Consider the following 119315-nt stretch of genomic DNA (forward strand, 5'->3'; position numbering starts at 1 on the left):
ATGTAACAAAATTGAAGACCAAAAATAGAATAAAATTAAAGGCAATGACTGGAATTTTTTTAGAAGAAATTTTTTCCTCCGTGAATGTAATAGATTTTCTCAACTTTACAAAGCAAACAAGTTAAATATAGAGATCCAATAATGAGGTGGAAAAGTTGGAATCCAATACTCAGAAACCATAATTTTCGATATATAATTATTTTCCGGATAGAAATTTACCTAATTTTATTATATAATGAAAAGTAGTATTGTGTCATTTTTGTGATTCCTTCCACATAAAATTGTACAATCAAACTGGTCCTATAAGAGCTAAGAATTATTATTCAATTATTTTGGTTAAAAGATATAATTATATACTAGTGTATTGACGTTGACTTCGTATTTTCTTTTTTGTAAGATTTCAAATAAATAATAAAGAAAGCATTATGATATTATAATAAATAAATTTTTTTATTTTCAAATTCTTAATTTTCTTAAAAATATTGTACACTTTGATTTTATATTATTAACCAATCAAAATCAAAAAATAAAATAAAATAACAATAGTTTTAATTATTATTTTTTCTTTATTGGTATAATATTAGTCATTTTCTGCATTTAACCCCTGTCATTTTATTCATTTAATCTGATAGTTTTACACTATACACAATTCCATCAAGCAAATTGAAAAAAATTTGCCATTGCTTTTCGCATGCCAAAATGCAGCATAATTCACGATTAAGTTGCAATTATATATAAAAGAAAAATCATTTGTCTCTTCATCTTGCCTCTTATTTAATATTTATTATAAAAATTTATGCACGATTTTGTAATAATTAATTTCAAACTATTATCAAACTTAATAAATTGGTTAATTAAACCATTAATTTATGAACTTTATAATCCAATATTATTCTTATTTAATCCAACTAAATTGAATATTTATTTAAATTTAGTGCACTTTACTATAATTTATTTGATTCATTTATGGATGTTCGATTATAGGTAAGTATTTTCTTTTCCCTACCATAAAAAGTATTTTCTTTTACAATTGAACCTGATAAATAATTAAAAATAATGGAAAACAACTATTTTAACTGCTATTATTCTTTTCAGTTCTGAAAAATCTACTTATAACAATGATTTGCAATAAATTTAAATTAAGAAGTTACCTCACCCAAAATTTGCATGAGAAAAATAAAAATACGTATAAGTGAAATCGTATATCATTTAGTATGAGATTGTTTTCTCTTTTAAAAGCATAAAATTACAATTTGATAAAAATTACAAGGTGACAAATTCTCAGCCACAGATTAAAACTTTGCAAATGGAAACAAACTCCATGTTAATTCGTTTTCGTAACAAGCCAAGGAAGTGTGTTAGTGAGTGACATCAACACATATTTGGAAGCTTGCACAAGTCTTATAATAATTGTTGAGTTGTGAAAGTCAATGGTATCAACCCATTATGGATTTTCTGTACAAAAAGACCACACCATCAATATCAACAGTTCATTTATGACAAATAAATAAGACTCCAAATAATTGAGTGCAATGGAAAACTACCACTTGGTGTTCACATTCACTTTATCCCTTATCTCTTCATTGGTACAGAGAGAACACAGGGTGATGAAAGGGAAGCTGAAACAGTGAAAAAAATCCTCTCTTTCTCTGTTGAGTTGAGTTGAGGTTGATGGAGTCAAAGGCTCTGCGTTTCATAACCCACCAATCAATATTCTCCACCGTTGGATCTGGGGACCTTGATGGGCTGAAGCAACTGCTGGAACAGGTGAACAAGGATGATGATGATAATGGGTCATCTTCGCTTTCTGATATCATGTCCCTTCAGAACGATGCTGGAGAGACAGCGCTTTACATAGCTGCAGAGCATAATCTGCAACATGTGTTCAGCTTTTTGCTCAACTTGTGTGACTTTGAGGTCCTCAAGATTCGCTCCAAGTCTGATATGAACGCGTTTCATGTTGCATCCAAGCGTGGCCATCTGGGTATTCTTCTCTTCTTCCTTTCATTTTGGTTAATAGAACTTTTATGTAGGTTCTGTATATTATTGCTATTAATGGATGATCTGGCTTATTTGGATTTTGAGGCATACCCTTATCTTTGAATCACATAAAGTTTTTATTTTTTATTTTTTTTAAAATGGAAGTTTATATAATTCTTTTTGTACTTTTATGTTACATGTATAAATAAGGATTTCAATTATGATATATCAATATTGTCAATCTTTTTCCAGATATTGTGAGGGAGATTTTGAGTACGTGGCCTGAGGTTTGCAACTTATGTGACTCCTCAAACACCAGCCCCTTATATTCTGCTGCAGTTCAAGACCATTTGGATGTGGTGAATGCTATCTTAGATGTTGATGTCAGTTCCATGTTCATAGTTAGGAAAAATGGCAAAACTTCATTGCATAATGCTGCTAGGTATGGCATCCTTCGTATTGTAAAAGCACTTATTACCCGGGATTCAGGAATAGTCTGCATCAAAGATAAAAAAGGTCAAACTGCACTGCATATGGCTGTCAAAGGTCAGAGTACTTCAGTGGTGGAAGAGATATTACTAGCTGATGCTACTATATTGAATGAACGAGATAAGAAGGGTAATACAGCTCTTCACATGGCTACAAGGAAAGGCCGTTCACAGGTTAAGTTCACATTTATTGAACCATAGTTGTTGATTTTTTTACCATATTTGCTTCAGTTTTGTTATAAACTTGTCTAAGGATCTTAGTCTTCTTGAACATAAACAAGTTTGTGAGACAATTCAACTATTATAAAGTTGTTATGAGAATATAAAAGATGCATGAACTTCCTTATGCTATATGAATTGAGGTTTATTTATTTACATATATTGAACAAAATGAATGTACTTGTTCCCTTTCATAATTATTGCATACCTTTCTTTGCAATGAGTTTTATTTTGCCCTTCATTTTTATTTTTTTCAGATAGTGAGCCTTTTGCTAAGCTATACGGCTGTGGATGTTAATGCAATCAATAAGCAAAGGGAAACAGCCTTGGATTTGGCAGATACACTGCCATATGGAGATTCAGCTTTGGAAATTAAAGAAGCCCTTGCAGAATATGGTGCTAAGTATGCTAGGCATGTTGGTAAAGTAGATGAAGCCATGGAACTTAAAAGAACAGTGAGTGATATAAAGCATGAGGTGCAGTCACAACTTATACAAAATGAAAAAACTCAGCGAAGAGTTTCTGGTATTGCTAAGGAATTGAAGAAACTTCATAGAGATGCAGTTCAAAACACCATTAATTCAATCACAGTGGTTGCCGTCCTTTTTGCATCAATAGCATTCTTGACTATATTCAATTTGCCTGGTCAATATATAAAGACAGGATCAGATGCAGGGAAGGCTAATATAGCAAATAGTGTTGGTTTCAAGGTTTTCTGCCTTTTGAATTCAACATCACTTTTCATATCACTTGCAGTTGTTGTAGTTCAAATAACATTGGTAGCATGGGACACGAGGGCTCAAAAGCAGATTGTATCAGTGGTTAACAAGCTGATGTGGGCTGCATGTGCATGCACTTGTGGTGCTTTTCTAGCAATAGCTTTTGAGGTTGTTGGACAGAAAAAATGGATGGCTATTACCATCACCATTTTGGGAGTACCAATTCTAGTTGGGACTCTGGCAAGCATGTGCTACTTTGTTTTTCGACAACATTTTGGGATTTCTCTCGGTGATTCCCAACGACGCATCAAGAGAGCAAGTGGAAGCAAATCTTTCTCATGGTCTTATTCAGCAAATATATCAGATTTGGATGAATATAATTCTGACATTGAGAAGATCTATGCTCTATAAGCCAAGAATAATGTTACACACAACAGAGAGCAGTACTTTTTCAACCTTTGTATATCTTTGATAATAATTAATAATCAGCACTTGTAGATTTTTATATATATATATATACATATATATGGAAAGAAAGTCCACTGCTGAAGTGTGATTTTGGGAACAAGCATTTTTATTCCAAGACTAAAATGAATTATCACATCTCACTACATTTTCGCTTGCATTCTATTGCACCATGTTGGAGACAAGCTCTTCCTCTTCTGGTAGTGACTCGTAACTCCTTTTTGAGTCTGTTTCCGAATTTAATTAAGGTTATAATGAATTATTTGAAGTTCGTACATGCATGTTATACAGAATGCTCTTAAATTCATTTTAGACTGCACTTGTCGTAATAAAATTTATTAAGCAAATCTGACCCTTTCGAATAAACATCAATTCCATGACCTATGCTTTCAAATCTTTTTTCTACCTGTTTCAGGCGAAAATTCAACAATCACTTAACTAAAATCATATAACTATTCGTATGGTGTTCAATACAAATAAGGAATGCCAATCTTTGATAATTTTGTCACCATCAAATTGTTTATTCGAATGGGATAGAAAATGGGATGAAAGAAAGAACTAAGAAAATTAAAGACAAGTATAAATCTGCAACCATTGATCCAATTTAAACAGGCAATCTCATTGTCCTGAAGAAAATTACAAAGACACGTACCACTCTTGCAGTACGCCAAACTTGTGCACTATGTAGCTAATTCCATATTATAACCCCTTAAGCCCACAATGGTTTTCAACAAAAACAACAGAACCACGTGGGCATCTCGTTTACAAGGTCCAAAGAATAGCCCAGCAAAAGCTTTATCTTGATTCCAAAACCCATTTTTTCACCATCCCCAACCTTCTATGGTAAGTAGAATATAACAAGTAGTTACTATGATTTACAATTTTACAAATCAATACCCGATCCCGTTCAAAACAATAAGGCTCAATATGAGCAATTTTACAATTTTACAAAACAATAAGACTCAATATGAGCAAGAAGCTACATTCCAGCTAGCCTGGACCTCTCTTGGATGACCTTGAAGGAGGAATATTAATGTCACTCAATTGAGGTGCCTTGGTTCTTCCTGTCTCTGTGTCTCCTGCAAATTGACATAAGAAAACACAACTGATGACTTTCATAATACATCAAAAGGAGAATATGGCTTGTTAAGTAATGATAAAACAGGCCCCATTATCTAATCTCTCAAGTTTATACTTAAAAATAAGTAACATACAGAATGAAGAAGTCAGCAACCTTTGATAACGAGGTGGAATTTTTGCGTGACTGGGCCAGTGTTTTCGAATGCACACGATGCTGGTACTGCATTTGCTTAAACTGTTGTAGCCTTGCAGCAAAATTTATTCCTGTGCGTGAGTTCCCACCATCCACAGTTATGTCATCATCCTCAGTGATTTGAGATCCACCAGCCATGTGATTAAGAAATTGATACGGATTACCTGAGGATGTTTTCTTCAATTGCTCGCCATTGAAAGAATAAGATGGCACAGCTTTTAAACGAGTTTTTAATATCTTAAAGGCAGCACTTTGCTGCATAATGGTAAAAAACGAAGTGTCAATATAAACAGTAAACCATTTATGTCATCAGCATTTCCAAGAGTTGATACGTTCAACTAAGAATGAGAAAAATAATTTACTCAACCTACATAACGCATAATCTTTCTTTTGGCACAACTAGTAAATAGCTAGATTAAGTAGATAGAAATATAATTATATGATAAATAGCCTTTATTATGAATGTAGTGATGTACACCAGTAAACTGGGTGATACAAAGCAAAATCTCACTCGTAAATGCAAAAAGAGTCAAATCAATGTAATCAGTAATTTGTAATCAGTAATTTCCAAGAGTTTACCTCAACAACTATTTAAGTGATAAAAAGCAAATGTTTAAGTTGCACATACCTGAGGCAGCAACATCAGAAGACCATACAAAGCTTTAAACAACCATATATATCTTCCAGGTTCGAGAAGCTGCAAAATTAAATAATGGTTCAGAAACATGCATAAACATCAACATCAACAACACTTTAATCTCAAACTAATTGGGGTCGGTGGTAAATGAACCCAAATGAAAAATACGAAGAGATTGAAAAAAAAGATAGAAATGAAATATATATATATATATATATATATATATATATATAATAATTAAAAGGGAAAGTATATTAAGGTAAACTAAAGATAAAGATATAAAGGAGGGCAAAAAAAGAGTAAGAAAGTAGGACAAAAAATAAAATATATATATATAAATATACAAGTAAAAAAAAAGGTGTGGAAAAAATAAAAAGATGGGGAAGGGGAATATAAGGAGAGAGACACCCGGGGGGGGGCGGGCGGGGAGGAATGAAGAGAAAAAGGACTAAGAATTGACCATCTGGAACATAGGAATAACAACGAAAGAATACAACTATCTATCACTGCACTGATACTGTTAGGAATGCAGTTCCTAAGTCAAGAAGAGAAAAGAATTTGATTCAAGAATTCTGATTATTCACATATATCTTACAATGCCTCAAGCTGATAGCTATATACAACTACAACAACTGCTTCGCCCTAACTTACGTAAAATACGGATCTAACACAACTAACCCATAGCAACTACTATTACTCAAGCCACGTCACATGTAATCTCTCCTCCCCTATCAGATACGAAGGAGTGATCATTCCTTACTTGATTTATCTCGTACAAGAGAAAGTTTTGCATACTATAAAGCACAAGTATGATATGAGGTGAGATTTGAGAGGAAAACAATGGGCGTCATTGTGAAGCAAATTGAGTGCCACAACAAATAGCAGCAACCAGGCATTTCAATTGTAACAGAACTAATAAATTTCCCCATTATTCCTTTTCTCTTTTGTTAAAAAGGAAAACCCAATAAAAGGATGCCATGTGATAACCTGCCCTCAATTTACTTTACAAGGAACCCTCTCCCAGGTTATCATACTGGGAAAAATGAATGATACAAGTCATGCCTACGATGTCATTCATACTATTAATAGCTCAAATTCTTATTTTTATCAAAACAAGTTTTTAGGGAAGAGGGGGGGGGGGGGGGGGGGATAGAATAATAAATGACTGCATCAGATGTATGTTTATCATGAGATCAAATTTCTAGACTCAAGGTTTCATCCAAACAGGAAACTTTAGTATTTGGCATCAGGTAAGATAAATGAAAATTTGGAATAAGGCATACAGATTGAAATAGTGGTTTAGTAAGAAAAAATTAATAATAAGAAAACTGATCTTTAGCCTTAATCATCACAAAACCAAAACATCCATATTAATCATGTTTTACCAGACTAATAACAAAATATATTCTATTTCAAGACTGTAAGATATGTGTGGATGTTAAGCACCTGCAATCTAAGATATGCGAAGATTGGAGTTTCCAGCAAGCGAATCAATTTATCCAGCTGCACTAAGAATTTGACATTAATATCCTCCTCCACCAAAGAATGAATCACAGCACTAGCATGTCGGTAAGTCTGTCGAGGAAGATAATATATATTACAAAAAGGGGGCATATGATCCAAATAAAGCTAAATTATTATCCACAGATACTCATTGTTTAAAATTTTTGTGTTTGTCTTTGTGTGCACATGTGCAAGAGAGACTTCAAATCAAATTGAATAATCAAAACCAAGTTCTAGATACCTACCTGAGCTAATAAGCAAAGACTTATAATTGCCATTGGAGAATGGCACCACGAGGCATACAAAGAAACATATAAATCCTTCCCGGCAGGATTTACTAGTGATTGCTTCAAAAGATCTCGAATCTCGGATAGTTCCGATGATGTAAGTAAGATCAAATTCAAAGCCTGGAAAGTTTTTAAAAAGGGGAAAATAATGAATGTAGATGAATACCACTTCAATACATTGGATTGGCTACAGGTCAGACTCATGAAAAATAAAAAAATAGCAAATATAACAATGAGTACAAAGACTACTGCATTTATTCTGAACATAGTGAGTCAGAACTGTTGACCCCAACATCATCTAGGTGAGGGTGACAATTTTCAACATGACCTGAACATGACACGGATTTTTCATGTTCATGTCAACCCATATTCATTTTCGTGTTCGTGTTAGGGGTATTTGTATTCGTGTCGTGTTGACTCATTTAAACTATATAATTACATATTCACCCTCACTTACCCCACTTTTATTTATTAATTTGAGGTTATTTAAGTAATTCTCATTCAAAAAGTAAAATTATTGGAATATTCATGTTGCTGTCAACCCATGTAGTAAACAGGTTGTGTTCGTGTCGAGGGTTTTGATGTTCGTATTAAGGGTATTCGTGTTTGTGTCGACCCATAAACAACCCGTGAACCCAAATTGTCACCTCAACATCTTGGATAGTTATACACCAGTCATTAACTTCTCAATAGTTCCATAAAGCTCCCTATTGGATCATTGGCCCTTAATGTCAATATCAATACCAATTTTATAGTAAATGAATACTGTCAACTTCTCTCAGATATTACACAAATGATGAAATGAACACTAATGAGATTTCAAGAAACGAGAAGTTAATAATTAAAACTACAATCGCATAAAATCTGTGCCTTGCATGGTTAAAATTTCAAGGATCTGAGCCAATCAAAAACTTTAGTAATATCCAGGATCCGTGATTCTCATGATTATTTTCATCAAGTTTAAAATAGATTATGGAATCACTAAAAATCAAATAATATCTTGATAATCTTTTCTTAAAGATGTCATTAATAGGATTGTACCTGAAAATAAAATAAAAACCCACATTAATCACTTGAAGATTAAGCTTCTCATCTCACTTTTACTTTTCAGATTTCGAATATCAGATCTCTCACAAATTGATCTATACACACACAGTCAACATTTTCACAAAATCTGACAGACTAATAGCTGGTTAAAATGTGGTTGAACCAAAAATAGAGTCCTAATTTAACATGTGTTAGATATAAAATTCTTCCATAATTGAAATTAAGCGGAGCATAACTGATTGAAGCCTATAAGAGGACATTTGTACAAATAATAATTGCACTTAATACTGTCAAAGAACCATTCAGCACTATTAGGTACAGCAACAATATCAAGTTTCCATCACTAGCAGAAGGATAGACCTTTGAAGTATTGAGAATCAAAATTCATTAAACTACAACATAAAATATTAAAAACCAATGTGGAAGTCAGGTATATGCATATTATCTAACAGACCAACAGTTAGGTTTTTATAGGGTTGCCCATAAGTACAAGTAAAGTTTAGCTAGCTATGTAATAAGAATTTGCATAAAAACCATTTAATCCTGCCCATAAATGCAAGCAAATAAAATATATTAAGTACAAGCTTCGTGCAGCAATTTCATTAAAATATTCTGTTTTGGGGGTGAAGTCGGGCATAGACCTGTGAAGACTATAGATGAGAAGTGTAATTCTGCTACAGCTATACTCAAGCTCTCAAAAAAGTCACAACCAACCTGAACCATAATTGATGCAAAATCCAAATCTGATTCCCCTTCTAGTATTGTAGAAAGTTCACGGTAGACTCTCTCAGCATTCAAAAGCACACAGAGCTGGCGGATTATCAAAGCACCACGCCTAGAATATAATATATAGTTAAAATTAATAAATAAAAAGAGAAAATTAGTAGTAAAAAAATCATATTTTAGCAAAACCATATAGTTTAAACAATATATTGGACAAAGGAAAAGAGCTTACTTCTCCAAAAGAGAATTGTCTACCCGGAAATTGTGCACCAGGAAAACAACAAGCTGCCGAAAGTGCTGAAGATCTTTTGCAATGCATGCATGAACATCAAGAACTAGAAGAACAACCTATTCAATTAAAAAATTGTGATGAATTACTGACAATTCAAGTGAATTGTTGGTTCGCAAAAAGTGAACGATATTGCAAACAAAGAATAGAGGAAACTTCAAAAAATCATTTTTATTTAGCCTGTAGTCAAGAGTCCAAAAGGTATATATATGCAAGAAACCTATCTGAGTGTGGGATTGCAGAAAGGTTTCTAACAAAACCAAAATACATGCTCCATTTTTCCAAAGAATACAATACTAGAACAAAAGAAAAGAAAGTTACATCCTGGGGGAGCATAGAAAATCCTCCTAACTAGGAAAATTTAAGGAAACGAGTGAGCCAAAATGGCTCAAAAATGCAAAATTGAAAAATAAAAATTAAAAAATTGTCAATCATATTATCTGATGCTACTCAAAAAATTGTCCTGCTTTGACCTGTAAATATTAAAACTCTAAACTCCAATCACGAAGTACCAATTATCCTAGCGGATGCCACAAAGTAAATTTCATGCATGAAACCTACATGGACAAGAGTCAATGAGACTGTATTTCCCAGAAGGGGAGAGGGGTGAACCTGAGCATCCTAAGTTGAAAATAATGAAAACAGTAACTTATCTATATGGTTTAATCAAATAACAGTGTAACTTACTTATAAGTTAAACGTACAATTAAACCACATTTGCACAAAGATTTTGAGAAATGAATAGATTAAAAAATAACACCAGGATAACAAGGCTACCTCATCAGATGGATCTGAAAGTGCCTTGAGCAGGGTGTCAAATATGTCATTCAGAAATTGCAAAACCTGTTTCAGACAAGAAAAGTCAATATATGAGGATGAACACAAAAATCTCTCATTGGCATAAAGGAGATCACATAAAAGCCTCCACAGAGCATTTCAGGTAAATAGAAATATAAATTACTTAAAGAGGGGTTGACATTAATAACAAAAGAAAACTTTGCGCTAAAGGAAGAGAAAGCCAATTGAAAAATCAGTAGGTAAATTGTATATTATTTGTTAGTCATGAAAATGCCATATTTATTTCCAGGTTAATTAGACCAGACTGGAAAAGGTGGTATTATAATTAAACCACATCAAATAATAATTATATGTATTATATTAGACATATTAAGAAAGAAGAAAAACTATACAGATGTACAGAGGCCCCAAAAAAATGTCAAAATAAAAGTTGAATTCAAACAATCTCGTCACCTCTGTACGATGTTCATTTAAAAGTGTTGATATCCAGTGCAAAGCTTCAATTCGAGTAGCCTCCCATTCACTAGATAATTGCCTGATCAGTCAAACCATCCCAAAATTATTCTACAGAATAACAAGTGCAAAATAGTGTTGGCTAAACAAAAAGGACCCTCATAATTATTTCTCTATAGTGATCAAACCACTATCAAATCCAAAATATTTGAATTTCATGTATTACAAAATCCAAACCTGGCCTCTTTTCTCAGGAAAAATAAAATAAACAAAACAAAACAAAAAACTACACCTCCTGGCAATGGAGAGGATTGCTCCTACATCAAATGCTTCAGCTGGATCAGCCTTCATGGCACGTAGCTCTTCATTTGTTTCACGAGCAACCTTATACATAAGCCAGAGATAATTTCAAACTTATTGTTCTACCCATGCGATTAAAAAGGGGAAAAACAGAGAGAAGAACGGGGGGGAGATATAAAAGGAGAGCTCAAGTGAACCTACAACTCTAATTTTCTCTTCTTTATCCGATATACAAGGCAAAATGGCTCCAAGAATGTCAGCATAATAAGGAACAAGCTGGTCTCCACCAAGTTTGACAAACTCATTTATCTGTTAAAATAAGAAAGCACAAATGACTCACAAAAAAGTAATTGAAAATTTTCCTTTTGATCTAAAAAGAAATATTAGTCTTGAGAAGATACCAATACAAAGCATAAAGTATGATAACGGTAAATGCATGTCTTTCAAGTCAAAGGATTGCAATACCACTTACCCATGTGATAGCTGTTAGCCTAGTAAATTCATCTGGAGAACCTGCCCTCTGTACCAGTATTTCAGCCATTCGACCATAATCTACAGACTTCAAGAGTAGCACTGCTTGAGTCAGAAAATGACAAATGAACAAAAAAATTTGCTTGTGTCAAAATAGAAGCTGAAAATGATGTGCAGCACAGTTAATCAACACAAATGCAAGTTAACAGTTAACAGGTGTATCAACCCTGAAAAATGGGTTATGGAAAAGAGGATAATGGCTGCAAAAAATCATATTCACGCAGGTAACAGGAAATCCAATGATACAAAAACAGAATTGGGAACATTTGGGATAACAAATAGATGCACCCTAAAAGATGGGAACCAAACAAAAGAGGATAATAGCTTCAGCCTACAATAAATTCCTTAGGCAGATAACAAGGAAAAAAAAAAGAGCTAGACTCTTAAAAGTGCAGAACCCTTACAACTCAAAAAAAAGGAGAAAAATATATTAGTAGGTGCCTTACTGGGGAGTTCTTAATCTCTTGAAGAAACTCTGAAAGAGCTGAATCAGCTTGTTGACGTATTTCATGACTCGAATCACTCAACATATTAAACAAGCCTGAGAAGTTTATATATGATTAGGTGGTTGAAATTCATTTTTCATAATATGTTGGGAAAGAAAATGATCATTCTTCAAACAATATGCTTACCATCAAGAAAATCAGGAAGAAAACCCAGCATATCAATATCTGGGACGCTGTCCAATACAGTAATCCATCCTACCAAAACCTGGCGGACATATGGATTCAATACATCCATGCGCTCCCTCAATAGTGGTATAAATTCTTCAATACTAAAGAACAAAAAAGAAAAACAGGAGGGGAATGAGGCAGTGTAAATTATAGTAAGGAGGAATAGATTGACTTTCATTATTTCATTTTGGTTATGAAAAGTGAAAGTTGCTTCATTAAGTACGAGACCACTTCACACCTCATGGTGCTTACATCTCTCACCTATTGAAGGTCTGTTAAAAAATTACATTCACAGATCTCTGCACCTACAAATCTTTTGAAATTTTAAAACACTAGATACAGAGAAACAAATAATATAGATGTAAGAGCATGGTGCACCTGAACTGATCACTTTCAGTCACAATATCCTGTTCCAAAAAAGCAATGTTTAATCATCAGTTGATCTAAAGGGAATGGCAACTCAAATTATTGTCAGATCAATCACTATTCAGCATATGTTTGTTATGTGCATACATGTAAAGCCACACAAAGGCTTTATTGGAGATCAGGAAAAACTTATACCTTCACAAGCCGATCTAAGAGGTGAGCAGCACTTTGTACGTTGGCATCTGAGTCAGCGGAAAGCTTGCATAAAGCATCAAAGATCTGGTTGAAGAAAATAATAAAATCTCCTCTCACAACCTGACATAAAATGAAAAAGATGCGCATCAGAGGATAGTAGATGATCAGAATGAAGCTGTACATGTGTCAGTACAATCAAATCCTCACCTTGGCAATGTTATATAGTGCTTCACAAGCATAATAACGAACTCTGCTATCTTGGTCAGAGAAAGAATTTAACACGGGTTGGACAATTCGCTGTCAAGTGAAAGAATTATATGTAGGTAAGAAGGGTAATGAAAAGCATATATATGCTTAGGCATGTGAAAAAAAGCTCAATAACAAAGTGAAGGATAATATTAATGCATGCTTGCAATAAATTCATTTCAAAAGAATAAATTGCTGCTAACTGTTAGATATAATTTAGCTTGCCAAAATTCACAAATTTCAATTCTATCCCTTAAGGTGAAACCATTCTTTTTCTTTTTCTTTTCTGATATTCCTTGAATAAAAAATTGCGCCTATTATTATTTCGTGCACAACAAATGTGCATTGTTAAGGGGGGTGGAGGTACCATTAGATTAATTGACCACTGATAAGCTTCTGATGTACAACTAGAAAGAATTTACCTTAATTTTTCAAATGGAAAGAGTTCAAATTGTAAGCCCAGATAAAGAAATAAACAATCTAGGATAAAAAAACAAAAGTTTAAAATGCGAGCAACCCCTCACCTCAAGATGCAGAGCTGCTTCAGAAGTCAACCCAACAGTTGCAGCAGCTAATCCTATCAATCCTCCCTTCATTGAAATTAATAAAAAAAAAAAAAAAAAAAAAAAAAACTCAGCATATAACATGACCAATATATTGAAGCCAAATTAAAAGAAATCAACATTCTTTTTTCAAAAAATAAAATAAAAAATGTCACCTTCCGTTGATTGGCTTGTGGTGAAAAAGTATATTCCGTAGTCAGCAAATTGATCACAGCCGTTATTTTATCATGTTCCCCAGCAGCAGCTAGCTGCTTCACTATCCCCTCAATCTATGCACAACCATACACCCATAATCAACTAAAGTCAAAGAAAAACCTCCCAAAACCCTAAAACCTCAAATTGAGCGAATTGCAAAAATAAAATATAGAGAAATGAAAAGGGGCTGAGGACAAACATCAATAGCAGCATTTTTGCGCTTCTCGTAGAGCTTGTCAGAAAGATTACGGAGCACGGCTGCCGGAACCACCGAGAGAGCATCGGCCATGGCAACAGCCGCCAAGCTTGGAAGCACTTAATTGGGGAACAGGAGAAAAAAAATTTCCAAGTCAAAATCGTTTTCGGATCTTTTCCTGCTCGAAACGAAACATTTGGATAGTGGGGTTCTTGTTTTCTTGTTGGTTTTCCCCTCTCTTTTCCTTTTTGGGATCAGAAATGAAATTCGAAGTTCAAAAGTTTTTTTTGGGGATGTGACTGACGTGGAAAGCGACTGAACTGGATAATTGGAATTCCAAATGAAATCAGATCTGATAAAATTCGGTAATTGAAATGAAAAGAAATTGAAATTGAATTGAAACGTATGAAATAGAAACTTCTGTTAGTTAGTGTAGTGCAAGACCATGCTATCTTGCACGACACGGACTCGCTATATGAGATTCAGTTACTCGCGTTAATTTTAAAAATATTAAATTTTAACATGTTATATCATGTTTTTATATTAAATAATATTTTTAAGAATTTTATAAGAGTTATATCGTAAAAAAAATGATTCTGTAATGTTATAGAAATTCGTTTTACGTGCCGTAATTTTTTCTTTTTCTTTTTTCTTCAAAAAGTGTGGGTTCCACAAAATGTTATGTGTAGGAAAGTTTGTTGTGTCATGTTAAATGACAAATGCAAACCCCTATTTTTAATATATATAATGTATATTATTATATTTGATATTTAATAATTTAATAAAAAAATAAAGTTAAATTTATACTAACTCATCAAATTTGTAAAAAAATATAAGATATTACAAATATTAATATTAAATTCAATAAAATAAAAATCGTAATCCAATAAATTTAATTGTTGAAACTAAAAACGCAACAATTAAACCCCTTTTTGAGTCTATGTAACGCATATTGGAGTGTGGGAAGTGTCTAATTTTAATATAAACCCAATTTGATGGTACCCAACAATGTAAAGTAAACAATCAATTTACAGACACAATGATAATGGTGAAATAAGAACGAAATAACACGGACTCTTCACCTGAATTATAGACGTCACATGTAGTAGCACACCACTACAAAACACTACTACATGACAAAATTAAGACTCGCAACACTAATGACAACATAGAAATGATAACAGTAATCAGAACTCCCTCAACAAAGCAATCCACCACCTCATTGAGCTTCCCTCTCCGAACCCACTATTGCAATATTCTCATATACCCCTCATATTTCCTTCTTTCCCCCTTATAACTAACTCTCCATTCTCCACACCAACCACATTTCCCTCACCATTCAGAGCCACTCACGTGTCTGTTCTCTTAACAAACTTAATTTTTTTCCTTCTCTATCAAATTCCCCTTCTCAGTAGTTACACGCTCCTCCTTGGATTTGGTATGTTGATTACTCTCTTCATTGAGTTGTTCATTACTCTTTTCACTGGTCTTGGGATGGTTTTGGGCCTCACTGGCTATACCGTTATTTTTCCATCTTCTGTGACAGTATACTCAATTTGGGGGTCCATCATTACTCCACCCTATGACATTCACCTTGTCCTCAAGGTGAAAAGATGGGAACAATTCATGTAATTCGTCAACATCCTCCCATGACCATTCACATACAGGGAGACCCTCCCACTGCACCAGTACCTCCACTCGACCATTGAGCAATCGACACGCATCCATTACAGTTGTTGGTTGGACTTCGAGCTTCAAAGATTCTGATAAGCATTTTGGTAATGGGAGAATAGGTACACTGGGGTTAATAGCTTTCTTAAGTTGAGAAACATGGAAGACTGGATGTACCTTTGAATAACCAGGAAGTTTTAATCTGTAAACTACAGGCCCAACTCTCTCCTCCACTTCAAATGGGCCATAGAACCATGGGCTCAGTTTTTGATTCAAGTGTTTCGCTAATGATATTAGCTTGTAGGGCTGCTTTTTCAGATAAACCATTTCACCCACTTCATGGATAACCTCCCTTCAACCCATATCAGCCTGCTTCTTCATCCTTTGTTGAGCCTTGCAGAGGTTTTGTTTCAGATCAGCCAACACTGCATCCCTAGCCTCCAACCATTGGTCCACTGCTGCCACTGAAGTTGTCCCCTTATCAAATGTAACAATGGAAAGAGGATCTCTCCCATACATAGCCTTAAAAGGAGTCATTTGGGAAGATCGATTGTAAGTACTGTTGAATCAAAATTCACCCCATGGAAGCCATGTAGCCCAACTCTTCAGGTTCTGTTGTGCAAATTGCAATCAATTAAATCAATCACACAAATACGCAAGTGCACGTGTCACAAGTAATAAAGGGATGTGTGAGTCCAAGTATCGTTCCCACGGAGATGATTTATAAAGCAATGATTATTTAAGTAAAGAAAATAGACAAAGATTGAATTTTATGGTTGGGTTTGTAAAATAAAATATAATTAAACTAAGAAATAGTAAACTAAAATTAAAGGTATTAAAGTGATGGATGAAATATAGGTCAAGTTCAATTTCCCTGATACAACAATACTGAAACGATGCTTTAACAATGTTATATCAATGTTTAACTAGTAACCGAACACTAAGGTATGCTGGGGCTTTTGGCCAACCTAACATATATACCCAATAACTAATTCCCACATCTCTATGGCCAAACTAATTACTGCATTATGAAAGTTCAAGTTCAAAAGCTACGTGGTGTGAATGATCTCTCTACCCACAACTTAATCAAGTTAATTTTCTTAACCTAATTAATCCACATAATTCAACAAGGGTCTGGATTCGGAAACCACTCGGCCCCAACATCCTCAATATCATATATGTATCTCTCGACATGCACACATGAATGAGATTAAGCAAACTCGTTGAATAACTAATTAAACATTAATAAAAACAAAGTTTAGGCATACATCTCAATGTTACAGCATAGGTACTTTATCACCTAACCTATAGAGCAATTTAGCTCATAATGGAATTAAATAAAACAGAGAAAAGAAAGAAAGAACTCATTGGAGAACAGAAAAGAAGATGAAAACGAATGCTGTAGGAAAACGTCGTCACTGCTTTGCTCCAGCACTGCTCCAGCAGTTCTTCCTTCTCCAAGAACTTTACTTTCTCTCTCTAAAATGTGGGAGGGGTACTACATTCTTCCCCTCCCTTCTTTCTTGCCTTTCTGACCTCTCTCTCGCTTGTTGAATCCGTGAGGGAACTCCTCTTTAAATAGGGAAAGTGGTTGGATAATTGGGATTTAGGGTTAGGAGTGAAAATCCAAGAATCTTGTTGCTGCAGCCTTATCGTATCCCTAGATTCTTGGGTTGTTGGCACTTGTTGGATAAAATCTTGATCTTCTTGGAATCCTTGTGCCAATGTTGTTGTTGACCGAATAAGAGCTGAGTTTGTTGTCTTTATTTCTTGGGATTTTTGGATTTGTTGGCACTTAATTGGATAAGATCTTTATCTTCTTGAATTTCTTGTGCCAATGTTGTTGACCGAATCAAGGTTGTTGTCCTTGTTCTTTGGGATTTTCGGATTAGATTCAATCTTTGAATTTGTCTTTGACCCTTGTGATTTCTGGATTAAATCTTCAGAAACTTCCTTTGCTTGTTGGTGTATGGTTGGAGAATAACTAACTTTTGAATTTCAAAAGTTCGGTTGTTCCTTTGTCCACGTTGTCATGCTGTAGCGCTTGCTATATCATTACTTCGTCAGCTTCTCTGCTACAGCATTCTTACGTCAATTTTCCCTGCGAAGACAAACATTCAACAAGTCATATTTTCTTACACAAAATCAAGGGATATTGTCTTATTTTCCATACTTAGTCATCTCAAAGCACTTAATCATAAATATACAATAATTAGCTCAATTATCATGCAAAGAGGTCAACTTATATGGAATTTATGCAACAAATTCATCATAAAAATACTAAATTAACTCTCATTTGGGAGAGTTATCAGGTTCCCACTTGCAAAATAGCGTAAGTATGTTTCAATATACGGTTCACAACCTCTGTTTGACCATCTGTTTGTGGATGGTAAGCGAAACTGAATTTCAACTTCGTCCCCGACAATTTGAATAATTCACACCAGAATTTTCTGATGAAGACTTTGTCATGGTCTGAAACAATGGACCTAGGTGGACCATGCAATCGAATTACCTTCTTATCAACCAGCAAAGCTACATCTTCTGCAGTGAATAGGTGAGTGACAGTCATGAAATGAGCATAATTTGTCAAACGATTTACCACTACTAGGATTGTGTCCACACCCTTGGATTTCGGAAAGCCAGCCACAAAATCTATAGGTAAGTCTTCCCAAATCTAAGCAGGTATCGGCAAGGGTTGCAACAATCCTACAGGTATTAACCCTTGATACTTTTGTTGTTGGCATATCCCATATTCATGAACAAACTTCTCAATGTCCTTCTGCATCCCCCTCCAATAGAAAACAATAGCCAACCTCTTATAAGTTACTATCACACCCGAGTGCCCCCTGCCTTATGGGGTTGAATGAAACTCATATAAAATCTCACGCATTAATGGGTGAGGATTCTGGCATTACTAACTTGTCCTTAAACCAGAGGCAGCCCTTGGACACCCTATAACCAGGCCATGAGTCAGGCTGTTGCATAACTTCCGTCATGATGGATTTGGTGTCTGGGTTTTTTTTAAGTGTCAATGCATCATAGAGACTAGGAACAATAACATTGGAATTTAAGAACCTTGTAATAATTAAAAAAAAAAAAAAGATCCTTGAGTTGGTGTAATAATTTGTGATTAAATAGAGGGACTAATGTTTCTTATATTGTATAAAATAAAATTATCTCTATATATATATATATATATATATATATATATATATATATATATATATATATAAGTGTATATGGCATATAGGACCATATGAAGAGGATAGAGAGAAAAAGAAAAGATGGGTCCTATACACTTTTATGTATTTGTAGGAGATAAAATTATCTCCTACAATATGATAAATATTAATTCCTTAAATAAATTCAATCAATGTTGTTCATTATTTTATTTTGATTTTTATATTTTATGTATGAGATTAATGTTTATTATGTTATAAGAGATAACTTTTATACGCATAAAAGTATGTGAGCTCATATAAAGCCATATTAAGAGAGAGAAAAAATGAGTTATATATATATTTTGTTTGTGAAAAATAAAATTATCTCATATAACATGAAAAATATTAATACTTTATGTATATATTGTGATAAGTTATATTTATCAATTTTTTTACTACCCTTACCATCAATTCAATGATTCTTATTTAATATTATTTATAATTATTTGATTTAATTTTAACCGAATAATAATAAAATTAATAGTAAGAGACGGTAAATACATCAACCTACGTGTAGGAGTACCTGGAAAAAAGAAAAAATCTGTACAACAATTATTTACATCTTAATACAATTAAGACTTATCAAAGTTACTTTTCATATTCTAGAGCCAACAATTCAACCATCGTAGATTCGTAGGAGACCGGAAGTGCATTATTTTTTTACAATTACAGATGCTAAAAACCTTAGTCCTACAAACTCGATATTTCCCTTCTTTTAAATTAACATATTCCATATTTCGATAAGACGGAAAGTGCATTATTTGTTTGAATTTAATCATTAAGCATTACAAATTATTCAAAAGGTTGCAAAGGAATCGCCTCCATGAAGTAATATTAATATACTTTATCCCTTCTCAAACTCTAAAAGCATTAATGAAAAAATTAGGACAGCAACATCATTTCCAAACATATCCGAAGAAGTTAAGCTGATTCAACTATAATTTTGTATCTTGGGGCAGGTTATCTTGTCTCTTGGTTCACTTGTATTAACTAAAAAATTAGAGTAGTTAAATATAAATGAAATTAACAACTAAGATTAAGAGAATAGTCTTTATGATTATATGGCTTGTTTCTTATTATGAATGCGATCAAATGAAATAGTTTACTGGTACATGCGTTTTTAAGATACACCAACATACATAACGACAAGAAAAACTAAGATGGTTATGACATAACAAAACATCTCAATCTTACATAAACAGACAATTTAAAAGAAAGGGCGAAAATTAATTTTGAATTAAAGGTGAGATAATAGTAATAGTAATAATATCAAATCCTATTTATCAAAAAAAATAAAAAATAATATCAAATCCTAGTTTGCTTGAGAATAAGTAGAAATCTTAGTGAAGATAGAGAGGCTTGTTATACAAATTTTTTCATTATAGCAAGAATCAAGTTATTTATAACCGAAATCTCAAGGTTTTCCAGCCTTAAAGCACGTGAGATAGGTAGTTGCTCCCTTTTGAGTAATAAAGAAACTAGCAAAGAAGCAAGTTTTGTTCCTCTTTTTTTTTAGGTATAAAGGAGGAAAGCAAAAACTACACAGTCCTAGTCAAACGGGGCCAAGCAACACCCCTAAAATCATTCTCTCAAACCCTTATACACCCTTGAGGTGGAACCTCTAATAAAACGGTCTCCCAACCTAAAGAATGCAAAAATCCAGCAAGCCAATCAGCCACTGCATTTCCTTCTCTAAACGTATGAACAAAATCTACTTGCCAATCACGGTTTCTCATCTGTATAATCTTCCTAACCAGGCCAGTATAAGGATGATTCGGGGAACAACCTTCACTGACCATGTTTAGAGAGACTTGAGAGTCTCCTTCAATAATAATTCTTCTATATCCCTTGTCCCAGGATAATTGAAGACCCAATAACAAACCCCACAGTTCTGCCTTGACCGAGCTTCCAGCCCCCAGATTTCTAGCAAAGCCCAATAACCAGTGTCCAGCTTCATCCCTTATGACACCCCCACACCCATTCTGCCTATTACCTCTCATTGCAGAACCATCCGTATTTATTTTAATGGAACCAGATGGAGGAGGAGTCCATTTGATCAGCATCTCCACACGAGGACTAGCCTGAAGACCAGTTTCCTTATACAGTTTCTTTGCATCTAAAAAATTCAGCAGATAGGATCGAGCCACTCTAGCAATACCCTCAACTCTACTGTTCTTGTTATCAAAGACAAAGGTGTTCCTTTCCTTCCATATAAACCAACAAATAATGCCAAAGAAAGTATTCAATTTTTGTTCTTCCTAGCAATACTGATTTAGGAGACAGATTAGATGACAGCCACCCATGAAAAGAAGAATTAAAAAATTCCCTCCAATTTTCTTGGTTGATGACCCGTTTCCACAAAGCTTGAGCCCAATGGCAGTCGCGCATGACATGGAGGCAACTCTCAGAGGCCGAGTTGCACCTGGGACAAACATTGGAGCTCGAAATATGTCTCCGGTATCTCCTTTGATTTGTGGGCAAATTTTCCCCAAGGAGTAGCCATAGGAAGGTCTTGATTCTGGGTGGTCCATCCTAATCCCAGGCTATATTCCACCGCGATTGCTGTTGTGGGGGAACTTCATTGCATAACATGGCAGATTTGAAAGAAAACCGACTATTTTGTGATGCATCCCAAATCACCTGGTCATCTCCATCATCTGGCTGAGGAGAGCAAGTACCTGCAATAAAATTTAAGGCTTCATCTGTTAGGATGCTTTAGAATTCTTGCCATCTTCATTCACCATGGTGATCAACCATTTGGGCTACTACAGCATCTTGGGACATTTGGGGGATGGCTTGGGTCGTATGATTAGTGAGAGGACCAATAGCCAGCCACTTATCGTACCAGAAAGAGCTCCCAGTTCCATTTCCTATCATAATCCTCGACCCTTCATACACATTGGGCCAAACCCGAGAGAGACCAAGCCAGAGATTGGAGCTTCCAGTTCTTTTTCTAATAATGGGTAACAAACCCTCCTCCACTTTGTATTTACTTTTCTGAACCCGCACCCAGAGGTCCTCTCCATTGGTTAGAATGCCATGGCCAATCTTCGTAAGACAAGCTTTATTGGTCTTCCTCAGGCTTCTAATCCTCGGGCCACCATCCTCCTTATCCCTGCAAACAGTACTCCACGGCAAGGCATGGAATTTTCTAGCTTCCTGGCTGGATCCCCACACAAAGCCTCTCATTTTCTTCTCCACTTCATCACAGGTTCCAAGGGGAACGAGAGAGGTTTGCATAGAATAAGTGGGAAGTGCAGCAAGGACAACTTTGGTGAGGACAACCCTTCCTGCCATAGAGAGTGATTTGGCTTTCCATGCGCTGAGCTTGCTATTGGTCTTGTCAATAATGTGCCTGAAAGTGTTCTTATTTACTCTCTTGTGCAAAATGGGAATCCCCAAGTATTTTCCCAGATCTGCAGTAGGTATAAAATTCATGCCCTAACAGAGTTCACTCCTCTTTACATGGTTTACATTCTTTGAGAAGAAACACCTTGTTTTGTTGTTGCTAATTTTCTGACCAGAAGCACTAAAAAAGTGGCTAAGGATATCTGAGATCAGATTGGCCTGGTCACTTAACGCTTCTGTGAAAAGCAAGAGATCATCAGCAAAAAATAAATGAAAGATAGGGAGGCCTTTTTTACCCAGCTTGATAGGTTTCCACTTCTTATGAGAGACTGCTGCACTAATGATATGCCCAAGTCTTTCTATGCATAGCACAAAAAGATAGGGGGAAAGAGGATCGCCTTATCTAATTCCTCGGGTTGGTGTAAATTCTTCTGTCTGGGTACCATTCCAGAGAAGATTCATGGTGGAGGAAGTAACACAAGCCACAATGAGCCCCACCATGGAATTGGGCATCCCAGTTGTAAGGAGAGTGTCCTTAAGGAAATCCCAACTAATTTTATCATACGCCTTCTCCATATCCACCTTGATGGCCATCCACCCTTTTTTCCCCTTTTTAGTCCTTATAGAATGGAAGATCTCTTAGCTGATAATAATGTTGTCCGATGCATGTCTCCCCTTCACAAAACTGCATTGGTTAGGCATAATGAGCTCACTCATGTGATTCTTAAGCCGAGAAGCAACAACTTTGGTGATCACCTTGTAGATGACATTACAGAGGCTGGTAGGCCTGAACTGACTTATAGATTCCGGATAATCAATCTTGGGAATTAAGCAGATCAGAGTTTGATTAATCTTAGCCACTTATTAGGATCCTTGAAGATTTCCTTAATGAGCTTGAAGACAGAACTCCCCACTTTGTCCCATTGGGATTGGAAAAAGACCGCATGCAATCCATCCACTCCCGGAGCTTTAAATGGGCTCATACTGAATACAATGTGTTTAACTTCAGCTTGATTAGGTGCAGATTCAAAATTCCTCCATTTCTGACTATCAAGAGTAGGGAACAACCCTCCAATACAAAGAGTTGGAAAGTTTTGGGTCTCCTCTGCATACAGGTTCCTGAAGTAGTTGATGGCTAAGGATCTGAGCTCCTCTGGATCATCTACCCACTCACCCTCCTCATTCCGCAAGGATTTAATCTTATTTCTTCTCGTGCGGGCAACCGAATGGAAGTACCTTGAATTTCGATCCCCAAAAGCCATACAATTACACCTGGATCTCTGAAACCAAGTTAACTCTTCTTGGATATAGATAGTATTCAATTCATGCCACAAGGACCTGTGAAGTCTCTCCAGGGATTCATCTGAGCCTCTACACAGCTGACCATCAACCCCACTAAGTCTTCTTTGAATCTGCTTTTTCTTATTTTGGGCTTCTTTAAATCTACTCTGATGCCAGTGTGTCGCTTCCTGATGGAATTTATCAACCGCAGGGGCCCATTCCATATCATTCTCCCAGCAGCCCTCTACAACTTCCCTGAAGCTTTCATTTGTCAGCCAAGCAGCAAGAAAGCAAAAAGGTTTGGGACCCGTAGGGGGGATAGCCAAAGAGTCATCTCTCAGGAGAATAGGCCTGTGATCAGAGCCATAAAACATAAGGTGGTGAACCGACCTTTCTGGGAATCCCAAGTGCCAAGCCTCATTGACCACTAACCTGTCAATTCTTTCTTGAAGAGAGCCCTTTTTCCAAGTAAAGCAAGTTTTGTTCCTCCATATGTTCAAACGGTGTCTGTCGCTGAACAGACAAATCCATTGACAGTTGTGGCTTTGCTAAAAGGCCAAGCAGAGATTATAGTAGCGGATGTACTAAAAAAAAAAGTTAGCAGAAATATTGGATTATCAAAAGGAGATACGCCAACTGTTAAAAAAAACAAGATAAAGAAGATGAAGATATATCTAGCCCAGTTTCTAGAAATTCCTTAGATACTATTGGGAGACATGATACAGATGATAAAGTGTAGAATCAGATTTCCAAGCCAGCATTTCTTGTCAATCTTTGAAAATAAAAGATAAAGTTGGCAGCATCTGACATAAAGAAAAGTGTTCGCAAAATAGTAAAGATCTTATCTTCAGCAATATGTGTCGACGGGTTATATTGTAAAAAAATTTAGCGTCGATAAGGGTAGTTTTTATGTAACAAAGCATGTTTTAGATATTTATTATTTGGTTTTGTCTTTTTGTACTATTAGAGAATCTTTCTTTTAAATCTGATGCGACAATGGGCCCAAAATGTACTTGACTCAAAAAAGATAAGATTTTTTAGTATAATTCTAAGTCTGAAGTTTGCATCATAAGTCTCAACTTGAGTCTATAAATAGAGACTCTGGTCACTTGTAAAATATATAAGAAGTGTATGTGAGTTTTTAAGTGTCTGAATATCTGAAATGAGTCTATATCCTTCTCTCTCTTTTTTGCTTCAACATTCCAAAGGTATCTTCCTTCTTTAGCTTCTTTAAAGTCTCTTTGGGAATTTCGAAAGAGAAATCTTTCTTCATATCCAAGGTAGCATGTCTTCCGAAGATTTTTATTTTAATGTATATTCTTTCTCTTGTTAATTCTCCTTCTTGTTATATAATATTCTTTTAATATTCTATGAGATAGGTAATCTTACCCCGTTTGATATGCATCACTGTTCACCAACCCTAACGGAGCCGGTAAGTGACCAATTGAACCTGCATAAAGAAATTAGAGTGGTTTTAGGTACTTGGTAAGTGTAATTAGGATACGAGAACATTGTTAAGATGCTCTTGAGTCTTGAGGATAGGATTGTAGAGCCCTACCAAAAAATAAAAGTCTTTGACCCATGGCAAACTCACAGCATTTGCATCGAAATTAGCCTGCAATAAACAACAGCAACCTATTCAAAAAATTTGCTAGCATCACCGTGTTTTTTTCTTTTTAAAAGAAAAATAGACCACACTGAGCCCGAGGGCTTTAAACTTGAGCACTACTTTACGTATGGGATATAATTTTCCGTGTTACATAAATAATTTGTCTCGTTCAATACACAAAAAAATATATAAAACCCATACAAAAAAAAGAAGAGAGAATGAAGATAAATAAATCTCATTTACTTTTATTTATATTGTATGAGACATAAGAAACTATATTCCCATTAAATATACTCTAAATTGTAGTTCCTCCGAAAATAATATCCTTACATATGCCCATTATCAATTATTAATCATCAATTGTATGAACTATGGGATGTTGACATTTCAAAACATTTAAAATATTATTCAAACATTAACATCACCTTTATCTTAAATTAATTAATAAGATTTTAAGTCTTCAAAATTAAAATAAAAAAAAATATCACCATCACTTTTATCCCAAATTAATAAATAAAATTTTAAAAGTCCTCAAAACTGAAATAAAAATAAAGCTTGAACGCAACACATGCACATTTAACTATTTCACATCAACTTCTGGATTGTGAAGTCAATTCTTAAGCCAGTAAAGAACTGCAAACCATATCACAGCTTGGCTGGTACATCCAAACTAGTAGGCACTACCCAGCGAGGCTTACAAAAGTTGGCTGAATATTTTTTTTGGATACTCTAGTAAAAATTGAACACATACCTAATACAAACTACCCAAATCCCTCACCGTTAGACCAATCGTAATAGCTTAAAGTTGGCTGAATATAGACCAGCCACCAGGAGAAATAGATGATGTTCTTAATCGATACACAAGACTGATTTTAAAAAGGAAAAGGGAAAAGAGGAGAGAGAGAGAGAAGAGAGGGGGGGGGGGGGGGGGGGGGGTTGGAAACGCAAAACATGATCACATTCAATATGGAAAATTACAAACTCATTTGAAAATAATTATTACACAAGAACAAATGATACAACACTATATATTGGAACAAAGATCAAAATCGATCAAATGAATGAGGACTTATAAGTGACTCTTCAAGTTCTCTAAAGCCTCGGTAGACTACTTCTGATTGGCTCTGTGGAAGGGCTAACCTCCGCACTTCAGTCATATACCTGCATTTAAAAGTCAATCAGACCAAAACTTCATCTGGACATAAATAATGGACCTGAACAATGGAAGACGAAAACAGGTGCAGGTCAAAAAATGGAAGATTTGAGAAATCAGCTTATTTCTAATATAATGTTCTCTTCGGATCAAGGAACAGTCACAAAAAGCTAATACCTTTATCTAATGGTAAAAATTATGCCCACGAGAAATGTCAGATGGACAATATTAATAATATGAAGAGATAAAAGTATAAAGAAGTCAACCTGTTTGCCGCACTTGTGATCTTGTCCCGAACTCCTTGGCTAGCAACTGTACGTTCAAATGAGTATCCTCCACCTAGTAATGGGGAAGGCCCACCAGGACTAGTACCCATCCTCTGTGAATATACAGACATAGACCATTCACGAAGTACCACTAGAACTGATCTCAGCATACGTAATCTAAGATTTGGAGATGGCAAAACAGCCCCATTTGCTAAAAGTTGATCATATGTGTTCAATACAGGTTCAGCTGCACCCTTACAAGCAGAAACAAGGGCTCTCGCAACATCCTCATCTCCAACGGGTTCAACCCTTGAATTTAACCTCTCCTACAGAAAGACATGAATTCAGATAAAAGCTAAGTCTATATACAGTTCAAAAGAATCCTAATTCCACCAAATCCTGCCTGCCAATAACTGAAAGGTGTTCTGGAGAGTAAAAGGAGAGAAATAATAACCATAAAGTAGCATTTACAGTCAAAACAATCGCTAAATTGTCAACAAATTTGGAAACATATACCAGTCCAGCCTTCTCTAGGTGAAGACAAATACTGTCAAGCGGTAAAACAGCTCCATCACCCGGATAAATACGGGGCCCAACCCTCTTTAATACTGAGCAAGCTTCAGCAATGCCACCTCTTGAAATAGCTTGATCTATAAGTCTAGCCCATGTCTCTCTGACAAAGCTGCTATCAGTATCACCAGAATAATTGGCAAAGTACAGCATCTCCAGGCATATCTAAAAGAAAAGTAGGAAATGAGGAATTGTCAACAGGAGATTTGATGAAGTTGTTTCAGAACTCCAAACATTTTTGACAATCTATTCAATAAGAACACTATATAGCCAAGAACCATCCAGGAGAACAGGCAGATACAACAACATCTGTAATGCTTCGTTTGGTTTGAAAAGAAAGAAAAAGGGAATGGAATTGACAGGAGAGAAAAAAAGAAAGTCATAACTTCCCATAGATGCCTGCATCCAGTTTGGTATCATTGGAAGGAAAAGAAGTGATTACAAAAATCATGATATATTTTATGGTTTGGTTTTGTTAAAAAAATAAATAAATGGAAGAAAATAAATAAAATGAACAGGAACAAATAAAATTAATACTTTACGTAACATTATTGATTTGGAGAACTCACTTAAATAAAATTGGTAGCAATAGATTGATAAAATTGGTAGCACCACCCCAAAAGCTAGGTCAAATGGTGGGAGTATTCCAAGCCTTATAAACCCCACATTAGTTGCTCATACAACCAATGTGGAACTCAAATCCCATACTTTGCAAATGGGGTCGTAACATTCCACCACGCTTCGCAGCCTAAGCCCGGGGTTCCAAGTTCAAGGTTCCAACCCTCGGGTTCCAATTCCAAGTTCCAATCTGCGAAACATAGTGGGTGCTCTGATACCATTTGATAAGAACCTTGAGGTGCACCATCCCGAAAGCTAGCTCAAAGGTTGGAAGTGTCCAAGGCCTTATAAACCCCACATTAGTTGCCCATATAACCAATGTAGGACTCAAGTCCCATACCTTGCAAATGGGGTTGTAACATAGATTTTTGAAATTTTAAATATATTAAATGATTATGAGAACCTAAAATCCCTTATTTTTCTCTCTTCAAAGACAAACCAAACAATGCTTGCTTTCCCTTTCGTACTTCAACCAAAGAACATAGAAAGGAAATTGCTCGGAAAAATCTAAATTCTAAACCTCAAGAGACTTTGAGGGACACCTAGTAATTTATTTCGTTATCAAGCTCTTAAAAGGTATTGAAAGAGAGCAAAATTAACAAAAAAATGTGAATAACCAGAAGAGAAAAATCTGAAGTTGCACAACCAACCAACCAAAACTAACGGTTGGTTGGAAGTTGCACAAATCTAACAAAACAAAATTTAAATATGAACAGTCAAAAAGAGGAAGGAAGTACCTCCCAGAGCTCAAAGGGAACAGCATATTCATTATATAACTGTGATATGCTCTTTACATCGGATGACAACTCTTTGGCCTTCTCCCGTGTTGCATTTGCAGAATTAGCATCAGCAGTTGAACTGCCCTCAGGGACTAAACCATTTTGGATAGAATCAGACGTGCTAGGTAAAACCTCTGACCTGGAAGCCATAGCCTCCAGTTCCTCTTTGATTTTTATCTGAAACCGAAGAACAGCAAGCTTCCCTTCAAGCAAATCTAGGAATCCACTGTCAATGGAACTCCGAGCAGAACCTATCAACCCGTCACTGTTAGTTGCACTTTTTGCCTGTAGAACTGCATTACTTAGGTGTTGACACCTGAATTTTACAAAACATAAAAGTATTAGAAGATATCCAAGCAAGCAGATCAAAACAATTCTAGTAATCCTAGTAAATTCTAGAGAACAATGAAGGGGTCTTCTTCAGTGGAAAAGGGGATCAGCATGAATACATGAAAAATGCACAGCCTTAGACGTAAGTGAATTTCTGTCATCCAAAACACATAAGGAGCAGAACTTATTTGAGAACTAATGGTGGATCAGGAATCAATTTCAATGTTTTATACGGTTTGATCAGGAGTCAGATTAAGCATCTTTCACTAGTGTTAATGAAAATACAGCTTAAATCTATCTAGGATATAAGTGGCCAAAAACTCCAGCTTCAACCCTGATTAACGTGAAAAATACAATTTTCTTTACTTGAAGTAATAGACTCAAGTTTTTGTTTTCGTAAAAGTATTTTAAAATAGGGCTTCATGTTTCTCCTGCACACACATGGCCACATGGGAGTGGGTGGGGCCCTATGAGAAGATGAGAAAGAAAGAGAAAAAGTGGGTGCTACCCACTTTCATGTGAGACTAAGTGCAGGAGATAAAGTTATCTCTTGTTAGTAGGAGAAACATTAATCCCTTTAAAATATCATTTTAAACATGATACCATTCACTATCTGGCAGTCTTGACATCATGCTCTGTGTGACCTCACAATTGCAAGATGAGATCCAAATGGTGTAAGGGTTCACTAAGTTTGGTTTATCCCAACCAGGTTAGCAGAGTAAATCAACAAAATTACTCAGAAAGCCAGAAGCTTCAATGGAAATGTAAGAAAAGGAGATACTAAAGACAATGAAATTGAGAAATTGATTAACCTCTGTTCAAGAGTAGGGACTCCATCAATAGAGCGCCTTTCAGCTAGTCTTAGCAATGCATGAGCTGCAAGCATATGTTGACGCTTCAAGACATAATACTGTGCCAAAAGTTCATAGTACTTGACTTGATTAGATGACATTGGTGCACTGGATTGCCCCATTGGAGAAGTTGTAGCAGTCACAGCACGAACCTAGCAGATCCGGAAAAACAAAAGAGGACCATGAAGAAAATGAGAAAATTACAAATTTTCTGAGAAATGGTATGAGAAGTAGGGCAAGTGTTTAGCTTCTTCATGCAAAACATATACAATCAAAATTATAATACATAATATTTGTGCCCTTTGACCAAGTGAACAGCAAGCCATTAACAAATTATTGGAGAGAAAGAGATACACAACCTCATGTATGGGTTTACGACCAGCACTTTGCAAAAATGGCAACAGGTCAGGACCTCCATACTCTAACAATTCATTCTCAAGACCCAAGTCAATCATAGCCCGGTAGAGATACTCATGGAAAATTCTGTCAGGTGATTGGACACCCAGCTGAACAATTTGGCATATATATTTTTTCCGGGAGGCTGGATCAAGTGAAGATTGTGAAGCAGCAGATCTGACGGGAGAGCCAAATTCATTCTGCAGAGCGTCACCTTTCAGCGACCGCAAAGCACTGATAATTATCTCATAACACTGCTCACGCTGAGCAAGTGCTTGTTCTCTGACAGTTGCATCAATTTCATCATTGTAAGCATCACCAGCAGGGTCAAGAGCCTGTGCCTTTTGAAGAGGTAGGCGCACTACAGCTTCGTAAAATCTGCAGTTGGCAAGTGTATTTAACTTTCACATTGAAGGCTTTCCAATCACAGGCCAGGGGAAAAAATTATGACACTAAACAAGAAAATGGAGGGCAAAAAAATAAAAAATATACCTTAAATCCTCAAAACGTTTGCAAACAGTTTGTAAGTCCACAGACTCTGGAACTTTGCTTAAGGAATTAAATGCTTCCCTAGCAAGATTCTCCTTTTCCTTAGCATCTACAGTCACAGCAGCTCTCTCCAGGGCTTCCACGGCTAAGAAGAACTTGTAATCAGATTCCTTATAGTAGCTTGGACAACCCTCTCTCAATCTCCTACTAATGTCATCTACAGTCCCCCTGCCATCAGGACCAGTATAATACTGGAGCAAGGCATGATATTAATAAAAATAATTATTATAAAAGGAAGATACAAAAGTTTATTCACAAAAAGAAAGAAATCTCCATTAATGTATAAACTTTTTGAAGATGAAGTTTCCTTCAGGGCTTGCCTAAACAGGTTTTACCTCCATTAGAGCAGATATTAGTCTTGTAGCAAGACGGTCACCCTCCTCTGAACAAACTAGTTGATGAAATGTTAACTGAACTAATGTCTGTTGAAGGCTAGCATCAAATCCCTGAATCAATCGAGTGACATGATGCTGCGAAAGAAGTTGAAGCAAAAACAGGGCTTCACTGGATCTAAGTAGCAGCTGCCTAATGCACTCCATTGCCCTTACCTGTAGCACAACAAACCTAAGTGAGAAACTAAACTCATAACTTACAAATCGTAACACCTATGCAAACATTTTAAAATGTAGGCTCACCTCCATGGCAGCTAATTCTGCAGGACTATACGGCAACTTTTGCCTTTTAGTTGTTGTTCCGCCACCATTGGACTCCATATTTCTGGAATAAGCACCAAATAAGTTTCTTACCATACTTCGATCACCAGCACCTAATGCTGAACCACTACCATATAGAATGGAACCACTCAGATCTCCTAAACCTGCTACACAGCCATAAAGTCCCCTCCTCTGGTTCCTCCTAGATCTTAAGAATTTCTCTAAAGATCGGAGTTTGTGTTCAAGGAATTGCATAGCCCCAACAGAGAGTCTGCATACAACTACCCCATTTTCAGATAAAGTGCCTGAAGGACCTAAACTACCTTTTACAACCATTACAGGAAGTTCCCATAGAGGAAAAAGTAATCTAGATGAACACAAACAGAGCCCTTCGTGTGCACCTGAAAAAACAGGCTCAGCTTCCTGAACAACCTGGCCCATGCTAAAACCACCAGCAGCAGTTCTTGTGTTTGATAATGGGCTACTACCTTCAAGTTGTGGCATGCCAACAAATCTTGGGTCCTCAAAAGCTTCAGCTGCCTTCTCAGCAATAACGTTGCTAATAAGGTTTTCAGAATGCACTATTCTTGCAGCTAGCATTAGACACATTGCAGCAGCCTCACCAGCACCAAATCGATTGAAGAAATCTTCTAATACAGATCTTGGAGAGTTGGACTCTAATAGCCGTCTTAGAATGTCTAGTGGCCTGTTAAAAACAATTTCCATCATGCCCATGGTGCTGAAGATGATAATCCTCCTCCTTGGCAATATATGTTGGGTTGAGAGGTCTCCCCTTGCCCAGAGTTTGCCAGACGCCCTTTCACATGATTCCATTGAGCTCTCATAACCACCAAACTCAATTTCTGAATACAGAGACTGCACAGTAGCTGCAGTATCGGGAAAAGGTAAAACATCTGCCACAGAAAGCATTCGTCCTTCAACTGGTAAAGAAGAAACAGATTCCCTTAATGCCCGGGAACTCCTCGTACTTGTCCCTAGATTACCTGATGGGGATGACTGTGAGCTTGAATCCCTGTTCAAAACAAGGAGTGAAGGCATAGTTGGAGGTGATGCATCAGAAAGGATAAGAGTTCCAGCAGAATAATAGGCTGCCTCAACTTTTAGTGAGAGATCATCATTTTGAGGTCTACCAGCAAGAGCCATGGCTCCAAAGGTGAGACCACCACTAACACCCCAAGGAGGAGCAGGCCTTGTTGTGACAACCTTTAAACAGCTAGGCTTGCGATGGTTGGTGTTGAACCCAGTCAAGCTTCCACTAGAAGGAGAGGTAGATAGGTACATTCTTCTGCCATCTGATAAAACAACAAGAAGATGTAGCCACTTGGATTCAAGTGTAGATAAAGGTGAGATGCAAACAATGGATGGCTTCGGTGATCGACTTGAGACTCTTGATCCTGTTGATTGTCTACCTCCATAATGTGCATCCCTCTGATTGACAAGATTCCTTTCTTCAGCAACTTTCTTTATTGGGCCATCACCATTTGGTCCGAGAACATAAACCTGAAGCTTCATCTCTTCAGTTCGTGCATACAATATTTGTCTCTCATTGTCAAAAATCATTTCAACAATGGGGTCAACAGCTCCAAAATTGAATACATTTGGTATAACCCATCTGCAAATAACAGCTAAAATTAAGTTACTAAGGAATTAACGAAGAAACAGTTTGCTGTAAAAATGATGTATTTTTATATGGAAAAAGTGTTTGTCCTTTTAAATGATACAACTTATATCATTTCACTCTCACAAAGAGGTGGGACCCACACTTTTTATTTTTTTTGTCCACTCTCTCTCTTCCTTTATCTATCTCTTTCTCTCACTTAAAATGACACAACTTTACATCTTTTAAAATGACACACACTTTTTCCTTTTTATATACCATTTACCAGATACACATACAATTGTAAAATTAAAAAAAATCCGCAATCAAGTAGCACGGTTAGGGACTTATATACCAACAAAAGATTAAAAATCACAAGATACCTTGAAATTACACTTCCTAAACCAGCAGTGATGCAGATTTTTCTGCAGCGCTTTTGCCATCCTGAACCAGTTGAATAAAGAAGCTCATATATGTGGCCATCACGACCAGCAAGAAAAATGCGGCCCTTATCAGTACATGCTACACAAGTCATTGTAACCCCATCAGATGGTATTGAATACTCTGGCAATGGCTGTAATGAAACTTCTGCGAATGGATCTGAGCCATCTGCTCCTCCAGAGCAGCATACCCCTACTAAAATCAACTGACAAAATCCATTTATTGGTGAATAAAAAAGAACTTATAACATACTGTAACAGAAAACTTAGCTGCAAATATTGAATATCAAACAAAATCATCACATTAAAGTATTAAACATCTCACAAAAAAACTGTTTTAAGAGTAAAGAAGAGCGCCAATAATGAAAATACCTCGTTTGCTGTCTAACTAAAAAGCAGGTATGGTGCCAAAACAACTGCACATACTTTTGATTTGATATTTTTTATTAGACAAATTCACGCACTACTCTGCTTTTTTGGTTTTTGATATATGTTATTCTGCTTTTGGATATTTTTTAAAGGAGTTTCTTTGACAGATGTAAACAGGATTCAAGGACCTTGATACTTTAATGATATTTGTTGTCTTCCATATATCTTCTGGAGAATTTATAGTTACCCTAATTATTTCCTTTTCTTTTTCCTGTTTTTGAAATTAATTTCTTCATTTATAAAAGGAAAACTTGTCTAACTATTGAAGTTTAGCTGTGATGCTCAAATTAGTCTTGCAGAGGCACTAGTAGCTTTGTAATCAGCTACATGACAAATCACTTTCTAGCTGGTAACTTGGCACCTATTCTGTTAAATTTAAACTTCTAAGAGTGGACTAGGTATCAGTCTCTCATACTCAGATACCTAACATTGCTACAAAAGAATACTCTCAAGGACCAATATAAATTCTCCAGTACATTATCTTAAACAAGATGTGATTTATTGCTGCTACCTTTACCCATAGGTCCATACCATTGCCGAACTCTTTCAATCCCCTCTCTGCTATAAACTCGATCAATGATAAATTTGCCCCATCTTGCAGATTTCAATAGAATTTGAAGCCCTGAAACGATCCTAAAATGGCAAATGTGGCCTCTCCATGCACACAACCCTAAAATGATTAAAGCCATACGAACATATCCGAGATGAACTGGAACGCGTTTGCAATGTTGACCATGTCTCCAATCATAGCATCCTGCCAATTATTTCATTATTTGGCTCTAATGATAGTGACAGAGGATTCCAATGAAAAATACCCACCCTTTGAGAAATATTAATGGATAGCCAATTGCCTACTTTACCAAGCTCATTATGGGGCATGCATCTTAAGTTCTAACTCACCAAATGACCACGAAAACCTGGACCAAAGATGTAAAGAACCACTTCAACTCAAAACCTTAAGGTGTTGAGTGAAGGCATTTTTAATGATTTATATTATTCTCTAACACACACCCTCACGCAAGAGCCCTTTGGGCTTGAAGCGTGGATATTGCATAGGCCCAATTTTTTTCTTTTTTGGTTTACCTTCTGCATATTTAATTCTACAAGTGGGGGGCGGTGATGATCGAACTCGTGAACTTGTGGTCAGTGAAGCTTTGATACCATGTAAAAAACCACTTCAACCCAAAACCTTAAGGTATTGAGTGAGGGCCTTTTTAATGGTTTATATTATTCCCTAACAAAAAACAACCTTCTCATTACCTTCCAAACCAGAAAAAATTTCAACCAAAAATTCCAAAAGGTCGAGAAGTTGCAATTATACGCAAAGGCACATTAGGGTTGATAAAAGGCTAATTCAAAATTCCACTGAGCAAACCAGCAAAAGAACAAAAGCAGTTGAACCCCAAACCACTAAGATGAGCATAAAGTTTGATTTGAATCATTTGATGCTATGTGCATCCTCTCTAAGCAAAATAAAGCTTTTACTTTTAGTGTAATTCCAATAATTAATCTCCAAAGGAAAAAACTTATCATATGGGGCATACCAGAGAAAGGCAACCTTGCTTTTAAAAACACACAGTGAAAATTCAATTACATGGATCTTTTAAGTTTTCCTTAGAGTTGTTTTTTCTTATCTCTTTCTTCTTATGAATTACAAAATAGTTCCTATTTGGAAGGTCTTTTTTTTAGCTTCTCTTCTCCTTACAAACAGAAGCTAAGCCAAACAAGTTTTTATAAAAGCTCTTGTTATAAAAAGAGCTTTTTTTTATAATGAAGAAAAAAATAAGTTTTAGTTAAGATGTATGTCAGCTTTTTTGACTCCTCATTTATTTTACAGTTTTACCCTTATTCTAAACTTATATTTATTAATTTTATCATTTACCCTAATAATTCATTTTAGTAATAAATCATTTTATCTTCCCTCCTTCAAAATTATAAATTCTCCAACAACTTAGCTACATGGTCTGGCATTAGAAATGTGGTCATAAGTAAGTCAGAAGGATAATTAAACTACTTATGATCTTTATCCATGCTATTCAAAAACTTTAAGGAAATCAACTACTTTTAGCTGGATTAACAGCAAGCCAAGGTACTATTCAACCAGACACAGAGAGAGAACCACATAAAAACAGGTGGAAAAGTTAATAGATTATTAAGAAACGTTCAATTAAAAGATTTAAGGAAGAAGGGAGATATCATACTTCAAAAGATGAAAGAACAGTATTCAAGCCAAAAGAACTGTTAGTGTGAATGGAAAACCAACACATATGATGTTGATCAGGTACAAAAAAATTATTTACCACATAATAAAAAGAACTGGTTCAGAAGCATAATATTTTAGTACACAAGTCCATGGAAAAGAACTAAAACACAAAATGGTTAATACCTCAACAGGAGTGGCTAAAATTAAAAGATACTGGATAGCTTCAACAAAAACACCAGGTTTTGATTTTGCAAGACCAACAGCACAAATAGCTTGTTCCTCCCCACTATATTCAGGACATTGGCCATCCCTAAGGAAGCAACAATGTTAGATCAGAAGTATTGCAGCACATGTAAATATTAGTTCCACTAAATAGCTTTAATGAATTTAAATTAGAATACAATAACAATCAAAGCAATTTTTAGCCCCCTGAAATCATCTGTCCCCAATTTTTGGTACATTAATAATAATATAATTATAAAACAGAAATAGTAATTTAAAAATCAAGAGAGTTCAAACCGAAACTCAAAGAAACAAAAAGCGTAGTAAGTCTATCTTCAAACATTTAACATCCTCGATCCTTTTCTAACTGCTTAGTCAAACTAAAAGCTTAAACTATTACAAAGTACCAGCAAAAAACACCCTAATAAGTATTCATGCAATAGTCTGTGAGGGTCTGATGTCCCAAATGTAAAAAAAAAAACAATAAAAAACTAAAAGGAAAGAAAAAGGGGAAATATTTATTTTTTAAAACGATGTTAAAAAAAGAAGGAAAGAAAAGAAGGGTTCACTAGTAAAGATCAACTCCTTCCATTGCTTGAAAGCACGCCAAACAAAAGATGTAAGAGGCAACTCCATATAAAAAACTATAAATAAAGAAATCCAGGAAGACAGCTTTCATTCAAAAGATGAGTAAGGGACGTGTCTAGTCTCAGACATGAAACTAAATTAATTCTAACTCATCATCGTTGTACTTACCACTTATCAAAACGCCAAAGAAACAAGGAATTGTCTACAGATGCCCATGCCCTGCGTATTTCGGGAAATATTCCGCAAAAAGCAGTTCCTTCCCCACCAGCTGAATTGTATCTTTCAATGAGCACGGGAGGCAACTCCCAGGTATTCACTACCTCAACTAAAGGGGGCCACTGAAACGATATCAAATATGCAATCAGATGGAGAAAGAGAGTAAAACAGAACCACAACCTAAATAATTATGACAACACACATGCTCTATACCTAGAATGCAGTCATTATGATATTACCATCCTCTGTGATATACCCAAATAACATTCAGCCATTTCATTTTAAAATAATTTTGATGTTTGAACACTCCCATAGGAATATGACTTTTCACGTGAAAATGGAACACTGAATAAAAGAAGTGGTTCACAAGTCTAAACTAACAAATGATGAATTTGATTTTTTTTCCCTCCCGAAAATTCATTCTGGCTATGCACAAGGTAGGGATCCCTAAGCCAAATAACTCGAATTTAGCACGCAATCAGATTTGAGAGGTAAATACTGAAAATACCTCTTTGGGATGAGTGGAATAAGGATGACTGGCGTATCTGGAGGCTTCTAGAGCTTCTTCGAGGTCGAGCTGAGACGAAACTTCGCGACCAATGCGATCACTGACAACAAGACCCGCATTGGTGACATCACGCATCACAATCTCGCCTTCCCACGACATCCCGATAGAAGCCCTACAATTAGAAGAAGCTTAAGCTGGAACCAGGACAAGAGGAATGAAATTGAAGCCTTCTTTCGTTTATGGCTTTCCTGAGAGACAAACAGAATATGTAATTTGGAATTCGGGGAAGAGAGGAAGGAATGGACCACTGAGAACTGAGAACTGAGAAATGGAAGGAATGGCGAGGTAGGGTTTTGGGGAGGGTTTCGTAAATTGATAGTGGCGGGCAAACAATTTCCCTTGTCCGCTCATAATAATTATTATTATTATTATCTTTTTTTTGGTACGACATGTTACTAAATTTTAATTTAATAGTTATAATTTATTATGAATTAATAATTAATTAATAAATATAATTTAATAAATTATAATCATTAAATTAGCAAAAATCAACAGTTAATATTATTATTATGGAAAGGTCATATTTACTATTTTTTTTTACTATATCTTATTATCAAATCTTAACCGTTGATTTCTATTAATCTAACGATTATAAATTATTGCACCATATTTATTAATTAATTATTAATTCTCAATAAATTATAATTGCTAGATTGGCGAAAATCAATTATTAAGATTTTGTAATAAGGAAAAAATAGTAAGTATAACCTTATTCATAAAATTATGTCATTTTTTTTTTTTGTAAACAAAATTATCTCATTTTAAATAAGAAAAAAAGATACATGGTAAAATCACGAGGGAAGAAAGTTAGTGGTTTTTTTTAATTTAAATAAATAAATAGTAATAATATTAATTAAAATGATTTAAAAAAACAAACATTTTTCGCATTTCAAAATATTGAACGAGGTATGTGGTCGTCTTCAAGTTTTTTTTCATAATTAGTGAGTTATTATTATTAGGGAGATATTATATTTATTATCTTTTTTTTCTTATTGTCTTTTACTATCAAATTTTAAGAGTTGATTTCCGTTAATTTAACAGTTATAATTTATTAAAAATTGATAATTAATAAATATGTGTGACCTCATAAATTATAATCATTAGATGAGCGGAAATCAACAGTTAAGATTTAGTAGTAAGAGATAATAAAAAAAAATATAGTAAGTATAAACTCTCCTTAATTTTATATCATTTAAAAAGATAAACTTTTAAATTATATATTGATTTATTTCTATTTAAACAGCGTTGATTAATATTTACTCGAATAAATGAGTTTCTTACTCAAGTAAATAGCTCTTTTGGTACCTGTATAAGAGTTCTTATTTTTAGTTTCTTTTCTAGGTCAAACAAAATTTTACAAAAGTTATAATAATAAAAAGGTTTTTTTGTTCTATAGTACCTCGTCGTGACATGAGCGTGAAATGGAGAATTCGTTTTTTTAACTTAGAGGGGCTAAAAGATTTATTTTGACTTTTTGGCCCCATATTGTAGCGTGGATCTCAAAATATATGAAAGATCTCCCTCCAAGCGGTACATACGACTTTCATCGAATACGACTTTCCACATAATTCGATATGTATCTATGAGATCGAGTATAGAATTTTGTTTACTCACTTGAAATTAAGTATCCCCCTTCCTACTAGGATTGGAAATCCTGTCTTTTACATATCCATACGATTGAATCATTGGGTTTCTGAAATAATGTAAAGTGCTTCGAATCCTTCTATTTGACTCGTACTTCATTAGACCGTACATCTTTCTTGGTATATCCAAATAGTAGATAGGAGCATAAACTGAAACATTCTGGAGCTACAAAGATGGTTATTAAATCGTTAGCGCCGCATAAAAACATTCCTCCTAGAATAGTTGTTAATACAAATAACATAATCTCTGTTATAGCCATTTATGTACATTCAATGTACTGGACAGATAGAGGAATACATAGAGTTGAACATAATAATACTATAAGAAATTGAAAGATTTCGTTGAAATTGTTCGTTTGAAAATTTCCTGAAAAGCTAATCATAGGTTCTTCTCTCCATCGAAACAATAGGGCCGCTATGCTCATTATCGCCATGCTCATTACTAAACTTGTTGAAGAGATAAAATAGAACCAAGATATTTCTTTTTTATAAGAGGTTGAATCGATCATCAGAAGAAGAATTAGGAAAAAATCAAAAATTCATAGGAAGAGTTTTTTTTAAGCTCTTATGAGTTTTTTTTAAATGAAACGTTCAAGTCGAGTTTAGAGTCCTTTTGAGTTTGGAGAGCTGGCTATAGTTTTCATCATCGTCACTTTCTCTTTCTCCACCATTCAGATCTCTTTTGGCTTCACTCTGTTCTCAAAGGTACACTCTCTTTCTCAGTGCTACTACTTAATTTTCATGCGCTAAAGCCACATTATTTTCTGTTTATCTAAGCTATTTTTCCCGCACTTTCATCGCTTAGCTTTCATTTGTTTTTATAGTAGTTGAGTTTTCTTTTGCTTTTTGGTTCTCGCCATCGTTACTAGAGTTGTCGGCACCACCATCGATGTCTCTGCCCCAGAGTCTGTCTCACTAAGTGCATGTTTGGATCCTCTTTTTTTAAGCTACAAGCTACTTATAAGTATAAGCTAGACCAAACAGGTTTTGGAAAAAGCTCTTTTTTTATAATGAAGAAAAAAACTGAAAACTGAAAGCTACTAGGAGGAGCCTTTTCTTAAGCTCTTATCTGTTTTTCTTGAATTGAGTGTTTTTTTAAATGAAGAGTGATAAAGATAGAGAGAGATATAATTTTCTTAAAATATGTGCTTTTAAATAATTTTTAAGCTAAAATTTTTATATAATTTCCAAACAGCTTTTAGCTTCTTTTTTAAGCTTTTTATTAGCTTTAGCTTATAAGTAGCTTTTAGCGTAAAAATAAGAGGATCCAAACATACTCTAAGTCGATCGTCCTCCGTATTGTGTGTATGTTGTCTATGCATTCATACCGTTACTGTAATCGTAGCTCGGGGTTCATTTTATTTGAATGCGCGTCGCTTTTGTGATCCATCGTTTTGATTTGCATCTGAGTTTGTTGCGTTACTGATTCATTCACTTTTTATTTGCATTTGTTGCTTTTCCTGTTTCATTCTTTATCATTTTCTGGTCAATCTCTTCAAACGAAATCATTAGATTTAGCAATGAAATAAAAGAATTTTGGATTGATTACAGCCAAGATTAAACTAGTTATTTCCAATGAAGCTTTGATTTTTTTAATATGAGATCTAGAAATATTGTTATCGTTTAGTTTAGTCTAGCCTTAATTAGCCAAATTACAGGGCTTTAAGAATGTTGAGCTATATTCTTTATCTGTTTTATCCTCCTCCCTATGATAAGGGGAAGATAATGTGTAACATGGTTGATGTAGGACTAGTTCTTATATAAATTTGGTTTCTTACATCTTGATTTTGATCATTGGTTTATCACATGACTAACTTATACTGGATTCCTTTTTATGTTGGATTGACTTATACCTTGTGTATGATACTTGATTTCCCGTACGAGTTCAAATAGGGCGAGAAATGTGATTTTAATGTTTAGTTTTTATTTTTTTATTTATTTTTTTATTTTTTTATTTTTTTTATTGGATATACCCTCTCCTTGCCCATTTCCCAAATTATATTTTCAAGTACGTATTTGTAAGTTTGTAATTATAAACTATGGGAGAATAACTTATCATGTTGTAGGATAAGTTCTCTTTCTTCCCACAGAAAGAAGAAAATAGAGAGAGAAAGTAAAATGAGGAAAGAAAAAATAAAATATGCGGACCCCACTTTTTATATATGTATGTAGGAAAGTTGAATTTTTTCCTATAACATGATACATATATAACTCATAAACTATAATGTGTGTTGATTGTCACCAGATGGCAAACTGGAGAACTAATAGTTAGGGATAGAACTAGATTCCATCATTTCAGGCATGGTTCATGTTCTTGTAAAAGTTTCAACAAATAAAAAGATCCAGAAAAATAGCTATAAGTCACATGTCAATTTAGATCTTCATTTAATCACTGTAGAAATTTAATTATTTTGTATTATATTCATTTTGTTACTTGCCAAGGTCAAGAAACATGCTAATTTTGATGGAGCTGGTCTATAAAATAGTAACTGAGGTTCCATTGCCAAGTTTGAAGGGCTTTAATCTTCAATACTGATGTACATAAACAAGTTGTCACGCTCTTGGATTGAATTACATGCCAGATTCAGTTAAGAAACCAAATATAAGGGTAAGCGGCCAATTTGCCACTTGTGAAAAAGAAAAGAAAAAACTAGAATTCTTCTATTTTATTTCACAAACATTTTATGTGCAAAGTAGAACCATAAATGTTGAATGTATGTGCATAAGAGCTTTTGATGTGCTATAGTTAATTGATTATGACGATGAAATGTATTTTGCTATTTTAAGATTATGGATACCGTTGTATGACTAACACCTAAAAAGGGATAAGAATACGAGAGGTAAGGATGACTGGCGTATCTGGAGGGAGGCCTCTAGAGCTTCTTCGAGGTCGAGCTGAGACGAAACTTCACGACCAATGCGATCACTGACAACAAGACCCGTATTGGTGACATCACGCATCACAATCTCACCTTCCCAGTTCCCACGACATCCCGATAGAAGCCCTACAATTAGAAGCTTAAGCTGGAACCAGGACAAGAGGAATGAAATTGAAGCCTTCTTTCGTTTATGGATTTCCCGAGAAACAAACAGAAAATGTAATTTGGAATTCGGGGAAGACAGGAATGGACCACAGAGAACTGAGAACTAACTAGAAGGAACGACGATGTAGGGTTTTGGGGAGGGTTTCGTAGATTGATAGTGGCGGGCAAATTCTTGGATTTTTATTTTTTTTTTGGTACAAAAATTCCTGGATATTCGTTAGGGCCGGATATGCTTATCAAAAAATAAATTATCACTCTTATAGTTAATTTAATCATCATTAATTTTATCAATTTAACTATTATTATTTATTAAAAATTAATAATTAACTAATAAATATGACATAATAAATTAATAATTGATTAATAAGTATGACAAAATAAATATTATTAATTTTTAATAAATTATAATCGTTAGATTAATGGTGTTTAAATTAGTTTTTGGTGGTAAATGGATTCATTCTCATTTATTATACCCCAAATGTTTAATTGATTAAAAATATTTTTTGATAATTACAATTAATTTAATTGATAATAATTTATTGTCTTGAAATTACTATTGCGTGGATTGTTTGAGATTCCAAAATAATATTTATTTTGATATAAAATAATATTCAAGATAATTGAATATTACATGAAGATTGGAGAAGATATGAAAGATATAATGAAGAGAGAGAAAAGCATGAAATCAAATAAAGTTTAAGATGAAATTTTTTTTTGGTATCCTAGTTTAAGATGGATTTTATTCTTTAGATTTTATGTAAGAGAAATAAAATATTCTTTGTCAAATATTTTGATTAAACTTGCATTGCATAATAAAATAAGATATTTAAGTTTTACATATTTTTTATTTGAAAAAATTATAAATATTATTTTTTGAAAATTGCATTTAAGATTTTTGGTAAAAAATTTCAATTTTTTTTTTGGAAACAAACTATGGGAAAAAAAAAAACAATAAAAAAAAACTACTTGCAAAGCCTCGGCCAAGCCACTCCAGTAGAGTCCCTGCTTAGCCTATCATAACAGCCTAAAGGAGGTGAGGCAAACTCCTGTAAGGACCAATCAAACATGTAGGCAAAAGAAGTCATCCAATCTGCAACTCTGTTTCCCTCCCTATGAATGTGGATGATACTTATCCTCCAATCCCAAGTCAATAACTTCTTTATTCTCTGAACCAAAATAAATGTTGGGTGACTAAGATTGCACCCTTCTTTAATAAGCTGTTGGGCTACTAGGGAATCTCCTTCAAGCCAAACAAAGTGAAAACCCCTCTTCCAAGCAATCTCGAGCCCAAGAAGACAACTCAGCCATTAAAATATTACCACTTCCAAGATTCTTGCAGAAACCCACTAGCCACCTGCCAGATGGATCTCTAATTACTCCACCACAAGCAGAGACCTCTCCATTGTTGATACTAGACCCATCGACATTTAGCTTAACCCAGTGCTCTTGAGGAAAAACCCATAAAACAAGTCTCTCCTTTTTCAAACTAGGCTCAAGAGAAGTTTCACCCAATACATTCTCTGTCCAAATAGCCCCTTCTCCGTATCCCATAGCCGCTCTATAAGTATTATAAGCAAACTCTGTCGTCCCTTGAAAGATTATCCTATTCCTAGCTCGCCAAATGAACCAGGAGATAATCCCAAAGAATAAAGACCAATGAGACAAAGCAGACCAAGACCGATCATTTGAGATGTTCGCTATCACCCACTGATGCAAATCAAGGGAAATAAAGTCTGCCCACGCTTCCTGCTTCACTACGAACTTCCACACCTGCAGCGCTCCATCACAATCTCTAATAGCATGAAGAGTGGATTCAGGAAAACAATGACACACCTGACAAATATTATTACTTGCCATATGCCGCTTACACCTTCTTTCATTGGTTAAGAGATTTTCTCCTAGCATAAGCCACAAGAAAGTTTGAACTCTTTCAAGACCCTTCCAATCCCAAACATAGTTCCAAGGGAGAGTGCTAACGCGATCTGTGGATCTAGAGATTGCTATAAAAGCAGACTTCAACTTGAAGATCCCATCTGACGTCCTAAACCAAATGATCTTGTCCTGACCACCATCTTCTATAGGGGGTGGGATATTATTTATACGTGCCAAGATGTGAAGAGGAACAAGATTTTGCAAAGCTTCCCAACACCATGTTCCCATTGAAGAGACAAAGTTGGAGACCATAACTTGATCTTCCTGATGAAAGTTGGTTGTGAGAGCATAGGAGGAAAGTGGTCCGCAACCTGGAACCCATGAATCTTCCCAGAATCTGGTGGACCTCCCATCTCCAATCAATATTTGTGAGTGCTCTAAAACATTTGACTAACAAGAAACAATAGCTCTCCAAAGACTTGAACTGTTATGGGGCGCAGAAACATTTGGAAACATATCAGAATTCACTCGATATTTGCTTCTAAGAACCTTGGCCCATAACGCATCTGGATTAGAAAGAAGACCAAAACCAATCTTCATGATAAACGCCTTATTAACATCATTCAATCTTCTAAAGCCCAGACCCCTATATTTCTTTTCTATACAAACCTGCTCCCACGCAACCAAATGAGGCCGAATCCTAGAACTTGATGATCCCCACACAAAATTCCTTATCTGCTTCTCGATATCTTGACAAACACCAAGGGAAACAACAGAGACCTACATTGGATAGACAAGAATATTTGAAAGAACTGCCTTTGAAAGAGTAATACGACCAGCCAAGGAAAGGCTTGCGTGATTCCAACCATTAATTTGAGCTTGGACTCGATCTAGAACATGACTAAAATTCCTTCTACTAACCCTTCTATGTTGAAGAGGGATTCCCAGATACTTGCCAAGATCCACCGTCCTCATGAAACCTAACTGGGAGCTAAGATCCATGGCCAAAGCATGACTAACATTCCTGGAGAAAAAAATCTTAGTTTTATCATGGTTCACCTTTTGACCAGAAGAGATACAGAAAGTGTTCAAGACAGCAGTAATGACCTGCACTTGCTCAGAAGTAGCTTCTGCACATAATTTGGGCTTTTAGGAGAGAGTTGAGTGTTATTATTGTAAATAGGTCTATAAAAGGAGAAAACAAAAAAGAAAAAAAAAAGAGAGGAGAAAATACGAAAGAAAGAAGAATGGAGTAAATATAAGAGAGAAAATAGAGATAATTAGATTTTTAAAATTAAAATTATTTCTTATGCACCAATTGAAGAGCTTTCTCAAGAACAATCTTCATACATTCATTTTTTGGCAAAGTAAATAATTCTTCATAAAAATTCAGATTACCAGTCTGCTTGAGGAAAAGAAGCATTGCGGTAAATTATTTTTATTTTAAAATTCTTCTTGACCTTTTTAAAAGTTTCTATTTGGATAACAGTTCTTGTGCTAGAAAACTGGTGTGCAAGTATATCTCTTTTCTTTTGAAATTAAGATCGACTCGAGAACCCTTGTGTCATGTGATAGGGTTTGGAAATATTAAAGGGTTGGGATTTCGTAATGGGAAACTAGGATACTATGTGAGAATTTGTGTAAAGGGTAGACTATAAAACCAGGATACTAGAGAACCAATTATATACAAGTTTCATAATGGAGTTGTCCATCAAATTTCAGTATTCGATATTAGGGCACATGGTTTTTTCTCTCTTTTGAGCTTTTCACTAAAAAATATTGTGTCAGTATCTTTTTATATTTAACTTGATTTATTGCTTTGAATTAATTTTTAGGAGGTGTATTGGATTGAGATTTCAAAGGATTTTAATGGATTGATTTTGGACAAAAAAAATCCATTGGTCTTCAATTAGGATTTTAAAGGATTGAAAAAAGTTACATGGTATTCGATTAAGATTTTAAAAGATTATTTTAGAGTTCGTCAAAATCCGTTGGTATTCAATCAAGATTTTAAACAATGAAAAAACAATATTATGGTATTCAAAAATCTAACGATTTTAATGAATTTTCTATGGGTGTAGATTTCGTGAGATTTTTTATTAAGAAATTTAAATAGGAGACTTCTCTCACAATCTCACCCTAACCCCTAGGATTTTTTGAGATTTTTCCATTACAGTGTTTTCTTCTTTCTTTGACAGGTTAGCCCGCTTGAAATCGGATTCCGCCACGGGAGCTTTGTCTAAACTCAAAAATAGCAGATTTTTTAGCGATTTTTCCAACATAAAACAACCCAGAAACAACAAATTAATGAGATTTTAATATAATCTATCTCAAAAATAACATATTTTTAATAGGAGTGTTCGCAGTCTGTATTGGATCAGTTTTGAAAGTAAAAATCATCTGATTCAATCCCTTCGGTTTGATGATGTAATCATCCATTCAGTTTGGTTTTTTTAAAATCCAATCTAATACAATCCAATCTTTTTCGGATTGGATTGTATCTCAATTTTTTGAAAATCTTAAAAATAACATCTTTTGTATATATTTGCTTTGTAAAAAGAATTTGAAATACAAAATCATCAATAAATGATAATATAGTTTTTTTTAAATGAGATATAAAGCTCTAAATTTTGTTGATGAGATGTGACTAGATATTTTTTTGGGTTTAGTTGAGAGATTAATGAGTATTGAGTTTAGAAATTTTTGGGCTATAATTGGAAAAAAGCCCAAGCAGGTACAGAGAATTAATATATTGGATGAGTTTGGATTGAATCGATTTTCATCAACCCATCTGAAAACCAATACAATCCAATTCAAATTTGCGATTTTTTTTTCGGTTTTCGGTTTATTCTGTTATCGGTTTTTCGATTCGATTACCGCGGTTTGAATCGATTTGGATCAGTTGATGAACACCCCTATTTTTTAGCCATTTTTTAGAGATTTTGGAAGTTTAAAAAATGATTTTTCAACTTATGGGTCGAGGTTTTTTATGGCACAAAAATGTGTCATTTTTGTATTAAAGATAACATAAAACAGTGAGAAAATAGCAGGTGGAACTAAAACCCTCAAACCAAATTTTGTTTTACATCAATGAAATAATATCAATTTAAATAAATATTGAAACTTTCATAATATGAACTCTATATTTCGTAACAATATATTCATGAACGAAATTTCTTCGCTATAGGAAACAATTTTTGTTTCAATAGATAACTAAAAACTTATTTTTAAAATCAATTGAAATAATTTGAGAAATTTTCTAAAGTTTCATGTAATGAAACCCAGAAATTCAAATTCAATTTTTTTTTTGAATATTCAATGAAAACATGCATATGATATATGGTTAGAAAACTCTAATCACGTAGAATAAAAACTCCAAGGTTTTCAAGATCAATTGCAAAAAAATTCAAACGGAATTTTATCATGAACTTTAGGTTCTATATGCAAATTTATAATTATTTTAATATTTAAAAAAATTGGGACTTATAATCATATATGCATAGCTCTGATATCAAATGAAGAAAATAATTTTTAACTCATTAGTCAAACTCAAGAGCAGGAACGAGAGTGATATGATAAAGGGGATACGCAAATGGAGGAAGCTACCGATGGTGTTGATAAGGATATCCCCATAGTTGATGTGAAATTACCTTCTTGTGTTGTTGAGAGTGATATGATAAATCTAAAGCAATGAATTATGCATATGATTATAAAATATAAAATAATAATATATTAGAGTTATGATTGTGTGTACCTTATTGAGTCATCACAAAGCCGAAGAAAATGAGGGAAAGATGTCAGGGTCTTCCTCTCTATCGCTTATTTAGAGATTGGCAGCCTTCTTGCAATGAGAGCATGATGGTTCATGAGACTTAACCTTAATATAAATAGGCTATAAAGAGGGAACCTAGCCAATTACCCAGAAAAGAGTTTGTATTCACTGGGTGCACCCATAATGGAAACCAGAGTCACACTAAATTGCTGCCCAACTAGGCCCAATAACAACATATGCCAAAAGCACAACTCAATATGATCACTAGGGGTGTTCGCGGTCTGGATTGGATCGGTTTTGGAAGCAAAAATCATCTGATCCAATCCCTTCGGTTTGATTATATAATCATCCATTCGGTTTTGATTTTTTTTCAAATCCGATCCAATCCAATCCAATTTTTTTCGGTTTGGATTGGATCGGTTTTCGGTTTTTAGAAAATCCTAAAATTTATTTCATGATTATTGTGCAAATAACATCTTTTGTATATATTGGTTTTGTAAAAAAAAAATTGATATACAAAATCATTAGTAAATTATAATATACTTTTTTTAATTTTGGCAATGAGATATAAAACTCTACAAAGATAAAATTTTGTTGATGAGATATGACTAGATTTTTTCTTGGGTTTAGTTGATGGGTTAATGGGTCTTGGGTTTAGAAATGTTTAGGCTATGATTAGAGAAATACCCAAGTAGGTAGAGGGAAATTAATATATTGGATCGGTTTGGATTGGATCGGTTTTCATCAACCCATCCAAAAACCGATCCAATCCAATTAAAATTTGTGATTTTTAATCGGTTTTCGGTTTATTCGGTTATCGGTTTTTCGGTTCGGTCACCGCGGTTTGAATCAGTTTGGATCGGTTGATGAACACCCCTAATGATCACAATGGGCTAGTTAAAGTAATAGTATTGGAATATCCATTAATCTAATTAATTTTAAAATAAAAAACTAATTAATTAATATTGTCCACATAAAAAGAAAATTAATAACATTCTCCCACTTGGGCTATATTAATTAGTTTAATATTATTTTGAAAATTATTATATTTCAAAAATGACTCTATCGGGTTAATAACTAAAAAATAATTTTACGTGGACACGATTTTGAAAAGCAGCATCTCAGTATGATTCAATCCAACATAACCCCATCATAGGAACATGGCGATCAATATACCAAAAAATATCCTGACATGCGACCTTCCACACTCACATACAATGAGTATTACATCTTCATGAATCATAAGCCTAGTAGTGTAGTGAGAATTAGTGCCAAAACATGATCAACAATGTAAAATACTAAAACTTATTCGTCCTCAACGTAATTACTCAACAACATGAAATTACATCGGTGCAATTTTCAATCAACATGAAATTACTTTTTTTTATGCAATTTCTCAACAATATGAAATCGCATTACCGCAATTTCTAAACAACATGAATTTGCTTTGCTTAAGTAAGCCAGTATGTCACAGTACAACATGAGATCTCAGTAGTGACACTTATATATCTTTAAACTTCATAACATGTTTAAAGACAATTATATTTCTCATTCGACAAAAGAAAAATGATAACAAAATAACAATAATCATCAATCATAAAACTTCAACAATTCTTCAAAAAAGACATCAGTTTGTGTGTAGAATAACTGAAAGAAAACTAACTAAATGTGACTCCCACTGATAAAGGGAATGAAAATAATCTCAAATACCATATTCATCACATGTTCCTTGAACAATATGGGTCGCAATCCATTTGTCATTGAATCTGCCAACATGAACTCGATTATGATATTTTCAATAACAATGTCACCTTTTTTTTTTTCAAAATTAAAACAATATCGTTTGTTGTCAAGAAAAGAATGAGAAATTGAATTCCTTCTAAAGTCAAGAACATAAAACACGTTATTCAAAAAAAAAGTTTATATCCAAAATCTTGAAGCGGAATAACATTGCCCACATGCAGCACATCCTCATCAGCATTGCTCCTACCAAATTTAAGCTTCGCCTCCTTCGGGGTTGGTTTCCTTAGGTTTGTTAGACCCTTGGCCCTCTTGTTTCTCAGCTAACCAAGCCTTGAGCTTGTAGCAATTTGATTATCTTGTGACCTTCTTCCTTGCAGTGAAAACATTTCATGTCTGGTCCTTTAAGTAGAAGATATCCTCTTGCAGGGCGAAGACAGCAGCGGCCACCACGCTGACAGGAGCTGTCCCTGCGGCGATCGCCCAAGCAGAAGATCCGACCCTTCCCAAGAAGAGTTGACTCTCCACACCTACCCGCGCGAAATGGACTCTCCCCACTCCTATAAGTACCCCCTATTTTACCACCAAGGGGGCATCTACGATATAGTTACTCTGCCCTTATTCTACAGCATATACACATCACACACCTAACCCTTTCCCGCTTAATACTTAGGGCTTGGCTGATTAGCTTGGTCTGTACCTGTGCTAGTCACCATACCCATATAGTGATCTTACTCCCTCTCTGGGAACATATTGGGCTGAAAGAGTCTACCGGTACAAGTGGAAATGTGTGGTTATTTTACAAAAATAACCATACTTTTCCTTTTCATTCAAAAAACGTAATAACGTTAGTCATCATTATTTCATAGGGATCTGGGTGTTGTGTGAGTAGTTGGGTTTTTGTGTGAGCCGACTACATCTTCAAATCAAGGGGTTAGAGATCTGTAATCACACTTCGCTTGGAAGTATCATCCTGGCTTTTCTGCATTTTGCCTTTGCCCATCGGTGCTTGGCGACAATGTCTACTTACTGCTAACATGGATTGCTTCTTTCTTTCAGGTTGAGCATATGTTAAATGACATATTGCTTCTGGTTGAGCATATTGATTTTCAATCATAGGGTTAATTCCGTCCACCAACTCATTGTTTACTTTTTACTTCCCCGGACAAGGCAAGATTTCCAACTAAATTATGGACTTTCATTTATGGTGACCGTACACAAAATTGCACTGGAGAAACAAATCCGGGAAAAATTTTAGTTCGAAAAGTTTTAACTTTTGGTCAACCAAACATAGGTTTTCTATTTTCCCTACCTACCTTTCCTGGGAGTTCAAATATAATACTGCTACCAAATGAAGCCTTAGGAATGTACAACCACGCGTCACATCTTGTCCTCACTCACCCCAAACGCAACTGCGAGCTCAGGCCTATCATAATCCGAAAAGCGGACATAGTACGCACCAGAAATTGTAACTTGTTCTTCATGGACGAAGTGGTGAACCTATGGGGTCCATTTCTAGGAAGTGTCTTGATACCAAGTACACAACCCTTTCTTTGATTCATGTGTTCGTTGCAGGAGGTGAGACTGCAAAGATGGGGAAAATGTGGGAGATGGTGAGACCCAAAATGAGTGAACGTGAGAGATGGTGAAACCGAAGAGGGAGAAGAAAAAATTATGAGCTATCAGTTTAAAGTTAATCTAGCGGTGATGAAGAGGTTGCAAATTTTTTTTATTATAACCGCTGACAATTTTTAAATATTAATCCTAACACATAACAATTATAACTCTTGAAAACATAATTTTCAAAAGAATAGTTCATAAAAAGTATATACATGTGTTCTCCTATCAGAAATTTTATTAAAATATCCTTTTTTTAATCTTAAACACCAAAATTACGTCATTTTTAGATTGCAGGAGATAAAATTAATGAATAGTATGAATGTTGTTAGTAGACGCGATCACTCTACGACTAGTATGCATGATAAGACAAATCGTTTAAAATGAACTATATGATAGTTAGTTTGTATATCTAATTATGTATGAAAGATAAAATAAACAATTAAAGATAAGACCGAAAATGAACTCTCACAAAATTATCTAGCACGTTTGATTGCCTTTCATCATTGGTACTTAAATATCTTCTATATGGTAGTGCTCTTTGACTTAGTTAAGACTTATCATTTCGTTAGTAATGGTGTCATTTGAAATGTATGACACTTAGGATGATGGTTTGTGCATGACTAGATGTATAGTTTACAGACTCAGTCGGATCTATGCATTTAGGGCAATAATGTCAGGTTATTACATAGTGATGTGACACTAAGTGACAAAGAATTATCAACTTGAAGATCTAAGGAAAGGCATAGGGATATTGTTGATCAGGTCAACCCACTAGATAAGTTAGTTTTGCAGGCTCAGCCGGAAACTAATGAATCTAGTCGTTCTCTTAGCTCACTACAGATGTCCTTATGAAAAAATAGAAGGAAGGCCACATATATTTAAAAGTCTCTATATATGGTTTTAATTTCACGAAATACCTATATAGCCCGTCTTTTATTTTCAGCATTTGAGTCATAGCCGAAAATTTCATTTTGCATTCTATTCTGGATACTAATAAGTTAACTGGGCCTAACTTCAAGGACTTATATCAGAATGTGAAAATATTTTGCGTTCTGAGAAGATAGCTTATGTCCTAGAGTCTCTGATTCCTGTTGCTTTACTGAACGACAAGATAGGTATGCCGAGTATGACTGGCAAGCCCATACACAGCACCTAGCGGACAATAAGCAGGTAGTGCTGGCATTTATGTCCGAGGAGCTTTAGTGTCAATATAAGCATATGGATGCTCCCTCGATCATCTTGCATCTACAAGAGCTTATCTTGCATCTACAAGAGCTTTATAATAAGCAAGGGAAGGCTCCGCGTTTTGAAATCTCCAAGAAACTGTTTGGAGAAACACTTTTCTTAAATATATATTGTAAGAGATAAAATTATTAGTTACATACATGAAAACATGTGTGGCTCATGTTTTTTTTTTTCCTTATCTTTTTTTATATGGACCTACAAAAGTTTCAGATACTGTTATATGATATAATCTTATCTTTTACAGTACTAGAAATATTAACCCTCTATATGTTACAAAATCCATTTTATAGCTCTCAGTTCCTCCTAATTTTTTCAAAGAACTTGACCCAAATCAACATCGTTTGAGTGTTTACAAAATATAAAAAAACAACTGCCATATACAGGGACCCTGATATGAATATGCTTATATGCAGTAGCCGTGAGAGAGTCGTCGAGCCAAGGACGCGCGTTCTCAGTGTCACTCCGCAGACTCAGGTATTGCTTTTCTCTCTCTCTCTCTCTCTTGTTTTTTTTTTTTTTTTGCTTACGAAAACAAAATGTAGTTGCTCTTTAGGTTCTATGTGGGTGTGGTAATCTCTCGTCGAAACGTGTTTTGAGGAATTTAAAATAGAGACGCTATGTCGCAATGCGTCACCTTAAACATAAACCCCTTACCCTAGTTTTCCGAAACCGCTTCTTTCTGCTCAGGGTGCTTTCTGGTTTTTGCTCTAGAGAATAGAGACCAGAAACGATGGTGCTTTCGGAGGAGGAAATGTCAAGGCTTTACAGAGTCAGAAAGACGGTTATGCTAATGCTGAGGGACAGGGGTTACCTTGTTGGTGACTTCGAGATCAATATGTCCAAACTCGAGTTCAAGAATAAGTACGGTGAAAACATGAAGAGGGAAGACCTTGTTATCAATAAAACTAAGAAAGATAATTCCACTGATCAGGTTTCCCCATTCACAAATTTAATTTCTGCTTCCACTTGTTATGTTGTTAGTGTGCCCTAATTACTCTTTCTCACAGATCTATGTTTTCTTTCCCGACGAGCCTAAGGTTGGCGTTAAGACCATGAAGACGTACACCAACCGCATGAATTCAGAGAACGTTTTCAGGGCTATCATGGTTGCTCAACAGAATTTAACATCCTTTGCAAGAACTTGTGTCAGTGAAATATCTTCAAAATTTCACTTGGAGGTTTTTCAGGTGAGAGGTGCTTCATTAATCATCATGTAGCTAGGGAGGGACAAACCAATATGTAGCTAGGGAGGCACTATTAACAGTTAATGAAATACAGGATGCGATAATGAGTGAAACTATTGCTTTATGTGGTTTCAATTTTGTAAACTTAGTAGATAAATGCAGTTCATTATTGAGGCAGCTACTTCAAATTACTTGTACACCTTATTTCTAATCTTTACGTTCTGAAACTTTCATCAAGAGATATATGTGCAAATGTTATCTTGTTATGTGTTAGAGATATATAAAACTATTAATGTAGTCTCATCCAATAACTTAAGCTTTATATGGTATCAGACGATGTCCCGGGTTCGATCCTTGCCGCCCCTCATTTTGTGTGTGGAATTTCTTAGCATAGGTAGGCTGGGTCTGATGTATCATTCACCTTTCAAGTCCAATGGTCTCTCTTGTGAGGGGATGTGTTAGAGATATATAAAACCATTAATGTAGCCTCACCTAACAGTTTAAGCTTTTTGGTTGAATTGGCGCTTTACATTATGATTATTTCTTTAGTTTCTACTTTTCAATGGTTAAGATTTTTTTTTCCATTTTCTTTTGTATTATGTAAATTACAATGGCGAAAAATCCTGTTGCTGCACCTTCATTGCTTTCTTCAACTTTATGCTTGATATGTATTTACAATTTTGAATGCAGGAGGCAGAACTGCTGGTCAACATAAAAGAGCATGTTCTTGTGCCGGAACATCAAATACTGACTGATGCAGAAAAGAAAACTTTGCTTGAGAGATATACTGTCAAAGAAACTCAGGTTAGGGTGTTTAATTTTGAATGTTATGTTAGCCTTTGCTGTATGGATTTCAAAATTAATTATTTGCCATCGGAATTCATTTCTCAACAATTTCATATAGAAGTACATTTAAGCATCTGAAAACCTGGCTGTCATTTTAGAGCTATGACATGATAGTTGGATGCCAAATTATGGGTTTACAGCTTGTGAGTTTGATGCTGGCTTCTTTTGGGTTGCCAAGATTCTGTAATTTAGAAAAATGAGATTAAGAAATCATTCTAATTCTTGAACTAGTGTATGCTGAAGAAGACATTTAAGCCTCCAATGTTGATAAATGATAAAAATTTCTCTCCCGAAATCAATTCTGCTAAGAGATTTAAAGAGGATGAGTGGATCCAAAAACATAGTATAATCCAGTTTGAGATGGTGAGGTTTTAACTATTCATGACTCCACTGACTATGGGAACTGTGGTTCCATTTTGTAATGTGCATACTTAAGGCTGGAAATTTTAATTTTAATTTTTTTAAAATCTAAAGCCTAAAAAGAGATTACTTCCACTGTTCAGTGTTAGTAATGTATCAAAGTAATTTTTAACTAGGTTGTTGGTGTCAAATATGCCACATGATAATTGATAGTACCTGTTTTGCTGACTTGTGTATGTTGGACCAACGTGTTGCTTTGATGAGTCTTACCTAGTATCTGAACCTAATTTAGTTTTGATGTTAGCTAAATAGTAAGGAAAAGTAAAATTAGCTCCCAATTAATTGTTTTTCCATCCAAAGGAAGCTTCTTACACTGTTTATACCCTCCTATAAAGTTTTTCAGATTCATGATCATTTACATTCACATGTCCTTAGAGCTTCTGAATTTTTTGAGAATTGCAAGTTCTTTTGGTAAAGATGTAATTGTTTACTCCATACTTTAACTAATGGCTGATTTTAGTGGAGGCCATTTTTTTCTGTTCAATATTATACTGATTTTTTTTTTAAATATTGTAGACAATCTTGGGATTTATAAAATGCACTGTGTACTGTTTTGGTGATCCGTGTGACCGTGTCTTGTATGCATATTGCAATTCTAGTAGTCTTCTATAAATTTCTGTAGATACTGACATGATACTTTATGGGCTGCTTCTCAGCTACCTAGAATCCAGGTGACTGACCCTGTTTCAAGATATTATGGACTGAAGCGTGGTCAAGTTGTGAAGATAATCCGGCCAAGTGAGACTGCAGGCAGATATGTTACCTACCGATTTGTTGTTTAAGAACTTCCTTGAACTTAGTGATTTTATAATACTCTTGCAATGTGTTACCCGCTGGGGTGATGGTAAGAAGCATGGACAAGGATACACAGCCTTGTTTTGTAACGGGTGAACTCGTTGTTTTACAACAGGATAATTGTGTTATTTTTGGAACTTTGGAATCAAAATTTTCATTTTATCATGTCAAAACTCAAAATGTGTTATCGTTGACTCTCTGGAGCAAAAGAGCCTGAAGTAGCTTAGAAGCAGCCCATAAAGTAGTGCAATAATGTACTTCAAAAATAAAAAAGTAGTGCAATAACACATTTTGATATTATAAAACATACTGACGTTGTACTATTATACATATTGCACCAAAAAATGACCATAAGGGCCCGTTTGGTATGCCGGATTTTTGGAGATTTCTGAAAAATTGAATTTTTTTAAATTTTTAATTTTATGTAAAAATTATATTTTTGAAAATTGAGATTCTCAGACAAATTTTTTTTCTCTTCTGCCAAACACTCCCTAACTATCTTTATGATTATATGTATAATAGTTTGAAGCATCTTGTTAAAGATAGAGCATAATATAAAAAATAGTTATAATATTTAGATTCGCCCTTTGATTTAGTTATAAACCCTCAAAGAATATACGGCTAAAATCATTTCCAATTCCTGGTTTTTATATTCAATTACAGGCTTATGTTGCATAATATATTGTAAATCATTTGTGAAGTCATAATTTAAAAAGTTTTATACTAAAGTGTTAAATATCACAACCTTTTCTTTTCCTTAAAGAAAAAGGTTTGATATTTGTAGAATACACTTCGTATTTGTTTCAGTTTAAATAGTCGCTATATATTTTTTAAATTAATCAGATAAAGTAAAGAATATAAAATATGATGACGTTTTTATGTCAGTATCTTTATTCTTCTTTTTTCACTACTTGCTCAGGTTAGTTGACAGATTTCTTTCTTAAAAGTAAAGGAAGAAAAAATGTGTCCCATAGTTAAACATTTATAACAAGAATGATCCTTTTTCTCGTATTTAAATAACTAAAAGCGAGAATTATAGTAATCTCATAAACTTTATATATTAGCATATTAAGAGGAGGGATGAATTTATACCAATGTAAAAACAAGATTTCTTACTTTATTATTAATTAATGATTTTATTTGTATTTAATTATTCTAATTTATTAAAAATAAAAATTCATGTGAATAGTTAAATAAATATAAATAAAATTAAAGTGAGAATTGTTATTCTAGTAAATAATGTATGTGCTTTCTATTAGCTGCAACCAATATTTCATTGAAAAGAAAAAAAACAATAAAAAAAGCTTTGATAGAAGTGTTGGAGGGGTTTCTCCCCTTATAATGCCTACATAAAAGGGTCAATAAAATAACTTTAAAAACTCGGTTTGAATAGGTAATGTATGAATTAACTATATTAAATGTTTGAAATTAACCAAGATGAAACATGTGTGAATCTACTATTTCTCCAACTTCAATCTACCATTCAACGCTCACATACGTGAAGAAGAAGAAGAAGAAGAAGAAGAAGAAGCGGTTCCCTCTCTCTTGAATTCTTCCCCGCTTTTCAATTTCAACTTCAACTTCGATTATGCTTTTGGGCCTCCGCGCTATCTCTCTCTAGCCATGTCATCACAAACCTCGGTTCCTCAGACCCACGCGCCGCTCCTTCGCCCCCGTCGCGTAGGCTCCGATGCCGCCCGCACCCCCATCCTCGCGCTCATTCTTGGCCGCCGTGGCCCTTCCCTGATGGTCCGGGAGACGGCGGCGCGTGAGCTGGATGAGCGGCGGGCGGACTGGGGTTACTCGAAGCCTGTGGTGGCGCTCGACATGACGTGGAACATGGCCTTCGTGATGGTCTCGGCTGTGATGTTGGGTTGCACACTCGATGAGAAGCCGAACACTCCGATCCGGTTGTGGATCGGCGCGTACGCGGTGCAGTGCCTGGTTCACGTGGTTCTGGTGTGGCTTGAATACAGGAGGAGGAATGGAAACTCTGGGAGGGCAAGGGATGAGGAATTTGGTAACCCTGAGAACGACGTCAATGACAGTGAGGACGACGATATTGGAGTTGGAACCTCCGGGAATTCCTCTCGCTCTGGGTGCGTTGGATTTCATTTCCTTGTGCCTCAATTTGTTTACTTAATTTTGATAATCAACTCATCAATTTGTCACTTTTTTTTTTGTTATGCAATTTCATAATTAGGGTGTGAGGTTCGTTGGGTTAAAATTTAAGATTTACCGGCATCTCTTGGAGAGATTAGTGCTGTGTGCTTCCAACGGGTTTATGGTAAGATAGGTTTCCTTGGTATTAGATTTCGTGTTATTATGTAGTCAAAGAGCAGGAACTAGAGCAGTTAGTTCTGTGATCTTATACGCTCTTTAACGATGGATTTAGAATCTGGGTAATGGGTATGAGGTTTTTTCTTCTTCTTAAATCTTTGTTCTGCTCCTGTGCATATTCTCTTGTCATTTTCCACTGTTTCAGCTTCAGTTTAACAGAACAACCATTATAGACAGTATAGCTTCTTCATGAAGTTTCCTCTATCTCTTTGTAGCTTTTCTCATGGCAGCATGTATCTTTTATTATGTCCTTTGCATCTTGCAAAGAAGACCTCAATATCAATCCTTAAATGATCCTGATTCAAAGCATCAATTATCTAAGTTTAAGCCTTTCATTTGGACAGCAGTACTGAACAGAAGTCCTGTACCCTGACACGTGAACCAAGTTCTTGCTAGATTTAGTTGATTGAGAGGTATCCAAGATGTTAACAGAGTGCTGAAGTTATAGTCTACTCTTATAAATAATGTAGATAAGGTGACTTTTGGTTTACTTTGACAAATGAACCATGGGTGAAAGCAATATGGTATTATTGACTTTTCTGGTATTAAGTTAGTATGACTGCCCGGCCTGCTAAAGCATGTTAATCTACTGGAGTTGTATGTAGTTCGGTTTATTGTTATATATTTCTTTGGGCTGTACTAGGTAACTAAGATTTGTATATACTGATTTTGATTACCTACGACTCAGATTGACCAAACAATGTGCATCGTTTAATACCATGCTTTCATTGCTTTGGTGGGTGGTGGGCTTTTACTGGGTTGTCTCTGGTGGTGATATTCTTCTGCAAGATGCTCCACGTTTGTACTGGTAAGCCTTTATTTAAACTGAATTTCAAGAACAGTGTTTGCATATTAATTTTCATATAGACCATGTTCATGCATTCGCTCACAATTTTTTTGCTTTTGCCTGAACATTGTGATTTTGATTTTCCATTCAAAAGTTCAGGAAATATATTTTTCGTATATATTTATTTGTTTACTTTTTTCGATAAAAGAAAGATATGTTCTTATTAATTGGTGCAATTCTACGCAAGGTACCTTCAAGCATTATCTCCTTTACTATGAGGTACTTTTTTATGTTTTAAAGTTATTCTATAAATCCACACATCTCCATGCTTATAGTATTAGTGCTATTTCTCATGTAGTTAGGGGCATTTTTTTTTTCTGATTAAAACTGCATAGTCCACCCTAATTCTCTTGTTTTGTATAAGTACACCTTGGAGCTTGAAATGTTAAAGAAGGACAGAACAAATGCTAAATAGTCTTCTTTAATTAAAGATTTCATTACAAAGCACCGAGGAGAATTTTTCAAAATTTGTTTTTATCTATAGCATATTTTTTTTGACAGATAAGTGGTTGATTGCATGATGAATTATGCAATTTTTTTTGATATTAAGGAAAGGATATCTCTGTTTTTGTGAATTTGTACAGGTTGGCTGTTGTCTTTCTGGCATTTGATGTCTTCTTTGCCATCTTTTGTGTTGTTTTGGCATGCTTTATTGGCATTGCCCTCTGTTGTTGTTTACCCTGCATTATCGCTGTTCTCTATGCTGTTGCAGGACAGGTATGATTTTCTTTTAACATCAACATCAACAACATCTTTATCCCAAATTAATTGGAGTCGGTGGTAGATAAACCCAAATGAAAGATAAAAAAAAAGAAAAGAAACATAAAAGTAAAAGTAAAAATAAAAATTGGTGTTTGTCATTTTAAATTATATAAGTTATGTCATTTTAAATGATATAAGTTATGTCATTTTAGGAGAGAGATAGACACAGAAAAACGAAAATCATGGGAGAGAGAAAGTGAGTGATTTTTTTTAATTTAAAATTCAAATTTTCTGTGTCTGTATCTCTCTTAAAATGACATAACTTTCTGTCATTTAAAATGACAAACACTTTTCCCTATATATATATATATATATATATATATATATATATATATATATATATATATGAGGTAGGATCATTTGACACCGGTGTCAAATTTAAAATTTGACACCTCATCTGAGAGCCGTTAGATCAACAAAGATCAATGGTGTCACATGCTTACAAATCAGAGTCGTTGATTTTTTTTGATCTAATGGCTCTTGGATGAGGTGTCAAAAGATCTTGTCTCTCTCTCTCTCTATATATATATATATATATATACTGACATAAAAATTTCAAATATTTGTGGGCCTTCTGATTGTTTTCATTGTCTCATTTCGTGATACTATAGGATGGTGCATCAGAATCAGATCTCAGTATGCTTCCAAAATACAGATTTCAAATGTTAAACAATGAAGAAACACCTAGTGAGGGAGGTGGGTCAATGATTCCCATAGAATCCACCAGTGATTACTTGACAAATGACCGAATACTTTCACCTGAAGATGCGGTAAGTTAATTTCTCCCTGTCTTGTGTGGTTAATCACTTCTGCGACATGGTTCCTCAATTTTCCATCTTTGGTCACCGCATGATTTGTACAGTATTTCCATATGTTTTGCTGTGTGAATTTCTGGTTGTACAAAAGGAAAGAAATAATAATCTAATTTCTACCTTCGGATTGCAAGACTCGAAACATTTATGAAAATAGTAAATTAATTTTTTCTCTCGTGTTTTCTTTTCAGGAATGCTGTATATGCATCTGTTCTTACGAGGATGGAGCAGAACTCCATACTCTTCCTTGCAACCATCATTTCCATACTACATGCATAGTGAAATGGTTAAAGATGAATGCAACTTGTCCACTTTGTAAGTACAATATTCAAAAAGGGAATGAGCAGGTGTGATGGAATAGCAAAGATGGAAGATATATTATCCTGTCAAACTTATTCTTGTGATAGAACAGGTTTTTCAACTGCTGTTGTGTATATGTATATTAAGACAGAGAAACAAAAAGACCTCCCAATCTGCTCGTTTAGCTATCATTGTTTTGTTCAATTACTTCTCTAGAAAAAAAGTAGCGTTAAGAAAGGAATACATTGCATATTTGCATTTACTGAAACTTACTTTGTCTTTTATTAGTCATTTGAAAGTTATTCTATTTCTTGTCTCGAGTTTGTTAATCAGAATCAAGTTAAGATGATTATATCAATGCCTTTTGTGTTGTTTGTGCCATTTCTGAAATATCTGGTTTTCATTTCCATTCAAGAGTTTGTTACGATCCCATTTGCAAGGTATGATACTTGAAATTCTATATTGGTTGTATGTGCAACTAATATGAGGTTTATAAGGTCTTGGACACTCTCATCCTTTGAGCTAGCTTTTGGGGTGATGCATCCCGAGGTTCTTATCAAATGGAATAAGAGCCTTCCACTATGTCTCCTTATTGCAAACGGCGCGGGTGGTGACGACTTTTCAGTGTTTGCACGGGGCTAATATCATACCTTGCAAATGGGATTGTAACATAGCCCACGCAGCTGACTTTGCGTTAATCTTTTACTAGCCCTGGACGAACACTGCAATACCAACGTCACCACCCATGCCACACAATTGCAACCGTGAAACATAGTGAAAGGCTCTAATAAGAACTTTGGGAGGGCTTCACCTCAAAAGCTAGCTCATGAGGTAGGAGAGCTCAAAGTCTATATAAGCCTCACATTAGTCACCCATATAACCAATGTGAGACTCAAGTCCGATCTTTGTAATTAGATCGTAACTTTATAGTTACGAACAAAACAAATAAAAATGAAAATTTGGCTTTATTGATGAGGCCTTACTCCAAATGACTTTTCTGAAGAAGTGTGATCTCTTGCACAAGTGCCTTTTGGGATAACTTTTCGAATCTAATCCTCTTTATTCCAATACTTCAAGATTTAAATAGATAATACAATCATAAAAGTAACTACCCACTAACACTAGATAGGCTCCACTAATAGCAATAACCTATTCTTCATTAAAGTTAAATTTAAATAATAAAACAAGATAACTATCCTTACCCACTATTTAAACAACCCAACAATTTAAAAGATAATAAAACATTAAAAATAACCGTAGTAGAGTTCTAATGTGATGTGTTTCCAGGAGAAAACAACAGAAAATATGGCAGTCCAACTTTCGGCTTATTTCATTGTGTTTTATGGATTTTAGTTTTCTGGTAGAAACATAATTGCTTCATATTTGCTTGGTGGTCATCCACCTGGAAATAAGTGGGTTCTCCGTTAGCCTCCCTTGTTTTGATCTTCAACAATGTTGCTTCGCAAACCTTGATCTTTAAAAAACTCTACAGTCTTGAGATTGGGCACAAATGACTGGCCATTGTTTTTTCTTTCTTTCTATTTTTTAATTTCTCCCTCTTAGTGTTATTTGAGGGTAAGACAATTTCTTGTTCCTGCAGCTAATGACATGTTCTTAGTTACAAGGCATTTCTACTGAGTTTGGGTTGACTTGATTTGGTAAAAAGTAGGAGATAATACCGTAAAAAAATAGTATAAATATTGGACAAAAAATAATACAGGGATAACTAGAATATCTAAATTTTTGTTGTTCACTGGAACAAGTTACAAAATCATGTTGATAGCATGGAAAGAGAAAAAGGCTAACAACTTATATTATTTCAATATCTCAGTTAATTACATACAAAGAGTATTATAATGATTTTTGTTTTATTATATTTATTAATATCACAATATTTTTAGTCACATGCATTGGTCATCAATCGGTTAATATAACAATAAATTGTTTCTTGACTCAATCATTCGATGTATTGTTTTGTTTATGATATCCCTTAGTATATTGCAGACGAAGTTGCCAAATTGAGCCATATTTATGGTCGTAGGTTTACTTACTGAAAAAATACTTGTTGTGTTGAAAGGATAAATACTGACTATTTAGGATCATAGTTGAAAATTTCATCAAAGGAATTTGTTTGAAAATAAGTTACGTTTCTCAAAAAGTTCACTTGTCAAATTGAATTAACTAACTTAATGTAGCGTGCCTAAAAGAACTTTAAAACATTTAAATTTCTTTTACGGTAATAATTATTCTAGGTAATAATTATTCTAGATAATATTGAGCGTAAGAACTTTTTTTTCATTTTTTGATGATTTCTCTTTGGTAGGACAATTTGCATCTCATATTCTCATCACTTTTGATGCTATATGCATTGCTGTATATGAAAATAATCAATTATAGAATACATAACTATTTTTTATTTGCATAAAATACTGACACGATTTTTTTTTTAATGATTAACCGACGACAGACGTCGACAAAATTTTTGATCTTTTTTCTTCGTGCATCGGGGTACTGGCACTAGTTTAGTAAAGAAAGGAAAACGCAAAAGAAGAAAAAACGCAACAAATAAAATAAAAAAGGCACAAATTAAATGCTTAAGTTTTAAGTGTGCTTCGCCCAAAAAGTTAGTATAAAATTGGATCAGCCCGTCGCGCCAACCTGTTTGGGAGAAGTGGGCTTTCCTGAAAGCCCAGAACACAAGCCTATTACGGGTTTGAGTTTCACTAGGACTGGAAACCAAACACACCCGAACCCTACTACCCCTACATATAATAACATCAGAAACCCTACATTTTACGTTCCTCGTTTTCTCTCTAAGCAGTCACTTACCCCTTGCCGTTCTCTCATCGATCAACTAATGGCTGAACGTGGTGGCGGAGACCGTGGTGGCTTTGGCCGGGGCTTCGGAGGTCGTGGCCGCGGCGACAGGGGTCGCGGTGGCAGGCGGAGGACCTCCGGACGCCGCGAAGAAGAGGAGAAGTGGGTCCCAGTGACGAAGCTGGGCCGTCTGGTGAAAGAAGGAAAGATCCGAAGTCTGGAGCAGATCTATCTGCATTCTCTCCCAATCAAGGAATATCAAATAATCGACACTTTGGTTGGTCCCTCTCTCAAGGACGAAGTTATGAAGATAACTCCGGTTCAGAAGCAGACCCGTGCTGGTCAGCGAACCCGGTTCAAGGCCTTCGTTGTTGTGGGCGATAGCAACGGTCACGTTGGCCTTGGAGTCAAGTGCAGCAAGGAGGTTGCCACCGCCATTCGCGGTGCTATCATCTTGGCGAAGCTCTCCGTCATTCCTGTTAGGAGAGGCTACTGGGGAAACAAGATCGGGAAGCCCCATACTGTTCCCTGCAAGGTAACAGGGAAATGTGGTTCCGTAACCGTTCGCATGGTTCCCGCTCCACGTGGTTCTGGAATCGTTGCTGCTAGGGTTCCTAAGAAAGTTTTGCAGTTTGCAGGGATTGATGACGTCTTCACTTCCTCCAGAGGATCCACAAAAACCCTTGGAAATTTCGTCAAGGTTTGTTTTTCTTTCTTATATTGATTTGATTGCTATTATTTTTTTTTTGTTTATTCATATTGTTTTATGGGAACATTTTAAATGACACAAAGTTATGTCATTTAAAATGAAAAACACAACCCTTGTTTTATTTGGGTTATAATTTCTGATTGGTATGCTAAGATTTAATTTTTTTTAATAAGCTTGTTAACTTATCCGATTGATTCTAAGATGCTGCTTCGTTACCGTGATTTATAAGATTTTCAAGGAATATGATTTGAATGTGAAAAAACATTTCATTCTTTTAATTACCTACGATGGTGTAAATAGTGCTCATGCTTTCATTTGGTTAATCGTGTTAAGTTTTTCTAATTTTATGGAGATTGTAAATTTTCTTAAGGGTTCGCTTTTTCTACGGTCAATGTGACTTCGTTACCGTGATTTTAAGGTTCTTGTGTGAGGGGGCATGTTGAGATGGTGTATCCCAAAATTCTTTACATGGTATCAGAGCCTCGCCGCCCCCCACTTTCTCTCCGGTGGAATTTCTTAGCACAGGTAGGCTGGGCCTGTTGCATTGTCCACTCTTCAAGCCCAATGGGCTCTTGTGAGAGGGGGCGTGTTGAGATATATAGTCCCACATTGGTTGTATGTGCAACTAATATGGAGTTTATAAGGTCTTGGGCACTCCCACCCTTTGAGCTAGCTTTTGGGGTGGTGTACCCCAAGGTTCTTTACATCTTCACTACAGTCAATGTGACTTCGTTTTGAGTCGAAAATCAAGAATTTTTTTTTGTATTTTTCAATCCAAAATGAAGTTGTTTTGGGAGTGAACACGTTCACCGTAGAAGCGTTAAAGCCTTTTCTTAAATACATGTATCAGGTTCCATATACTTTGCAAGCATCTAATTCATAAGCCATTTTGCCGTAGAATGCACTCTGTATTTTTGAGAGCCTTTTATCAATTCTGTCACATATATTTTCCTCTTTTTATCCAAACAATATTTCTTGTAGTTTATTGATAATGGTTTTTTTTTTCATTTAATTGAACTAGTTATGGAATCATGCATAATTTTACATTTTACCTTTTGGTTATATGGAATTGCCAGGTGGTTTTCTTCTACTATAAGTTCGTTGAATGAGTTATTATGCTAGTTGGGGATGTTAATGGGGTTTGGAGAAATATAAGTCGAATGCCAAAGTTTGAGTACTTAAATTTTGTTGTTGTTTCTCCCTGTAATTTCAGTTTCCAATTTTTTTTATTGGTCACTGTCATTACGAATTGACAACGAAGAGTATCCCTCATACAGATACATTTAGAAAATACTTAGTAAGAGAAGCAATTGAAATGCATGAAATGATAATTTTTTTTTTGAAATGGCCAATCAAAGCTGGTTAGACTTGGTTCACATCTAGCTTGTTACCTATTCATTATTTATCTATGTCCATAATGCCTCCTTGTCTTTTAACAGGCTACTTTTGAGTGTCTGCTGAAAACATACGGGTTTCTAACTCCGGAGTTCTGGAGAGAGACTAGGTTTTCTAAGTCTCCATTCCAAGAGTACACAGATCTATTGGCAAAACCAACGGGAAAGGCCCTGATTCTGGAGGAGGAAAGGGTGGAAGCTTGAGCTAGCAGATTTGATGTTATGAGATGATTGTGTGCCTTAAGCATGCCAGGAACTAGTAATTATGTTTTCTTGCTTATGTTGTTTCCATTTGTATTGAGGGAACTTTTATATCTTTATGCTTTTTGTTGTTTTCAAGTTTAGTTGATTGGATATTTAACAAGTTTCAAATACCAAATATTTCTACCTGATGCACTTGGCTGTCGTAACTAGTGACTGGTGGCATAACGCAGAGAAAAACAAATGTGCTTCTGTTTTGATAAAATGAATGAGAGTTGAGAACATGTATCTTGAAATTCATCAAATTTCTTCCTTTTACTCGGTTTCCAATTTAACCCTAATCAAGCATAGCCGGAATATTTGCTAATTGGATTCTGCTTCCATTCCATGTGAAATGGGTGTTATTGTTTAGAATAAAATTGTGTTTTACACATTATCTAGTGTAAATTATAAGTATTTCAACGAAAAATCAAGTGTTGTTGGTGCCCACTGGAGTAAAGTTGTTAGGGGTATTGTACTTTGTCAACTGACTGGTTATTTGGTTATTTGCCTGACATGGAAATTATTCGTTTCCCTCGTTAAGAGAACTAGACCAGTTGAATAGTTGCGTGAGGTGAGGAGTCGTATTTTGGACATTAATATGGGTGGAATTTGTTTATACCCCACTAGGAATCTGAACGTGTCTAGCCAAGAATAATCTGTCTAATTGGAGGTACGAGTCACCACTCTAGCCTGTTGTGCAAGCGAGCTGCATCCCCAGGCATATCCAAAGCAGTGGCCCCTTTTTACTTTTGTGGCAGCACTTTCAAACGTGGTAGGAAGGTCCCTCCATGTGATAAATTCTTAGAGCACACAACTTATTATGAATCAAATACTGGTCTTTACGGTAAAACTTCCAACTTCCAATTTCCAATTTCTCAATACAAATCTATCTCAATTTAAAAGTTTTTGTTTAATTATTATATTACTCTTAAAAGAGTAATTTCGAATGGTGTTGCAGTACGTGGGAAATATTTAGCAATTTATATAAAAGAAGCGCGAGCTAAAGTAAAGTCTAAGAAGAAAACTGGACTACATGATTTGGGTAGTAGCCATTTAATTTTTCCAAAGAAGTTATACTGTATTATTAAATCTTTAGTGTAATTCAAGATCTATACTAAGGTCATAGCGTGATTAGCGGGCAGAATGGCAATAGAGGTTAAAATCCAATTGCGATAGACACACTAACGCCATGAAAACATAAGTTAAAACATTTTCATTTCATTGTAAAGGCAGAGATGATTAACAAATCAATCGAACATTGTATGAAGAACTATAAAGTTAAAGCACTTCCTTTCAACCAATAGATGAGCTAATAACTTAAAGTTGCTAACCTTCAACAAGGAATGCCAATAGAGAACCACAAAAAAGAAAAAGGATGTAAACGTATAATTATCATCATTCTCAGCCAAATATAATATTTTTGTTTTTTATGGAGAATTTAGAAGTTTTATAATCTTCCCGTATCTCCGAAGTGAAAATGGTCTTTCTCAAACTTGGATATAAACAAACATTTACACGACTATTATTATTATTAGACTAAACAACCTCTTTGATCCCTGACAATATCTACGAAATTCTTTTTAGTCCCTGAGAATAAAAAAAGACCAAATTGGTCCCTAACAGTATGCAAAAAGGGCTGCGTTAGTGACGGAGGAGTTGACATAAGGACTAATGTGACCCTTTTTTTATAATTTTAGGGACCAATTTGGTCCTTTTATATTGCCAGGGACTAAAAAGATTTCGTAGATATTGACATGGACCAAAAAAAAGGTGTTTACTCTTATTATTATAAAGGCCCCATTTGCTATCCTACGCCGACCCGCGCACGACACCCCGATTATCCTGCATGAAGTGCGCATTACGCTACCGGTTTATTATAAACTCAAACCCCGGTGAGATTAGATGGATTAGCAACTTGATAAGGAGTTTACTGTCTTTCACTGTCATTCAGCATTGGCCTGCTTAACAGCTATACTTTCATTACTGAAATTTATTTAATCTCTCACTCTGATTATCACTCTAACAAGATAACCCAGACAAAAAAAAAAGAAAAAAAAAAGAGAAGAAAAGGAAAAGCCAGATTTAAAATCACAATCTAGAAAGAGGAACAATCATAAACTGTGAGACCATCTCTCTCTCACTTTCTCTCCCTAAAACCACCGTTTTAGTTTTCACTTTTCAGACCTGCATTTTCTCTGTCTCGCTCTATATCTCGGGATCCTCTGAGGTAGGAGCATTTGGATGTGAGTGGTTTTGGCATCGGTTAGATCAGCCATGGCCGAGGTTTCCGGCGACGGGGGAGTGGAGGCGACTGTGGCAACTCCACCGTCGTTTACGGTGTCGGGATCATTCAAGGAAGGAAAGAGCTCGTCGCGGAGGCGTGCGCCTTCGATGAGGCCGAGCCTGGATGCGGACGAGTTCATGAACCTTCTTCACGGTTCGGATCCGGTGAAGGTGGAGCTCAATCGACTGGAGAACGAAGTTAGAGGTGCGAAAATGTGGCTCGATCTGGCGAGTTCGTGACTTGTTTTTTGCTTCGGATTGTTGATTGTGGTGTGTCTCTGTGTGTTTTGCAGATAAGGACAGAGAATTATCAGAAGCACAGGCGGAGATCAAAGCCTTGAAGTTCTCTGAACGACTCAGAGAAAAGGCTGTTGAAGAGGTCACCTCTTATTTTCAGTTTCGTTGTATTAAATTAATTATAAATTTCCAAAATGATCATGGTTTTGCTGTTAGGATTATGGATATAAGTAACATTACTAATTTTAGCGGTTTATACTTTTGCTCTTGATGATGCTTCTGTATTGATTTATAATATTACTTATCAAAGAAAAAATGTCTTATTCTTTTCTACGAAGCATTCTGTACACGTCTGTGTCTCCTTCTTGGTGATATTAATTTGAGCTTGCTTTAATGCTTTTGGTGCTTATTATAATTTTTTTTATTCTAGAATCATGATGCCACTTGTTTCATATCATGTATTTATGCAGTAATTATATTTTAACCTTGTTGTTGTAATCATTTGAATAATTTCTTTGCTCAATCACTCTTTGCATTGTTTTTACGTGGTTATAAGATGAAGTTAGAATTTGTCCCTTTGCCATAATTTCACTTATTCATGTTACTGCTGCTTCTTAATGCATAGTTTCATTACTTTGTGTCAACTTGAAATATAACTTTATTTTCCTTTTTTCTTGCACTGTAGCTGACTGAAGAATTGTCAAAGGTTGAGGGGAAGCTGAAGTTAACAGAATCTCTTCTAGAAAGCAAAGTATTGCTTGGAGCCTCTTGCAACCTTAGTGATGAGTAATTTTTTAGGTTACATGATATGTTTACTGAACTGGGCATGTCTTGCAGAATCTTGAAATAAAGAAAATCAATGATGAAAAGAAAGCATCAATGGCAGCTCAGTTTGCAGCCGAAGCCACACTTCGAAGGGTCCATGCTGCTCAGAAGGATGATGACATGCCTCCTATAGAAGCCATTCTTGCTCCTCTGGAGGCTGAACTCAAGCTTGCTCGGCAAGAGGTATGACCTTGTTCTTTTACTTTGAATGATAATTCCTGTCAGCAAAGACTAATGAAGGGGACTGAGCCTGGCTTGTGATAGGTGCCTTTATCTCCTTATTTACTTTGATTTGTTTCTTGCAGATTGCTAAACTTCAAGATGATAACAAAGCTTTAGATCGTCTTACCAAATCTAAAGAAGCAGCACTTCTTGAAGCCGAGAGGACTGTTCAGGTTGCCTTAGCTAAGGCATCCATGGTGGATGATCTCCAAAATAAAAATCAAGAGCTAATTAAACAGATTGAGATTTGCCAGGTATTTGCAATCGTGTATGATGTTTCTCTTTACTTGTACATTGTGACCATGTAACTTCTTACACTTGGTATCGTCGTCACTTCTCCCTCTCAGGAAGAAAATAAGATTTTGGACAAAATGCATAGACTGAAGGTGGCAGAGGTTGAAAAGCTTACCCAAACTGTAAGGGAACTAGAAGAGGCTGTCCTCGCAGGAGGTGCAGCTGCAAATGCTGTGAGAGATTATCAGCGGAAAGTGCAAGAAATGAATGTAATGTGTGAAATTCATCAAGTTCACTCTTGTTTATTATATTGCTTTTAGTTAAGAGCATCTTAATTGTTGCATGGTTTGTTTGACACTTTTTAGGAAGAAAGAAAAACCCTTGACCGGGAGTTAGCTCGTGCCAAGGTTACTGCGAACAGAGTAGCTGTAGTAGTAGCAAATGAATGGAAAGATGCTAATGACAAAGTGATGCCTGTCAAACAATGGCTTGAAGAACGACGATGCTTGCAGGTAAATATTATTTCTGATTCCTTTGGATTTAATCTTTTATTTATTAATTTATTAATTTTAAATTTTTAGTATGAATTTTCCTGCATTTGGCTTCACTTTAATACTGTTTCATTTTTTACTGAACTACATTCTTACAGGGAGAGATGCAGCAACTACGGGACAAGCTTGCTATATCTGAGCGCACTGCAAAATCTGAAGCGCAGTTAAAAGTAATAATCTGGTTTTTCAGCCTCCATGTATTAACGTAGGAGATTACTTCTGCCATTAGTCAACGTAAACCTTTTACAATTTTCAGGAAAAATATCAATTACGGCTTAAAGTGCTACAAGAGAGTTTGAGAGAAACTTCTAACAGTATTAATCGTGGCACCTCAGAGGGAAGATGTGTTAGTAATGGGCCTTCTCGACGTCAATCCCTTGGTGGAGCTGATAGCATCTCAAAACTAACCTCTAATGGGTTTCTATCTAAGAGAACACCATCCTCTCAACCGAGATCCTCTGTGTCCTCCAGCACAGTTTTGAAGAATGCTAAAAGCACATCTAAATCATTTGATGGTGGGACAAGATCACTAGAAAGGAGTAAAATTCTTCTAAATGGAAAACCTCCAAGTTACTCATTCAATCAGTCTTCCGAAGGAACCAAAGACAAGGAGAAAAATGATAATTGGAAAGGAAATTTGGATGATAAGCCAAATGACTTCCCAATGGTGGATACGGGAGATAGTGTTCCTGGAGTTCTGTATGATTTGTTGCAGAAAGAAGTCTTAGCCTTGAGGAAAGCTGGTCATGAGAAAGATCAAAGCCTAAAAGACAAAGATGATGCCATTGAGGTTAGCATTTATTATTTTACATGTTTTGGGTTATTAATCTTAGATTTCTAGTTGATAATCATAATCTTAGCTAATTGTTGCAAATGGTCATTATCTGTCAGATGCTAGCAAAGAAAGTAGATACATTGACCAAAGCCATGGAAGTTGAGGCAAAGAAGATGAGAAGAGAAGTATCTGCCATGGAGAAGGAGGTAGCTGCAATGCGTGTGGAGAAAGAACAAGACAACAGAGCAAAACGTTTCAGTGGTGTGAAGGGCCCTATGAACAGTGCCCAGCATCAGCTTGTTTCTGGAAGGTACTGATTTTATTTCTTTGTTCTTTGGTCTAATTTTTGTATATTTTATTTGATGGAGTACTATAGCCTGCTGTTTTCTGTAAATGATTGAGGCCGGGTTCTTTGCCTATCTTATGGATTCATTCTCTTATTTTACTGTTACTTTCAAGGGATATTTAACTAGGTGTTTCTGTTCATGGATATAAACTATTTCAATTTGCTGGATTTTGGGTTAAAGGATGTGCATTTGTTCATGGTCTATCTTTGCACTGAATATCACCACTAGTCCACTACCTGAAAGACAATTTTGTTTTCAATCCGAGCCTCTTGTTTTGGTCATTGAAGTTGAACTTAGCAATGATTAAGAAGTTTTACATCTATATAGACAAAAAGGAAGAACTTTGTTATTGGTTACACCTTATATCTTATATTTCTTAGCATATGTGCTGTATTTTTTTTTTATACAGCTCGTCTTAGAAGTAATTCTAGTTCATGGGCCATGGCATTATTTACATAATTTATCAGTCTGGGTGTTATGATTTTGTTTTGGGTCTTCCATAAAGGCACTTCATTGATTTGCTCTCTTATCTGCCTCATTCTTTCTTGAACTTGTTATCATCATCTTCCTTCAAACTACATTTGCTTTTAATTGTCAAAATCCCAAGACTCCACAAGGCATAGGATTTATTATTTAGATGCTATACCGACAGTTCTTCAACTTGCAGATTATTAATTGAAATAGTAAACTCCTGAATTGGTGACTAAATTGTCAAATTATACTTTTTTTAAATAGGTTTCCTATTAACTTCAAAATAGATAAATCCTAACCTTAAGTATAGGAAATTATAGGTAGTGGGTAGTTATTTTAGAAAAAATAAAACTTATATTTTCTCTCTTAATTCTTTAAATGAAATATGAATATAATGGATAGTGGATAGTTATTTTAATCTTTAAAACTCCTCTTTTCTCTTTAATTATCTAAACAAGAATAAAATTATATGATTAAGCAACATCTTAAAAAACAAATGTTAGTTAACATGAACGCAAGTAGGTGTCAAGACAGTAGTAAATAATATGCAGCAGAAAAAAGCCTGAATATGGAGCTCATCCTTTAGATTTAAAGAAGGGATGTCTAATGTTTACCCAAAAAAAAAGAGGGATGTCTAATACTACTCATTACAAATAAATATTGCGGTTTCTACTCATGGAATTAATTGTTGCAATGTTGTGTCCTCTTGAGTCAGGTCAAGTATCTCTTTCCTGATTTCCTCTTATCTTTTGAAGAGTCTATATGTTGGTTGCCAATAATTTTTAACTTGTTGGTCAATCTACATAACCTGATTATTGATATTTCTATATATTATATTATCGTGTAATCTTTAGTTGGATGAGTTATCCAGAGTCCTAGTTGAACCTAGAATTTGCCTTTTAATGCTTGTAGTTGCCGTTGATTATTTATGTTTTCTTGACTAGTTATATGCGAACCGACAGATTTATGAAACAAGACACTAAAGGATTGAGGATTTATAGTTATTGTCTGAATTTTTATTCTTAATAAAGGCTAAATTGTCGAGTATATTACTGCCTTTTGTTTCAGTTGTCTAACCTCTCTTTCATATTTCTGCTTTCCCTGTAATAACTTGGATGACTGATGGGGAATCTTACATTTGCACAGAAATGTGTCACGGGGAGGATTAACACGCAGCACTCAATGACAGTAAGCTTATTGCAGTGGCACTAAGGAGTGAACTTTCATAGGATCGTTCTTCTGCCCTTCTCTGTTTATTTGTATTTTTACTTTTGCCTTTTTTTTGTCACCAGTTGATTGTAAGATTGTAACCGGTATGCCGACGACCGTTGTTAATGATATTTGGCCATGGGTTGAGTGAGGGTTGGAAAAGAATTTAAGGATTCGGTATACATCTGACCTAGACTGTTGTATACTTGTATTATCTGCTTAGAGAGATCGGCTTGGAAGCCAAGCAAAGGAAGACAATTAACTTGGAGCTAACCTTCAGCTTTTCTTTGAGTGGCTATGTCAATGTGTTTGTATAGGTAGATTTATCCTTCCTTTTCTCCTTTTTGCCGTTGATATTTGTAACACATAGATAGTGTGATTGTGTTGGTTCAGCTTTGTTAATATCTTTGTAATCAGATCAAAATCTAAGTTTATTTGATTGTGTTATACATTCATAGTTTCAAGTTGAGAGAAGCACGAAATACTGCATTTTCGTTTATTTCTCCGCTCTTAAACTTGTGGGTAGTATCCGTACCAGTTGTACCTACTATCTCTTGTCGAGAAGTTATAATTATGGCCAAATATAAAGCACAATATTCATTTTCGTCATAATTAGATATTTATTACTTGAAATTTGCAGTTAAATCCTAGTGGATTTAGGGCATCATAGCCTGGCTTAAAGGTCAAAATAATATACACATATCAAACGGTTAGCCAACAATATTTTAATATAAAACAAGTTTTTATAGAAAATTTGTTTGTAAATTATGAAGATTTGATTACGTTAAACTACAGAACTAAAGAAAGCTACGGAACTAAAGAAGCAAGACGGGGTAAGGAAGCCCCTGCGGAATCAGTATGTCGCGTCCAGATCTCGGCCACTCAAGTCCCTGAAATACTCGCCAAAGTTCAGCTGTTGCAGCGCTGCAAATTCCAGTCGTTTTATTCTGTTTTGAAGTAGCTTTCTTCAATATTTTTTTATTAGAATTGGGTCCAAATAATTTCAATTTTTTATCTGCATCGCTCAGGGTGGATAGCTTTTTGTGCGTGTGTGTGTGTGTGTGGATACATAGGGTGGAGAGCTTTAGTGTCAATTAACTAACTAGCTTGATTGATGTAGCCTAATTTTTGTATCATTCTCCACTTTCCCAACTCCAACACTTCCCTTGGCTATTCACATGATCATTTACAAACCGATCTAACTTGGTGTCACCATCAACATCACGATCACATATCCATCACCACCGGAGGGGAAGCAAATTATAGTGAATCTGGTTTCTTTGGGATGGTATTAATCCAATTTCAATTGTCAACATCGCATAGACGATCAAGGACACCAAACTTTGCTGCTTGGTCATGTCCACATTATCGTTTCACCCAACTCAAGGTTCACTAGCATGGATTCGTGATGCTATCCGGCAAGTATACCGTTTCGCATAAGTAGTAAAGTAGTAAGAAAGATCGTCTCCTCAGGGATTGAAAACCAAGTACTAAAATAATCAGTTACTTTAAGTTGAAAAACTTGATCTCTTGTTGGGAAAATTAAATTGAATCTTAGTAACCATAAAAGTAAAGACTTATTTTTGAGTTTTTGTATTTTGAAGAATGAAAAGAATAATAATAATGGAGTTGGTTTTGAAAATATGAGAAAGAATTGCAGTTAGGGAACACTCTACCTATGATCCCCACTTATTACTTTGGATTGATACAAAATACTTATTTATATAATTTCTCAGATAATTATGATCTCAATATATTAATAATTAAATCTCAATCCCTTGGTAACTCAACCCTTTGACCTCACTTAGAATCCTAATCCCTTAGTAACCCCTCATGAGAATTAAGCAATGAACACAATAATTCCAACATCTGCAATTAAATATACATCTATCCCTAGTATGCATACCAATAGTTATCTTATCTCCTTTCAAGATCAGAAACCCCAATACCCCTATTTAAGGTTCTAACCCTCAAACTATTTTCAACTATCAAATTGATCAGGTTTAATAAAGAAAATATCAAATACGCACAAGGTAAGATAAAGAAATTTATATAAACGAGTAAAATAATTTAAATTAATCTGTCATAACAAGGGTTCACATAGGGTTTGTGACCCTAACTACAATAAAAGAACTTAGCCAGACATAATCATATCTGACATAAACAAATATTCAAAAGGAAGCATAAAAACTATAATTACTGGAAAGAATGGAGAAGAATTCTTGATCTTCAGTCCTCTACTGCTTGCTCCGAGTTGTGAATTGGTTACTTTGGTTGTGCTCCCAAGCTCCTTATTTATAACCACCGGAATTGAGCCCATCATCTAATCGTCCTTTTGAGTCCATCCAAGAGTTTGTATTTGATTTAAACTTTGTTTCCTTTTTCATGCAAAAATCTTGGAGATTTGATTGATAAATTAGAATTTCAAATCTTTATTGTATCTTGATTCAATCTTCTCACAAATCATCTAATCTGTTTCCGCTTTATATCTTTTTCGCATCTCTTTTAATCTTATCTCTAATTTGGAGAGAGATCTAATTGCTGAATATCCACACTTTATTTTTAAATCTTTTCCTTTTCCAAAATTGCCCCGTTGCAAAACACGGGATCTGAGAATTCGCAAACTGACGCTCTCAGCGTCAAATTCACGCTTCAAGCGTGAACGCTTCTGTCTGAAAAATTCCTTCCACGCTTCCAGCGTGAGATCCACGCTTTGAGCGTGGATTTTGATTTTGAAAAATCCTCGTTTTGCTCCAGTTTGTTTGCTTTTTCCTACAAAATTAACATAAAATCAGTATTCAATCCTTGATTAAGATTTTGACAAATTAACAGTGATTCTTGCTCTTTTTCTTAAGATTTCATCAACATTCTTTCTCTTTTTGGCTCAGATTTCCTTATATGCTATAAGCGCATATCAATTCGGTTACGAGCGTTGCCTTGCAGCAGCCTTTCATAGTTTGATTTGTCTCCTCCGTTCTCAATGGTGAAACGATTCCAAAAATCAAAGAACAAAAAGGACCATGAATAAGGACTTCAAATTGGCTGCGGAGACAGTTGAGAAAAAGTCATGAATCCAAAAAGCCTCTGTTTTCTGGTTCTTTGTGCCCTTCTTTTAATCTCACTTTACCATTCCAATGGCTAAGGAACTATAATACCGTATGATTTTCTGCAATAAAGCCATAATTGGATTGATTTACATGTTGGATGCGTTCCTAATCAACTTTTTCAACTGACTTAACAAGCACAAAAAGGAGACTTCAAAATTCTGTCTTTATGGCACTAGTACTAAATAACGAAAGAAACTACCAAACATTCCCAATTCAAAACAGACATAATTTGCATACAAGTTATGGGGAAGGTAGCAAACATGTACGGTATATTATCAAGGTTTAGGACTTTACTCCGACTCCAAGGATATTTAGGCACAATGAATGGACAGATAACTAACATTTGAATGTTTGTAAAAAGATGCAATAATAATATAAAAAGGAAAAATAGATAAAAACTAGTCCTCCATTTGATAACAGTTACACTCTGTAGTTGTTTCATCAACTGTTGCAAAAAAAAAAAAATAGTTGACTTAAAGAGAAACAGTTTGTCTGTATAGTAGTTCATCATCACTCTCCTCTTCCTCATCTGACACTACAGCATTCCCTGGCAACTCTAGTTTCCCACCCAAACAGAATGACGGACCTATACTTTCAGTTTCAATGTAATTACCCTGCAATCTCTCCTCAAATCTCTGGTCACTACAATTTAGCATCCAATTCAATGAACACCTTATCCCCTTGCTCTTTAGCCGCTGGTATCTGGGTTTGATCCTGGATTCCAAACTATAAGTAAAATATTCTGGGAAATCCACAAGCTCTTTTATGGGTCTCCCCATCTCACTCTTGAAGAAGTAATAACTGTTCTTCATGAACTCAAGTCGCAGTGCTACTAACTGAGGACACTTGATCACCATGCTAGCCACATCAGGGGACGGTATTCCCCTCCCAAGGAGGAACTCAACTGGCTTCATAATCACATGTTGGTTAAGGCTAACCACCTGTGGCATCTTCTCCACCACTCGTGCAAACCCTTCCGGATCAATCTTAAGCTTCAAACTAAAAAAGTACTGCTGAGAAGACAATTTAGCCTTAAGAGGCAGCCCAATAATCTGCGGATATTGAGCAATAACCGAAGGCAGACATTCTCTCCTTATACCAAAACTGATCAAACAATCCACATTTGGTTTCACAGTCTCTTCAAAATCATACCCAAGTATATAGGCTCGCTTCTCCAACATCCTAGCTAAAATCTTCTTTGGCAGCCCCAAAACGAGCAAGTAATCAATCAGAGGCTTTATCATAGTCCCAACTCTCATCCCCAAAAAATAAGGATACTGTGTTACCATTGGACCAATATCTCTAGGGTTAACACCAATACTAACAAGATAAGCCACTGAAGTGCTCATAGTACCCTCAAGCTTGAACCCAAGAAGTTCAGGATACTTTTGCAACACATACCCAATATCATCCCTCTCCACATCAAGCCCCCTAAGGAACTTGATAACAGGAGCAAGCTCAACAATGACACTAGCATGCAACACTTGTGGATAATTCTTAACGAATTCACCAAGTTTAGACCTTGGAATCCCAATTTTTTCCAAGTACCCCAACACAGGAATAATGTTCTTTCTTACACTGCATCCTAGCATCAAAGGGTAGTTGTTGATGTCATCAATGGTTAAACCCAACTTCTGAAGAAACTCGACGCGCTCCCTCATGACATCAACGGTGGAAGGAAGCTCCAAGTCCTGCAACTCATCAGGGATGATTCCCAAACCCTTGAGGTAGTCGAAGACGATTACCCGAGAAACCAGCTTCTCCTTGCGACCCTGAATCACGCCCCACGTCACAGATGGCATCTCGTATTCCGGAAATTTCGATGCTTGCGTTCCATAAAATAGTAAAACCCTAAACCTTTTGGGGATTTCAGAAAAAGGGTGCAATGGCTTTGGAACTGCATTAAGTTGGTGACAAATTATTTGAGAAACGTTGGTAGTTGAGAACAAGTTCAGGAATTTTCTTCTTGTGAGCATTGATTTGAGGTAGGTTCGGAAATGGTCGCTTAAAGGGCACACAATGTTGGAAACTTGGTCTCACTTTAACACAGAAACATGGGAATCGAAGAGGAAATGGAGATTCGTGAAGGAGGACGAAAATGGGCTTGTATCCTGGGCCGGGCCGGCCACAACAACAACGGGCCTTCCCTTGCAGTTTGGTTGACAACTGTATTGCATTTTTTTTATTTTTTATTTTTACTAATAAAAGTTAGGTATTATGGCTTAGATTGCCAACTGTAAACTTTAGAGGTGGTATATGTGTACATCATTAATTACTTGAACTATATACGTGTTTAATTAACTAATTTGATTTAACGTTAAACGCTTAACATCATATTACAATACGTAATCAACAAATACAATAAATAAATCAATACTAATAATGAGTTTAACATCAAGAATTAAATTAATCGTGGATACCAAAAAAAAAAATTAATCGCAAGCACAGTTAAGTAAATGCAAGCAAGGAATATGCATTACTTCTTCGACCATAGGAATTCGAAAAGAAAAAGAACTATCAATCGATCAACCTAACTTAATAATAATAATAACATACGTTAAATTCTTATGTACAAATTATATTTTCAAGAATTAGTTTATTTCATAAATTTGAAAAGAGAAAATACAGTTTGGACTGAGGATGTTCATCAATCAAACCAAACCGATTCAAATCGCGGTGAACGATCCGAAAAATCGATAACAATAAATCGAAATTCGAAAAATCAAAAACCGAAAAAAACTCACAAATTTTAATTGGATTGGATCGGATTTCGGATTGATTGACGAAAACTGATCTAATATATTAATTCCCCTCTACCTACTTGGACCTTTCCCCAATCATAGCCCAACTCAAGACCCATTAACCTATCAACGAAATCCAAGAAAAAATCTAATCACATCTCATCCACAAAATTTCATCTATGTAGAGCTTCATATCTCATTGCCTAAAAAAACTATATTATCGTTTACTGATGTTTTTGTATTTAAAAAATAAATAAATTTACAAAGCCAATATATACAAAAAAATGTTATTTGCACACTAACTAATTATGAAACAAATTTTAGGATTTTTAAAAAACCAAAAACATATCCAATTCAAATCGAAAAAAATTGGATTAGATTTGTAAAAAAAATTAAACCGAATGGATGATTACATGATCAAATCAAAAAATTGGATCAGATTTTTGCTTTCAGAATCGATTTAATCTAGACCGCGAACACCACTAGTTCGGACCCATATTTATATTTGTTTTTATTTCTGTCATGTCATAATAATGTTCAAAAAAAGACTTTAGAACTAACTAGTTATTTTAACTCATACGAACGTGTGATGTGACCATTTCACCCATCGTCGAGCCGTTTGGGTTTACAGTTTGGTATCTTCATCCGTCATTAAATTCCGTTTTGTGTTCTTTCGCATTGTTTGGATGCGCACTGTGCATCTGAAACTCATTTGATCTTAAAACCTTGGATTGGATCCCGTTCCTCCCCCCTCATTTTTTTCCCCGACTGATCTGATCTATTTTTGAATCGAAAATGGCGACCATGACGAGTTTGATCGGTCTTATAAATAAGATCCAACGAGCGTGCACCGTCTTGGGCGATCACGGTGGCGAGGGTTTGTCTCTCTGGGAGGCTCTTCCCACCGTCGCTGTCGTCGGAGGACAGGTACGGTATCCTCCATTTCTCTTATTTTGATCTCCAATGCGTTCAAAACTGTAAGTGGCTGCTTTTTGTTTTGTGGAAAATTAGAGTTCAGGGAAATCTTCAGTGTTGGAAAGTGTGGTCGGAAGGGATTTTCTGCCTCGTGGATCTGGTAATCCTCACTTTCTGTTTTCACTTGTTATTTATCGAGATCTCTTCAGCAATGTAGTTCAGAAATACCATCCAGCTTGATGCAATAGTGGTTACTGTTTACCAAGTATTTTAAAGCTTAGATTACTGTGAATAGCTGCTCCTAGGTGATCATTTTTGTTCTTATGAATGGCTTTGTGACGTTATCTTTCATTATTTGTAAGGTATTGTTACACGGAGGCCACTAGTTCTTCAACTTCATAAGACGGACAATGGACAGGAATATGCCGAGTTTCTTCACTTACCAAGAAAGAAATTCACTGACTTCGGTAAATAAAGTCTCCAACTTCTGTTTCAACATGTTATGCAATAATGATTAGCTAACATCACGTATGGCCGCTGGATTTATCTTTAATTTTTTATTTTATTTACTTTTTTATGTTAATAAGCTATTATCAGCGAAACTCATGAAGACTTAATTGAATTTAATGGAGAATTTTTCCTTCCGTAGAAGCTGGTAGATTTAACCACTTGTGGCAAAAATTTACTGCTGAATATGTTATACAAAAATTCATCTGATTTCTTGCAAACTTAAGTTTCAATCTGTCAATCATTTTCATAATACTTAGTTACTATATGTCTTGGAAATAGAGGTTATGGTTGTGGATGAGATGTAAATTCTGCAAGGGCCTGTTTTAGCAAAGGGTTCGGGATGTTTGTCTGTGTGTCCATTGTTCACTGTGGCTAACAAATAACGCGATTGCTGGAAGAGTTTATACTGTTGTGAATTCAGGACTAATTGGTTCTCTTACATTCATTTTGTGCCCACGCAGCTTCTGTGAGGAAGGAAATAGCAGATGAAACAGATCGTATAACCGGGAAGACAAAGCAAATTTCTAATATTCCAATTCACCTCAGCATTTATTCTCCAAATGGTTTGTATTTACATGATCCATTCATAATATGATAGATGAAACTTGAAAGCAATTTGATTGAGGTCTTATAAAATATTTTATAAGAAACTGGTCAATGGAGAGTTGTAGACACATGCCAGATATCAGTGTTTATTAATTGTATGTTCCGTGTTTCATATTTTTTGAAATTTTAATTCTAGTTCTGTTTTCACTTTACTCGATCTAATTCTGGATTGCTGAGAAGTAGGTTCTGCTCAGGTCTAGAGGATGAGGAATACTGGCCTCTTTCCTGCTACAGATTCATTTTTTCTTCAACTTTTGTTAATCTTATATTTTTTTTATTTTTTATTTTTAATGATAAGATCCATTGTTTCATGTCTCCTTCCTCCTGTTGACTTTTTTTTTTCCTTCTTTATAAAATCCTCCCTTTAATTTTTGGAGCTAGTACCTACCTTGTTTGTTATGGACACTTCAATATGGTAGCCATTTAATGGATGTGTATTTGGCGCCATGTCAGTCACGATGCAACACTTCAAAAAAGAACCTGAACACTTTCAATTTTGCTGTGTCTCTTGTGTCCATTTACATGAAGCGTCCATGCTTCTAAGGTCAAAAGTGAACTTTAAACTAATGTTGGTTGAATTCTAAACTTTTACGTCCTCTTGTCCTTTTCTACCAGTGAATGCTCTACAAATTAAATTATCCAGCCCACATTTTCAATGATTTGTTTGATAAGGTGATTATTTCAAGTTTCAACCGTACACTCGCCGCAATTGACGTTTTACTGCTGTTTATGTTGCCAGTTTAGATTCTGTAAAAATGCTATGCAGTCTCAAGCTTTGGGCTCTGGTATAAAAGAAAATTTATGAGTATAATATCTTTAAGAATCATTGTATACAATGATTGCTTCAAAGTGATAGCTTTAGTAAAGTTTTACATCCACTTCATATCAGCTTAGCAATTTGTTTTTTCTGATTATTTTCTTGCCGTGTTGCCTTTGCAGCTTATTAAATTTTAGAAATTATAATTAATTTCTTTTGGTTGAAGAACATTATGTTTCTCTTTCAATCCACACCCTCCTTGTTGGGAATTTGAATGATACATAGTTTCTTCTTCGCTAATATTGCCCTCTTTTCATATGACAATGGTTTGAAATGTAACATGATATTTGTGGCTTTTTCTACAGTTGTAAACTTAACCCTCATAGACCTTCCTGGGTTGACGAAGGTTGCAGTAGGTAAGTCTCAATATACTTCCCAGTATTTTTATACAAATTGCTTCATATCCTCAAAAGACTCATCTGAATCTCTGATGTGTAACAAAATTTTGGCTTCTTTCAGAGGGACAACAAGAGAGTATTGTTCAGGATATTGAAAACATGGTCCGTTCTTATGTTGAGAAGGTAATTATACTCTTGATATAAATAGAAGAATGCAATAGTCAGATATGATTTAAAATTTTATCAAACAAGCATGATATAAAGCATTAACTAGACTGATTGTAAACCCCTTTCAAATAACACACCACTTTTAGGTAATCAATCATTTATCTTTAATTCTGGCAATCTTATACCAGAAATTTACGTTATTTGTTTCTTCTCAGTTAATGGAGAAAGTGAGGTTCAACTTTCCACAAGAATATTTTCCTATCAGTCATTTCTTTTATCCATTTTTATAATAAAACTTCACTGTTTGTAGTAGTTGTGATCACCATTTGCTCATAATCAGCCATACAGTCACTGTTAACCCGATCTTCATTTGTCTTCATGACTGACCAGCTTGCATTTTAATGCTAGAATTTGAAAACCATACTATGACTCAAGTTTGAAGAAACTGTATGATGTAGTTGAAGGATTAAGAAATTATCCAATTCCTCAGTTGATGGAAAGCGGAATTGATTTTAGGGTCACACTTTTTTTTGTTTTTTTTTGTTTTGGGGTGGAAGAAGGGATCAAGAGGCCCAAAGCAAAACAGAAAGGCTAACATGGGCAATATCAGCCTGCACCAGTAAAGAAAGGAAACTTGGCTATAATGCATTCTAATAGTACGATTTTGTAATTCATACAAGTCATTTTAAGCAAACTAAACTGCCTTTCTGATATTTTTTTCCGGAATCCAGTATCTACACTGATTCTTATCATTTACCTTCTTGATGTTTCTCATAAACTATCTAATTTAGTTCTTTGATTGTGAAGCCAAACTGCATTATCTTAGCTATCTCTCCCGCAAATCAAGATATTGCCACTTCAGATGCTATAAAAATCGCAAGAGAAGTTGATCCTTCAGGTATATGGCTGTTGATGTTGGAAGCAATTCCCAAGAGTAGACACTGTGTTTCTTCCAATGATTTTCTCTTGCTATTTGTTTTTTAGCCAGCATTCATTTGGAGAAACTTTTCTTCATTTATTATTGTTTCAGGTGAAAGAACATTTGGAGTGGTTACAAAGCTTGATCTTATGGATAAAGGAACTAATGCGGTTGATGTATGATATCTCTAACAACTGCATGATATCTTCTGTTTTAGGGTTCAATAACTTCAATTGATTTCCAAGTAATTAGGTCTGAACTTATAGTTTATGTTGAGTGCAAAATGATGGATGTTCTTTATGTGAATGTTGAAGGTTCTCGAGGGAAGGCAATACAGGCTGCAGCATCCATGGGTTGGAATTGTGAACCGTTCACAAGCTGATATCAATAAAAATGTTGACATGATTGCTGCTCGTAGGAAGGAGCGTGAATATTTTGAGACAAGTCCTGAATATGGACATTTAGCACATAAAATGGGCTCAGAATATCTTGCCAAGCTCCTATCTCAGGTATTATCATTAGTGTTTTCTATATTATTCAAGTTATTTTCTGTAACGTTTTGATTGTATTACTAAACTTACTATGATGAGTAATTATCTTTCCTTTCTTTCACCGGCTTTTATGACTTCAGCATTTGGAACAAGTTATCAGGCAGAAGATACCGAGTATCATTGCATTAATCAATAAGACCATTGATGAACTTAATGCAGAGTTGGACCGTATTGGCAGGCCTATTGCTGTGGACGCAGGGGTCAGAACTGAGACCTATGCTATAATCAATTTCTTAGCTTTGAGAGTTCTTGATTTCTGTTTGTACTAAAGTTGTGCTACTTGTTTATGTAGGCCCAACTATACACTATTTTAGAGATGTGTCGTGCATTTGACAAAGTATTTAAGGAACACCTGGATGGAGGGTAAGTGCTATTATTAAGTTTTGGCATTACCTTCTAGTACACTGTTGTTTTCCTCTCTAACGAATGAATTATATGCAACTAAATTTTTCCGGTATGGTGTTAACTTTTTTGGGAATTTAATCTATTTAATTAACCAACTGCTATTTCAGACGTCCTGGCGGGGACCGGATATATGGAGTCTTTGATCACCAATTACCGGCAGCTTTAAAAAAACTTCCCTTGGATCGCCATCTTTCCTTAAAAAATGTCCAGAGAGTTGTCAATGAAGCTGATGGGTATCAGCCCCATCTGATTGCTCCAGAGCAGGGTTATAGAAGACTCATTGACGGGTCTATCAGCTATTTCAAAGGCCCAGCTGAAGCCTCTGTGGATGCCGTAATCTTCTTGACTTAATTATTTTTTGTTATAATCTTTATAGGTGATGGAATCACCAGATAAAATGTGAAATACTTGATTGTTTAGACGTCCTTCACATATACCATATTGCTTTCGAGTATTTTCAAAAGAATGCTTTTTGTCTCCTTTCAAGAGGTTCATCTTCAGTGTTGGTCATGACAAATGTATTTATGAAGGATTTCAAGGCAAGACAAAGTTATTGAAAATCATGACATTATCTAAATATTTTTTAGTATTCAATTCCTTGTATTAAGAAAGCCTTTAAAGTTTTCTCTTCCTTTCTGCCAAAACAACCCATATCTGGGCCATTGTTAACACTGATATTGCATGCTCTGAATGTCCTGGTGCTGAATTCCCTTTGCTTTCTGTACCTCTTTTCTTCTTACCTATTGCTGGCACTTGACAGGCTTCAGTCTATCACATGGTGACTGTTTAACCTATGTTTTTTCATCTCTTTTTCTTTTTTGGTACTGAAATGAAAGACGTAAAAACTTACTCCACAAGGAATGGTTTTCCTCATCTGCATTTCTGTAACAAGCATTTGGTATTCCTGTTCTTTTTCCATAATAAATTGCCCAGTGAGATTATGTTCTTTCCATTTATAAATTACATGCTCTCTTCTATTTATCAGGTCCACTTTGTTTTAAAGGAACTTGTACGCAAGTCAATTGCAGAAACTGAGGTAAGCTATATTTTAGTTGATATTACTCCTTCAGACAAGCCATGATTTTCAAATAAACAAATGCGAGTTGAATGAGCCTGTTCTTGTTCGACATTTAATTCATCTGGCAGAGTTGGTTATTAGTGTTCCTTTTCTGCTGAGAAAAAATTAGTGAATGTTTAAAAGCTCTAGGTGCAGGATATTTATATCTCAGCACTAAATAACTGGTGTACTGTGTAAGGTGCAGTTCTAGGCCTGTGATCAGTACCTCTGAACATTAACTTTAGGGTTTGATGCGAATTAAGTTGAATTTGGGGGGAAAAAAGTATTGGAATAGGGAATTAACTCTTACCTGGGTGCTACTTCATGACATGTAGGAATTAAAAAGATTTCCAACACTTTCAAATGACATAGCAACCGCTGCAAATGAAGCTCTGGAAAGATTCCGAGAAGAAAGCAGGAAGACAGTTATACGGTTGGTTGATATGGAGTCTAGCTATCTAACAGTTGAATTTTTCAGGAAGATTTCTCTTGAACCAGAAAAGAATCCAAATGGACCACCAAATTCAAAAAGTGGTCCCCCCAATATAGACAATTACTCTGACAATCATCTACGAAAGATTGGTACATAATTTTCTACAAGCCTTCTTGCTGCATTTTGAAGCATAACATTTATAATTCTAGGGGTTTGAATGAGCTTATAAAAAATGTCTTTTTTATCTTAAGTACTAAAATATATCTTTTATAAAAAGTAAAAGCTATTTTATGTTTGGAAGCAATATTTGACTGGATTTTTATTATTATTTTTAAATGTTTGACCAGCTTATCAGCGCCATTAAAAAAATATCCTTTTTAATTTAAAAAATTCATTTTGTTAATAAACACTACTAAAATATGAAAAATGTATTTAAAAAAACTATCAAGAAAAACATATCCAAACGAGCACATTTATCCCTTTATCCCATACCTTGTGTAAGTGCCCAGTCCTATAAAATTAAGAGTATGGTGCATTGGAATTCTTTCCTTTCATGTCTCTTTTTAATAGTGGGTTTAAATTTAAATGTCTATTGCGACTTATTTTGGATTTTGATTCGACAATTTTTTGCAGATCTGTAAAGTTTCACGATCATTATTCTGCTTGTTAAAATCTACTCTGTTGTTTGTTTCAGGATCAAATGTAAGTTCCTATATCAATATGGTTTGTGATACACTCAAGAATACTATACCAAAGGCCGTGGTTTATTGTCAAGTTAGAGAGGCTAAAAGATCATTGCTTAACCACTTTTACGTTCTAGTTGGGAAGAAGGAGGTATGATTTTATATCTTTTGGTCAAATTTTTGCCCATCTTAGACTCAATTTCCACATATTCCTTTAATAGATGTTCTTTTCATGGTATACATAAGAGTAAGTTACAATTGTTTTGGGCTTGTCTGAACTCACTTATATCACAATTACAATGCATCTTATGTCCATGAAAAACTTAATGAGCTTGGTCCAAGTATCTCAGTTAGCTTACAAAATGATTGTTGCTCGTATCGTGGAGTACTGTAACAAATGCTGGATATGATGAATCTAATTATATTGTTGGGTTAAGTCTTTGAATTTATTGATAAAGATATAGACGTGGGAAATATCAGTCTTATAGTTGAGGATAATCATGATCGGAACTGTCAATTAGTTAGGCTCCTCGTGGCTGTGTGTATTTATACTATTATGCCATATTGCCATGTTAGTATAACTATACAAGTGTATCGTAAGCTACCTAGAGGAACATATGTTAACTTATATGTAAGCAAATTAGCAAAGATTTTATGGAAAAGACAATAGAAAGCTGGCTAATTCCCTTGTTAAGATTGTTTAAGCAAGATAGTCAGGCACAATATCAGGGATTTTTTTTTCTTGGTGTAGAATTGATGAAAACATATATATTGCAACATTATGTGTGGCAAGATTATAACGGGTTGTGTGGGCTATTATGCAGAAGGAGAAATTGGGAGCCATGTTGGATGAAGACCCAGCCCTTATGGAAAAGAGAACACAAATAGCTAAAAGGCTTGAATTGTACAAGCAAGCTAGGGATGATATTGATTCCGTGGCTTGGAAATAATGAAGATCCCAGATTTTGCAACAGTTGCTATGAGGAAGATTTGCCATAGATTTTTTGTATTTTTCCAATCAAACTCTAAAACAGAGAAGTCTACGGTTACTGCAAGAAGTTGAATTTGCGCTTGCATATAATTCTTTTGCCCCAGTGTATAAAGCTTCCGGGGTTCTATGTTGTGATTTTATATAACTAATCATTTGTTGGTTAATTTGCTTGGTTTTCTGAACCCTATTGAATGTTTTCGATGAGATTTTCCATTTTAATGGTCAAATATGTTTTATTTATGCTATATGCCAATGAGCTTGAATTAGAGGCAACAACGTTTGACAAAATTTGTCACAATGAAAATCGACGCGAGTATTTGCATTGCATAGTGATAATGTAGGGGTTGCGGGTATGAACATGGATATGCTCAACACGAATATGATACGAATTTGAAATTGAGTTAAAACTTTCGACACAAATATGATCCGTTTATTTTTTAGATTGGCACTACACAATTAAATTCGTAGTGTCTTGCTTATTATGCTGATTGACACGATAAGAATAATCTATCAAACTCAACTTGTGTTACTTATTACGTGGGTCGAATGACACGATAAGATATAAATAGACACGACACAACACAAATAACTTGTATAAAGATTAACACGGGTTGATACGCGATATGATATGAATTTTTGCGGATCAGTTTTTGTCAACGCAGACACAATACAAATTTAAAAACGGGCCGGCACAAATACGAATTTTTCGTACAAATTTAAAAACGGGCCAGCACAAATACGAATTTTTTGTATGGTATCTACCGAATTGTGTTGAAAATTGCCGCTCCTAACAATAAACTGGATGATAGGCTAAAAATAGATAAATTATGTAAGTACTTACAGTCTTGTTAAATTTTTAAATAAACCTATATAATTAGAAGTTTTCAATATGGTCTTTATATTGATTATAGAATTATCAATAGGTCCATTTGAAACATATGAACTATATTAATAAATATCTACAGTTTTCTGTGGTCCATTTTGTGAAACAAAACTTCCGCCTATCAGATATAGGAGGTTTTTTTTAGTACCACTCCCATTTATTTAAAAAGAAAAAAAATTATCCCACTTTAAAAAAAAAATCCTGTCACATTGTCAAATTTTCCAGATTTGGAAAATAGGTGTATCGAGTTCGATACACCCCTAGTATTAAAAATTTATCTTAAATGTAGCCAACTTAGTAGATTTTTTTTTCATATTTGGAACATTTTTTAATGAGACAGGAATTTTTTTCTTCAAAAGTGGTGAATTTTTTTCCAAATATGAAAAAATTATATAACCAGTTGAGTAGATCTAATCCACCAAAAATTTGTTCCATTTTGTGCTGCTAAGTTGTAACATGTTTTTTATGACTTAATTATAAAATTCTATAATCAATAGAGGTTTAATTGAAAAATAAAATAAATTATAAAGACTTGTTTAAAAACAATTTTAAAATGTCAAAACATTATTAAACTATTGAATTATAACTTTTTTTTTTATGAAATTTCGGTAAAACCATAAAGATTTGCACATTAATTTAAGGGAATTGTTTCTTATGTTGCATGAGACAATACAAATTATCTCATGGAACACACATAAAAGTAAGTGAAATCCACTTATTTTCTTTCTCTTTCTCTTCTCCTTAATTTAAAGGGTTAACATTTCTCTATTAACAGAAGATAAAATTATCTTCTACAATCCCAAAACGACGTCGTCTTGAAATTTTTTGAGGGAAGGGGGAATTGGGATATTTTAGTAAAATTCATAATACAAAAGGAAATAAAAATTTCAAAATACCCGATACTTTTATCCTAAACCCTAATACGACATCATTTTGGAATTGTAATAGATAACTTATCTTATCTCCTGCTGGTTGAAGAAACATTTTTTCCTTAATTTAATCACTAAAATTTGTCCGAAAACATGTTACAAATAAAACTGTAAGCAAGTAATTAGTTTAAGGGAAATATAAGAATCGTGTTGCAAGAATGACACTGTTCATTCCTGCAACAAGGATCCGCGTCCGTATCTTAAGGATACGACGTCGTATCCTGATTTTGGTTTGATTTTTTTTTTTTTTTTTTAAGCGTGAGACTCACACTTAATTTGTGTGTGCAGAAAAGTACTCTAGTCATGTCACATGACAAAAAGCGAACCCTTAGTTTAATTCCTGTAAACGGACATTCATAATTTTAATCTCAATACATGGTTAAATTTCCAGACTTCATAACCTCCTATGATTTACCCTAGAGTGTACACATTTATTAACATTTCAATTTCATATATCTACTTTCCCTGTTTTTCACTCTATGTCCCAGTTTCTCTTGTTTTTCGTGGTTCGCTTAGTTTTAGACTAATGCATGTGGCTTAAATTCCAGTTAGATTGCTTGTATCAGAGTTGATTTTAAAAAAGTTTAATTATAAAAGAACCAATTATTACAAAAACTAGTTGTAGAAGAAGGGATATAATACAAGAGCAAAGAATACTCATTGCATGGATAGAGGTTTCCTAGAGTCATAGACGGTATAGGAGCCGGATGGTGTGTCATATATCATTACAAAAGAGTGGTAATACACGTCATACAACATTCATAAAATAGTTCACAAACAAAACCAAAAGAAAAGAAACCTAACGAAAACCATATTTGTAACCAAAATCTTGTCTTGAGAGCACAATTCACAGGTCAGAGTCCTGTCTGCTTGCCAAGCATAACTCATGCAACTCATTGAGTATCCATTCCTCTCCAGTATGTCCACCCAATACCAAGACCCTAGTCCCTCCAACCACACAAGTGCTATGACCCCAAGCAAATTTAGGTGGTGACCCTGGAACATTGAGGATCCTCCAGGATGGTTTCTCTTCAGAAGGGTCCAAGAGAAAGAGCTGAGATGGTGAGTGAAGACCTGCAATGGAACCTCCAAATATAATTATCCTCCCACAAGGCATGCTGACAGCAACATGATCTAGTCTAGGAGGAGGAACAACAGCACTTTGACTTGCTAATCCCGTGAATGCACTATATTCTACTTGCCTCCATTGTGGTTGTTCATCTTCTAAATCAATTGTATAAGCCTCACCTGATCGTAATCTTAAGTGTCCACTCTTGGCAAGTCCTCCAAACATTAGAATTTTTGTCCTCCCATAGACCGAGAGTGAATGCCCCAACCGTGAAGGCCATGAAGTTGGAATTTCTCTCCATGTTGGATTATCTGTTGTGAGGTCCAGTAAATATGTGTCACTAAGAAGTACCCCAGCATCTGTGCACCCACCTGAGACAACCAATTTGGAACCTTCAATTGTGCAAGAGCTGTGCCAAGATCTAGGAAGCGGTGGGGCTCCACCAAAGACTTCCTTCCAAGTTGGCTGTTGAGCATCCAAATCAAGCACAAACACATCATTGAGCAATCCTTGCCTACCACATCCACCAAAAACCACCAACCAAGAACCATTTAAGCATGAGAGAGTGTGGCCCCACCTTCCAGGTGGGGATGATTTCACGCTAATCCTTCGCCATTCTGGATTTTTAGAATCAAGGTTTAGAACAAAAGTGTCATCCATTGGTTGCATATCCACTCCCTCGCCTCCAAATAATACAAGCCGATTTCCAGCAGCACAAGCGCTGAAATTGCAGCGTGATGGCTCCACTGCACCTCCAACTGTCATTTTTCTCCAACAAACAGCCTCGAGAGTCGTAAGCTCCCTAGTCAGACGACCCCATCCCAACTTCTTGGTCATCAGTTCCAATGTACCTGTCACTTCTTTGCCCCATGCATTTTGACATACCATCTTCCTAACATGCTCATTCTTTGTTAATTGACGGATCCTCGTGCATACAGACCCAATGGATGCAACATCCCTTGGTGTCAAACGTGACAAAATGTTGTGAGCCAAGACTTCATCAGAAAGCTGAAGAATACCGCACATCTCTTGATGCTGACGGTAGAATGGTTGTCCACTCTTAGAATATTTACCTTTCTCATCAAAATCTTGATTGCAAGTTTCTTTGAAAACTGGATATGATACACGGTTCAGATCTATATTTGCCTCAGAAAATAGTTGGATACCTATTATGTGTGTCACAGTTCCATCATCATCATGAATTGGTGCAAGTCTCAATCTGTTCACTAAAGGAGTACCATCCTTCCTGAAATTCAGAAGTTCGCCTTGGAACTCAATACCTTCCTCAAGACATCTTCTAATCTCGGACACAACAACAGGATCCACCAAAGGGTGCCGCCTCTGAGCTCGAGGATCCCTATATTGTAAGAACCGACTGAAACAAAAGAAATTTCAAAGCAATTATAGGGACGTTTTTCTAAAAGTGGCCCAAATCAATATATCTAAATAGAATCTCTCGTAACCAGGGGAGTTGAGTTAGGAATTTGAAGAAGGATTCATAAGAAATCAAATAGAGTAAAACCCAGAGCCCAAACTCTCCCATATAGGATCCGGTAAAATCAAAAGGGATTCTAGCTTGCTAGCTTCCCTTTCATTAACACTGCAAAAGTCACATCTTTGATCAATATCCTTCTTTCCAAATCTTTTTCAGAGGCAGTTGAATCACAAGCACAAACAGGTGATAAACCGTCGCTATCCATAAATTATACACATTTCTCTTGACATTTGATAGAATTTCTACTCCTCAATAGTATAAGACATAACATAGTTTTTAATGATTTTAGCCAAACCCCCATATTCTCCTCAATTTGAACATTTGTAGTATTCAGTTACAGTGACTCCTGGATTTATGCTTAAAATTTTAGACTAGTAATATTATTATGACACTATAAAAAGGCAAATTAGAAGTAATAGGCAGATCGCAGCTTAACTTCAGTTTGTGAAATCATAAAAATTGAGAAACATCAAGTTTTTTTAGAAGAACTGACAATAGAAAAGGCAAAATTGCCGTAATATATGCCACGTAGGAATAAAACAACATCTATTTGCCAAAAAGAAGGATGCTAGGGTAATCAAAATTAGGAAGAATGGATTCAATTAAAAATGCAGTTTGCAAAAATGAAACAGATTTGCCACTAAACTAAAAGATACAACGGAACCCATCCAAAATCTCAACTTAGCATAGATCTGAAGGAATAGAATCATTTCATTCACCATTTCATAAAAAGGGTCTAGTTTGAGGAAGGTTAATTTATCACCACTAATCAAAACTCAATCATGTAAAGTTACAAGCTTTATGTAAATTCCAACCTTAAATCCACAAAACAGTGAAACCCCAGATTCTATCCTGTCATAATTTCCCCTGAACAAGAGAGAGAAAAAAAGTGAAACATGATAGAAAGATTTCTCACCAGTTGCGACCGAGGGCCTCGTCAGCACGATAGCCAGTGAAGAGTTCAAAGACCTTATTGACATAGATGATGGGGAAGTCGGGTTCAAGGGCATCTGAAACAACAAAGGAGGTTGCTGTGGTTGGATAGAAGAACATCCCTGGCTTCATGGGAAGCTCAGTTTCCTCTTCTCCTGCCATGTCTTCTTCTGCTTCAACACCCTCTTGTTCATTCCTCATACATTTCAGCCTCTTCCCACTGTTTTGAACAACCTCATCATCTTTCTCTTTTCCTTTCGCCACCGCCATGTGATGCAACTGCAACAATCTCTCTCTCTCTCTCTTTCTTTCTCTCTCGCTCTCGTTTACATGTACACAAACTACCTGTCTTCTCTGACAATTATAAGGATGTTGGAACCTCGTGACTGAAATACCCCCGATTACAAGCATAAATTGCGAGTGTGCCTGGTAGTAATGAGAGGGATGGCATATACGTAATATAAGGTGAAAATAAGGGGTAGGTTGGAAAGGAAAAAGAGTCAACGTGGGTAACACCTGTCCGTGTATCCGCGTGTCATGGCGTGAGATATTTTGGTAGGAAAATATCTGGAAGTGAATTCTCAGTCACCACGTCATAAGAGGAGGAGTGGAAGAAGCTAAGATATTTTGGAGGATTGGCGGGTAATGTATTGTATATCAGCAAACACACACAGTATTTAGTTGACGTGGGTTTCTAAATTCCATTTGATTTTCAGCAAACCAACATCTTCATTGGATGGGACATCACATTTCGTGTCACACGCTCCCCAAATATCATTTCATGGTCCCATCGAACCGACCCCCTTTCATTAATACCTTTTTCTTTATTAAATTAATATCATGCTTAATTTTTCGTTTTCATATGTTCGTCGGTTCTTCTTTCATTGCTGATGAGAAAAATTGCAGCAAATTTTTAACATTAGAATACGTGATCGTATCCTAACCTAAAAAAAAAAAAAAAACACCAGATCTGCACGCGTATCCTAAGAAAAATAAATGTTGATGTACTTTTTCCCATTTGCAGTGACATAAGAGCTACATATCCCGTCATATATATAGGAAAATATGTGTATAAATTATCTAATGCATGCAATACACAAAAGTGAATGAAATTCATTTTTTTTTCTCTTTCTTAATAGGTCCTACTCAGTGGCGGAGCCATGAAATAATTTTAGCCTGTGTCAAGATTGTACCATTTTTGAAAACCTAGTCAAAGCCAAGGCAATATCATTTTTGAAAACTCATCTAGTGCCAAGGCTGTACCATACTATTTAAAGAAAACTTGTATCATTTTTGAAAGTCAGCAAGTGCCAAGGCACTCGCTGGACTCCAAGTGGCTCCGCCACTGGTCCTACTCACTTTTTTGTGTATTGCATGAGATAAATTATCTCATACAATATGAGAAAAATCAAACTTATATATATATATATATATGGATTTGTTTTTCTCATGTTGCATGAGAATACAAAGTCTTCCTACACATCATAAAATTATGTGCCACTCATTTTTTTATTTTTTTATTTTTTTTAAATAGGTAAATTTTACACTTGATGTATCTATGATATAAGATTAAAATTCTACTACAACATAAGATTTATTTTCCACATATATATATATAATATTCTACCTATTTTTTTTATGTCTAACATTTCTTGCTCATTTTTATATCGTTATATTAGAATTTCAACTAACTTTCACTATTTTTTTCTTTTTTCTTGAGATTTTAATCCAATAATATTAAAAATAAATAAATAAAGTATACATAAAAAAAATCGACATAATAATATATCCCATATGTATATATAGATTTGATATTTCTTATGTTATATGAGATAAAATTATTTTGTATCATTAATTTTTCACATATAAAATAATGATAATGTCTTATATATATATATATGTGAACGAAAATTACACATGATATTAATTTAATAAAGAAAAATATATTAATGAACGGGGATTGGTTCGATGGGACCATGAAATGATATTAGGCGAGGGCGTGACACGAAATGCTGGTTACAAAATGCTCATGTGCAATTAAGGCCTATTCATGTTACCAGCAGGAAAATATCTAGTGATTTCAAAGGCAGCTTGGAGCAGAAATTAGACAATTCTCTTAAAAAGGCATATCTTACTGCTTTTGGTATGTGTAAGTAAATCAGTGGAGTAGTTGTGCTTCTCAAATTACGTGTAAAGGATACATAGTGTTTTGTTGTCATTTTCTCAACTAAAATCATAGTTTTCTTTGAGATCCTGTGTTTAGTATTTGTGTGTGAGAGTGAGTGGTGGCATAGTTATTATTTATTAATTATGAGCTATAGTTCTTTTATAAAATATAAAAATGAGGAGCTATAGCACCGTATCCCATGGAACCCGTCTTTATGCTCCAACATCAGTTCTGGAGTGGCAACAGCAAGTATAGTGCTGCAAAATTTTCAATTTTCACCATATCTCAAAGTCTTCCACTAAGAAAAGTTTAATAATAACTAGTGTCTTAATTTTTATGTGATTATCTATCATGTTATATAGCATGCCTGATTTAGTTTTTCAGAAGACCTTATAAAAAGTTTAGGCAAAAACCTATTTTTTTGTTAAACACAGATGTTAAATTTTTTAAAGTTAAATCAAAAGTAATTACACTCAAAAATAGCATAAACATGAAATAACACGGATCAAATTAAGTTTTCACTTTATTATTAGAGAAAAGTGTGTGTTATTTTAAATGATCTAAAGTTGTGTTATTTTAAGAGAGAGAAAGAGATAAATAAATGAGGAGAGAGTTGAAAAAATAAAATAAAAGTGTGAATTCCACCTCTTTGTGAGAGTGAAATGATATAAGTTGTGTCATTTAAAAGGATAAATATTTTTTCCTTATTATAAAGTTAAAAACTTAACAATTATGAGCATTTAATTTATGTCGATACATATTATATTAATCAATGAAAATATTGCAAACTCTATTTGATTTATTGTTCAAATGACAATACATATGTTACAAGAGCGAAAACATGCTGTATCATTCAAGAAAAATATATCCTGTAAAGAAATATACTGATGTATGATTTAATATAAACACAAAACATGCGTGTTCCTCTTTTTTTCTTTTTTTTTCATAGATGTAAAATTAAACTGGGGAATAAAATAAATGAGTTCGTTTTTTCTGCAATTACTGCAGATAAGTTATCTGCAATACGACGTTATTTTGAAACAGAAATTATGCTATTTTTATAATTTTAATTTATTTCAAGATTATTATAGTATTTATAATTATAATTTTTTAATATTTCAATTCCAAAACGATATCATTTTAAAAATAAATATAGATAATTTATTTGTAAAAAATATTTTTCTGAAATAAATATATATGAAATGCTTAACGCCATGCATGTAGGGCTATTCATGTTAATGGGCTTGGGCCGACCCAACAACAACATCAAAATCAAAAGCCATTTTTGTTATACGGTGCGGTTCATCAGATTCAGAAGCGAAGAAGGTCACAATGAGTTCTTCGAGCACTCGAGATCTTCAGCGCGAATTGGAGACCAAAGCCAACGATCTTAGCAAGCTTCAAAAGGGCAAGCTTCAATTATACTATTCTATTCTCTTTTACCTTTTAGTATTTTGTTTACACCTTCCTAATTCCTAAGATGAATCACCAATTTTTGCAGATATTGCAAAGAATCATCAACTGAGAAAAAAGTACACGGTCCAGCTTGGCGAGAATGAGCTCGTCCTTAAAGTACCCTTTTTCTCTTAGGAAAAAAAAATAATATTTTTTACTTGTTAGTTATGGTTCATCTTTTGGGTCCTTCTTCTTTGGCACTGTTTCACTGTTTGTTTGTTTTTTTTTTTTTTTAATTAAGGAATTGGATTTATTGAAAGAAGACGCAAATGTTTACAAGTTGATTGGCCCAGTACTTGTTAAGCAAGATTTGGCTGAGGCCAATGCAAATGTCCGCAAGAGAATCGAATACATCTCTGCTGAATTGTAAGTTTTTTTTTTCTTTTATATTTTTCTGGGTATTGGGGTTTCTTAACTGTGTTTTCTGTTCATTTGCTTAACTGATCATAGATGTGTTTAATCATTGAGTCAAAATATGTTACTATCATAAACCACTGTCTATCCCTGTTCATTTCTTGGGTTGTCATATTTCTTTTGAGGGTGAATCTAAAGTAATGTATTTACTATGAATGAGAATAACCACCTGGAGTGGTTATTAGGTATAATATATTAGCTAGCTTAAATAATCACTCCAAATTATTATTGTTCCTTCATGATAACTACATTTTTTTATTGGAAGTCCTATTTTGGGATATCTTCCTATTTTTTACTTTTGGCCGGGAAAAATAAAAACAGCTCTAAAATTAAGGATGAGCGAGTTATTTATGTGGCAAAGGGCTACAGGTTAACACCCTGCTTTTACTTGAAACTATGTGGGTCTCCTGAAGAGTTTGTGATTGCATTTTTTATTGCTTCCTATATATGTTGGAGTGATTTTTCATTTTAATTTTTTTTTTTAGAAAAAAAAGAAACTGCTATGATTAACCTAAGTGTTTGGATATCTGGATGGAAAATCAAAGGGCTAATTGATGTCCATAGGTTTGATTTTTGTAGATGCAGGAAAAGAGAAAATAGGTAAAGTTGAGGAATATGTTATTTAGAAGTCCATGCAAGTGACCATCCGTTATAGATAATTTTGCATTGAAGCAATTGACATCAAGGATGGGAAATGTTAACTCACTAAAAGTGGGCTAGTGGTGAGGAGTCTTGATAGATTGTAGGAGTTCAGGGTTCAAGCCACTGGGCCACCATTGTACTAAAGAAAAGGATGGGAAATGCGAATGAGAATGATACAGACCAACCAGTCAAATACAAGTTTAACAGCAAGTAACCGGGAAATATGGGTCTGAATGTTCAGTTTTCCATATAATCATCAAAAGACAATTACAACCGGAGAAATGTAACAGAGATAATGTAAGAGAAAGGGAAAATTACACAGAACTTGGAAAGGAAAATTAACAAAGCAGAAAGTGTAAAGGATAGTTGTGAGACAATTGGAGAGGCCTCACTCTCTCCCAAGGTTCCAATCCCAACAATATTCCAGATGCCTCCCCCCAAGCACCCAACTTCCCCTCTTAACCAATTCCCCCGTAACTAACTTGTTTCCCCCACACCTGCATTCTGTTGGAGGGCATTCCCGTCCATATCTCCACTTGGGCTATCAGCATTACCACTTACAACCTCATTACTTGGGTCAACAGCCCTGCTACCTGGGCCAACTACTACTTCTGAGGCCCAATTTCTTCTTTTTTTATCCCTACGGTACACCAGCCTTGTTGGATTCGTATCAGAGAAGTTTTCTTGGAATTATTGTGTATATCTGCTACAACATCCTTCTTTTCTAGTAAACGGCCCAGTGGACAAGACTCCTACCCTTATGAGGCCCAGGAAGAGTCACATGTACTCAGATTTACTCTCGTGAAGAAGACGTTTCTGTGACTTGAACCTGCGACAACCAAGGTCTTAAGGCAGCACGTTGCGCCAAGGCTAACCTTCATTCTTACTTTATAGTATTGCAAGTATAGATTGACTTCTTCACGTTGATCCACAATAACACATTGATTTCATATAGATTTTATCTCCTTTGATGATAAACTGGTTTGGTAATTCTTATGTAGTAATCCATTTGCTTTTAGAATTTCATTTTGTTACCGCTCAAATATAAATCTCACAGGATATTTTGAACTTAAAATCCCCATTGCCTGCCAGTGAATCTGGATAACCTTGTATTTTAATCTGTTTTGACATGAAGCTTCTGTCCCGATCCCTCTAGATCATAGTTCCTTATGAAACCTTCTTGTGTTATCACAATACTATTGCTTTTCATATGTTATATCTTGGTGCTTCTTAGTTCCAACTAGAATTCTCTGGGTGTTTTTGAATATCTAAGTTCAGTGCTATAGTGAATTCCATTTTGCGGGTTTGTGGAGTTTAAACTGAAACAAAAATTCTTTGAAAAGCTGTGGAATTAATTCGGTAGAGGAAAGGTCTTTGAATGCTTGCTCTAGCTAATATAATAATATTAAGGATGTTTATGTCCCTTACAACATTTGTAAATGACGACTCAAGTACCATTTATCTCCTTTCACATATCCTATTTATTGAATGAAAATGTGCCTTTTGACTGTTGCAGACTTACAGCTACAGTTATATCTCCGTCTGCCTGTCTCTCCTTCTTTTCAGTGTTTTGAGAGCATGAACTAGTGGTCTTTTGGGTTTTTGTGAACCGACAGTTACGCAATATGTTGTTTTACCTAATATTCCTTTACTTTTTTTTTGGGGGGTGGGGTCATATTTTTCTTTCTGTCTTTTGAGCACAATGATTGTGCAATGCATTTATTCAGAGAAAGAATTTTTCTAACAATATGTATATAATTTATCTGTAATGTTCTAAAAAAAATGTTTTGTAATCACTTTTTGTTAAAAGACAATGTGATCTTAGTATATTAATAGAATGAAGTTATTGCAAAATTTTAAACATTCCTTGCATGATGAGGGTAATTTTGTGATATGCATAACTTCAGTTGGGTATCATTAAATCTTAAAATAATTAAGGCTGGTGCTTAACCTGAAAAGCTTTTTAAATGCATACAATCCGTGCTTGAGATTTTCAGTTGTAAAATTTCATTGTTACCTCTACAACAATAAAATATGTTTACCACCCGCACCAGGGTTGTCAAAAACCAAGTCTTCGGAGAGGCCATTTAGATCTAAGTCCTTTTTAATAGTTTGTTTCACTTAGAGTTTTTTTGTTGTTGTCGTCTTCATCTAGCTCTAATTATTGTGTTATCCTCTATCTGATCAACTCTGCCTATTTCGTGCTTCGTTGCAAATCTTTACATAGTCAGTCCCAAGTCCGGATAAAAGAGGAGGGTTGTGTTAGGCAGTAAACCTTATTGAATCTTTATTACATGGACAGGCATACCACCTCTGTCAACATTTATTCTCTTTGTCTCCTCCCTTCCCCTCATTTGTAATTCTGTTTTATTGTTGCTGGCTTGCTACATGTTTTGGTTGTCATCTTTTTCATTTTGTCATGGTTGAGTTGGTTTTGGTATCTCTGGTATCTCACAATTTTTATTCTGTCAGGAAGCGTCTTGATGCCACTGTTCAAGATTTGGAAGAGAAGCAGAATAGCAAGAAAGACATGGTTTGTAACTTTTCCTTGCTTGCTTACCTTTTTAGTTTTGGTTTCAGCTTTTATATGGTTTCTATCATTGCATCCAATTTTTTTCAGACTCGGCCCGGTCATTGAACCGGTCGGGGTATTGGGTCAATGAGTCATTGGTTCAATCTGTGGGTCATAGGTTGAACCGTTTGAATCGGATAAATAAATATAAATTTATATTATATAAAAATTTTTTAAGTCTATATAAAAAAAATATTTATGTCATAAATAAAACCGACTGTTCTGTTGGGGTTAGAGTGGTTATAATGTTGTAATTACATGAAAATTTCCTATAAGTCATTAGTTGGCATTCATTGGTTAAAGAAATATACTAGTTGAAGATTATGGAGATATAAAGTCACTTTATTTTGAAATAAAAAGCTGGGCAGGTTCATCAAATTATACTTTTAAATTGGCGTGCAAGATAAGCGAATCCTGACAAGTTCAGCACTCAAATCAGAATCCGATGGCGTGTTATCATATGCAATGGAGAAAATCTACCAAAACAAAAAAAAAGTACCTGTGATAATTTTGTGTGTTGTTCTCTGATACAGTTTTCCAATCAACAAAGTAAAATCAAAATAACAGATGAACAACTTTACTGAAAAGGGTGACAATTATACTATTAATGCCAAGAAAGATTCGTTTTCACAATCACACAAACAGACGATTACAAGTAATTGAAAACAGGATCTCAACAATTAACAAGGTAAAGAAAAGATAGTGTGGAGCACATAGAGAGGCTCCACTCTCTCCTAATTCCCCTAAGGGACCCACAATCCATATTCTCCCAGCGTGTCCCCTTTGTGCCTTCCATTCCCTCTTTATTCATGCCTCCGTAACTAACTCCCTTCCACGCCGGTATTCTGTTGAGGGGTAATGAGGTCATCATGAGCAGTATGGCCTTCCTTCATAACTGATGCATCATCCTGGTTGGTCCCATTTGGGCCTTGCTGAATGTTGGGGTTGGGGGCTCAAATCTTCCTGTCCTTGCTCCTTTGATAGACTTTTACTGGGATTGTATCAATCTCCTCCTCCTTTTTCTTCTTCTCGTCCTCTGTGTCTTTTTTTTTTCTTCTTTTATGTGTCTATTATATTTCTTCTTCTTATTCTATGGGAGTAGTGGGTGGATGGCCGATTAGGATGCAAAAGAAGTTTGAAAGAAAGACTTCGATGAATTCCAAGAGCTCAAAGAATATTGTCAGTTTCAGTTTCATCCTGAATGAAACCCGGTGCGCCTCCGTTGCTTCAGATCTACGACGCCATGGCTCCTGGTCCCTCGCTGGCTTCGGCACTGGGGAGTTTTTTTTTTTCCTTCTCTTTTTGACCCGGCGAGTCACTGGTTTTAGTAAAACCGGCAGGTTTTCTCCAGGTCACACCAGTCTGTTTGCATATCTGATCCATTATTCTAACCGGACCGCCGGTCATATGACCGTTTTACCGGTTTCCGGTTTGAACCGGGCGACCCGGTCCGGTTTTTATAACATTGATTGCATCTGATATTTGACCCTGATTAATTGCATTATATGTTATTATTCTTAGCAAAAAGCATTTACAATAAATATTAAACTTAGTTTTATCAATATACAAGGGTATATCTAATTCTTTGTGTAAAAAGTTCTCCCGGAGAAGAGTTACAGAATAACATTTGGTGGATCCAGCAATCAAATAGGCCTCTAGTAGAATGGCATTTAGTGGATTCTGTTACTTTGAATGCCTGGACCCTGCGCAAGAAATTAAAATCAGAAAGTATGAGTGTGTATTATTTTGTTGGATGAGATCATTGCTTGATAAGAGAACAAGATAACACGTTATGGTTTATATTTGCTTAGAATTTGTTTAGTTGTCCACATGCTTGAATAGATGTGTTAATGTCTACCTGCGTAGTAATCTACTTGCATCCATTGGTAAAGGATTCTTTTAGCTAGGATGGGACCTATAAATGACAGACTTTGTAATCTTGCAGATTCTAAAATTGCAACAAAGGATTCAGTCTCTTCAGGCTGGTAAAGGCAAGGCATAGTTTTCCCTGACAAATTGTTTCAGCATTATAATTTTAAGGGGCTCCTAAGGTTGCATGTACATTGTGCCTCTTGTTTTGAACTGAAGTTGACTGTTAAGAGAGGTGTGTTCTTGGAATCCGTTTGTAGTAGTAGACTGATAAAATAGCTGTTGTTGTTGTTGGCTCATTTTCTTCGTTCTCTCTTTCTGCTGTCTTCTCTAGTTTTAGCCAAACCAACTTTTTCTAGAAAATTTTCAATCAACTGAAGCTAAATAAAAGTAAAGACCAAATGAACTCATTAGTTTAGATTGGTTATTTCGATATTCTTGGTTTAGTTTGTGCTTTGCAATGGTTAGACTAGGGCTCCTATTAGGATGGAGGCCGTTAGCGATTAACTTTTTGTTATTTTTGTGGGGGGGTCAAAGCTCTTAATTCAAAGCACAAAATGCGCAACTCCTCGGTACAGTGGATAATGCAATGCAAGAGAAAGTGCAAAAAACAGTTGTAATGAAAGAGCCCTGATTCTAATTAAGGGTGTAAATGGGTTAGGTCGACCTACAGAGGCCTATGATCTAGCCTATATTAGGTCAGACTTAGTCTATTACAAATAGTAAAATAGAATAGGCTTAGATTTTAAAAAAAATCTATTTAGAAAATAGGCCATAGATTTTTTTATACATGTTGGGCCTATAAGCCTACAGGTCAGTATATATCATATTATTTATTTTAAATAAAATTATTATTTTAATAATTTTGAATAATAAAGTAATATATTTTATTTATTCTTTTAATTGTTGAATGTTTAATAGGCTTAGGCCAATATTTTTATTTTTTAAATATAAGTCAGACTAAACTTGTAATTTGGAGCCTATATAGGCTAACAGGTCAGGCTAGATGCAATATTTTTTACACAGACTTAGCCTATTTAAGTCAAAGTCTAATCTAATCTAGCCTATTTATATCCCTAATTCTAATCCAATTTACTGCTATAGGAACCACCTCTGCAATTTCCAGAAGGTGAAATAATAAAGGGTTTTATTAGTCTCTTTTTACATAAGATAATTATCTTATGTTGTAGAGAGAAAATGGGTGAGTTTCATCATTATAAGAAAAAAAAAAAGGTGGAGTGAGAACATGAGAGAAGATATCTTATGTAAAAGGAGAATAATATTTTTCAATAATAAAATATGTTTTCCACCTTTTAATATCACATTACTTATGAACACCAAGTTCCAGATGAATATAAAGAATTTCATAATGTAGAACAGTATTTTCAAAATAAAGTTTTCATGAAGGAGGGGATCGTTTATTATACAAGCCATCATCGCCCTGCCACCAACCCGCCAAAAACGGGGCGGGGCGGGTTGATTCGCCAAAAAATATGAGTTGAAAAAATGAACCTACTTCGTTTTGTGGTGGGTTGACGGATTAACTCACCAATCTGTCAATTAAAAAAAATTAATTAAAATTAAAAATAAATTATATTTTATGAATTTTTTTAATATTATTTTATTTTATTTCACACTTCTCTATATTTTTTTAGTCTCAATCTTAAATGTATACTAATATTTGTCAAACATTCTTTAGGAATTTATATATAGATAACATTTGTCATAAATAAAATTGTTATTCTTTATTTTTTTTCTAGGAAGTAATAAGATAAATTTTTTTTTGGATATCACAAAAATTTAAGGACTAATGAAATATTACCTAATTGTAAAAAAAAAAAAAAATGTAACCCGGCGGGTCAATCCATCCCGCGGCGGGTTGAACCCGTTTTGACCCACTTCTAGGCGAGGCGAGTTGAGGTGGGTTGAACACCTCAACCCAACCTGCCCCGTTTTGGCGAGTTGACGGGTTGACCCGCCGGGCTCAACCCATATTGCCACCCCTAGTTTGATGAAGTCTGAAAAGGCAAGCAGAATACTCAACATAGTTTTTAGAGTAAATACCATTTTTGGTCCTTAGCAAATTTCACGATGCCCGTTTTAGTTCCTAGCAAATAAAAAGGCTCATCGTGGTCTTTAAAAAATTCAAAATGGACTCATTTAGTTGAAATCGTGGTCCCTCACAAATTCAAAAATGACCCATATGGGTCAATTTTAAATTTTTTAGGGACCATGACCCTTTTTATTTGCTAGGGATAGAGTTGGCAATATGGTTTGAACCCGACGGGTCAACCCGTCAACCTGCCAAAACGGGGCGGGTTGGGTTACACTTTTCAACCCACCAACTCACCTCAACCCGCCCTGTTGAGTAGTGGGTTAAAATGGGTAGGTGGCGGGTCAGCTTTTTTTTTTTTTACTATTAGGTAGTATTTTATTTGTCACTAAGTTTTTGTGATATACATTTTTTTTTATTTTAATACTCCCCTAGAAAAATAAAGAAAAAAACTTTACTTATGACAGCTTATCCATATATAGAGGCAAAATTAAATTTTTAAAAAATATCTGACTGAATATTAACGTATATTTAGGTTTAAGATTGAAAAAAATTTAGGGAAATGTGAAATAAAAATAAATAATATTATAAAATTAATAACATATAATTTTATTATTTTATTATTTTTTAATTTTTTTTTTTAGGAGGGTTGACCCGCCAATCCACCTCAAAACGGGGTGAGTTGATGTTTTCAACCCACCATCAAACGGCGGGTCAACCCGCCCCGCCCCGCTTTTGGCAGGTTGAAGGCAGGTCGGGACGGGTCGGCCCGTTTTGCCACCTCTAGCTAGGGACTAAAGCGAGTATCGTGAAATTTGCTGAAGACCAAAAATAGTATTTACTCTAGTTTTTAAATGGATTTTGACAATAAAAAACATTTTTTTTTGTTTTTTGATAACACTTCACAATCAATACTTCCACTTTGAGCGTTTCATTCTTTTTCTTTCTTTCTTTTTTTAAAAAAAGAAAAATTGCGTGGTTGGCTGGTTTAATTTAAATCATATCTATATCCTTTATATGGAGGCAGCCTTCTTCATATAATCAGCGTCACATTTGAAGAAACTTATATGTTCAATTTTATAATTAAAATTAATTTCGTGAACAAGAAAATAAAATCTATTATTTGATTGTACATATTATTAAAAAAAAACTTATTTTCTACTCGATAATATGTGCCGTGCCTTTTTCAACCAGCCAAATTGCAAGGTTGGCTGTTAGTTGTTTAAGTTTTATATAGCGGAGTGGATTATTTGACCCTTCAAAATTGAACTTAACAGTTATAATTATTTGACAGATTCGGGCCCCTCTCTCTTAATATCGTTGATTTTCGTCAATCAACGATTATAATTTATTATGAATTAATGAGTTTAATTTATAAAAATAATAACAGTTGATTGGCGAAAATCAACAGTGTTAAATATGGTTGTTAAAAAAAAAAGATCGTAAATATAACCTATCTCTCTCTCTCTCTCTATATATATATATATATATATATATATATATATATATATATATATATATATATATATATATATATATAGGGTTTTATAATTCTCATTTAATATGAGAATTATAATTTTTCTACACACCATTCGATTTACGTGTTGATATAGGTCCTACAAATAATTTTTCTAACACATGAGTTCCACGTGCCTTTTTATCTCTATAATCTATTATTTCAATTCTCATTCAACATGAGAATTGTAAAACTCATATATATATATATATATATATATATATATATATAGGTAAGATCATTTGACACCGGTGTCAAATTTGAAGTTTGACACCTCATCTGAGAGCCGTTAGATCAAAAAAGATCAATGGTGTCACATGCTTACAAATCAGAGTCGTTGATCTTTTTTGATCTAACGGCTCTCAGATGAGGTGTCAAACTTTAAATTTGACACCGGTGCCAAATGATCCTACCTCATATATATATATATATATATATATATATATATATATATATATATATATATATATATTGCAGAATCAGATTTTGAAGGGGTGATGTAGCAAATTTCAGAAATGTTCCTTTAATTACACACAGCAAAAGATTCGTTATATAATAATCATGGAAAAAACTTCTATCCTTTTAAAGGATATAACCTTATATCATTTTAGATCCTAACCGTTGATTTCCGTCCATCAACGATTATAATCTATTGGGTCAAACTTATAATGGGCCAAATTTATTATTAGTTAATTAATAATTTTGATCCAATAAATTATAACCGTTGATGGACATAAATCAACAATTAAGATCTAAAATGATATAAGCTTATATCCTTTAAAATGACAGATGTTACTCCTAATAATCATTTACACTAGTATTGATCTCTTTTAAACAATACGATGCTAGTGAATTAAATAATTACATTATTATTTGGTTTTTTGACCAAAATATTTGAAAAAAAATAAAAATAGGGTTAATTGTTTTCCCTAAGGAAACAATTAATCTCCTGCACAAGTAATAAAAGAGGAAGGTTATATTTATAATTTTTTTTTACAACTTCTTACAACCATATCTTAACATTGTTGATTTTCGCCAATCAACGGTTATCATTTATTGTAAATTAATAATTAATTAATGAGTTTAATTTACGAAAATCATAACCGTTGATTGACAAAAATCAACAGTGTTAAGATATGGTTGTAAGGGATTGTAAAAAAAAGGTTGTAAGTATAACTACTTCATAATAAAAATTAACTTCTTTTATTTGTTTTTGTTTTTAAGTTTTGATGGATCTCACCATGTGATGTATTTCCTAAATCATGGCAGAGTTAATTGTTTGTCATACAACCAGAAATAATTAACCCATAAAACAATAGGTTTGTTTTATCTGATGTTACTTTAGATAACTTTATCTAATGTTCATCAAAACAACGTCGTTTTGGGACGGAAATCATGGTATTTTTGTAATTTTAATTTATTTCAGAGTTATAATAGTGTTTATCACTCTAATTTTTTAATTTTTCAACCCCAAAACGACGTCGTTTCGATGAACATTAGATAAAGTTATCTAAAGTAACATCGGAAACTTTTTCCGCTAAAACAATTATCGAAATACAAAGGTTTGGATGAACCAGCGTGATTAGCTAATGTTACGTACCACTGCGCAACATCCTAGTCGTCCTTTCAAAATGCACAGAAATCATGGCATTTTACGGATAACTCTATTATTTAAATAATTATGGATTATACAAAGCATTATTTAATAAATTTAAATAATATCAATTATTTGGATTATTTTAGAGAAATAAAAAAAATCAATCATCAAATTATTATTATTACAATAAATTTAACATTTTGAAATTCATAAAAATTTTAAAAGATCACCATGTAAATCATAATTAGTAGTTTACTACGATATTTATAGACTTTCACTACTGAGTTTTCTTATTAAATATTTTAAAAGTTTGATTTTGTTACATGAAATATTAAATTCATTATTTCTTAACAACACATCATTAAATGATAGTGTAAATTTAATGCATTCAAATTAAATCTTTATTTTATTTCTTGAATTGAAATATTTCCAAAAGTGATAATTAGGGAGATTTTACGCATATAAATTGGGATTGGCTAGAGTTTGTAACAATAAAGAAAGCAAGGATGAGAAAAGCCCCTAATTACATAAAAGAAACGGGGGTTTCTTTTATATATATTTTTATTTGTATTTAGTTTGTATTTTTCTTTCTTCCCCCCATACACACATATATATATAATTCTTATATATATAAATCTTTAAATGTAATAATATAATATTAATTCAAGAGATAAAGTCGTTTGTAATAGATAAAAAAATCTATTATTAAAACCATCACAATATTAGTTAGTAGCATCTATGTTGCACCGACACCGACACGGAACACGAGATACGATACGACACGACACTCCGACATGTTAAATATAAAAATATTAAATTTTGACATATTAGGACACATTTTGATATTATATAATATTTTTAATTTATGTAATGTATATTATATTTAGTATTCAATAATTTAACAAAAAAATAAAACTAAACTTATAATACTCATCTATTTTCTAAAGAAACATAATATATCTCAAATGTTTATATTAAACTCAATAAAATCGTAATCGTAATTTAACGAATCTAATAGTTGGAAGTCAAAATGTAACGCAACGTAACCTTTGGACTTTTTTTGAGTCTTTTAAACAAGTATTGTCTAGCATGATAGCTAGTATTTGTATCTACGGAGCTTATGATAAAGATGACAGGCAATGAGAAGTCCTGCACCTTAGGCCAAAGTCCGATGGGATGAACAAGGGGTGTGTGTGTGAGTCACCTGCGGTGGAGAGGATGTGCTCTGGGCACAAGTATGTAGGTTGTAGCCATGGTGACCAGGATAAGTTATCAGATGAGTTCCTAGATGAGTTATGAGATGAGTTATCAAATGAGTTCCTAGATGAGATGATCAGATGAGTTATCAGATGATCCCCTTTGTTAGCTATAAGGGTTTATATATAGATGAATGCACTAGGAGACTCTGCCCCTAGTGGGTAGTTTGCAGGTGATTTAATGGCATGATCTATGCTTAATGGGTGGTTATTAGTAGTTAATGAAAGTTAAGGGAAAGTGGTGAAATGGGATGCTCCATGTAGTGGGGATATGGAGTGGGCACCACATAAGTGGTCCATAACATAATCCCCCCAGCCTGGCATTGCGCATAGTCGGAATGCTAGGGGTAAAAGTAAAGCCCCTGTGCCTATCAAATAATGTTTAGTGTTGTATAAAAGGATATAAATGCCGAGAAAACCCAGCTTGCGAGTGCTTTCGGGTTCCAAGTTGCTTTATCGTGTTACTCGTTGCTTGTAGTCGTCTCCGGGTTTGTAATGGCTTCCGAGTTTGAAGCTAGAGGTGGTTTCTCGGATTTGTTAGCCTAAACCTGCAATATATAAAAACAATAATAGTTTATTGCGTACCTGTGTAGGGTGTGAGAACTCTATATGATGATGTCTTGTGCGCTGATTAGGATCATTCAAAATCAAATGTTCAACAATTTTACCGTTTCCAAGTAGGAATTGAACGGGTGCCCAAGAGGCCAATTCTGGCGGCAAGGAACTTTGTTTTCCCGCTTCTGAGTAGGAATTGAACGGGTGCCCAAGAGGCCATTTCTGGCGGCAAGGGACTTTATATTCCCGCTTCCGAGTAGGAATTGAACGGGTGCTCAGGAGGCTAATCAAGGCGGCAAGGGACTTTATATTCCCGCTTCCGAGTAGGAATTGAACGGTTGTCCAAGAGGCCATTTCTGGCGGCAAGGGACTTTTTGACCCCGCTTCCGAGTAGGAATTAAACGGGTGCCCAAGAGGCCATTTCTAGCGGCATAGGACTTTCTGCTTCTAGCCATATTGTGATTTCTTTGTCCTTGAATTATGAACTCAGGTGGATGTCTTGCACCCTGAAAAACATGGAACATGCAAGCTTGCAAGGAACTCTGTCAATTGTTAGGGAATTTATTGAAAGGTTATAAAGATAATAAAAAGCATTAAGGGTTTTAGTAAGAACCCATATATATTGTTGAGAAGTCCTTCTTCTTTGTAGTCAACATGCATGATAATAGTCATGATGACTAGCTAGTGACTGAAGTCTGGATAGACAATGGTTACAATCCCAAACATTCGCTTTTGCTGGTAAGGAATTCTCACATCTTATACGAGTCCAAATCTTATATGCTTTTCAAAGTATCATCCAATGTTTGAACTGTTAGCACCCATTTGATGGGCATATGTAGTATTACCCATATTCAAAGGACGGCATAAACATCTGCTCAATCTTACATTTCGTGTGTTGTTTGCTACACAGTGGTTATGTTATTGCGAAATATCTTGCTACGCGGAGGTCCACTATTACTACAAGTTTCTTCATGACCTGCATTTGATTTCTGCATGTTATCTTCCATAAAAGCATGGTTGTACAGTTTCCTTTCTCCATATATGCAGTTTCAACTATGGAACTTCTCAATTATTCAGAAGTAACCTGCACTTCAATTAGATTATCAACATCATTCAGTAGACTTTAAACATAAAAAAGATTGCATCAAGTATCTATAGTCATATAATTATCCCGCATTGTCTCAATTGGATTGTTGGTAAGACATATGCCAATATCTTTTATAATCAGATGCCGAAAAAGTATATACTGATAAATATTTAATCTCCAATAATGATGTTACTCACTTACCAACCTTTTTAACAAGGATAAGCCTTATGGTACTACGCTATTAGTAATAGAATGTCATCAAAAAGGTTAAATACTTACATGTTTTATATGCAAGTTGTAAAAAGAGAAATTATCATTGTGATGTCCGTGCCATATATATTCTTGTGACCATAAAAATAATCTATGTTTCACTTATTCATAATTATAAATATGTACATGGGTTTCCAGGTTTATGTGAACATATGTAAAGAGGTAATAAATAACAATTATATGTGGCATATAGTACGATCAATTAGATCTTAAATAAAAATGAACAAAGAAGCATAAAATATTCAAACCCCCAAGTGCTATGCTTGTGGACTTTCGCCCCAAGGTCGCAGATAATCCAAGCACTGCCAAAGCTTAACCTTATAAGTAGTTATCATAATAAAAATAGCAGAGATAATCGGTCAAAGCTGCAAGAAGAAAAAGACAAACTGAAAAGAAACTCTCAGTTTGCAAATACTAAGTCTGCATCTTATGAATTTTGGGTATAACTGAAGTTTAACTATCTGTCATAATCATAGGATGTTACTTTCCAGAAAATATAATTAGTGGATCATGATCCAAATTGAAAAGCAGAGACATAGAAAGGAATAACAACATTTAAAGGTTTTCAACTTCATAGACCAAGCTTCGACAAAACAGGGCTACCAATAACAAGAATGGGCAATAAATCTATTTTATATAACCCTTTAAGGAATTGAATCAATTATTTGTTGTTGAGTGTACAATACTATAACAAATATGCCTAAATTTCTAACTCGCAAGATAAGAACAATTTCAAGAGTTTGCAAAACATTTCTTTTAATTACCATCTTCAATGAAAACGGACAAGCCAAAATCAATTTTGGTTCATACAAGGAAAATAAGGATTGACATGCATACCACTTATGTTATTTTCACTTTTTATCCTCTGTTCTAGTATGTTTGGAATGGTAAATAAATCAAAAGAACGAAAACTTAGCTTATTATTCATGATCGTAGCAATTCTCTTTTTTGAAGTTGTTGACAGAGAGACTGTAAAAAGGTTGGCATGATGCTCGGTCCGGCTTCTGCCGTGGTAAATTGGGTGTTGTTTTGACGATGGCCTTCGAGTGGGAGGGAGAAAAGTTGGTGTTCCGAGTTCTTAGTAACTCTTTTTTTTTTTTTAATCAATCTATCAACAAGGTGAGACCCATTGAATCCAGCTCCTCCTGTAACCAAGATGCTCCTGTTGGGCTTATTTACGAGCGCTTTTATTGTGCACCGGGCCCAGCAAAGTCTGGTCCAAAAAAGGAAACAAAAGGGGATAGGGGGAAAATATAAGAAAAGAGAGAGATATAAGAGTAACTTTTTTTACCATAAAAGGAAAAGGACTACAATTTTTTATTTTTTTTACTCCCGGAGTATATTAAAAAAATCCCTTATTTACAAACACTTGACAATTTTTTATCAATGCATGTATGATACAGTGTTGAATTTAAAAAATCAAACCGGACATAATTCAATTACTTAACATTGATATAAATTTAATTAAGAAGTTCACATTATAGAAATGATTGTCGTCATAAGCAAAATAATTAAAAAAAAATATTAATTTTATATTAACAGATATAATTTTTTTTATATACTGACGTCAGTATATATAAAAGTTTCGTAAATTAAAAAGAATTACTAAACATCATTTATTATTAGCTATACTCTCCTTCCCTTATTACTTTTAATATATATTTATATCTTTAAGTTGATGATCAAGTGTGTTTGTTGTTGCATAAAATAAAAATTAAATAACCTTTCAGATGATTTCCAATATATGTATATATATATATATATTTTGGTCAGTAGGTTATTAAACATATACAGAAAGTAAAAGGCTTGCGATTCTTGTAAATTAAATACTATAATTTAAATTAGGTAGGAGGTATATGTATATCACGACATCAAAATGATAAAATATTACCTATGAAAACACTTGGCGTCCCGTTCGGCCCTTTTATTTTTTTACATAAGACCAGATTTGAAATTTAAAAATAATAATAATTGTTAAGGAGAATTTCCATAAAATTTTATATGAATCAATGTACAGTGAAGCCAAAAGAAAGAAAAAGAGAAGCCTTTTATAATGTAAGCGAAGAAGAAACTGGAGTTGGATGTAATGTTTAATAAAAAGAATTGATTATAAAAAGAAAATTATCGGTGGGAATATAAAGAAAATTACGGTACTTCCACTCGCCCTTCTTTAATATAATCACTAGCCAAAAGAAAGGCGGTACTTATCTTATACGCTTTTCAACGAAGAAGCAATTTTCCCTTTGGAAACTATTGAGAAAGGAATTGTCTGCATAGCAAGACCTAAACTTGGATGGCGGCGAGGCGCTGTGCTCGGCTAAAAGTATTACGCTCGGCATTTGCGTTTTGTTCATCATTAGCGTGAAATCTTCTTCTATGGGTATTGGTGAACGGAGGTGGGTGAAATCTTCTCCGATGGGTATTGGTGAATAGAGGTGGGATTTGAACTTTACAGTTCTCACAGACGGCTCCAAATATTCTGGAATAAACATTAATTGTCTAGCATGATAGTTAGTATTTGTATCTATGGAGCTTATGATAAAGATGACAGGCAATGAAAAGTCCTGCACCTTAGGCCAAAGTCCGATGGGATGAACAAGGAGTGTGTGTGAGTCACCTGCGGTGGAGAGGATGTGCTCTGGGCACAAGTATGTAGGTTGTAGCCATGGTGGCCGGTCAGATTTGGAGAGCATCTGGAATAACTAGTGAATTACAACTCTATTGTACCGCAATCGGTGCGTTAGTTTTTGCAGCCTTAATGCTTTTTGCTGGTTGGTTTCATTATCACAAAGCTGCCCCAAAATTGGCTCTTTTCTTTCTTATAAAGAAAAGTTTCTCTCAAAAATTCTATAGAAATTGATATATCATATATAAATATAAAAGTATATGATATATGAAATCGAGATAGTTACCTTTCAGAAAATGAGAATGAGAGTATGAGTGTCGATGCTTTATTCTTCTGAAGGTAGGAGAAAAGATAAAACTTTATTCAAGTTTGAAACTCATGTAATTAATCTCTTTTTTTTGTTAACTCCAGAAAAAACGGAACACCGAAAGAATTGACTGCTGAGCCGTATGAGCCGGGAAACTCTCAAGTACGGTTCTAAGGAAAGGAATTGACTCACCTATTCCAGTTATCAGATGAGTTATGAGATGAGTTCCTAGATGAGATGATCAGATGAGTTATCAGATGATCCCCTTTGTTACCTATAAGGGGTTATATATAGATGAATGCACTAGGAGATTCTGCCCCTAGTGGGTAGTTTGCAGGTGACTTAATGGCATGATCTATGCTTAATGGGTGGTTATTAGTAATTAATGAAAGTTAAGGGAAAGTGGTGAAATGGGATGCTCCATGTAGTGAGGATATGGAGTGGGCACCACATAAGTGGTCCATAACAGGAGTGTCGAAAAATGTCGGTGAGTGTCGGACACCACTCAGTGCTTTATAGAATAACATAGGCCATAGAGTGATAGCATTAGATTATAAATAATAACTACAAATAAAACTGACCCGCTCATCAAGGGGGAGTTATTTTCCCAAATAAAAAAAAAACTTAGTTGCATAATTTGTGCAAAATTAAATAAATAATAAAAGTAAAAGAGGGAGTAGAATCTAACAACAAATTTTTAATTGAAAAAATTAGTTAGATTAAAATTAGGAAAGATCGCATCGCATGGCACTGAAAGTTGTCTCTTTCGTGATAAAACATGTGTCCAGTGTCATTAGAAGCATGTACTCAGTGTCATGTCATTCCTGCATGTATTTAGACATTGCATTTCATATGACAACAGATTATACAAATAAAAAAGTTTTCTTGCTAGTTTCTTGGTTAACAGTTAATTTCATATGACAACCAAGAAAGAGACAACTTTCAGTGCCATGCGATGCAATGTCTAATGCTATTACTCTATGCTACTAATTTCCTGCTTTCAAAAGTATGGGAATAGGGATTTAACTCTTACATGGGTGTTATTTCATGGCATGTAGGAATTAAAAAGATTTCCAATGACAACCATCTACTAAAGATTGATACATAATTTTATAGTCTTCTCGCTGCATTTTCAGAGTATAACATTGTATTTTAAGTATATTATAATTCTAGGACTACGGGCCGGTTTGAATAAGCTTATAGAAAAGGTCTTTTTATCTTAAGTATTAAAACACATCTTCCATACAAAGTAAAAGCTATTTTATGTTTGGGAGCAATATTTGACTATTTTTAATTATTATTTTTAAATGTTTGACCAGCTTATCAATGCCATTAAAAAATATCCCTTTTAATTTAAAAAATTCATTTTGTTAATGAACGTGACTAAAATATGAAAAATGTATTTAAAAAAAAAACTATAAAAAAAAACACATCTAAACGAGCACCTTTATCTCTTTCTCCCATATCTTGTGTAAGTTCCCGGTCCTATAAAATTAAGAGTTTGGTTGTTAGGAACATAACAGGGCCTGAAGCCCGAAGCAAAAGGATAAGGGGTTGTCCTTCGTGGGCCTTAGATCATGTAACATAGTGGCATTAACATGGGTTGTGATCCATGTGAATAAGAAGACAGTTAATAGTTAGTTGTATTGAGTAATAGTGCTTGCGTGGCAGCACCTAAATGTAACTATAAATAAGGGGGCATTGTGTAGTGAAGGACTCATTGATCATTGTGAATAAGAATATAATTCATAGTTCTATTCTGTTACAAATACCCATTCCGTATCATTGGTGCTTTCATCCTGGTGGAGTCAAGTTCAACCATGGCGATCATGAAGCTTCAGGAACTTGCTGAGGAGTTCATGCAATACCGGGAGCAGAACAATCAACGCATGGAACAATTGTTTGCAACAATGGAGTCTCGTTTTCAGGACATGCAAACGACTTTTAAGGAATCTCTCCTTCAATCTCAAGGTATGACTTTTGAGAATCATAGTACTAATGTGGGTTCATCAGCACAGCGTGTTGTTAATCATGTTCATAATCATGATGATCCACGATCGGTGTTGAAATTCCTCAAACCGGAGATACCCAAATTTGATGGAAAAGACCCAAATGTTTGGATCTTTAAAACAGAATTATTCTTCAAAATCCAACAAGTTCCAGAGCAATTTAAGGTGGAATTGGCTGGATTACGCATGGAGGGAGTAGCAGCCGATTGGTTTCAATGGATGTTCACCAGTGGGAACATCACGTTGTGGGAGCAGTTTGTTCGTGCTGTTAGGGAACGTTTTGGTCCTTCTAATTACAAAGATATTCGTGGTGTTTTGGCTAAACTTCTGCAAACTGGATCCTTGGCTGATTATATGGCAGATTTTCAACGGTTGATGAACCAGGTCTCGAATATAAGTGATGACCTCTTGATGACTTTTTTCATTGATGGATTGCATGCAGAGTTGCAAGGGGCAGTGCAGCTTAGGTGGCCAACTTCTCTTCACCAAGCTATGCAATTGGCTATAGCTCATGATAGCCACCATGGGGAGCTGCGTAATTCTTTTCAAAATCAACCCAAGAAGTTTGTTCCTCGACCGAATTTAGGAAGCACATCGGAGAAGGTTAGCTCAAATACTTTACCTTCACAAGCAGCTTCAGCTTCCACTTCTAATTGGCCCATTAAGAAAATGTCATCTGATGAGTTGGCAAAGAAAAGGGAATTGGGGATTTGTTATGTGTGTGATGAAAAGTGGTCCTCTAAACACTGTTGCAAAGCTAAGATGCTAGTCCTGATAGTTGATGATGATTCTGGTGAAGAATCAGAGGAGGAAATAATTTGGAGAAAAGAAGATACTAAGGATTCGAAACTTGATGCTGCATTACACTCACTGTCTGGCAGGTCAGATGTTAAATCTTTGGTACTGTTGGCAAGGGTAGGATCATTGGATGTTAAAGTGTTGGTGGATTCTGGTAGTTCTCACAACTTCATACAAAGAAGTTTGGTTGAGGAACTACACTTGTCAATGGTTCGAACACCTAAAATGAGAGTCTTTATGGGCAATGGTGAGTTTTTGAAATGTGACAGAAAATGCTCTCAGGTCCAATTACTGATTCAAGGACATACATTTGTGACTGATCTATATGTCTTAGACTTATGCAATCTCAATATTGTTTTGGGGATGCAATGGTTAATTACTTTGGGAAGAGTTACTCACAATTATGCCGAATTGTCTATGGAATTTACATGGACCAATAAGTTGATTGAGTTGAAGGGTACCAAACCACAACAGCAGTCAGTAGCTGTGATGGAGGAGCAAATCACTTGTCATGCTTTGTGGGGGCAGGATGATGCAGTCACTCAAGTGAATTCTGATCTGTTACTTCTGAAGGAGAAAATTCCACCTGAATTATGGGATGTATTAGTCAAATGGCAACAGGTGTTTGCGATACCTAAGACATTGCCTCCATTTCGCGAATTGACACATTCTATTCAGCTGATAGATGAGTCTAAAGCTGTCAGAGTGAAGCCATACAGATACCCTCATCACCAAAAGGAGGAAATCGAAAGGCAAGTTGCTGAACTCTTAGATTTTGGTTGGATTCAGCTAAGTCATAGCTCTTTTTCCTCTCCCGTTTTGTTAGTAAAAAAAAATAACAATACTTGGCGTATGTGTGTTGATTATCGAGCTTTAAATGCATTAACTATCAAGGATGCTTTTCCCATTCCTACCATAGATGAACTATTGGATGAATTGTATGATGCTAAGCTATTTAGTAAGTTGGATTTGCGTTATGGTTATCATCAAATACGTATAAAACCAGAAGATGTACACAAAACCGCATTTAGAACACATGATGGTCACTATGAATTCAAAGTTATGCCATTTGGCCTTACAAATGCACCAGCAACCTTTCAATCAACCATGAATAGAATTTTTCGACCATTTCTTCGCAAGTTCATTGTGGTTTTCTTCGATGATGTTCTAATCTATAGCTCTTCCTTGGCTGATCATAAGGAGCATTTGGCAACAACACTGTCTTGCCTATTGGATAATTTGTTTTTTGTCAAATTAAGCAAATGTGATTTTGGTGTAAGTGAAATTGCCTACTTGGGCCATGTGGTTACTGCTTCTGGTGTCAAGGCAGATGCTAAAAAAATTGAAGCCATGATGGAGTGGCCAATACCTAAATCTATCAAACAGCTTAGAGCCTTCTTGGGGTTAACAGGCTATTACAGGAGGTTTGTACAAGGCTATGCCTCATTGGCTCATCCCCTCACTGAATTATTGAAGCTCGATAATTGGAAATGGTCATCTGAGGCAGAAAGTGCTTTCCAAGCATTGAAACTAGCTATGTCCACCACTCCAGTTCTAAGGCTGCCAGATTTCACTTCTTCCTTTGTGATTGAATCAGACGCATCCAACTTGGGAGTGGGGGCAGTTTTATTACAAGAAGGCAGACCAGTCTCTTATTTCAGTAAGAAATTGGGTCCTAGGATGGCTGTGGCATCTGCATATGTTCGAGAGCTTTTTGCAGTCACTGAGGCAATCAAAAAGTGGAGACATTATCTACTTGGCTCTTATTTTGTGATTAAAACAGATCACCAAAGCTTAAGGGAATTGTTGAGGCAAACTATCCAAACTCCAGAACAACAAAAGTATGCTCATAAGCTCATGGGCTATAATTTTTCAATTGAGTACAAATCAGGCTCTTCTAACATTGTAGCTGATGCTCTTTCGCGCCAATTTCCAGAGGAAGAAATCCTTACTTGCTGTGTGTTACAATCACAACCTACAATTGATGTATGGATGAAGATCAAGGAGGAAAATAACAGTGATCCAGAATTATTAGCTATCCACAAATTGATTGATGAAGGCTCTCATATGGATCCTGCTATCTCTCGAAAGGATGGTATGCTATTTCACAAGTCTAGGTGCTTGTTAGGATCTACATCTACATTGAAGGCACTATTGTTGACAGAAGCTCATTGCACACCTGTGGGGGGACATGCTGGGGTTCAACGAACATTCATGAGGTTGTCTACTTCATTTAAATGGAGCAACATGAGGAGAGATGTCAAATTATTTGTCCAAGAATGTTCCATTTGTCAACAAATAAAGAATTCAACTCAGGTACCGTTTGGCTTATTGCAACCATTAAAGATTCCTGATGCAATTTTTGATGACTTAACCTTAGATTTTATCACTGCATTACCAAAGTCCAATGGGTATGCAACCATATTAGTGGTGGTGGATCGATTGTCTAAATATGGCCACTTTGGACCATTACCAGCAACTTATACTGCAGCAACTGTAGCTGCCTTATTTTGTGAGATGGTAGTGAAGCACCATGGCTTTCCTAGATCTTTGGTTTCGGATCGTGATCCAGTTTTCATGAGTCGGTTTTGGCAGCAGTTATTTCGTTTGAGTGGAACTAAATTACTTGCTAGTTCCTCATACCATCCCCAAACGGATGGACAATCCGAAGTCACCAACCGGTATCTTGAACAGTATTTGCGTGCATTTTGCTTTGATCAGAACAGTAGATGGTCTCAATGGCTATGCTGGGCTGAGTTACACTATAATACTTCAGTGCATTCTTCCATCCAAATGTCTCCCTTTCAAGCGCTATATGGGAAACTACCAACTCTCATCCCTCAGTACCACAAGGATTCTGTTCAAACAGAAGCAGTAGATATGATGTTGCGTCAGAGAGGGAAGTTTTATCCTTATTAAAAGTGCAATTACAACGAGCACAACAAAGAATGAAGAATCAAGATGACCGCCACCGTCAGGAACCCATAGAACAGGTTATCAGCCCTGTTGCTTACAAGGTTAATCTTCCAGAAGGCAGTTTAATTCATCCTGTTTTTCACATTTCGGTTTTGAAACCATTTTTTGGTTCTTCCAGTCCAACTTTTGCAGCTTTACCAGCAGACAGCATTGATCACAGACCTGTACAGGTTCCTATAGCCATTCTAGCTTCACGGCAGATTACATTGGGCGGCCAAAATGTCCTACAAAAATTGGTGCAATGGTCTACAACTGTTCCGGAGGATGCAACTTGGGAAAACGCTGAAGAATTGTATCAAACTTATCCCAAC

At 35.0% G+C, this 119315-nt stretch overlaps 11 protein-coding genes across 20 annotated transcripts; 7 read left to right on the forward strand and 4 right to left on the reverse strand.

Moving 5' to 3' along the window:
• The first annotated feature begins 1498 nt into the window (after positions 1–1498).
• LOC133296293 (ankyrin repeat-containing protein At2g01680) lies at positions 1499–4016 on the forward strand. Its single transcript, XM_061495250.1, has 3 exons — positions 1499–1984; positions 2233–2642; positions 2945–4016. The coding sequence occupies exons 1-3, from the start codon at positions 1672–1674 to the stop codon at positions 3815–3817; spliced, it is 1596 nt and encodes a 531-aa protein (XP_061351234.1). The 5' UTR covers positions 1499–1671; the 3' UTR covers positions 3818–4016.
• Positions 4017–4489: 473 nt separating this feature from the next.
• On the reverse strand, positions 4490–14545 carry LOC133296290 (protein VAC14 homolog). 2 transcript variants are annotated; one of them, XM_061495245.1, is made up of 20 exons: positions 14151–14545; positions 13912–14025; positions 13718–13783; positions 13155–13244; positions 12948–13067; positions 12765–12793; positions 12345–12487; positions 12159–12253; positions 11654–11740; positions 11383–11490; positions 11174–11265; positions 10882–10963; positions 10408–10473; positions 9574–9689; positions 9333–9453; positions 7530–7691; positions 7228–7356; positions 5773–5841; positions 5116–5399; positions 4490–4976 (listed from the first exon to the last, which is right to left on the reverse strand). In XM_061495245.1, exons 1-20 carry the CDS (start codon positions 14238–14240, stop codon positions 4862–4864), a joined length of 2178 nt encoding a protein of 725 aa, XP_061351229.1. In that variant the 5' UTR covers positions 14241–14545; the 3' UTR covers positions 4490–4861. The 2 variants fall into 2 exon arrangements, with proteins under 2 accessions (XP_061351229.1, XP_061351230.1); XM_061495246.1 differs by having other exon boundaries at positions 4490–4950; positions 5106–5399.
• An 11358-nt stretch (positions 14546–25903) lies between these two features.
• On the reverse strand, positions 25904–37957 carry LOC133296289 (nuclear pore complex protein NUP155). Of its 2 annotated transcripts, XM_061495243.1 has the most exons (13): positions 37667–37957; positions 37111–37280; positions 36316–36442; positions 33444–33706; positions 31425–33075; positions 31125–31337; positions 30733–30980; positions 30204–30618; positions 29806–29996; positions 28622–28979; positions 27213–27431; positions 26697–27022; positions 25904–26438 (listed from the first exon to the last, which is right to left on the reverse strand). In XM_061495243.1, the coding sequence occupies exons 1-13, from the start codon at positions 37823–37825 to the stop codon at positions 26321–26323; spliced, it is 4458 nt and encodes a 1485-aa protein (XP_061351227.1). In that variant the 5' UTR covers positions 37826–37957; the 3' UTR covers positions 25904–26320. The 2 variants fall into 2 exon arrangements, with proteins under 2 accessions (XP_061351227.1, XP_061351228.1); XM_061495244.1 differs by lacking the exons at positions 37111–37280; positions 37667–37957 and having other exon boundaries at positions 33444–33696; positions 36316–36420.
• A 15123-nt stretch (positions 37958–53080) lies between these two features.
• Positions 53081–56070, forward strand: LOC133296299 (DNA-directed RNA polymerases II and IV subunit 5A-like). 2 transcript variants are annotated; one of them, XM_061495259.1, is made up of 5 exons: positions 53081–53136; positions 53374–53593; positions 53670–53849; positions 54537–54650; positions 55769–56070. In XM_061495259.1, exons 2-5 carry the CDS (start codon positions 53393–53395, stop codon positions 55892–55894), a joined length of 621 nt encoding a protein of 206 aa, XP_061351243.1. In that variant the 5' UTR covers positions 53081–53136; positions 53374–53392; the 3' UTR covers positions 55895–56070. The 2 variants fall into 2 exon arrangements, with proteins under 2 accessions (XP_061351243.1, XP_061351242.1); XM_061495258.1 differs by lacking the exon at positions 53081–53136 and having other exon boundaries at positions 53350–53593.
• Positions 56071–57351: 1281 nt separating this feature from the next.
• LOC133296292 (E3 ubiquitin protein ligase RIE1-like) lies at positions 57352–61296 on the forward strand. Of its 2 annotated transcripts, none has more exons than XM_061495248.1 (5): positions 57352–58006; positions 58936–59055; positions 59679–59811; positions 60468–60626; positions 60860–61296. In XM_061495248.1, the coding sequence occupies exons 1-5, from the start codon at positions 57531–57533 to the stop codon at positions 61019–61021; spliced, it is 1050 nt and encodes a 349-aa protein (XP_061351232.1). In that variant the 5' UTR covers positions 57352–57530; the 3' UTR covers positions 61022–61296. The 2 variants fall into 2 exon arrangements, with proteins under 2 accessions (XP_061351232.1, XP_061351233.1); XM_061495249.1 differs by having other exon boundaries at positions 57352–57968; positions 58925–59055.
• Positions 61297–63757: 2461 nt separating this feature from the next.
• Positions 63758–66380, forward strand: LOC133296285 (small ribosomal subunit protein uS5w-like). The gene is made up of 2 exons (XM_061495237.1): positions 63758–64485; positions 65934–66380. The coding sequence occupies exons 1-2, from the start codon at positions 63826–63828 to the stop codon at positions 66090–66092; spliced, it is 819 nt and encodes a 272-aa protein (XP_061351221.1). The 5' UTR covers positions 63758–63825; the 3' UTR covers positions 66093–66380.
• A 1684-nt stretch (positions 66381–68064) lies between these two features.
• On the forward strand, positions 68065–73731 carry LOC133296284 (microtubule-associated protein 70-2-like). 3 transcript variants are annotated; one of them, XM_061495234.1, is made up of 11 exons: positions 68065–68619; positions 68708–68793; positions 69337–69431; positions 69473–69659; positions 69782–69952; positions 70046–70201; positions 70298–70444; positions 70582–70653; positions 70740–71273; positions 71375–71568; positions 73223–73731. In XM_061495234.1, exons 1-11 carry the CDS (start codon positions 68406–68408, stop codon positions 73260–73262), a joined length of 1896 nt encoding a protein of 631 aa, XP_061351218.1. In that variant the 5' UTR covers positions 68065–68405; the 3' UTR covers positions 73263–73731. The 3 variants fall into 3 exon arrangements, with proteins under 3 accessions (XP_061351218.1, XP_061351219.1, XP_061351220.1); XM_061495235.1 differs by having other exon boundaries at positions 69485–69659; XM_061495236.1 differs by having other exon boundaries at positions 69337–69402; positions 69489–69659.
• Positions 73732–76693: 2962 nt separating this feature from the next.
• LOC133296296 (transcription termination factor MTERF4, chloroplastic) lies at positions 76694–78420 on the reverse strand. Its single transcript, XM_061495254.1, has one exon. The coding sequence runs from the start codon at positions 78366–78368 to the stop codon at positions 76866–76868; it is 1503 nt and encodes a 500-aa protein (XP_061351238.1). The 5' UTR covers positions 78369–78420; the 3' UTR covers positions 76694–76865.
• Positions 78421–79927: 1507 nt separating this feature from the next.
• LOC133296302 (phragmoplastin DRP1C-like) lies at positions 79928–87722 on the forward strand. 3 transcript variants are annotated; one of them, XM_061495261.1, is made up of 16 exons: positions 79928–80060; positions 80145–80208; positions 80411–80515; positions 81020–81121; positions 82287–82337; positions 82441–82502; positions 83295–83385; positions 83518–83582; positions 83721–83915; positions 84038–84157; positions 84250–84320; positions 84470–84695; positions 85348–85398; positions 85755–86001; positions 86547–86686; positions 87360–87722. In XM_061495261.1, exons 1-16 carry the CDS (start codon positions 79929–79931, stop codon positions 87483–87485), a joined length of 1848 nt encoding a protein of 615 aa, XP_061351245.1. In that variant the 5' UTR covers position 79928; the 3' UTR covers positions 87486–87722. The 3 variants fall into 3 exon arrangements, with proteins under 3 accessions (XP_061351245.1, XP_061351246.1, XP_061351247.1); XM_061495262.1 differs by having other exon boundaries at positions 85366–85398; XM_061495263.1 differs by lacking the exon at positions 82287–82337.
• A 2338-nt stretch (positions 87723–90060) lies between these two features.
• On the reverse strand, positions 90061–93143 carry LOC133296286 (adagio protein 3). Of its 2 annotated transcripts, none has more exons than XM_061495239.1 (2): positions 92819–93143; positions 90061–91764 (listed from the first exon to the last, which is right to left on the reverse strand). In XM_061495239.1, the coding sequence occupies exons 1-2, from the start codon at positions 93103–93105 to the stop codon at positions 90186–90188; spliced, it is 1866 nt and encodes a 621-aa protein (XP_061351223.1). In that variant the 5' UTR covers positions 93106–93143; the 3' UTR covers positions 90061–90185. The 2 variants fall into 2 exon arrangements, with proteins under 2 accessions (XP_061351223.1, XP_061351222.1); XM_061495238.1 differs by having other exon boundaries at positions 90061–91782.
• A 3165-nt stretch (positions 93144–96308) lies between these two features.
• LOC133296301 (prefoldin subunit 6) lies at positions 96309–102355 on the forward strand. Its single transcript, XM_061495260.1, has 5 exons — positions 96309–96410; positions 96504–96574; positions 96699–96823; positions 99986–100046; positions 102031–102355. The coding sequence occupies exons 1-5, from the start codon at positions 96335–96337 to the stop codon at positions 102085–102087; spliced, it is 390 nt and encodes a 129-aa protein (XP_061351244.1). The 5' UTR covers positions 96309–96334; the 3' UTR covers positions 102088–102355.
• Positions 102356–119315: the final 16960 nt, after the last annotated feature.

Source organism: Gastrolobium bilobum, unplaced genomic scaffold, assembly GCF_033153095.1.
Source record: "Gastrolobium bilobum isolate Gb01-03AN ecotype WA unplaced genomic scaffold, APGP_CSIRO_Gbil_v1 utg12420, whole genome shotgun sequence".
NCBI classification, from domain to species: domain Eukaryota; kingdom Viridiplantae; phylum Streptophyta; class Magnoliopsida; order Fabales; family Fabaceae; genus Gastrolobium; species Gastrolobium bilobum.

Excerpts from the sequence above, each read along its gene's own strand:
- LOC133296302 (XM_061495261.1), top strand. The coding sequence starts at position 79,929 with ATGGCGACCATGACGAGTTTGATCGGTCTTATAAATAAGATCCAACGA. Across the intron at positions 83,583-83,720 it reads AAGGAACTAATGCGGTTGAT|GTTCTCGAGGGAAGGCAATA; the intron begins GTATGATATCTC and ends TGAATGTTGAAG. Across the intron at positions 86,002-86,546 it reads CAATCATCTACGAAAGATTG|GATCAAATGTAAGTTCCTAT; the intron begins GTACATAATTTT and ends TGTTTGTTTCAG.
- LOC133296289 (XM_061495243.1), bottom strand. The coding sequence starts at position 37,825 with ATGTCGTGGGAAGGCGAGATTGTGATGCGTGATGTCACCAATGCGGGT. Across the intron at positions 33,707-36,315 it reads TTTTAGCCACTCCTGTTGAG|TTGATTTTAGTAGGGGTATG; the intron begins GTATTAACCATT and ends GGATTTTGTCAG. Across the intron at positions 31,338-31,424 it reads CAGAATTAGCTGCCATGGAG|GTAAGGGCAATGGAGTGCAT; the intron begins GTGAGCCTACAT and ends GTTGTGCTACAG.
- LOC133296293 (XM_061495250.1), top strand. The coding sequence starts at position 1,672 with ATGGAGTCAAAGGCTCTGCGTTTCATAACCCACCAATCAATATTCTCC. Across the intron at positions 1,985-2,232 it reads ATCCAAGCGTGGCCATCTGG|ATATTGTGAGGGAGATTTTG; the intron begins GTATTCTTCTCT and ends ATCTTTTTCCAG. Across the intron at positions 2,643-2,944 it reads CAAGGAAAGGCCGTTCACAG|ATAGTGAGCCTTTTGCTAAG; the intron begins GTTAAGTTCACA and ends TATTTTTTTCAG.
- LOC133296292 (XM_061495248.1), top strand. The coding sequence starts at position 57,531 with ATGTCATCACAAACCTCGGTTCCTCAGACCCACGCGCCGCTCCTTCGC. Across the intron at positions 59,056-59,678 it reads GATGCTCCACGTTTGTACTG|GTTGGCTGTTGTCTTTCTGG; the intron begins GTAAGCCTTTAT and ends GAATTTGTACAG. Across the intron at positions 60,627-60,859 it reads TACTTTCACCTGAAGATGCG|GAATGCTGTATATGCATCTG; the intron begins GTAAGTTAATTT and ends TTTTCTTTTCAG.
- LOC133296301 (XM_061495260.1), top strand. The coding sequence starts at position 96,335 with ATGAGTTCTTCGAGCACTCGAGATCTTCAGCGCGAATTGGAGACCAAA. Across the intron at positions 96,824-99,985 it reads GAATACATCTCTGCTGAATT|GAAGCGTCTTGATGCCACTG; the intron begins GTAAGTTTTTTT and ends TTATTCTGTCAG. Across the intron at positions 100,047-102,030 it reads AGAATAGCAAGAAAGACATG|ATTCTAAAATTGCAACAAAG; the intron begins GTTTGTAACTTT and ends GTAATCTTGCAG.
- LOC133296284 (XM_061495234.1), top strand. The coding sequence starts at position 68,406 with ATGGCCGAGGTTTCCGGCGACGGGGGAGTGGAGGCGACTGTGGCAACT. Across the intron at positions 70,445-70,581 it reads AAGAACGACGATGCTTGCAG|GGAGAGATGCAGCAACTACG; the intron begins GTAAATATTATT and ends ACATTCTTACAG. Across the intron at positions 70,654-70,739 it reads AATCTGAAGCGCAGTTAAAA|GAAAAATATCAATTACGGCT; the intron begins GTAATAATCTGG and ends TACAATTTTCAG.
- LOC133296299 (XM_061495259.1), top strand. The coding sequence starts at position 53,393 with ATGGTGCTTTCGGAGGAGGAAATGTCAAGGCTTTACAGAGTCAGAAAG. Across the intron at positions 53,594-53,669 it reads AAGATAATTCCACTGATCAG|ATCTATGTTTTCTTTCCCGA; the intron begins GTTTCCCCATTC and ends TCTTTCTCACAG. Across the intron at positions 54,651-55,768 it reads ATACTGTCAAAGAAACTCAG|CTACCTAGAATCCAGGTGAC; the intron begins GTTAGGGTGTTT and ends GCTGCTTCTCAG.
- LOC133296296 (XM_061495254.1), bottom strand. The coding sequence starts at position 78,368 with ATGCTCACAAGAAGAAAATTCCTGAACTTGTTCTCAACTACCAACGTT.
- LOC133296286 (XM_061495238.1), bottom strand. The coding sequence starts at position 93,105 with ATGGCGGTGGCGAAAGGAAAAGAGAAAGATGATGAGGTTGTTCAAAAC. Across the intron at positions 91,783-92,818 it reads GAGGCCCTCGGTCGCAACTG|TCGGTTCTTACAATATAGGG; the intron begins GTGAGAAATCTT and ends CTTTTGTTTCAG.
- LOC133296290 (XM_061495245.1), bottom strand. The coding sequence starts at position 14,240 with ATGGCCGATGCTCTCTCGGTGGTTCCGGCAGCCGTGCTCCGTAATCTT. Across the intron at positions 11,741-12,158 it reads AAGAGATTAAGAACTCCCCA|TCTGTAGATTATGGTCGAAT; the intron begins GTAAGGCACCTA and ends CTACTCTTGAAG. Across the intron at positions 5,400-5,772 it reads TTCTGATGTTGCTGCCTCAG|CAAAGTGCTGCCTTTAAGAT; the intron begins GTATGTGCAACT and ends ACCATTATGCAG.
- LOC133296285 (XM_061495237.1), top strand. The coding sequence starts at position 63,826 with ATGGCTGAACGTGGTGGCGGAGACCGTGGTGGCTTTGGCCGGGGCTTC. Across the intron at positions 64,486-65,933 it reads CCCTTGGAAATTTCGTCAAG|GCTACTTTTGAGTGTCTGCT; the intron begins GTTTGTTTTTCT and ends GTCTTTTAACAG.